A 144,179-nucleotide genomic window follows, 5' to 3' on the forward strand; every position below is an offset into this window, starting at 1 on the left:
CCCTTCTCCAGCAGATCTTCCTGACCCAGGAATCAAACCCCAGTCTCCCACACTGCAGGTGGATTCTTTACCAGCTGAGCCACAAGGGAAGCCCAAGAATAGTGGAGTGTGGTAGCCAATCCCTTCTCCAGCAGATCTTCCTGACCCAGGAATCAAACCAGGGTCTCCTGCATTGCAGGCAGATTCTTCACCAACTGAGCTATCAGGGAAGCCCTTTATGGTATATAAAATAGTCCTTAATAAAGTTGTCTAAAAAGAAATCTCAAGGAATTGCCTTCAAAACAAATTAGACAGAGATGAGAGTAAACTAGTGAACCAGAAAACAGATCAGAAGAAATCATTTGGAATGATTCACAGAGAGACAAAAAGATGGAAAATACAACTGAGAGGATGAGAGGCATGGAGAATAGGGTGAGATGATCTAGCTTATGTCTAATCAGGTAATGACCAAATAGAAGCAGAAGATATTAAGAAGAGGTGGCAAGAATACACAGAACTATACAAAAAAGATCTTAATGACCTGGGTAACCACAATGGTGTGATCACTCACCTACAGACTGACATCCTGGAGTATGAAGTCAAGTGGGCCTTAAGAAGCATTACTACAAACAAAGCTAGTGGTGATGGAATTCCAGCTGAGCTAATTCAAATCCTAAACAATGCTGTGAAAAAAGTGCTACACTCATGCCAGCAAATTTGGAAAACTCAGCAATGTCCACAGGACTGGAAAAGGTCAGTTTTCATTCCAATCCCAAAGAAGGGCAATGCCAAAGAATGCTCAAACTACTGCACAATGACACTCATTTCACATGCTAGCAAGGTATTTCTCAAAATCATTCAAACTAAGCTTCAACAGTACGTGAATTGAGAACTTCCAGATGTATAAGCTGGGTTTTGAAGAGGCAAAGGAACCAGAGATCAAAGTGCCAGCACACACTGGATCATGGAGAAAGCAAGGGAATTCCAGAAAAACATCTACTTCTGCTTGACTAAGCCTGACTGTGTGGAACACAGCAAACTGTGGAAAATATTTAAAGAAATGGGAATACCACACCACCTTACCTCTCTCCTGAGAAATCTGTATGCAGGTCAAGAAGCAACAGAACCAGACATGGAACAACGAACTGGTTCAAAATTGGGAAAGAAGTATGACAAGGCTGACAAGTATGACAAGTATACTGTCACCCTGCTTAACTTCTAAGTGCTTTTAAGGTCTCTTTTTCTGTGGTTGTGAAACAATGTAACTAAGAATGGAACTTCTTCTAATGCTTTGGATTTTGGAGGATCCCTAAATTCCCTAACTTGCCTTTAATCTGGTCTAGGACATTCTCTGAAAAGCTTTGATTTTTGACTCATTTCCTATAACTCTTTGCTTCATCAAACCTTCTTCAGACCTTCTTTGAGTTCCCTAATTCTCTCTTCAATTATGTCTACTTATCCATTCTAATTTCAATTACATCTTATTTTTAGTCCCGAACTCTGCCTTGACATTATGTTCTCTTATTCTTTTGTCATACATACATAATTGTCTTATTCCCACATTGCTTCTGATACTTCCAATTTCTGCAGTCTTTGAAGGTTTGATTCTGCCATTTGTTATTTCTTCTCTTGCATGTTTGTGATTTTGGATTTGAGCTTGTTTCTTGGAATATGACTGGGAATGCTTTGAGGTTTGTGGTAAAGCACATTCCTCCAGCAAGGATTTGGGGTTGCTTCCTGGGACTCCATCAACTCGGAATTACCATGAAAGAAACTCAGTTTGAGGCTTTTTACGACATACAGGTATGGCAAACTTCTACACAAAGCCTACAACGAGATTAGCTGTGGTAAGGAATTCCCATGGATTCTCATGGCAGATTTCTCTCTCATCCGCAACCCTCAGTTGAGGCCTACATCTTCTTCACAATAACTCCGACAATTTTATTTCCTAATTTACTCTTTTGCCAAGCATGTCATTTTCCATTTTGGTTGACTTCCCACCTTTCTCCAACCCATGGCTTAGTTCCCTATCTCCCATATGTGACCATTAGAACTGAATGATCTACTCAGCAAGATATTAACCAGTGCCCCCGTCTCCTAGTATAACTGTCAGCTTCAGTATTTGTCTTACTTTGTGTGTCTTAGAATTCTTTTAACAACTCACATTAAGCTATATAGAGTAAATGTGGGGTTTTTTTGCATTTTTATACAGCATTAAAATTTGTCCCAGGAAGTTCCTCAGGTCATCTAGTCTACCATATTGTCAGAAATTCTTGCTGTTAATCTTTTTCACATATATATAGGCCCCCAGCTTAAGTACAAGAATGGGTGGGAGGAAGAGGTTTAAGGAGAGAAGCAAAAGGTTCTGGCAAATATCACAACTACCTGAGTGCTGGGTGAGAACTAAGGAAGCACAAAACAGGTAATGGAAGAGAAAATGCATGTATTTATATAATAAAACTATGGACTTTTGTACAAATAAGGGACTTAGTAGCAATGTGTTTTGTTTTTCCTTGATACACATATATATATTTATATAATTAATCAACTTTTCTCCTTCCAATTATTCCACTTAAGACTATATAAGACTTTTATATCAAGGGGGATTGTTTTTAAGGATAAAGAACAAACATCACACAGAGATGGATAGAGAAATTCACGAAATGTTATCTCTTCTTCGGAAGAAGTTGAGAACATCTTTATTTCAACAGGGATAGTTGCTGCGTATCAGGCAGAATCATGATATTCTTTTTATTTTCTGGAAACTTAAATATGGATACAAGGGTAAGTAAAGATGCCGTGTATTCCAAAGTGTGGACTCTGATGGACAACATCTATTGAATATTCTATATATACTATACCCACCTTTCTAAATTCTCCCTCCTACTGGATACTTGTACACAGATATCCCATTCAATTTCTCCAGTGAGAATCATTTGAACACAATTTGGGAGGGAAAAGAAAAGGACAAATAATATTCTCCAGTGGCAACTGCAGACTAGTGAGCATCAAACAGCTAATGTGGGACTTGCCAATATCTTCCAAGCATCTTTCTGAGAACTCACCCCCAGTGCTATGGACAGCTGAGATAACCAGCAGAAGCCCCGTGCAATTCCTGCAGATTTGTTTCCTCCTTGATCTGCATTTCTCAGACCCAATGCCTGTGTAAACCCAATTCTCATATTAAATCCTTTCTTACTGGAAATGCCAGTACTGATTTATGATTTCTTGACCAAACTCTAACTCAGCAAGCAAAGGCACTGAAAGAAAAAATAAGAGGGAAAATGCTATTTAGAGTATAACTTAGATCAGCCAGTATTTTTCTAGCCAACTACTATGGCAGTCAGGGCTCAGGCACAGAGATATATCTTGTTTATGCTGAGCTCATCTATCCTTGGTGGTGGTTCAGTTGTTAAGTCATGTCCGACTGCTGCGACTCCACGGACTGTAGCCTACCAGGCTCCTCTGTCCATGGGATTTTCCAGGCAAAAATGCTGGAGTGGATTGCCATTTCCTTCTCCAGGGGATCTTCCCAACCCAGGAATCGAACCCGGGTCTCCTGCATTGCAGGCAGATTCTTTACCAACTGAGCTATAAGGGAAGCCCATTTATCCTTAAGTCGTTCTCATATGATCTGTGTATCTGGTGTACCCAGTACACTGGACAACATAAGGTAAGATGGACAAGAAAAGCAACAGTTGGCTGTTAAATTTTGGGAAGAGATTATCCATTTAAATGATGATCCAATTTTCAGGCATCCTATTTGAGCACAAGCTAAGCCATTATAGATCTTTAATTTTAAAAATATTAACATTAAAAATCAGCTCCATCTTCTGATAGGGTGACTATCAACATTCTCAGAGCAGCCCCTACTTTGTTTCAGCATATTAAGCCCAAACAAGTTGAGAACCATTAACTTCAGAACATCACACTGAAGAGACCAATGTTTAACTAATATAAACATATACAAAGGCAGACTGATAGATGAATGGGAAAGAAATAACTACAGTTCTATGCAGAGAGCACTTCTCCAATTGTTTACAATCTCCATTTTTTATTCCGTATTTCCATAAGGCAGCTAACTTTTCTCTATCTTGGGAAATCTCAGGAATTTGCAAATAAATTGATATAAACCTCTCTTTTCTGCCAAGATAACAACTCAAAGTATTTAAATTGTTAATGTTGTGCCAGTAAAGTCAATTCTGCTTTCAGAGACCAGTATATTTTCTACTTCACTTGAAGCACAAAAAGAGACAATCTATATGAATAAGTTTTAAAACTGTTTCTTTCAAAGAAAGAAATGCTTTGAACTTCAGTAACACATGATTCCAAGTTAATAACCAAGAACTTCAGACAGAAAACCTACAAAGATCTCCCACAGTTCCTTGCTTTTCCACAGCAGCAGTAAAAGTAAATTAAGAATAAAATCAATATTGGATTTACAATTTTATTCAAAGGATGAATACAAAACAGAAAGAGATAAAATTCAAAGCAAACACACTCAATATTTCAGAACAATTCTACACACAAAGCAAACAGGGGAAAAAAAAACCACCAAAAGCCCCCATAAATCACACTAGCTAGATACATTCAAGTCTAACACAGAAAGAAACTTGAATTTAATGCAATTTTGCTTACCTAGAAACTGAAAGTTTTTATTGTCTCAGACTATTTTCCATCCCAGTGTGGGGCATTCTTTGAAGACAAAGTTTTCTAATGAGTCCATCTCACATTGAACTTGCCACAGTAAAACATCCTTGACTGTTGCCACACTTTTCCTAATGCCAACAACAGTGTCACCTCACGGGGGCTGTTTGCAGAAACAAACTGTAGAGGATGCTGACAGATCTAGGCCTTTGAAGCTTGGCTACTGCATGACAATCTAAAATTAATGGAAACCAACCTTTGGGTCTCACAAATTAAGAATACATTAGCTAAGAACATGTGATCATTTGCCTTTTAGGTACAATGGATCTAGAACTCTCAATGAGTATTTACTTATATCACAAGCTTTGGGAATTTTGGCCGTTTTCCTTCTAAGACCACACAGTATTTATCTCCATTTCAAAACATACAAAGCTGAGTGACAGAGGCAAAAATTAACCCCTAGCGATCCCCCGGGTGTACAATTGCTGTGAGTTCCACAATATAACTTACTTGCATTGTTGGAAATAATGTAATACTCACTATACTACAGCAATTAAAAACATATGAAACCATGCCAATTGCTTTCCTAACAGTAAAAGTTTTTTACTTTTTACAAACATATATAAAGGCAGATTGATAAACGAATGGGAAGGAAACAGTTACAATTTTATCCAGAGAGCACTTCTCCAATTGCTTACAAGCTCCACTTTTTATTCCATATTTCAATTACATATCCATGCTCCATATTCAAATATTTTTGAAATATGGAAAAGGAAATCTGGCTGCATTAACAGCATTCTTTATGAAAAAATACATGTGTGAACTTTGGTGTTTGAGTCAATGAATCATGTTAATATGAAGATCACAAACATGTCTTTTCAACTGTGGGAATAATCTCCTGTATACATGCTAACCAAAAAGACAGTAATAAATTTTGTCTGGTTAAATAACCTATAACCTGGCAACTTTTCTTATATTATTACAAGATTAGTTTTGATCTCTGGGATGCTTGTTAAAGCTAGCTAATAAAGCTTCTACATCATTTTTTGAAAATGAGATAGAACAGTTTAACCATGGATAATGAGAGAAACTTAATAAAGACTTCTTTCACTCATCTAAAAAATTAAAGAATTTATTTTTCCTTAAATCCACTCCAATGAAAAGTGGCCTCTTAATTTCTAGGGAAATTATTTCTTGGCCTTTAAAAGTACTCAGTAAATACTTACTGATAGTGAATTGAAGAGGATTTAAAGAAAACTTTTCACTAGAAGTAAGGCTAAATTTTATGTGAAAAATGTGGCCTGTGGAAAAAATGATTCATGCTGGGGTGGCAGCCCTGACCTTTGCTGCAGAGCAACACAGAGCAAAAGAGAGATGAGAGATTGGGCTCAATTCTATGGAAAGGCAACATAGCACATCCATTCATTCAAACCACGCTGGGCATTACTCTGTCTCCTGCCAAACACAGTAAGCGCTGTAAGCATTAGGGATAGAGATTTTTAGCTTGCTGTTTATAAAAGGGTCCTGTAAAAGGACTCTTTGTTCTGCAATTAATAGACTGCCAGATAGGACAGAAACTTTAGATTTGGAGTATATGCTATTTTACTACTCACCCATCCTAAACACCCTTCTTTTGCAACTATCAACAACTTAAAGTTGCTGATCACTGTATACCCTGTAAATGTGCTAGAAACAACAAGTCTAAAAGACTTAAGTATAATATTTACAGAGCATAACATCAGAAAAAGTAGAGCCTTTGTTTTATCTAATGATCCTTTTTAAAGTAATTTGGAAGTTGGAGTGAAGACATGACTTTTGAATATAAATGTAATATTTCTTCTTTTTAAAAGCAAAAGTAATGAATAAATTTTTAGCATCAAAAATGTTTACTGACAACTAAACATCGGCTACAATCTTAGTACAATACAATCTTTAACACAATGACAAACATGTATATACTTCAAATATTGGCAAACTGCTTAAAAATGTAATTCGCAGCAAGATTTGGGTAACTTATTCACAGTTCGGAAATACAGTCATTAGACTGAGAAGACATGAGGAAGAAATGACTAAGTGGCTCAGTAAACTAAACATTCATCTTAAAGAACAGAAAACTGAAAAAAAGCCAGGATGATTCTAAAATTTCCAGCTCAAAAGAAATATAACTTAAACGAATATGAAAAGTTTTATTTAAGCAAAAAAAAAAAAAATTTTTACTGCAGAACAGTTTTAAAAGGCTAACAGAATCATTTCTATGTTCATTCTGAAAACTAGTATAGTAAGAAAGGTAATTTGAGATTTCTTAAAAAGTTCTCATGAGCCATTATTTATCGTATTTTCCATAGCATTGATATCAGGTTATTACAGACTCACAAGTTAATATGGCATAACTTGACAGTTTTTCTAGTTAACTATGATTTTTATTTTAACCGTGGATACTATCAGTTCAAAGCTAGTATTATCCATCCTATTGGTTATCATCACAGATCTAAAGAGAGTTAAATTCGTCAAGCTAGAGAAACACTGACATATTAACAATCTTTAAATACTGTGGGAAAAAATGATTTAATTGTTACAATTTTTAACTTGAGGCTCTAACACAAGAAAACAAAGTAATCTGAAATACATTTTCACAGGTAAAACACTACCTGGTATTCTGATATAAAAAATCTATTAAATATGTGGATATAACACTTTTTTTATCTATCTTTACCATTCCCTTCAAATTCTTTGGCCTTCATAAATGCAATGTGAGCTGTGAATTCTTTTTAAATAAACATTTTCAATGACATTGTTCTCTTTAGAAAAATCACTTAAGCTATAGCATATTAATAATTAACCTCATCCTTCCCTTTTACTGCTATAGTATACAGCCTAGTTAAAAAGAGAGAGACAGAAAAAGGGAACTGACCCCAAAGGACTTCTTAAAATATGTTTGCTAAAGTCAACATTTTAGATAGTTTTCCCTCTTTCAAGAGTTACTAGAAATATGTCAAAGGAATATAACCAAGAAGCTAACAGGGTTCCTTTCCTCTCATCCTCATAATTAACTCAGGTCAAGAGATCTATATTCAAAAGGTTAAGACAGTATCACCTCAGAAACATCTAAGAACCTTAAAGAAAATCTTTACTAGCTCTCTAACCAACAGTCTCACCTACATGTCACCTGTGTCAGTTCCCTTTGAGCTGTGATGCTTGTTTTCACCTTGTATCTAACAACTGCTGTTCCTTACAGTACTACAGACACATGGATTTATAGCCTGTGATAACAGTTAACTCTGCAAAATGCACTTCACCTCTTAGGAACATGATATACACCAAAACCTGAACCATCATTTAAATGAACAAATTTACTCCCAACATTTAAAAGCTCAACTCCATTTTTCCACTCTCTCACCCTGTACCTTCCAATGATCTAGTCTCCAGGAGCGGTAAGTACACTGGGAGACAAGTGGACTTTAAACAGGACATGTTTTTCAGTTTCTGGCACAGTGACTTTCACATAATATGCTGTTGACAGAGTTATAACAAGCCAAAAACAGTTAACATTAACTTTCCTCCAACTATTTATTCCCATGGCATAGGTGATTTAAAAAGACAGAAAAGTTGACTGACGCCAAAGTAACAATCGTTTACTGGGCCATGTGTTAGATGCTAACATGACCCTTGGCCTAAAAAGGATTCATGGCCTGGGTAAAGAGTACTAAGTTATAAACAAGTGAATTTAAATTTTAAATGTACTATAAGAAAGAATTTCTTATATGAAGGACTCCTTTTGTAGAATATCTTTCTCAAAAAATGATTTTCTTATACTTATTACATTGGTTTTATCTGAGCATCCACACTTAAAAGCAGTTTGCCTCATTACAGTATTTTGTGTTCATAATTCATAAAAGCATCTAAAAATCACTACATTAAACAGTGTAGGGAGCAAGAAAAAGGGGTAGGGAAGAAAAACGATGTTTGTTTGGAAAATACCACTTCTTTTTTCTTACTATTGGTTTTTGAGATTTGATTTAGAACTTATCCTTGCTTGAAGTGTATCTGTGTGTGTGTCTGAGAGTGAGAGTGAGAGACATACACACACACACACAGAGGGAGAGGAAACAGACTGAAAACTAATGACTGACTTCACCTATCAGTTTCACTTAGAAAGCTAATCTGAACTTCAGAAATGCTACAAATCCATACAAATCATGTGCATAAAAATGCTAAAATAACATAGTTAAGGGTGACACTACGTACATACAACTAGCAGCCCTACACAAATCACATTACAAACAACTGAAACAGATAAACGTATACCTGCAGCAGCAATATAATGACATGAAGAATAATCCTATTTTAAAAACAGGTTTGTAGTCTCAGTCTAACAGTCTTTCTGAATTACCTCAAAATATGCCAATTCTTTCTCTAATGCTAACACAAGGCAGAATTCTATGCTTCTCGTACAACAGCTACCAGAAGTTCAAACACAGAAAATGGAAAAGGCTCAGCTAACTTTATTAGGCTAAATATCTTACCTTCGCAATTTAAAAATGAAAACTTTTGAAGGAAAAGGACTTAACCAAAATATAAACACGCTGCCCTGTAATGCCCAAGATGTTGCTAGAAAGCTTCATGAAGAAATTATTATTCACAACTTTTTGGGTGTCAAACTAGTATTCTACTCTAAATTTTTTAATCTAAGTTGTTAAGTTTCCATTTCTGACAGTAGCCAGCTGAAGGCACCTCAATATCACTTTTATACTTATATTTTCTTCATTCCTAAGTATATTTCAGGGGTAAAGCACAGAATATTCAGAGAGAAAAATACCTAAAAAGTAATAATAAAAATTTTATATAATCCTTCACTAATATCAGTGTAAAGCAGATACCTTTTTTTAATTTTAGCCCATCATATACGTTTAGCCAAATTTTAGTCAAAAGACTTGCAAATCTTCCAAACAACTACAAGGAGTTTCCAAATTGGCATGAAGGTACTAGAGTTTGATTCAACAAAGCAGTAAAGGGAAGTTAAAATTAACTGTAAGGAATTCTCTGGGACAAAACTGAAGAGAATTCTGAACATCAGTATTGATTTGACATATTTGATAGCAACTCTCTGTGGTGATTTCAAAGAACAAGACAAAGTCCTTCAGCAGTAATTTTTTAAAAGAAACTGCAGATAGAAGGAAACCAAAACCACTTTTAGGAGATTAAAAAAAAAAAAACAAGAAGTAGGATATCCAACTTATCTGTATCCCATCTTCAAATTTAAAATCGTATTGTCAGCTGTTCAAAGCAGCTCAGATTTAAAGTCGGTGCTATGAAACTGCACAAGCATTCTCTGTTAAGGGCTGGATAAAACCAATGCACTACTGTACTTCGTAGCTTCCTAAGAAACCTTGATCTACAGATAACAGGCAATAAATCTGAGAGACTAAGAAAATAGAAATCCCATGAAGAAGTTTTCAGTTTTTAAGTTTCATAGACTGATTTAAAAATGAAACAATAAATTTCAAAATAATCACGGCATTTTCTGTTTATAACTTAGCAAAACCTTAATGAAATATCCAAGTACACTGTCACTGGCTTTAAATATTCCAATTAAACACACTTTCCAATTAAACACACTTTCATTGGCCTGAATGAAATATGAATGTATGCTGAAACAAATGCCAATTATTTTAATAACACACAATCCTTTCAGTTTGAAGTGGAGGGTCCCAAAATCCAACATTCAGCATCCTTTAAAGAAAATGAGAGCTAAATCTCTCTGATACCGATACCAACATAGATTCCACTATTCAAACTCCCCCACAAATCAATGGAAAAATATGAGGTAATTTCACAAAAATCACAAATTGAATGGAATAATTAAAACTGATATATAAATAAGGATTTACTAAAAAAGGCTTAAAGGGGTGATATCTTAAATCAAGTTTTAAATACAAAAGGTGTCTTGTGTTGCTTAATCGCCCAGTTTCAGATGCTCCTTATTCTACGGTTACAGATTTGGCAAGATTCCGAGGGAAATCAACCTGCAAAATAAAGGAGTAAGATTTGAGAGATGATTACAAACTGGGGTGGCGGTTGCTATCAGCAAATTATTTCTGCTTATACAAACATAAAAACAGGAACTGTCCTGGTGGTCCAGGGGCTAAGACTCTGCACTCCCAATGTAGGGGGCCTGGGTTCAAGCCCTGCTCGGGGAACTAGATCCTGCAAGCCAACTGAGAGTTCACATGCTGCAAGTAAAGATCCTGCATGCCACAACTAAGAGCTGGTGCAACCAAATAAAGAATCAAAGAAACCCCCTAAAAACAGAAAATGACTTGCTCATTGACCATCTTAACTGGGGACTACAAGGAACTCAATTAGAAACACAGTAATATAATGCATCTTAAAACGACCCAAAATCAATTCAGAACAAGAATTCCAAAGGAGCCAGTTCAGCACATGGAAAACTCCTGTGGTCCTCTATAAGCTGGCATCCCTCCCCCGGGACACTAGAGATGTGTAAGAGTGGGATGTTCTTGTTTGTTTTTCAGCATTCACTGTCTGTGTATTTATTTTTTTATACAAACTACAATAGAAGGATACATTTTAGTAAATTTTTAGCTGTATGTGACTTTGGAATAGATTCTTTAGATTAACCAAAAGTTGAGCAGAAGGAGCCTTTTTGACTTGAATCTATATTAAAATTTTTTAAACACAGATTAATCCATTTTTCTGCCCTCAGAAACTGTGGAACGGTAAGTACAATTGAACCCTCAAGATTAAAGCTCAGAGGCAGTGATGCAGTCCTCCTAATAGAAAAATAATAGTGACTGCCACAGAGACTGTTAAGAGTAGAATGTTTTGATTGTCACTGTAGTTGCCACAATGAATGAGGGACCAGGAATGCTGAGAGTCCTTCAATGTGTGAGGAAGTCCCAAAGAATTTTCAATAGCTACCCCACTGAGAAATATAGAAAGAAAACAGGTGGAGAGTCCCCAAGGAGGTAATCTCCACTGATGGAGATAATGTCCAAGATTCTTTCAGGTTCGATGGGTGTGAAAATGTCAGGATGTAACCGACAAAACTGGGCCATGGAACTACAACAGGTGACAGATGTCTGTATGATGGAATTATCAAATTCTATTGCTAAAAACTTGGAAGGAAACTATCTAAATTTCCGCAGTGGTCTGTCACTTACATCATAACCTCTCAGTACAGCCAGGTGGAAGGCCAGCAGCTGTAAGGGGATCACGCTGAGAATGCCCTGCAGGCAGTCCACTGAGTGGGGCACCTTGATTGTTCTTTTTGTGTTCTTAATGGTCTCAGTGTCTTCCTTGTCACAGATCACCACGGGCCGTCCCTGGGAAAGAGATCACATGCACGATCACCGGTTAAGCAAATTGCACTGCACAATTCAACGTGGCCTCACTAACGTCAGTTCAGTCGCTCAGTCGTGTCTGACTCTTTGCGACCCCATGGACTGCAGCAGGCCAGGCCTCCCTGTCCATCACCAACTCCCAGAGTTTACTCAGACTCATGTCCATTGAGTCGGTGATACCATCCAATCATCTCATCCTCTGTCGTCCCCCTCTCCTCCCGCCTTCAATCTTTCCCAGCATCAGGGTCTTTTCAAATGAGTCAGTTCTTCACACCAGGTGGCCAAAGTATTGGAGTTTCAGCTTCAACATCAGTCCTTCCAATGAATATTCAGGACTGATTTCCTTTAGATGGACTGGTTGGATCTCCTTGCAGTCCAAGGGACTCTCAAGAGACTTCTCCAAAACCACAGTTCAAAAGCATCAACGTTTCAGCACTGAAGCTTTCTGTATAGTCTGACTCGCACATCCATACATGACTACTGCAAAAACCATAGCCTTGACTAGACGGACCTTTGTTGGCAAAGTAATGCCTCTGCTTTTTAATATGTTGTCTAGGTTGGTCATAACTTTTCTTCCAAGGAGCAAGCATCTTTTAATTTCATGGCTGCAGTCACCATCTGCAATGATTTTGGAACCCCCCCCCCAAAATAGTCTGTCACTGTTTTCCCATCTATCTGCCATGAAGTGATGGGACTGGATGCCATGATCTTAGTTTTCTGAATGTTGAGCTTTAGGCCAACTTTTTCACTCTCCTCTTTCACTTCCATCAAGAGGCTCTTTAGTTCTTCTTCACTTTCTGCCATAAGGGTAGTGTCATCTGCCTATCTGAAGTTATTGACATTTCTCCCAGCAATCTTGATTCCAGCTTGTGCTTCATCCAGCCCAGCGTTTCTCATGATGTACTCTGCATATAAGTTAAATAAGCAGGGCGACAATGTACAGCCTTGATGTATTCCTTTCCCGATTTGGAACCAGTCTGTTGTTCCATGTCCAGTTCTAACTGTTGCTTCCTGACCTGCATATAGATTTCTCAAGATGCAGGTCAGGTGGTCTGGTATTCCCATCTCTTTCAGAATTTTCCACAATGGTGTAGGCTTGTTTAAACTCACAATCCCATGGGCTAAGTCTCATGCATAAGTCAAGGAAATAGAAGCTCTGTGGCAATGGTTCCCAATCTTTCTGGCACCATGGACTAGTTTTGTGGAAGACAATTTTTCCACAGACCTGGGTGGGTCGGGGGAGGGATGGGATGGTTTCAGGATGATTCTCATAACTATGCAACCAAGATCCCTTGCACGTGCAGCCTGTGTCCTCACAGTAACCCCTGACTTACCTGCCTAGCAACCACTTGCTGCAGAGCATTCTGACACTTGGCGTAGGTGTGATCTCTCATGATGATCATGATGACAGGCATCAGCTTATCCACCAAAGCCAGAGGGCCATGTTTCAACTCGCCAGCAAGGATACCTTCAGAGTGCATGTAAGTGATTTCTTTGATTTTCTAAGAGGAAAGAACTAGATTAGTCTTCAGTCTGTTTGTCAAAAACCCATTCTTAAATAAATATTACATAAGATATCTGCTGTTAGAAATCCCTGTCTTATTTATCAGACAGTATTAAAGGATCTGTGATGTACAAATAGAACTAATATGTTTACTGATCATTATTTCTATAATGTCAACAAGTAACTGGGAGTTTTAGAACTCCAAAAGGACTTTTTGAAGATTTTAGATTATCACGAGTGTACTCACATTTCTTTGTAACTGTTTTCCTAATTGTTTCATATTTCACCTCAAATCTCACAACTAGAGAATATATTATTTTTTTTATTCACATGTGGACAAAACATTAACCCAAGTTACTTTCTAAACCCAAGTTTTCATGCTGAAGTGTACTTCCTTGATTTTCAATTTCTGAATTAAGTATTCTGTTATACTTTCTCAAGGTAAACAAATCAGAACGCGTAAATATAAAGGCACTTTTGTAAAAGTTCCACCTATTTCATTCAATCTGAAAATATGACTATCTGCCAGGTTCATGAGTCAACTGACTACAACTGGAAATGAGAAGACTTACCAGGGCCCCTTCAAGACAAGTAGCATAATGATAGCCACGGCCCATTATCAAGACTGACTTCTGGTGATAAAGTTCTGTTGCCAGTTTCTGAATTTCATCATCCATGCTCAAAACTTCCTTAATCAAATCTGTTAAGAAGTAATATTAGCAAAATCTATGAAAAAAGGACAATATACCAAACAATATAATAGTAACATATGGTCAGTTCAGTCGTTCAGTCGTGTCCGACTCTTTGCGACCCCATGAATTGCAGCATGCCAAGCCTCCCTGTCCATCACCAACTCCCGAAGTTCACCCAGACTCACGTCCATCAAGTTGGTGATGCCATCCGCCATCTCATCCTCTGTCATCCCCTTCTCCTCCTGCCCCCAATCCCTCCCAGCATCAGAGTCTTTTCCAATGAGTCAACTTTTTGCATGAGGTGGCCAAAGTACTGGAGTTTCAGCTTTAGCATCATTCCTTCCAAAGAAATCCCAGGACTGATCTCCTTTAGAATGGACTGGTTAGATCTCCTTGCAGTCCAGGGGACTCTCAAGAGCCTTCTCCAACACCACAGTTCAAAAGCATCAATTCTTTGGCACTCAGCTTTCTTCACAGTCCAACTTTCACATCCATACATGACCACTGGAAAAACCACAGCCTTGACTAGACGGACCTTTGTTGGCAAAGTAATGTCTCTGCTTTTCAATATGCTATCTAGGTTGGTCATAACTTTCCTTCCAAGGAGTAAGCGTCTTTTAATTTCATAGCTGCAACCACCATCTGCAGTGATTTTGGAGCCCAAAAAAATAAAGTCTGACACTGCTTCCATTGCTTCCCCATCTATTTCCTATGAAGTGATGGGACCAGATGCCATAATCTTAGTTTTCTGAATGTTGAGCTTTAAGCCAACATTTTCACTCTCCTCTTTCACTTTCATCAAGAGGCTTTTTAGTTCCTCTTCATGCACTGGAGAAGGAAATGGCAACCCACTCCAGTGTTCTTGCCTGGAGAATCCCAGGGACAGGGGAGCTTGGTGGGGTGCCGTCTATGGGGTTGCACAGAGTTGGACACGACTGAAGCGACTTAGCAGCAGCAGCAGCAGCATCTGCATATCTGAGGTTATTGATATTTCTCCCAGCAATCTTGATTCTAGCTTGTGCTTCTTCCAGCCCATATGGGTAACAACCAGTAAAACACCAATGTTTCTAATCTTCTGTGCTATCAGTGCAGGGTTTTTAAATGAACAGGTACAAAAAGTAAAGAGATGCTACTAACTAAATAGGTACAAGCCATAGCTTCACCCATCCCCCACTCCCTCAGACAATAACTACTGTGTGTGAAAGGGTCTTCATACCGGGCAGCCGCTTCAATCCAAGCATGATCTCTTTGCGTCTCTCCTGCATGGAGATCCTGTCATCACACATCATAAGAGCAAACATCACAAGAGACACAAACTGGCTGGTGTATGCCTGAAAGAGCACAAGAATGCACAGAATTAGCTGCACTGCATTTTAAGAACTTGGAACTTTTAACTTAAAAAAAAAGATGAAAACAAACAAAAAATTTCCACTGAGGTTACAGAATTGTGAATATCTTAAAGACCTGCAATTACACTGCCCAGACCATCTTCATTCCTGTTAGCTGTACGTGAATATGAGATATGCCTATTTTACCACATTCTTTGCAATGTGGAGAATTATCCTTTTAACAAACTTTTACCAGACAGCTGGACAACAGACTCTCACTACTACATCATCATACAGCCCTTGAATTCAAAAAATTAAGATTATTTTTCATGTTTTTCAGTCATTTTGTTTTATCTATTGAAAATTAATTTCATTATTCTTCACTTGCTTTTATTTTTTGACTTGGGTTTGTTTTCTTTTCACTTGGTCTTGAAAGATCTCTCTTGTTAAATTTCAAATACATTTTCCCAGTTTAGGTTAAACTTTTACAATAGTGTTTATTGACACAAAAGTTTTAATTTTTTACCTTTAGGTCATACTTTCTAGCATAAACAGTCCTTCCACCCTAACATCGGTTAAGTGTTATTAAATATTCTTAATTCTGTTGGTTCCATTGTCCCTTTCTGCTTTTTCCCTAGACACTTCCTGTAGCCTAAGTTCTCTGATATACTAGAGCTATGTCACAGAATACAGATCCTGCCTCACATTTTTAGTTTATTTACAAAACAATCATCCCATCCAGAAACATGGTTTCTATCAATTTGTTAGGAATTTAAAAGTCTAGAAAGTTATATGTTGTTGTTTAGTTGCTAAGTCATGTCTGACTTTTGCAACCCCAGGGGACTGTAGCCCACACCAAAGCTTCTCTGTCCATGGGATTACCCAGGCAAGAATACTGGAGTGGGTTGCCATTTCCTACTCCAGGGGATCTTCCCGACCCAAGGATCAAACTCGCATCTCCTGCACTGGCAGGTGGATTCTTCACCACTGAGCCACAGCGAAGCCCATTAAAAAAAAAAAAGTTATATAGTTTTCATCTGTTTGACAAATATTTATGAATATCTTACACATTTCTTGGTAAAGTTATTTTTAAGTATTTTTATAGCTTCCCTGATGGCTCAGATGGTAAAGAATCTGCATGCAACGCAGGAGACTCGGGTTTGATCCCTGGGTTGGAAAGAGCCCCTGGAGAAGGAAATGGCAACCCACTCTAGTACTCTTGCCTGGAGAATCCCATGGACAGAGGAGCCTGGCAGGCAACAGTCCCTGGGGTCACAAAGAGTCAGACATGACTGAGTGACTAACACATAGTTGTTAAAAAACAGAATCTCTTCTCCAGACACACACACCCATACATTTCTAAGCAGCCACTGTCACCTTACAGAAAAAGATTTCTGTATATTTTAAAACTTATTTTTATTGAAGTAAGACTTAATGTATCATCTTACATAAGCTATAGGAGTACAAAATAGTGATTCATAATTTTTCAAGATTATACTTGATTTATAGTTATTATACAATACTGGATATAGTTCCTATATTATGCTTTGTAGCATATTTTACACATAATAGCTTGTACCTTTTCATCCTCTACCCCTATACTGCTCCTTTCCTCTTCCCTGTTCCCACTAGTAACTACTGGATCTCTAAATCTGTGACTCTGCTTCATTCTTTTTATACTCACTAGTTTGCTGTATGTTTTAGATTCCACATATAGGTGACACAATATAGTATTTATCTTTTATTTATTTCATTTAGCATAATATCCTCCAAGTCCACTCATGTTACTGCAAATGGCAAAATTTCATTCATTTTTAATGGTTGAGAAGTATCCCACTGTGTGTGCAGGTGTATGTGTGTATGTGTGTGTGTACAGGTGAATGGATAAAAAAGAAGTGATTTATATACATATCTGTTTTATCCATCTGTTGACGGACACTTAGGTTGCTTTCATAAGCTGGCAACTATAAATAATGCTGTTATGAACACTGGGGTGCATGTATTTTTTCGAATTAGTATTTTTTTTTCTTTGGATATACGCTCAGAAGAGAAATTGCTGGATCATCTGATAATTGTTTTCAATTTTTTGAAGATTCTCCATACTGTTTTCCACAGTGGCTGTATCAATTTACATTCCTACCAACAATGTTTGAGGATTCTTTTTTCTCTATATCCTCATCAACATTGGTTATTTGTGCCCTTTTTGATGATAGCCATTCTGATAAGTGTGAGCTGATTATCACACTGTAGTTTTCATTTGCATTTTCCTGTATGGATGTGTGGGTTGGACTGTGAAGAAAGCTGAGCGCCGAAGAACTGATGCTTTTGAACTGTGGTGTTGGAGAAGACTCTTGAGAGTCCCTTGGACTGCAAGGAGATCCAACCAGTACATTCTGAACATCAGCCCTGGGATTTCTTTGGAAGGATTGATGCTGAAGCTGAAACTCCAGTACTCTGGCCACCTCATGAGAAGAGTTGACTCACTGGAAAAGACTGATGCTGGGAGGGATTGGGGGCAGGAGGAAAAGGGGACGACAGAGGATTAGATGGCTGGATGGCATCACCGACTTGATGGACGTGAGTCTGGGTGAACTCCGGGAGTTGGTGATGGACAGGGAGGCCTGGCGTGCTGTGATTCATGGGGTCGCAAAGAGTCGGACATGACTGAGCAACTGAACTGAACTGAACTGAACGATTAGGGGTGTTGAACATCTTTTCATCATTTGTTGACCACTACATGTACTCTTTGAAAAGGTCTATTCAGGTGTTTGGCCAATTTTTTCATCAGGTATTTTTTTTATGCTGAGTTGTATGAGCTGTTTATATATATAATTTTTGATATTAGTCCTTCATTGGTCATATCATTTGCAAATATTTTTCCCATTAAGCAGGTTGTCTTTTTGTTTTGCTGATGGTTTCCTTTGCTGCGCAAAAGCTTTTAAGTATAATTAGGTCCCATTTATTTACTTTTGCTTTTGTTTCCATTATTTTAGAAGAAGGATACAAAAAAAAAGTTACTGCAATATAAGTCAAAGTGTTCTAACTAGGTTTGCATCTAAAAATTTTATGATTTCTGGTCTCACATTTAAGTCTTTCTTTAATCCACTTTTAGTTTAGTTTTGTATATGGTGTTAGAGAACATTCTAACTCCATTCTTTTGCATGTAACTGTCTTGTTTCCTCAGTACCACTTATTAAAGAGATTGACTTTATTATATATTCTTGCTTCCTTTGTCATAGATTAATTGAACTTAAGTGCATGGGTTTATTTCTGGGCTTGCTATTCCATTCCAATGATCTAAGCATCTGTTTTTGTACCAGTACCATCTTGTTTTGTTTACTATAGCTTTGTAGCATAGTTTGATGTCACGGAGCATGATTCCCCCAGCTCTGTTCTTTCTCAAGACTGTTTCTTTTTTTTTTTTTTTTTAAGACTGTTTCATCTATTCAAGGTCTTTCATGTTTTTACACAAATTTTTAAATTACTTGCTCTAGTTCTGTGAAAAATAGCGTTGGTATTTTGAAAGGCACTGCATTCAATCTGTAGATTGCCTTGGGCAGTTGTTCATTTTAGCAATATTAATTCTTCTAATCCAAGAACACAATGTATTTCCATCCATTTGTGTAATCTTCAATTTTTTTCATCACTGTGTTATAGTTTTCAGAGTACAGGTCTTTTCCCCTCCTTAGGTGCATTTATTTCTAGGCATCTTATTCTTTCTGAAGCAATGGTAAATGGGATTATTTCCTTAATTTCTTTTCCTGATAGCTCATAGTTAGTGTTTGGAAATGCAACAGATTTCTGTGTATTAGTTTTGTACTCTGCAACTTTGCTAAATTCACTGATGAGCTCTAGCGGTTTTCTAGTGATATCCTTAGGATATTCTATGTATAGTATTATGTCATCTGCAAACAGTGACAGTCTTACTTCTTTCCAATTTATAGTCCTTTTATTTCCTTTTTCTGGTTTGATTGCTATGACTAGGGCTTCAATACTGTGATGAATAAAAATGGTAATAGTGGGCATCTTTGTCTCTTCCTGATCTTAGAGGAAATGCCTTCAGTTTTGCACCATTGAGTATGCTGTTATCTATGGGTTTCTCGCATATGATATTTATTATGTTGAGGTGGAGAAGGAAATGGCAACCCACTCCAATGTTCTTGCCTGGAGAATCCCAGGGACAGCAGAGCCTGGTGGGCTGCCGTCTATGGGGTTGCACAGAGTCGGACATGACTGAAGCAACTTAGCAGCAGTAGCAGAGCCTGTCTATGCCCACTTTCCAGAGAGCATTTTCATAAATGGATACTGAATTTCATCAAAAGCTTTTTTTTTGCATCCACTGAGATGATCGTATGGTTTTTATTCTTCAATTTGTTAACGTGGTGTAGCACAGTGATTGACTTGTAGATACTGAAAAATCCTTGCCTCCTTGGGGTAAATCCAAACTGATCCTGGTGTATGATTCTTTTAAAGTATTATTGAATTTGCTTAGCTAGTATCTTGTTGAAGATTTTTCTGTCTATGTTCTTCAGTGATAATTGATTGGCCTGCAGCTTTTAGTGAATCTAAGAAAAATTAAACTAAGACTAAACTGTCATAATACTATATTTTCAGGGAGTCATTTTTTTTTTAAGAAATTGAAGTATATACTATAAAGAAATGCTTATTTTCCTATACAAGGTTCAACTACTGGGGGAAACTGGGTGAAGAGTATCTGGACTTCTCTATAATCTTTGCAACTTCCTATAAATCTATAGTTATTTCAAAACAAAAAGATTTTAAAAAATGACTTGCCAAAAAAAAAAAAAAAACTACTGACATTAAAAAAAAACATGAATAAATCTTAAAGCCTCACATTAAATGCAAGAAGCCAGATACAAAAGACATGTATTATTACAATCTCATTTTTAAGAAATTTCTAGAAAATTAAATATGAAATAATATAGCAAGAGAAAGTAATACTTGCCTGAAGCTGAGGCTGAGGGGTAGAAGTGGAAATTGACTAGGCACAAAGGAACTTTTTCAAGTAATTAAGTCTTTTAAAATTAGGCTATGGTGATAAACAGCCAAATTTACTAAAAGTATAACTTAAAATTTGTGAATACTATGATATGAAAATTATACCTCAGTAAAGCTGTAGAAAAAAAGCTGACAGCAGAATCTAAGTGATGGGTATAGAGGTGTTAAATGTAAAATTCTTTAAATTCTGCTAATAAGTTTGAAAATTACAATAAAATACTGAGGAAAATTATCTTTTCATGAATGACAGAATTAGAAATCCAAAAAAAATCTATATCTCCTGGCAGTTCATAGTTAACAAAGATTCAATAAAAAGATAAATCAACAGCCCCTGTTCACTGCTATGATCCCACGTCCCAAACATGCCATGCTGAAGCCCTTGCTTCAAATGTGTTTGAATGAAGGGTCTGGGATTCTAACCCCTGATCAAAAGCTGTCTGTCTGGACACTTTCCAAGAATCCACAAACTGCTGCTGAGGGAGGCTGTTTATTCATTCAGGCACAGAATGGAAACCCAAGAACAAATATCTTACATGTTTTAATTACCGTATGGAGAAAATTCAGGCTTCAGTTTTCTGTAAACTATAGTGTTAGTAACATCGAAGTAACCAAGAAACAAAAACCTCACTTGGAGTTTTTACTTGAAAATTTTAACTTTTCCACAAAAAAACTCTCCATGGGGTTCTTTAAATGAAAAAAAGAATCCAAATGTTATTTGTATATGTTAACATCTTTAACATACTACACACATCTTTAACATAAATCCACCAATACCTAAGCATCTTATTCAACAATCAGCAATAAATATTAGATTTAAGCAGAACAGACTGAACTGAATTTCAGCAGAACTGAAATTTTGAAATCACAAATAATAATACATGTATGGAGAACATTTCCTGCATTTATACAACTTCCTAAGATTCCTATTTTTATTACTAGTACTAAATTTATGCATATCCTAATTTCAAAGAACAAAGTAGTCTCCCTAGGCCTCAACAAAAATAAAGGTGCTTTTAAATCTCCACAAATGTATGGTATATTTAAAGAAAAAACAGATAGTGTTATATAATACTCTTTTTTTAGTATCACCAAGTTTTATACTAAAAGTGTATTTCTCTTTACAAACCTTCAAAGGTAGTGTGCATATTTTGGCACATTTATTAGGACAGTATAAATACATAAATAAAGATGTCAAAAATTATTAGAATTAAACTGGATGTTTCTGTTATTTTTCTAATTCCCTACTATACTCAAAAAAGAAGCTGTTATACTTACCACACATCCTACCCCACCAAGGCAGGAGTAATATAAATGCTGAATGGAGAGAGCCAGCAGAGACTCAGGCAAAATGAACTTACATTATATACCTTTGTCCCTTTTAAGGTCTTAAGATGAGCATGAGGAAGGGAGATGACAAGTGTTTTTACCTATTTTTGACCCTTAAGTCTTAGGATAATTACAATGACTAGTTAACTATATGAACTGTACAAGTGCTAAGAAATGAAATAGAGGATACAGATTAGTCTATTTCACCAACACTATGACTAAATTATCACATGAAATTAAGTCAAGAACTTACTTTTGTGCTGGCCACACCAATCTCAGGCCCAGCATTGATATGAACTCCACAGTCTGTCTCTCTTGATATGGAACTGCCGACTGTGTTTGTGATCCCCACAGTTAAAGCTCCTCTCTCCTTACAGTACCGAAGTCCCATCAAGGTATCTGCTGTCTCTCCTGGATAAAAAAGGAAGACAATAGTACAGACAGAGCAGTGAACATTTGCTCTTCCACAGATGCAAAAACAGAAAACTGACGACTCTTTCAACAATATCACTTGCTTTATTATTTTTTAATTGAAGTATAGTTGATTTACAATGTTTCAGGCATACACCAAAGTGATTCAGTTCTATATGTTTTACAGATTTTTGTTCATTATGGGTTATTATAAGATATTGATATTGAATATAGCTCCCTGTGCTTGGTTATCTATTTTATATATAGTAGTACATATCTGTTAATCCCCAATTCCCTCCCTCGCCTTCCCCATCTGTTTTAAATAAAACACGTACTTAAAAGGATAAAATTATAAAGCTTTTAATAACAGGATCCTACTTCTTAGGATCTCCTTTTTTTCTTTGTCTTTAAAACTTCAGCTCTTTTGAGTGTAAAATGTGTTGCCTTTATTAACTCATTAAGAATTCTATAATATAAAAATAAATCTATATTTGTCAAGTTACCAGCAAATAACTGGAATGCAAAGAATAGCAAGAAGAGATAAGAAAGCCTTCCTCAGCGATCAATGCAAAGAAATAGAGGAAAACAACAGAATGGGAAAGACTAGAGATCTCGTCAAGAAAATTAGAGATACCAAGGGAACATTTCATGCAAAGATGGGCTCGATAAAGGATAGAAATGGTATGGACCTAACAGAAGCAGAAGATATTAAGAAGAGGTGGCAAGAATACACAGAAGAACTGTAAAAAAAAGATCTTCACAACCAAGATAATCACGATGGTGTGATCGCTCACCTAGAGCCAGATATCCTGGAATGTGAAGTCAAGTGGGCCTTAGAAAGCATCACTACGAACAAAGCTAGTGGAGGTGATGGAATTCCAGTTGAGCTATTTCGAATCCTGAAAGATGATGCTGTGAAAGTGTTGCACTCAATATGCCAGCAAATTGGGAAAACTCAGCAGTGGCCACAGGACTGGAAAAGGTCAGTTTTCATTCCAATTCCAAAGAAAGGCAATGCCAAAGAATGCTCAAACTACCGCACAATTGCACTCATCTCACACGCTAGTAAAGTTATGCTCAAAATTCTCCAAGCCAGGCTTCAGCAATACGTGAACTGTAAATTTCCAGATGTTCAAGCTGGTTTTAGAAAAGGCAGAGGAACCAGAGATCAAATTGCCAACATCCGCTGGATCATCGAAAAAGCAAGAGAGTTCCAGAAAAACATCTATTTCTGCTTTATTGACTATGCCAAAGCCTTTGACTGTGTGGATCACAATAAACTGTAGAAAATTCTGAAAGAGATGGGAATACTGGACCACCTGACCTGCCTCTTGAGAAACCTATATGCAGGTCAGGAAGCAACAGTTAGAACTGGACATGGAACAACAGACTGGTTCCAAATAGGAAAAGGAGTCTGTCAAGGCTGTATATTGTCACCCTGCTTATTTAACTTCTATGCAGAGTACATCATGAGAAACGCTGGGCTGGAAGAAGCACAAGCTGGAATCAAGACTGCCGGGAGAAATATCAATCACCTCAGATATGCAGATGACACCACCCTTATGGCAGAAAGTGAAGAGGAACTCAAAAGCCTCTTGATGAAAGTGGAGAGTGAAAATGTTGGCTTAAAGCTCAACATTCAGAAGACTAAGATCATGGCATCTTATTGAGAAGATAAAGATGCCATCATTTCACGGGAAATGGATGGGGAAACAATGGAAACAGTGTCAGACTTTATTTTGGGGGGCTCCAAAATCACTGCAGATGGTAACTGCAGCCATGAAATTAAAAGACGCTTACTCTTTGGAAGAAAAGTTATGACCAAGCTAGACAGCATATTAAAAAGCAGAGACATTACTTTGCCAACAAAGGTCCGTCTAGTCAAGGCTATGGTTTTTCCAGTAGTCATGTATGGATGTGAGAGTTGGACTGTGAAGAAGGCTGAGTGCAGAAGAATTGATGCTTTTGAACTGTGGTGTTGGAGAAGGCTCTTGAGAGTCCCTTGGACTACAAGGAGATCCAACCAGCCCATTCTAAAGGAGATCAGCCCTGGGATTTCTTTGGAAGGAATGATGCTAAAGCTGTAAAACTCTAGTACTTAGGCCACCTCATGCAAAGAGTTGACTCACTGGAAAAGACTCTGATGCTGGGAGGGATTGGGGGCAGGAGGAGAAGGGGATGACAGAGGATGAGATGGCTGGATGGCAACACTGACTCAATGGACGTGAGTCTGGGTGAACTCCGGGAGTTGGTGATGGACAGGGAGGCCTGGCATGCTGCGATTCATGGAGTTACAAAGAGTCGGACACGACTGGGCGACTGAACTGAACTGACTGACTCACCAGCAAATACTAGTTTATCTTTAAATATCAGTTTTGCAGATATATGCTGTAGTTGTTAGAAAGAACGACTTTCCTTTTAAGTCTTTAAAATTAGCATACCTGACTGACTAATGAAAAAGCAAACATCATCTCGAAAAACTGGGGTGTTTCTATCCAGGAAGTCACTGGCAAGTTCCACCATAACAGGCAACTCAGTCAGCTCTTCCAGAACTTGACGTGTCTGCAGAGAAAACAGATGCCTTGGTCAGACAACTGTACTTCAAATACTCTTTTTCCCTGGAATACCTTAGACTCAGTGTATAGTTTTCACTTTTTCTGATTATAAAAATGATATGTAAGCAATGTTAGAAAATACAAACAACACAGATTAAAGCATTAAAAAAAAATGAAATCCCACCACCCAGGAGATAAGCACTGTTAACATTTCAGCACAAGTCTCTTTAGACAATATAAATGCATGTGTTCTTATAAGCAAATACACCCACACATATAAAATGTTTTGAGTAGTAGAAAAAGCACTGTTCTGGGTTAGCTTGCATATTAACTCTACCTTCCCAATTTCTAAGTTTTAAATGACAATTCATGTAATACCAGATCAGTAAGAGATTTCAAATGAGACAACAGATGCAGAAATACTAAATGAAAAATTAAACACTTCAAAATACTATGTATTCATTAAGAATGTGTTTTCTCAAAAAGAGTCAATACACTTCAGAAATCTTATTTAAAAACGGTCACTATTTTCAAACTCTGCAGTATGGAGGGTAGAGTAGCGGGGATAACTAGATAGGATTAATCCAATGACACTTTTGTATCCTAAACCACACTGGAATTACTTTTTTTTTTTTTTCGGGGGGGAGGGGGCTGCAGTGGTGCAGCATGTGGGATCTTCGTCCTCTGACCAGGGATCAAACTTGTGCCCCCTGCAGTGGAAGCCTAGAGTAATAACCAATGAACTACCAAGGAAGTCCCACCACACGAGATTTTTAATATTTGTTAATATTGTAGTCACCAAAAAAACCAAACAAATCAAAAGAAGACCCTACATCTTTTCAAATCAGAGAATTCTAACACAGCATATATATAATTTATGCCCCACAATACAGGCTTAGCATTAGATGAAACATTTAATTGATTTTTAATTTCTGAATAGAGGGTTTACTGAATAACAGATCTAAGCCACCACAAAATTAACCAGTCCCTTAATTTACACTAATGTCTTTAGTTCATTCTTTTTATTTCTAATGCTCAAAACAATTACTTTCTTACAACTCTTCCCTTCACAGCTGCACAGATTTTCCTTTTTAGGACCACGTAATTTAGGGGAAGTGGGGAAGGAGGGAGATAGAAGAGGGTGCTTTAGAGAAGAACAAAGCCTACTGAGAGGCAAGGGTTGGGTTTTACTCACTCATCAAATGAATGTTTCCCACCATTGTAGATAAGTAATATTTATGCCCCAGCAAATTAAAAAATTACTGTCCTGAACTTTGGAAATCAATCCTAAAACAGAACTGAGTGTGTAAAGGTTTTCTATACTTACAGAAATTGATATCAACAGCACATAACCTGTCTCTTTACAATGTAACTACATGTGGATATGATTTATTGGACTGAAAGATTGTTAAAAGTCCTATACTTCCATACTGACAGCCAACACACATCTTTGATACAGAATTTCAGCTTCCAAAATCAAGTCAAGTCTGTCAAAAAAGAAGATGTCCTTTCTCTGCAGAAATGTGCTTACTAGGCAAAATCCTATTAAGATTGACTTGCCCCTTCCCCCTGTCTGAAGTAAGTGAACAATGACACACAAAACCCAGGACCTGCTCTAAAAGAAGCAGGCATGCGGTGTGAACCACAAGGCCAGGAGGGCACAAGAACTTGCCACTCTTTGCCTTTTGTTAAGTTAGTTGCAGGCGGTCCACCTGTATATCTAAGCAGAGGATCCATTGATAAGTAATTTCAAGTAGCCATTAAAATTCCTTTCCTCAACCTTCTTGATTTTTGTCATCAAAACATGATGTTTTAACAATAAAAACAAAAAAATAGTTTTACATGCTATGTTACTGGAGGTACTATTTGTCTGCAGGTATTTTCTAATAACCAAAATAACACCACTAAAATTTTAAGAAGCCACTTACTGCTACACCAGCATGGTAACTTGTTCCACAAGCAATAAGAATCAAACGCCGACACCTCTGGATCTCCTTAATGTGATCCTTCAAACCGCCCAAATTCACTGAAAAGAAAGTTTGTGCATATAATTATTTAGGAAAGAACCATATGAAACAGGTAATCACTTTTCAGGAGTGTCCACTGCCTCTCTGGGAAAACAACACTGCTGTTTTAAAGCATTCATATTTCTCTTAGGAAACACAGTTCTCTCTAGTTTTGAAAGTAAATTAAATAAGTCAGAACCTAACTGATCACCCCAAACTTGTAATGAACCTTCCTCACTCCACAAACATGCCTACACAACTACAGTTATTTACCACAACCTACCCTGATCGGTCATTTTTACATTCCTCTCTTCAGACTAGAAGTTCTCTTAAAGGCAAAACAGTAAGAACAGAGACAATAGATCAGTAGATGCTGGTGCCTGGAGATGTGGAAAGGGCTGACTAAAAGGGCCATGGGGAAATTTTTAAGAAGGAGCTGTGCTAACTCTTGACTGTTGTACAGGTTGTTTAGGATTATGACCATGTTGTAAGAGGTTGTGAAAACTCACTGAATTATACATTAAGAACAGTCAAGTATTATATCTAATTATCTCTAAGTCTACCTGGAAAAAAAATTATCTTATGTTCATTTCTACTAGGTGCCCAGAACAGTGCTCTGAACACAATATACACCACGTTCCTCTCAGTCTTTCGCATCTCAGTAAATGCCAACCACTCACCTAACGTCAGGGTCATCCTTGGTTGCTCCACAACCACTGCACAAGCAAGTCTTGAGAGCCCTGTCTTCAAACTGCCCCTCTAATGTCATCACCCGAGTTCAACATCTCTACCCTGGACCACATTCTCCAACCTCTTCTCCGCCTCCTAAAGCCTTTCTCCACACACAGCCAGAATGATCTTTTAGAGGGATTCTTTAGAAACAAATCTGATATCAAAACCCTGCCATGAGTCTGTTTCTATAGCCACGTATGTGTCCTTCTAAGGGTGCCTTGTCTATGGATTCTTCTACACATGGTTACACGGCTAGTTTTCTACTTGTGAGAAAGTTTCACCAACATTTATTCAATCACTCAACTATTATTCTGAGCACCTACCAAGTGAACACACTGTCCAGGGCACTGTGTGACTGCCAGACAGTTCGGCATGTGACTGTGAGAGTGATGAGCAGGCCCGTGAGCAGACTCCTTCTCCGTCTGGCCCACCACCAGTCTGTCCACTCTGCCCCTGCCCGTTGTCCCCTCCACTCTTTTTTCTACCTTAACTAGTTATAAATTGGAAGCAAGATATAGGTTTTTGACTATTTTTGAATAACTTTATCTTCTTCCTTCTAAATTTAAATACTGAGAGGGTATACTGTATTTCTCTATTTTAAGAAAAGAGTAAAGCAGAATATAAAACAATAATGAAAAGCCTCAATGGCTTCCCAAATAACTTTGGAATAAAGACCAAATTCCTTATTATGGCTTTCAGGAGACAGACACCCTGTTTCTTGCTTCACTTTGACCTAATCTCCTGGCATCTGCCCTCTCACCAAGGCCACTCTGGCCAGACTGGCCTTGCTATTCCTTTACGTATAGCTCTGTCTCTGGCATTTTTCCAAAGACCTCAGCATGTACCGAAAAGATGTAAGCAGGGGGAGAGTAAACAACTTTAAGAGTCTAGGTATGGGGTCGTGCAAAAGCAAATGAGTCTGGAGATGACTAAATGTAAAGCAGACAGACTATCGGAGAGACCTGTATTTCAGATGATGACCAAGAAGGACAGCAAGGCTGGACCATGAGGTTAGCTGGTCATTAAATGTTTCCTTAAAAGGCAGAGGAACTAGAGATCAAATTGCCAACATCCGCTGGATCATCAAAAAAACAACAGCGTTCCAGAAAAACATCTATTTCTGCTTTATTGACTATGCCAAAGCCTTTGACTGTGTGGATCACAATAAACTGTGGAAAATTCTGAAGGAGATGGGAATACCAGACCACCTGACCTGCCTCTTAAGAAATTTGTATGCAGGTCAGGAAGCAACAGTTAGAACTGGACATGGAACAACAGACTGGTTCCAAATAGGAAAAGGAGTCTGTCAAGGCTGTATACAGTCACCCTGCTTATTTAACTTATATGCAGAATACATCATGAGAAACGCTGGGCTGGAAGAAGCACAAGCTGGAATAAAGACTGCCAGGAGAAATATCAATTACCTCAGATATGCAGATGACACCAACCTTATGGCAGAAAGTGAAGAGGAACTAAAAAGCCTCTTGATGAAAGTGAAAGAGGAGAGTGAAAAGTTGACTTAAAGCTCAACATTCAGAAAACGAAGATCACGGCATCCGGTCCCATCACTTCATGGGAAATTGATGGGGAAACAGTGGAAACAGTGTCAGACTTTACTTTTTTGGGCTCCAAAATCACTGCAGATGGTGACTGCAGCCACGAAATTAAAAGACGCTTACTCCTTGGAAGAAAAGTTATGACCAACCTAGACAGCACATTGAAGAGCAGAGACATTACTTTGCCAACAAAGGTCCGTCTAGTCAAGGCTATGGTTTTTCCAATGGTCATGTATGGATGTGAGAGTTGGACTGTGAAGAAGGCTGAGTGCAGAAGAACTGATGCTTTTGAACTGTGGTGTTGGAGAAGACTCTTGAGAGTCCCTTGGACTGCAAGGAGATCCAACCAGTCCATTCTAAAGGAGATCAGCCCTGGGATTTCTTTGGAGGGAATGATGTAAAGCTGAAACTCCAGTACTTTGGCCACCTCATGCGAAGAGTTGACTCACTGGAAAAGACTCTGATGCTGGGAGGGATTGGGGGCAAGAGGAAAAGGGGACAAGAGAGGATGAGATGGCTGGATGGCATCACTGACTCGATGGACGTGAGTCTGAGTGAACTCTGGGAGTTGGTGATGGACAGGGAGGCCTGGCGTGCTGCGATTCATGGAGTCGGATACGACTGAGCAACTGAACTGAACTGAACTGAAATGTTTCCTTAAAATTGTCCGTGTGTTAGTCGCTCAGTCATGTCCAACTCCATGCAAACCCAGGGACTATAGCACACCAGGCTCCTCTGTCCATGAGGTTTTCCAGGCAAGAACACTGGAGTGGGTTGCCATTCCCTGCTGGCTGAGGGGTGTCTGGGAGAGTTCTGGAAGGAGTCGCCCATGGTCTAAATGGATGTTTTGGAGAGACTCCTACTCCTGGTAAGGGAGACCATGACTGCGGCAAGAGCGCCTGGAGATGGGCTGGAGGAGTGGGAACCACTGAACGCTGGAGGCCCGACTGACTCCATAAGTGACCAGCCGTGTGACCTCTGGCAAGACTTCAAACTGACAGAGCCTCAACTTCCTTATCTTAACAAAGAAAGATAATAGTCATCCTGTTTATATTACAGAACTTTTATGAGGAACACATACCATAGATAAAAGTGCTTTTTAAAATCATGACTTCTCAAAGTTTATCTTGTTCTCTTCCTTTATAAAACAACGCTTTTTCCTAATCTTACTTCCCTTCCATGCTGTAACAGTATTTACTTACTGCTACTCTCCCAGTTCTTTCAGTTCAACCACCTTCCACAACTCCCTTGCCCCACACAAGCAGATGCGGGTTCTGGTTTGCAATGCTCCTGTCTCTCTCCTAGCCTCCACTTGCCTCCCCTTCCCCATCGCTTTACCCCAGATGGGACAACATTGCAACTGGGGACTGCATCTCAGCCTCTCGTTCCTCCAGTGCACACTGGAGACTGGTAGTCTGATCACATCAGTGAAGCTAGGATCACTCCCAAGCCTCTCCTCAGTCTCCTAAAAGCTCTGTAATTTCTACAAACGAGGCACCCTTCATACACAATAGAAGGCATTCAAGGCCCTCCTTGACAGATCCTCTCACCTTCCTGCCCAGACTTACTGCTCCCTACCCCTCTTCATGTACAAGACATGGCAGGCAAACCGGACTACACATTATCTCACAAATAAACATCTAATGGTTTTCCACTATCTCCCCTTAGCTAACGCATTCTACCCAGCTGCAAAGCTCCCAATTCCCTGTCACATATTCCAACCTTCCAAATCCTTTACAACTATATCTGCCTACATCATGGAACCTGGCCTGGCCCCCTGTCCAAACAGATTCATTCTCTCTCAATTCAACATTAAACATTTCAACACTAAACTGTGGGTCTAATGTCATTTATCATATTTTACCTTTCTTTAAATAGTTAATTATGTAAAATTATGCAAATCCCCCCCTTCTAAAAACCTAGAGGAGACCACAGCAGAGAGAACTTTCCCACAGCTCCTGATGCATTCGGCATGGTGCCCCTCCCGCAGATGTCACTTATAACTCAGTATTTTTTTTTTTTGACATTGACAAATCTCTCTAGCTGAGAAAGAGTATGATGCTTCTCAGACAAAAGTATACAAAAACCACACTTATTCAGAGAAATAATTCTCTTATCAATTAGCAGGACATCACAAAAAGGCGGCACTTATTATTTAACACACAAATTCAGGAAAAGATTTCTGTGTACTAGATATAATCTCTCAAAAACTGATTCCTAACACTGAGAAGTTTAGCCCAAAGCTTGTTTATGAAACTGGTCACAAGGAATGTTCTGAAAATCTGATTTTCTATGACCACAGAAAGTCAAACTCATTTTACCAAGTGCAAAAAATCCTGTGACACAAGGTCTAGAGAATTTTCAGAAATAAGACCAGAGCTGCACTATCATCCCACCTTACACACACAGGAAGGCAAAATACCACAAAAGGCATTAGGCAAACACTTGAAAACCTGTGGGAAGTTCACATCTCACTCATTTATAAACTGAGAGAAAAAACTTAGGCTGAACAGATACAAGTAAGCTTCCCAATAAGAGGACCACATCTCATTCTTCTGAGAATTCAGTGTTCAGAACAGCCCCTGGTAATAGCAAGTGCTCAATAAAAGATCTCTGAACTGAAAACGGGTTAAATGTTTCTAACGGTACACTGAAGGACTTTTCCCTGCCCCAGGAAGGTCACCCTAATATTCCCATGAAAGTGAAAGTGTTAGTCACTCAATCGTGTCCGACTCTTTGCAACCCTCCATGGGCTGTAGCCGTGGAATTCTCCAGACAAGAAAACTAAAGTGGGTAGCCATTCCTTTCTCCAGGGGATCTTCCTGACCCAGGGATCAAACCTAGGTTTCCTGTATTGCAGGCAGATTCTTTACTGTCTGAGTCACCAGGGAAGCCCAAATACTCCCATAACTGACAGCAATTTTAAAATGTGACTCTCTAGCCAGCTTATACATTTTTCATAACCATTTTAGATATGCTACCATTTACCATAAAATTCACCTTTTCAGAGTGTATGATTAGTGGTATTTAGTATTTCAGAGTTGTACAGCCATCACCTCTATCTAATTTTATATTTCCATCACCTCCAAAAAACCTATATCCGTTAATAGTCATTCACCATTCCCCAACCCGATCCCTTCAGCTCCTGGCAACCATTACTTCTTATTCCCTTATTTTTACTGTGGTAAAATACATAACATAAAATTTACTATTTTAATGATCTGTAAGTGTATAATTTAGTGGCATTAAGCACATTCACATGGTTGTACAATCATCACAATCATCCATCTCAGAACTTTTTCATCATCCCAAACTGAAGTTCTGCATCCATTAAACACTAAATCCCATTCTCTCTGCTCCTCAGCCCCTGCTAACCACTAGTCCACCTTCTGTCTCTACAAATCTAACTTAGATATATATCCACTAAACACTAAATCCCCATTCCCTCCTCTCCTCAGCCCCTAATGATAACTTAGATATAACCTCGTATCAGTGGAATCACACACTGAAGGTCTTTTAAAAGAGGACTGGGCTCCACTGACAGCTGGCAGCCATAGTTATTCTATAAGGCTATAAAGGACAGTGAACTCTAATAAGGCTGTCAATGTCAACCCCCACGAGACTTTGAAATAATAACAGTTCATATGTAATTACCAGTATAGTCATCAAAGTTGACTCTTCCTCTCATTGTGTTCACAACTGACTCTGGCTGTTCAAAAATTTCCTTCTGCATAAAGGAACTGAAGTTGCCTAAAGTAATATAAATTGTATCATTAAAACAAAAATTAACAAGCCAAAGGATAGGAAATTTATGTTCAACTAAAAGTCTGTCTCATTTAATATAACCTTAGTAAATGAAATTAAACAAAAGGTCATGCAGTAGAGAACAATATTCATTTATGACACTTTACCCTATGGGAAGAAAAATAAGCAAGTATGGAGAAAAAAATGCTTTTATTAACTTTATACCTAAAATATGAAATTACAGCAGAACAGGGGAGTGGGACAAGCTTCAGGTTTAGAGTCAGATCTAGAGTCAAATAATGGTTCTATTGTTATTATCTGCAATTCATGGGGTCGCAAAGAGTCGGTCGCAAAGAGTCGGACGCAACTGAACTGAACTGAAGAGGCTCTGGGAAACTCCTTAACCAGTTAAATCTATTCTAGCAGCTACTTCATAGTGTGGTAGTGTGGGTTAATATAGTAAAGACTTGACATATATAGTCATTATGCAATAAACTTTAGCTTATTTTTAACTACAACCCCATCAGAAAGGACTATAAAAACCACTATCACCATAATCACAATAGTTAATAGTAACAAACATTATGTAGAGCTTACTAAGCATGTCAGGCACTGTTGTCAGGGCTAATCCCCAAAACAACCTCAGTGAGGTAAGTCCTATGATCTCCACTTCATATATGAGAAAACTGAAGCACAAAGAGAAGAGAGGAATAAAGAAGAGAACACAAACTATACTTATAAAGAATCTTAGAAATATCAGTTCAGTTCACTCACTCAGTCGTGTCTGATCTTTGTGACCCCATGGACTGTAGCACGCCAGGCTTCCCTGTACTATTTAAATGATTGAATTCTTTTTTAATGTGAGAAACAACAAACCATGAGTTAGTTGGTAGCAAATATGGTCAAATGAGCAGATACTTTCTCCAAAGAATCATCCCCCTTTCTGGTGTGAGCCCTTCACTATCCTGTGTTATCAGATTCCTACACCAGGACAGGAAGGAGGATGTATCCTTTCCATCGAGGACACTGAGCTATAACAGGACAAAAACGTTCACCCTTCATGATCTGCTGCAGTTCCATCTGGAGGGTCTGCACAGCTCGTCCAGGGTGATCTCCCGCAGTCCGTTTAATTCGATGGATAGAAAGACGGCCATCTACCACTGCGGCGACATCGTCATCCTCAAGAAAGATGACGCGATTGGTGTGTTCGATGACAGCACTACAAAATGTTCCAGGAGACAGAACAATCAATAATCTAGGATGATTAGTATAAATATAACTATCATTAGGACAAAAGGACCAAGTTTAAATACAAAGTTGCATCTGGCAGTATCGCTGATACATTTCTGGTTATCAATGCTATTCCTTACAGAGAAATGAAGGAGGGGGTGGTCAATGCAGACAATGAAAAAAAACCTCAGTCTAACAACCAAAGCCAAATTTGATAAGATCAGATCAGAAGGCATGGTTATTTCCTTCTCATCCTACCCATCACCAAGTTCTCCAATTTTAACTCCTAAATATTTCGCAGAGTTTCTCTGTGTCCACCACCACAAACCAGTTCAAGCTACCACCAGCCCCCACAGAACTACTGCAGCAACCTCCTAGCTTCCCCCCCTGCTCCCTCTAACCTCCCTCCATCCACTCTCCGTTTCTGCCAAAACGTGTATCAAAGATCAGTTCTAATCAAGATTTCTCCCTCACCCAATAAACCAGCTGACACCTTCCCTTTAGTTCTCAGGAAAATATCAAAATGCCTTTACCAAGACCCCTACCTCTTTCTCTGGCCTCATCTCCCACCAAACTTCCTCTCTCTACTCCAGACACACTGACACCCGTTCTAGCTCCCACAGGCTGATCCATCTGCAGAGAATGAATGTTCTTCCCCTCCACCTCTTCACTGAGTTAACTCCTAGTATCTCCTTAAGTCTCAGTTCAAACATCACTCTCTTAAAGAAATGTACCAGTAGGAAAGTTAAATCACTCTATCAAAAGCATTCTGTAGCTCTTGTCACAACTGGAATTCTATACTTGGTGACTATTGACTAAAATCTGTCTCCCCCCATTAAGGAAGAGATCCTTAAGGACAAGTAATATTTTTATTTTTACTCACCGTGTCTCCTGAGCCCAGTACATTACTTTGCTGGAGTGTTCAATATGAATGTATGAGTGAAAGAAAAATTGTTGAAATGCTCTCATAACTTCCAGCTTACTTAAGCCAAAACTGTCAACTCTGTAACAAGCCTACTTAATGACAGCAATGACACATCTCAGCAGTGACTACATACCCTACACACCTGTAAAATTCAGAAAATAGTGAAGCTTGCTTTCCCACTGAGATAATACACCCTTTGCAGTCCTAACCTTCATGAATATTCATTTTTAGATCCCTTTACTTTCAGGCACAATGAATGACTCAAACACCTGCTGGCAATTTCGGTGATTCCATTTTATATTCATTACTATTTAAATTTCATTTATAAATGCTTCCAAGCATCCTACTGCATTTTCTCTCAAAATGTCTCAGTCTAGTACTATTTCCTATATAAGTGATTTTGCTGCCAGTTATTTTTCAATCAAAAAGATGTGTCCACACTGGATTAAAACTACAATTAGGTAAGCAATTATACTATCATTGGTATGATGCTAAGCCATTCTACTCTCCAACCTAAAAATCTTTCTCCCAGGGAAGTTGGGGAGAGGATTGATACATATGTGACTGAGTTCCTTCACTATTCACCTGAAACTATCACAAAATTGCTAATCGGCTATACCACAATACAAAATAAAAAGTAAAAAAAAAAAAAAGGTAAAAATAAATAAATAAAATCTCTCCTCCCTATAAAACCTGGGTTATGGCTCTAAAAGAAGAGACCAAAAAATACACAAGCTCAAAGTAAATATATCAGAACAAGTCTCAGTGACCATTATCTCTTCTTTGTAGATGGACCTACATACTCTGAATTGACAGAAAAGACATTCTAGGACCCCAGAATGGTCACCTTCACAATCTTAATTAACAAAGTTCTCCTATACAGCATGACTAGATTTATACAAAATGACTTTTTGGTTTCCTGCAGCCTAAGAAGCTTTATTAAAATTCTCTCTGTATCAACCAGTGACGCTCACCTTGCATCAGAAGCAAAGTAATATTCCACTGCTTTTTCTTCAACAGGGAAAAGGCAAGTTGTGCTGTCCACACGGGAGAGATTGCAGCTTCCTTTCTTATCTTTGCCTAGAGCATGGAGTTAAAGCAATCAGCAAACACACAGAAAACCATGGCTGATTTATAAATATACAAAACTTTCTACAAAATTAACAAAAAACCATAGCAATGCAAAATAATTCCAGCAACTTTTCAATGCCAGGTAGATCACCCTATTTCCATGCAATAAGCCAACAAGAACAAAGGGCATAGAGTGAAAGAGCAACCATCAGACAGCGTGGCATATACAGTGCTATGTTATGCATTTTTTAATGTAATATTTCTTTTCCAAGTAAAAGGCAAATGATGTCACTAACTTTTTAAATGTACGTATAGCCTTATTTTAACTGTAAACAAAACTTAATGGAATTAATACATAAAAATTTGTGCACTTAAACATTAAAATTACATTAAAAATATGAAAATTATGCAATGAAAAATAAAATGAAGGCTAGTGGCATATTTTTATTACCTCCAAATAAAACTTCTCTAGATTTTAAAGGTAAGTAACAAATCAAAGTTCAGGCTATACTAATTCTGATTTAAAAACAAAACAATGATACTAACTATGGTATACCATACAAGGCAGCTACTGCTAAGGACCGGAACTATAAACCAAGAACCTCTTCTTTCTTAAAACTGGATTTTCTTACATTTCTTTTAAGTCAGGATAAAGTATACCCCTTTTGTAATGGTAACATCTTTTAATTCTAGCACTTTAGAATTCTGGCATCTCTACTTAACTTGTTAAGCTACTGATGAAGAATTTCTTTTTCCTCTTTGACTAAAGTCAAAACTGGAAAGTATAATGAAGTTTGACCAATTAGTCAAATACAGAAAATACTATTAACGTAAGACTATATATATAAATTCTCAGAGACAAAAAAGCACCTTTCTCAAAGATCTGGACACAGTAGACCTTATAACCAATGGACACAATGGCCCAAGAATACTATAAAAACACTTGGAAGAACTCATACTGTGTCCATCCTCTAAAATCAATGTGTACAAAAACTTGGTAGTAACTATTCTTAGTAACATATATCCAAAGTTCTCCACAGTCCACGATTATTTGATGTGATTTAGGCATGAAAACAAAACAGCTCTTCCCATCCATACCCAACAGTAGAAATGACACCATGCTTTTAAAAAATAAGTATAAGAAGACATCCCAGAGAAGACAACACTACAGAAAGATAAAGCAGGTCAGTGTTTGCCAGAGGCTGGATACAGGGACAAGGGTTGACTACAGAGAGTCAGCTGAAGGAACTTTATAGGGGATGAACTGCTCTTTATCTCGACTGTGGAGGTGGTTATATAACTGACTGTGTTTGACAGAACTCATGAAATTGGACATCAGAAAGAATGAACTTTATTGTATGTGAAAAAGTAAATTTAAAAATAGGCAAAAGGATAGGCTAGCACCTACATTTTTTACATAAAAAAAACTAGCTTTGCTTATAAAATGTCCTGCTGGGGTTGAGTTTCACCATATTCTTTCTTCCAATACTGGTTATTTCATTCTTCAAGTAACAAGGCATACTTAATTACAATATATAGAAGAAATAAAGGTATCACTGCCTATTTAAATAAACATTGCTTACATACATCTATATGACTCTTACAATCTGTAAAACGTCTTCCACCTATTGATTATTTCATCTGATTTAAGTGGGAAACAATTACCATCCTCCTACTTCATTTGGTCAGTGGTTAGACCTGGAGAAAAAGCAATGCCCGAAAGCCACTCCCATGCTTTCCCCTGTACACAGCCTCTTCAACACGAGGCTGTACTTCAAAAACTTTTTACCTACCAAGAGCTAGAAAAATCATGATTACTATAACACAACCCCTCATCTCAAAAATATCTGTCTCATTATAAAGTTTTCTTCCAGCCTCTTAAGATCTTAGCCAATATTTTTCTATTGCTTCTAAAAGCAGCCTAAGACAATGTACAATGTTAACAAGTAAGTCATAAATATATGCAAGCAGAATCATTAAAAGAAACCTGGAACTCTGGATCCAAAATTTATACTGGTAGACTAGCTTTACTTCCAAAAAGAGTTGGAGGGGAAGAGGAAAATAAATTCTAACACCTCAGGATTTGAAGGTTATTTAAGGAAATAACTGTCTGCTCTAGATAAAATAGTGAAAGCAGCCACTATCTAAGGATGGATAGGTTTAGAGTACTTTGTTAAATCTTTTTTAAGAAGCCAAGAATTATGCATCAATAATATGGGTTTCAATCTCCTGAGTTTACCACTCCCTGTGTCTTTTACCTGGAAAGTGTTTAGTAAAAAGGTAAACTAAAAGAACACATCATTTTTTGCTAATTATATCAATAAAATGATCCAGTTTGTATGGCTGAAAAGATAAATTTCAAACATAAATTTTTAAAAAATTCCAAATTCAAACAAACCCAATCAAGATATCGAATGTAAATCGAAAAGTAAAATGTCATGCATAAAACAAAATCCATTTAAACATATTTCAGCTAAATTATTCAAATAACTACCATGGAGTTCAATCTATAACAGCCTAACACACAATGCTCTTTTCCTAATCTTAGCATCTTATTTATAATAATATATCCTATATTATTTTAATTTAAAACAAAGAGAAAAAAAGTTACAATTTCAACCATTTTCTCAAATCTCAGAGATCTTAAAGAAACAAATTATTAAAAGCAGTTTTCTAAATGGCAAAAGCAGACAGACAAAATATACTCTGCAAATTAGAAAAATAAGGTCAAAATATGTTTCCCCATAAAATAAGCACATTTTTAGAGGCCCAGCACATTCATTCACTCCAAGAACAAAGAATTAGTAAAGAATGAACAAAAGAGGATAAAGGTTCCTCCCCATCCATGCAGAGTGCATTTCCCACCTCTTTCTCCCTGTGATCCCCACCGTGTGAATTTTGATCCAATCTGAGTCCTAGCTAAGGATATACAACAGAAAAAAATTCTACTCGTCAGAGAAATCACAAAAACAAATCCTTTTCATGTCTAGACAGAACTATATATATGAGTGGATCTGATCAAATGGGCATTTAATCAATTTATGGAAAACAAGTCTTTATATCTACTGCACTCAATTTATACATTTTCTTCATGCCATAATATAGGAATAGTTTTTACCTGTTCTGTAGAGAATTGGAATGTGGTCAGTAGACAGTTTATGCTCACTTCGTACACCAATCAACAGAGGGCTTCCTCGTCTGTTAGTACAAAATTAAACAGAATTAAACCATTTTTTAAATAATGCAGTAATGATACAAAATGTAAATATGATGAAGGAATGCTATTCAAATAATGCTTAAATTCTCCCTCTGAGGTCGACTTCAGATATAACAAAAGAATGAGTTTTTTAAAAATATTCAAAGGTCAGCAAACTATGACCCACAGCCAGGTTTGTCTACTTTTACTGGAACACGGCCACGCCCATTCTTCTACTTGTTTCTACGGCTGCTTTCACACTACAACAGCAAACGGAGTGGCTGCCACAAAAGCGACATGACATGGCCAAGAAAGGCTAAAATATTTACTCTCTGGCCTGTTACAGAAAGGGCTACCCAGGTGGTTCAGCGGGTAAAGAATCTGCCTGCAATGCAGGAGATGCAGGAGAAGCAGGTTCCATCCCTGGGTCGGTAAGATTCCCTGGATGAGGGAACAGCAACCTACTCCAGTATTCCTGCCTGGAGAATTCCATGGACAGAGAAGCCTGGGAGGCTACTGTCCACAGGGTCACAAAGAGTTGGACACAACTGAAGCAACTGAGCACGCTTGCATTATTACGGAAAAGGTTTGCAGACCCCTGTTCTATGACGATGCGTTAAAAAGTTTCTCATTTTTAACATTAAATGGAAACTTTCTTTTGATAGATGAACAATATATGAACATTCAGCACTTTATCCTTAGTTCCTCTGACTTTTTAAAGACTCCTCTCCTTATCAAGTCTTAGGCCTCCACACTGTTCTCAAAAGGACTTATGCTTAGGCTTGAATATCCCAGCAAAAGCAATAATCGTACAGTCATCTAGGACTCTGTCTAGAATATTTTGTTCCAAAAACTATGGATATTGTATAGAATACTCAACCTCCAAATTCACAAAGTACAATGGTGCCCCACTGCAGACAAAAGGCCAATTACAAATGCCAGAATGGTTCTGCTTTGTTAAGGGATTCTGTCACACAGAAGAATAGTAAAACAACAGATAAGACGACACGTGAAAAAAAAAATACAGTCGACCTCCATATGCATGGGCTCCACGTCTGCAGATTCAACCAACTATGAATTGAAAATATTCAGGGAAAAAAAAATTCGAGAAAGCTCCAAGAAAGCAAAACTTGAATTTGCCACACACTGACAACATTTTTACACACTGGTAGTATAGACATTGGATTTACAATTATGTACATAAGATTTGCATCATATTAGGTATGTAAGTTATCTAGAGATGCTTTTAAGTGTACAGGATATGTGTACAGATTATACACAAATGCCACACCATTTTATATAGGGGACTTGAGCATCCATGGGTTTTGGTATTCACAAGGGTTTTTAGAACCAGTCCCTCATGGATACCAAGAGATGATTCTCACAAATATCTCTAGAAAAGGCAGAGCCATTGTAGTGAAGGATCATTTCATAGTGTAAAGAGAATACGCTTATAATTCAAAAGTTTCAAAATACATATAAATATTGGTCATGATTAAATTTATATATACCTTGTGCCAACTGCTTGGCCAGGAAAATGGACACTTTTAAATACAAGTGCAAAAGCACCTTCCTATAGAGGGAAAAAAAAAGTGCATCAGCGATATGTATTATAATCAACTGTTCAATGAGAAATGCCTAAAATATACTGGCTTCAGCACAGATATTTTCAGTTCACACTGCTCTTTTGCATTACTTTATAAATTAGCCTAAATTTCAGGCAGACACTTATTCCAGCTTTGATGTATCCAATATTCACTTTTTAAACAAGCCCACTCTTAAAACAGGATTAACAGATAATAGTTCCAAAACAGAGCATTATAAAAGTCACCTTTGTACGTGCTACCAACACTTCTCATGTGTCCCATACTATGCATTAGTAAAGGAAGGGCAGAGTCAGAAAAGATACTAAGCTCCGTATTCAAAACCCATTCTCTAGCCCAGAAATTTTACATCACTGTTAACTTTCCTTCTTTTTGAACTTGATGTGCTGTGTGTGCTGTGCTAAGTCGCTTCAGTCATGTCTGACTCTCTGCGACCCTTGATATTGAGACATATACACACACAATCATAATTATTAACATGCACACCATACCACCCCCTCAACCCAAACTCCCCAGAGACAGGGTCTAAGGAAATCAAGAATGAGTAAAGGACAAACACAAGGTAGGAGAGGGAAGGAACAAAACAATCTGGGTTATACAATGAGTAGAAACAAAAAAAGGCTGGGAAAGCACAACACTCTGCCTTGAGTAAAGGGAAGGAACAGTCTTCTACCTTCTCTATCTTCCTCATTCCTTTTGCTGCAGACACCATAAGATTTGGGTGGAGATGGGAGGAAGGGTTGGACCTTTACAGAGAAGTAAAGAGCTTTCAAATGGGAAAGCTAGAGTTGTGGGGGTAGAAGGGTGGAATGGAAGTCCCTATGTATTTGGACCTTTGTGTATCTTTGATATCTTTAAAGTAGGACAACTGGGATGAAAAAAAAAAAAAAACCACTTTTCTCTTGGGCTGGGAAATATTTTTCTGAAAAGGTACAGTGCCAAGTAAAAGTCCCCAAAAGGAAAAATTAATTGACTGTACTGGCTCAAAGACATGCAGATATTATCTCAGAATAATAACTGTATTTCACCAAAGCTCCCTTTTGCTAAGTTATTGACTGGGAAGAACACTTTAATGAGCAGGAAGTGAGAAAGTGATGAATCCCCAACTTACGTACTGTATACATGCTTGTGTGTGGTGTGTATGGGTTTGTGTATGAGTATGCACAGTTTTTCGACAAACTCTTTACATTTAGACTATTTTTCATTCCCATGACACTAAATTATAGTGAAAGAAGTAAAATCATTAAAGCAGTAGTCTCAAAATTATTCAAATTGAATAGTTTTGCATATATGGAGGAATGAAAGCAAAAAATACTTGAAAAATTAGCTAGTTCCTACTTATCATATTTTAAGTGTTTGTTTATTGTGATTAACATTAGCAATAACTATCTTTAAAACTGTGGTTTAATACCAATTGTTGGATGACTCTCTCCACCAAGGTAGTAAAACTTGTATCTTGACTTTCCCGATTGTCATACATGTACTTAACAAGCTTGGCAATTGTCTCTGTGTCTGTTTCAGACTCAAAGTCATAGCCTTTACTTTCCTATAATTAGAAAGGAAAAAAAGTTGATACATTTAAGGAAATATTCATAGTATCTAAATCTTTTCTACATAATTTTTTTCCTTGACAATCTCATTAGCCAACTTCTAGTCTTTTTTTGACCACCATACACCCAATTATACCTACTGTTCAAAATTAAGGTCACCATCTAATTATGTGGAACCCAAAACAGTAAGGTATTACCTGTGAACAAATATAATACTTTATAATAATTATACAAATCTATATATGCCATATATGAATTAAATAAATTTTAAAATTAAAATATAATGAAATATGTAACATTCACAAAACATTAATTTCATTATGAACATAATGATTCTTTCTTTAATGATATTTCACTATCCAATCCAATGGCCATTAGCTATATGTGGCTGTTTAAATTTACAATGAAATAAAATGTCAAATTTAGTTCCTCATTCATCCCAGCTCCACAGCCATACATGGACAGTGGCTACCATTCTGGGACAGTACATGTACAGAAAGTTTCCATCATTGCAGAAAAGTTGAACTGGACAGCTCTGCTCAATCACTAATAAAGGTTATCATCACTATCATGACTATGTAGTATATAGCTATTTAGGGCATAGAGCCTTCATTCAATCTGTCTTAAGTCTTCTGATACTCTAGAAACTTTTAAAAATGACAAACAAGGTCTCTCACAATGCAAAAGAGACCCTTCTAAATTCCAATTTTATTGACGCTTTTGGGTCATTTATAATAAAGCCAAATAATTATTTCCTTTTCATATAAGAAACAAAAAAGTTCCACTGTCAACAAAGAAAAGTCCAATAAACCACCATACCCTGTAACTGTCGCAGGAATTATTTAATCATACCTAGATAGGATTTACTGCACATCCCAAACAACCTAAATGCTCTCATTAGAAACGTTCTCAAGGACTGGTGGTCTTTTTAGGTCACTTTACTTACCAGAAACTTTTTCAAGTCCTTGTAGTTGGTGATGATTCCATTGTGAATAACAATAAATTCTAAAAAGAGATAAAATCACTGATGACCAAAAAACTTATATGTCTAATAAACACAATAAATTGCCATTACTATTAATAGATTTTTTTCTCATGTCAAAAAATTTGTAACATACTCTACTTCTAGGTGTAATCAAGTATTAACCAGTTTTCATCATCAGACTACCTTCAGGTAGATCAGCAGCATAGTCCACGTGTGAAAGCACATAGTAATTAGAAGTGGGTATAGCAGATTAACAGGATAAACTGGAGTTTAGAGGCATCAACTTCAGCTGTGGCTAAACTACCAGTGCAATGTCATCACGCAAAAGCAGCATGTTCCCTGGGCCAGTTTCTTCCGTTTGCAAAATGAATGAGTTGAACTAACTGTATTCTCACTTCTTTGTTCATTCATTCTTATGCATAAAACAACCCAAAGTTTAAAGAGAAAGGCTTTATCCAGTTTACACTGCTGCTGCTGTTGCTAAGTCGCTTCAGTCATGTCTGACTCTGTGCGACCCCATAGACGGCAGCCCGACAGGCTCCCCCATCCCTGGGATTCTCCAGGCAAGAACACTGGAGTGGGTTGCCATTTCCTTCTCCAATGCATGAAAGTGAAAAGTGAAAGTGAAGTCGCTCAGTCCTGTCTTGACTCTTAGCAACCCCATGGACTGCAGCCCACCAGGCTCCTCTATCCATGGGATTTTCCAGGCAAGAGTACTGGAGTGGGGTGCCATTGCCTTCTCCGCAGTTTACACTAAATGAGTTCAAAACTAAAGTTATAGAACTTAGCAAGAAAAAAAGTTATTCAGTTCTATAGTTTATTTACCTGAAGTCCAGAAAATTCCAAGATCAAATACAGATGATAGTGGGATAATTTTTATTCATATTTTTGATTAAATAACTTTCAAAAATGTTAAAAATGTGATATCAAGAGTTGATAACATTTTTAGCCACTTAGAGTATATGTAAAGACTACCACTGTGGATTTATTATTCAAAGTTCATGTAAATCAGGAGAGAAATTACTACTAAATTCACTTTTATATCCAATTATCAAATTTTTATTTTGATAACTATCAAAATATATTTAAAGATCTAATATTCTGGTCTTACATTAAGTGAGCTTGAACTGAATGCACTATAAACCAAATGATAAACATGTTACTAAAAAAATAAAAGTCACTAGATTAAGATACCACAAAACACTATAAAAACTTTTTAAAAATTTTAATGCTAGAACACAGAGAATCATAAATAGCCAATATAAATCCTGAAATTAAAGCCAAATTCTCAAAATATAATTATCGATATACATTTTCAGGAATCTTTTATAAAGATTTTCAGTGTTAAAAATTTCAGTAGTTAGCTTTCTAAACCAATCCAGTAATTTTGTGAAGTATGAAAAACCTAAAAATGGTGGCTTCTGAATTAAATTACAAAATCTTACCTCAAAGGGATATATACACACACATACATATGCATATTTATACATATGTATGTATTCACTTATTTTTAAAAACCATGGAAGAAGAGAAACTAAAAATTTTGTTAAATGCTTATATACAGGAAGAGATGAAATAAGGAAGAGGAAATAAGATAGAAGCTAGACTTATTTTAGTATGTCTTTTTTATAGGTGTGACCTCAGAGAACTATGGAAATATTTTAAATAAAAACTGTTTAAGAAAATCAATCCCTAAAATTCAAAATAAAATGCATTAACAGAATGCTGTACCCAGCTAGCAGCACAACCACGTACAGAAGGATTAGTCCAAGTAATTCCAAAATACAGTAATTTGATTGTACATCCCTAGAGAGATATCCTTTAAGTACAAATGAAATTAACAAAAAACAATAAATATACTGTTGTGGCAATGCTGACATTATGATTCTGTTGTACAAATATCATTTGACAGATCATATAAGTATGTTGCTGGTGTTAAGAACTAAGTTTTTAAGTGTTATTGACAGGAAACATATAAATCAATGAGGTAAAATAAAAACTGTATGGCCCTGGATTTGAACTGGAAGCATTAGTGTAAAATTATCTGTATTTTCTCTTTAAATTTATGCATGAACACATGGACACACACACACAGCTGTGTGTGTGTGTGTGTGTGTGTGTCTATCTCTTCTGCCCACTGAAAAGGCCTAGGTGCAATAAGCACTTCCCTGGTTTATAGACTTTTTTTTTTTTTTTGAGCACAAATATATAAGAACACAGTGTTAGTAGCTTGAACTAACAGAAGTTTTAGAAGGTGCCCATTTACTATCAAGAAGCCTCATAACAGAAATGTATCTCAGGCTTCCAAGACTGCATAAAATAAGCAGGATGGGATGGAGATTATTTCTTGTGTTTAACAGAAAATTTGGGTACAAAAAAGATTTTCACGACCAAGACAATCATGATGGTGTGATCACTCACGTAGAGCCAGACATTCTAGAATGTGAAGTCAAGTGGGTCTTAGAAAGCATCACTACGAACAAAGCTAGTGGAGGTGATGGAATTCCAGTTGAGGTGTTTCAAACCCTGAAAGATGATGCTGTGAAAGTGCTGCACTCAATATACCAGCAAATTTGGAAAACTCAGCAGTGGCCACAGGACTGGAAAAGGTCAGTTTTCATTCCAATTCCAAAGAAAAGCAATGCCAAAGAATGCTCAAACTACCGCACAATTGCACTCATCTCACATGCTAGTAAAGTAGTGCTCAAAATTCTCCAAGCCAGGCTTCAGCAATACATGAACCATGAACTTCCTGATGTTCAAGCTGGTTTTAGAAAAGGCAGAGGAACCAGAGATCAAATTGCCAACATCCGCTGGATCATTGAAAAAGCAAGAGAGTTCCAGAAAAACATCTATTTCTGCTTTACTGACTATGCCAAAGCCTTTCACTGTGTGGATCACAATAAACTGTGGAAAATTCTGAAGGAGATGGGAATACCAGACCACCTGACCTGTCTCTTGAGAAACCTGTATGCAGGTCAGGAAGCAACAGTTAGAACTGAACATGGAACAACAGACTGGTTCCAAATAGGAAAAGGATTATGTCAAGGCTGTACATTGTCAGCCTGCTTATTTAACTTCTATGCAGAGTACATCATGAGGAACACTGGGCTGGAGGAAGCACAAGCTGGAATCAAGATTGCCAGGAGAAATATCAATAACCTCAGATATGCACATGACACCATCCTTATGGAAGAAAGTGAAGAAGAACTAAAAAAAGCCTCTTGATGAAAGTGAGAGAGGAGAGTGAAAAAGTTGGCTTAAAGCCCAACATTCAGTAGACTAAGATCATGGCATCTGGTCCTATCACTTCATGGGAAATAGATGGGGAAACAGTGAAAACAGTGTCAGACTTTATTTTGAGGGGCTCCAAAATCACTGCAGATGGTGATTGCAGCCATGAAATTAAAAGATGCTTACTCCTTGGAAGAAAAGTTACGACCAACCTAGCTAGCATATTCAAAAGCAGAGACATTACTTTGCCGACTAAGGTCCATCTAGTCAAGGCTATGGTGTTTCCAATAGTCATGTATGGATGTGAGAGTTGGACTGTGAAGAAAGCTAAGTGCCAAAGAGCTGATGCTTTTGAACTGTGGTGTTGGAGAAGACTCTTGAGAGTCCCTTGGACTGCAAGGAGATCCAACCAGTCCATTCTAAAGGAGATCAGTCCTGGGTGTTCTTTGGAAGGAATGATGCTAAAGCTGAAACTCCAATACTTTGGCCACCTCATTAGAAAAGTTGACTCATTGGAAAAGACTTTGATGCTGAGAGGGGTTGGGGGCAGGAGGAGAAGGGGATGACAGAGGATGAGATGGCTGGATGGCATCACCGACTAGATGGACGTGAGTTTGAGTGAACTCCGGGAGTTGGTGATGGACAGGGAGGCCTGGTGTGCTGTGATTCATGGGGTCGCAAAGAGTCAGACATGACTGAGGGACTGAACTGAACTGAACTGATTGGAAAATTCAAAAGAATAAATTTTAAAATTTAAAGAAATAATCGCTAGCCTAGCACTTTATACAACTGCACTTATTTGGGGAAAAAACTGTTGTTTCGGTGATGGTTTTATCTTTCATTTCTTTCAGCTGGGTAGGAGATTTTTAAAAAATGTGTTTTCTTGAGTTTTCCATGTTCTTGTTAATACACGTTTCAGTAGGCTGCTGTCCCTTAAGCCTGCAGGGGTCCTCCTGGGTATTTCTGAATTGTGTTGTGTACACGTGTGTCTGAGAGATCAGACAGCTTGTCTTCTTACAGTACTTAGTTGTTTGCTTTTTTGTTAGATAAAACATTAGCAATGTATTCTTTCCATACTCCCTGCCATCAAACCCATTAAGATTTAAAATCTTTGTCAAACAGATGATTTTAGAACTTGGGAGGTGGTAGTTAAAAAAAAAAAAAATTCTTACACAAACCACTACTCCATAAGCAGAGGCCTGTGAACCTTTCCCTCACAACTCTACATTTCTACTTCAAGTAACCGACCTTTCAACCCTACCCATTTAGAGGAACAGACCAACCGTGAAAAAGGGGTACATAGTTTACCCTCATCTTCTACCTTTAGTTCTGTCACATGAAAAAATCTCATTCTGCCCCCATATCCTTCTCGAATCTTCACAAGGAGGAAAGTTCTCTTCTAGAACTATCCATGCTCCTCAGATCTGCTGTGTATGTGGTGCAGACTCACAGTGGAGAGGAGGGAGAGTGACAGGAGGACTCAGGTAGACTCTATGGCACTTTCCTCCACATACAAGGGCAGGCTGTCCCCTCAGCCCTCTCCTGAGCAGGTGACTCGACCCATCCTGGCTCCTCATTCAGACAATTTGTCACTGAGGAAGACGACTCACAGATGCCTGAATTTATGTTAACCTGGGTGGCTCTCTAATATGACTAAATGACACGGGAACAATCCATCTCTAAATAAACACTTTCTTCTAGAGATGACTCTGCTCATCTGTTTCTATGCTGCATCCATTTTTCCAGGTTCAGTGGTAGAATGTGGCCCTCTATTTCCTGCTGGGGCTTACTTGAAGCAGAAAGTGAATCCTTTTCCAATAATTTCACAGTACTTGTGATTTCAGACATCAGTTCAGATAGCTTACACTTTGTCAGCCTTCACCAATACCTTACTTCATTTTTAGATTTTGTTGTTGTTTTTAATTTTCTGGCTGAGCTGGGTTTTCACTGTTGCTCAGGCTTTTCTGTAGTTGCAGCGAGAGGGGGGCTACTCTCTGGTTGCGTTGCAGAGGGTTCTCCTTGCAGCATCTTCTCTTACTGTGGAGCATGGGCCCTAGAGCACACGTGCTCAGCAGTTGTGGCGCACAGGCCTAGCTGCCCTGCAACATGTGGGATCTTCCCAGACTAGGGATCAAACCTGAAACCCCTGCACTGCAAGGTGAATTCTTAACCACCGGACTACCAGGGAGGCCCATGCCTTAATTCCTGACACTACAAGGTGGAACTATCAATGAGATCACATAAGCTACTGTTGAACAAATTTATAAGACAAAAATTCATTACATATTTCTCGACGGTCAGAACTGAGCAGTGTGATGTAGGTAGGCTCTGGAGGAAAAATGGTAATTCTGGAGGAATAATGGTAATAAGTTATCTGGGTATCCAAGTGTCTGAAAGACCTCTCTGGAAATACAAATATATAATAAAGAGAGAAGACAGTTATCAGGGAGGGTGCTTATTACATAGTTTAATTTGGATTGATTATTCTCCTACTGCAGAGGAAAGAGTACTTTCAACATAACACTGCATACTAAGAGGTAGTATAGCAATTAATCTCAGTGCAAAACTAAATCAAGCTTTCTATATTCTGGGTAAAAACTTAGTTTTTTTTTTTTTTGAAACTAGATACTCTTTTCTATCTAGTTTGCTGTGCTGTGCTTAAGTCACTTCAGTCATGTCTGACTCTTTGCGACCCCAAGGACTGTGGCCCACCAGGCTCCTCTGTCCATGGAATTCTTCAGGCAAGAATACCAGAGTGGGTTGCCACACCCTCCTCCAGGGGATCTTCCCCATCCAGGGATCGAACCCATCTGTCTTACATCTATTTGCATTGGCAGGTGGGTTCTTTACCACTAGCGCCACCTAGGAAGCACTCCCTTTTCTAGTGTACTGAATTTTAAAAATTGAAGCTCTCACACTTTTTAAAGGCCTTTTTTACATAAAGTAGAATTTCTAACCTACAGGTCTATATAGAAACCAATCTGAACTGGACAAACTATGGATTCAACATGCAGATGAGATTTCCTCCTATGGTTACCCTGATACCCACACTCAAAAGCATCCTATAAAAAACCACTTCAAAATCTTTCTGAAATCATAATAGTACAGCAAAACCACAAGTAAACAACTGCCTGCTGCTGCTGCTGCTGCTGCTAAGTCGCTTCAGTCGTGTCCAACTCTGTGCAACCCCACAGACAGCAGCAGGGACTGGGGATTCTCCAGGCAAGAACACTGGAGTGGGGTGCCATTTCCTTCTCCAATGAGTGAAAGTGAAAGTGACGTCGCTCAGTCGTGTCCGACTCTTAGCGACCCTATTAACCTGTTATTTCAAATACTGATTGAAAACCCAAGAACCATTTTTTTGCACAACTTTTTAAAACATTATAAGGTGAAATATCAAACATGCACAGAACTGTTCCTTCACGGAAGGCAAGAAACTGCCGGCACATCACATGGGAAGCCATTCTCAGTGCTGTTGGCTATGAAAGTGGGCCTCCTCCAGGGTCTGGCTTATGTGGAAGGGTGGGCCTTGGCACAGCACGACTGCTCGGCACAGACTGGGGTTGCTGTGGGCTGGACTGGCAATGAGGTGGTCTAAGCTGCTTTCTGGCCCACTGGCCCTGTCTGGGTTGCTGATGCTGTTGCTATCGCTGCTCCCAGCACTGACACTGCTGGAAGACTGTGTGTCCCAGGAGTAATGAAAGACTGGGTTTCTAGCACTCCTTTGGCGGTCTTTTTCAATGCTTTCCTTCTCCTTTTCGGGCAGCAAAGGTACTCACCCACCGCAGCTGGCAGAGGGGAGTAACAAGGCCCCAGGAGAAGAGGGAACAGACAGTGCTGTGTTCAGTGGCTGCCACACCCGCTCCCTCAGGCCGCAGCTCTCACTGTATGCCAGCACCCCTCTCACTGTAAGTGGTACCCTTACTCGAGCATCTGCTCCACATCCACCACCACAGCCACTGTGATACCCAGGCTTAGAGTCTCTATTGTTTTCACTGAAAGGAACTAGGGTTCCTTAGAGAACTGGCTGATTTCAAGTTTGGGGCAGGATTATAAAAACCTGCAATATCTTCAACTACCAAAATAACAAAAAGACTACTGGACCTACTTGGATCACATCAAAAGTACTCAGGAGTCAACCTGAAGAAGCTCCCAGTGACTAAAGATGTGAAATTTTGTGCATCAATATAGATAACTACTTCAGTGTTTTGAAACAAAATATTCTAAATCCATGAATTTATAATAACAATGAAAAAATCTGTTCATCTTGGACCATTAGAACCACTTCATTTGAAAAATGGTAAATAAAGGGGGAAAAATTAAACATTTATCCTGCTTTTCCTAGACAATCTGTACATCTGGGCAATCAATCTGTTAACATGGAGAAGCTTCTCTTTATCGAAGTATTTAGACATAGAGAATCATGTGAAAGACACCACAGGATACATGCCGTTAGCAAGATTTAAGACTGTAGGAAACTCAACAGTACAAACAACAGAGTAAGCTGCAAGGAAGAAAGGAGAGGAAAGGAGAAGTCTCTTAGGAGACAAATCAATCTGCTAGGTCCTTACTTTTTAGAAGCACACACTTACATAATTACAGATTAATTGCTGTGATACCCAGTTACCTGTGATATATGTATCAATGTGCTACCTACTGGCTTCCAAAATACAAAGTGTGTACAATCCGTCCATACCATTATTTTTATCAGACCGCTGGGGATGGCTATTGACAGGATTTGGTTCACCATGCGTTGCCCAACGGGTATGAGCTATTCCAAGGTGTACATCAAATTCTATATCCAAATCCATATCTTGTTGTTCTGAAGAAGATAAAATAAAAAATTCCAATATTAAATCAAACTGTAGGGATAATGCTATAAGCTGTATTTAAATTATTATAGTCTTACACCTGGAATATACAATTATTAAAACTGAAGATCAGGCTTATTCAAACAGTAATTAAAAGACTTAGAGGAGTTAATGCAGCTGAAATATTTAGGGTAAATGGTTCCAATAATGACCCCAAAAGTGTGTACAAAGAGATAGAGCAAATATGACAAAATGTTGACAACTGGTAATAATAGATGAAGTATATGGATGACTAATGTACTATTCTTTCAATTTTTCTACAAATTTGAAAATTTTCAAACTTATGGTCAAAAAGAGTTAATGTGATCTTTAAAAATCTTATTTAATCCTTTCTTTGAAAAAAAATTAGTATCATTTTTAAAAAATTCACTTTCTCAGTGCCACACAACCTTATGACCACAATGTCTTTGGTCCCCAGTGAATGGCCTGTATCTCACACCATAAACTGTAATTATAAAGTTTCCAAAATCAAAGAACAGTCCTTGAGAACAAAGCAATACTAAGAAAGCATGAGGTTACAGGCTGGTGTTCCTCTGTTTTAAAAAGCAGGTACTCTAATTCCTTCTCCCTATGAATTCTTTTTGCTTCTTCCAGGGGAAAGAAAGAAAAAAAAAAAAAAAAAGAGTTCTAGTATATACTAAGAATGTCCCCTTTTAATTGCCTACATACAAAATTCATTTGGCTAAGGAAGTAGATAACAAAGCTTATCAAATTAGGTGGAAATTAAGAGCAAACTGCTGAGAAGTCTGAACAGGAAAGTCCATGCAGTTTAATATACAGTCTTTGTGGGGTTTATCCTGGCTAATCAAAGGTCATTCTAAAATACAAATCTGATCAAGAAACAATGCTTAAAATCCTTGAATAGACTTCCAGTTACTTAAAATGTGGTTTGTATCCCTAGTTACCTGTATGAATCATCCTAAACCTGGTCAGGGATTTATACATAGATTCTCAAATTCTAACACACAACTCAAAAACTATTTTCTCACAAGCTAAAGCCCCAACACCTTTTCACGATATACAAGGCCCTTCACCATTTGGCCCCCATCTAACTTTCCATCCCCTTTCCATCCTCATCTCCCAACCCTCTCCAGTCACTCCTCAAAGCTCTCAATGCACCTGTTACAAATAACAGCAGCTAACATTTATGGAGAACTTACCCTGTGTGAGGTACTACAGACACCTCCTCACTCTATTCCTATCACTCCGACCATCATCTCTACACTGGACTACTAAACAGAATCCTAACTGGTGGCCCTGTGTCCAGTCTTCCTTCTGTACAATCTAGCCAAAGTGATCCATTCAAAGCAGAAATTAGATCACGTTACTTCCCATGCAAAATGTTCCAATGGCTTCCCAACAAACAGCAAAATCCATTGTTCTGAAGACCCTCTGTGCCCTCTCTAGCCTCCTCTCCTGCACTCTACTCCTCACTTACTGAGCTCTAGCCCCACTGACTTCCAGCTGCAAGCAGGCCAAGCCCACACACAATCTATGCACTTGGTGTTCCCTCTGCCTAGAATTCCCTCATACAATCACATATCTCTGCTCAAATGTCACCTCTACCATACTTGTCCTTTATAGCACTGCTCTCTACCTGATATGTATTTATTTGTTGTCTGGCTCTCTCACTAGAGAGTAAGCTCCACTTGGGCAGGGACTTTGCTTATCTTGTTCTCTGTCTTCCAGGCCTAGAACAATGGCTGGTATACAACAGGTACTCAATAGATATTCATTCTGTTACTGAATCCTCACAATACAATTACGTACTATTAGGTATAACTGTCCCCATTTTATAGATGAAGAAACAGGCTCAGAAGGTCACAAAACCTGCCCTAGGTCATGGCTATAGGAAGCAGAGATAGAATTTGAAGCCAAGACTGGCTGCTTCCAGAGCCTAAGATTAAAACCACAGTGTACACTCTGCTGTACTATTACAACATTTGACATGTTGTCAACCTGGCTTCTACCAGAATTTAAGTTCTACAAAAAGGAGAAGCTTGTCTTATTATCTTTGAATCCTAAGCACTAAGCTATATAGAGCAGATACTTGAATTTTTGTTGGTTAGCTCAATCAATGAATGGAGAAAAATCATCAATGTCTTTCCTGATTTTACAGTGTTCTAAAAATTAAGGCAACCTGATAAATGACCTCCAGAAGAGTAAAGATCACCGTTTATTACTACCTAACAGGCCAATACAAGCAATGAAAACATGTAACTAGCTTTTTTGGATTAAGGTTAACTGTAATTGAAAGCAGTATGTCCCCCACATACTGGCAAGAGAAAGTACATCAGAGAAAGTAACAGGAGTCTATAAAATAAACCCATTTCAAATTCAAAGTAATTACCATATCTAGTACACTGTTGCCAAAGGAACTTTATTTAAGGTCTAATAAGAAAAAATCATTGCTACAACAATACACAAATTCCCCACAAGTAGTATTTCAGGTTTTATAGATTAATCATGGCTCCAATCCTGACTGTTTCTATTCACTATTACTCCACTCTAAAGCCATGTACCCATGTTCCTTATTAATTAAGCTGAGAGCCCATTCAATTCCCCAACAGTTCATGACATCTTTTATACTCTCCTTAAGACTCAATTCTATGTAGTCCCTCAATCTCTACCTTACTCAGCTTTCTTTCACCTCATAACTGTTTAAATCGGCGTTTCTTTTGCCCTTAACCCCTACGAAGGCTAACTCCCTACCTGTGCCCATCTTTCTGAGCTGGAATGCCTCAAGCACTTCCTTTCTTGCATCTTCTCTCTTCCCCCTACATTCACTCCCAAGGCTCTTTGTCCTCTGTGTACCTTTTCTCAGATGTCATCTTTCTTTTTTTCAGTAGTCCAAACATATTTAATTTGCTGGTAATAATGAAATACCTAAACACCTACACCCAGAGAACAAATGTTAACATATTAATATAATCATTTGTGTTTTACAGCTTTAAGATATAAAATACTAAAAAAATCTTTAGTTGTCACGATCTAGGATAGCAATCCTCTTCTGCCTTTCCTCTGCTCCCAAACCTCACTGGCTTTACTGTTGACACCATCTAAAGTCAGTACCTGCTCCTCTGAGCTTCAGTTTCCTCATCTGCAAATGAGGAAGATAATTTTACCTACTCCACAGTTACAATGAGGACTAGACAGAAGGCATTCAGTCAAGCGCCTGGGGCACAGAAAGCAACAAATGTCAGCAAGTATTATCAAAGTTAGAAGCTACCAATAACCAGTCTAATGACCTTTTTTGAGATGTCTTCCTTCCCTTTTGTCTTAAGAGGTTAAACACTAACACTTGCTGGCAATAACAAAATAACCACCACAAATATCCAAACAACACACTCCAAATTAACAAATGTTAATTTCTAGCCATTTATGCTTTAAATCTATTTAAGTCCTGAAATGTAATTTAAAAAAATGCAATTGTTGCCTCCTTTATACCCTACTTCATTCCTTTCCTCCTGAAAGGAGTCACAAGAACTTTCTCACCTGTGCCTTCAAACTTCTATTGTGCTAATACAGCTATAAATTATAGTGTTTTTTTTAAAACAGCACAATACTGTACCTATCCTTCCACAGGTTTTGTGTTTTGTTTTTTTTTCACTCCAATATTAGGTTCTCAGAAAGCAGAGCCAAATCTGGTACACGCCTTCCAAAAGCTAAATATGGTAATTCACTGTCACATACAACTTATTCTCCTATTCCCTTGCTGGTGGACATTGAAGGTGCTTCTAAACTTTGCTGCAATGCCATCTTATTGTCATGTCTCCTTGTCACAGTGTTTCTTTCGAGTACACACCCACGAGTGGAAGTGCCTGGCCATAAGGGATAAGCATCTCCCATTTAGACAGTGCCAGACTGTTCTCCGAAGGGACTCATCAGGTACAAATTTACCAGTTCTGTCTGCAAGTGACCATTCCAGAAAAGGGATCACTTTCCTGCAGGAGGGAACATGTTTCAATATGATGACCTTCAGAGATGGTGATTCTGGTCACTATCTTCCTTTCCAGCCTCCCATACTCACTGACCAACAATGCCGCTTTAAAAGTATCTACCATTCCATCAAACTTGCCTTCCCTATTCTTACTTTGACTCAAGCTAATCTACTCAGAAGGTCCTTCCTTCTCACCTTCACTGCCCAAATATAATTAGCAGCCAATCCTTACATATACTTAGCCTCCCCAACTTGTAGGAACTAGCTCTCCTCTAAAACTTAAATTAATCTGCTTGTTCTCTCCTATCAAACCCACTATATTCAACCTGGTAAACACAATGCAGTGCACACAGTAGACCAAATAGTTATAACCAAGGTTTTCAAGTGCAGCTGTTGGGGTGTCTGCTTTATTCCAAGCTAATCTTATCCACAACAGATTCAAAATAAATACTGTCATAATTTGTTGAACAAGTACAGTTGACCCTTGAACAACACAGGGGGTTAGGGGTGCTGCCTCACTGAGCAGTCAAAAACCTACATGTAACTTATAGCCAGCTTCTGGATCCAAGGTTCCACCTCCACAGATTTAATCAACCATGGATGGTGTAGCACTGTAGTATTTACCACTGGGAAAAAAAAAAAAAATCTCCATATAAATGAACCTGCACAGTTCACACCCATGTTGTTCAAGCATCAGTTGCACCATGAAGCTCAAAGTGTGGCTTATGCAAAAATTAAAGATGACTAAATCCACTGTTCTTCTCTTTCACCTGTACCCCTTTACAGTGATAACGATGGCCATCCATTTGAGCAGGTATATAATAAACAATCTACTGTTTCCTGTGTTTTGTGGAGGATTTTTTTATATGTTTTTTCAATCAATTTACTTCAAACTATTTGCTTTGTTTTCAAGTTTTCTGTGAAAAATAAAATGTATAAGCATCAAATAATGAATAAATACTGTAAAGTATACCCTGTATGATGGAACATGTATCTCTGGCAACTACTTTACCTCGGGGAATCACGAGGTAAAAATATGATAGATACCTGATTGTATCAGACCTACTAAAAGGTGCAACATCCAGACTGATGATGTATCCAAACTCAGCATTTTAGTCCAAAGTGAAGACAAGCACCAAGTGAAGCCACATGAATAAAGGCATTACTGAAAATACTTTTTGTCTTATGAAAGGCCCTCCTCAGGAATGATGGCTATTTCCCTCCCCAGTTAATACCATTTCTGAAACAAAGGTACATTAAAACCAGTACAAACAGTATCAAAACTACTTTTCTTCCCTCCCTTCAACTTTAAGAATCACTATTCTTAAAATGGGCCCCAAAATATGGGAGGAAAAATAATTTCGTAAGGAAGGGAGGAGGAAGAAAAGAGGAGGAGGGACAAAAAACAAACTAAGTACATTACTGTGAACTTCTTCATCCAGTGCCTTAACTTTTCCTTTCTTCTTAATGAGCTGGATTTTGCAGGCATTGGCTTCCCAATCTTTATCATTGCCTCCGTCAATTCCCACACCTGAATCATCCAGAGGTAGAAAAGCAAGATTTAGAAATTGGCTACAACTTAGAAACTATGCCCATAAGGCAGAACTTATAAGTGAAAAATACATTTTTTTCAGCTAACTAATTCATTCACTTATCAATTCAAAATTTACTGAAAACGTACTATATGTCAAGAACCATGATAGCCACTAGAGACAAAAATGAAGAAAATTCAGTTCCTGTTCTCAAATTTCTCAATGGTCTATTGAGAAGACAGACAAGGAAAAAATAATTACCATACAGTGTGGTTTTAATATAATAAAAGTTCTGAGGCTATAAAAAAAGTACTACAGGTTGCAACTGCCACACAATGGAGATACACAGAAGACCGGCGCCACCTCAGAAGCAGGGTAAGGAAGGGATGTCAGGACACACAGCTCTCAAGATTCTACTACAGTTCCTACAGAATTTGAAAAAGTTACTCTAGAGGTACTGGAAAACCATTGAGTTGTTTCAAGCAGAGAAATGACACAGCAAACAAGTTTAGAAAACTCTTCGAAAACAGTGCAAAAACTGAAGGAGAGAAACAGGGAAGAAGAAACCTGCTGTCAGAAGTCACAGCTACAGCAAAGCAAAAATGAGGAAGGCCTGAGCTACACAATGGTCATGAAGTGATGGGTGTAGTGAAAAGCAGGACTGACTGAAGGTAACAAGAGAAACCACCTCCCAGGCTCAAAGGACTTGCTGAGTGACTGGCTGTTGGTAAAAGGAAGAGAGAAAGGATAGAGTGAGACATGGATGAGAACTGGAATGTATTCAGTTCAATTCTGAACATGCAAAGTTTACAATATCGTGGTTTGTCCAGGGAAAAATTTCTAGGAAGTAGCCAGAAAAACAGGTGTGCAACATGGGAAGTACATACGGATTGTAAGTCACCAACATACAGGAGGCTGATGAAGTCAGAGCTCATGCACAAAGATACAAAATAAGACAAGAGGACTCAGGAAAACACTGAGTAAGCCAAAAAGTTCATTCGGGTTTTTCCACAGGATGTTATGGAAAAACCCATATGAACTTTTTGGCCAACGCAATATCTTGAGGAACATTAAAATAAGTAATAGGTGAAAGAAAAGCAGCCTCCAAAGCAGACAAAAAACAAATAATCAGCGAATTAGGAAGAGAATGAGAAGATATATTGTCAGAGGTGAAGGAAAGAGAGAATTTGAAGAACAAAGGAGTTGAGGAGTTGACTTTCCATTAGTTGAGGAAGAGTCAGGAAGATAAATGCCCATTACATAGGGCAATGTTGAGCGTACAGTAAAGAGTTAATATCGCAGGCCCAAGACTGCTATCTTAGAAAGGCCTGCTTGCAAAGCTGGCCCTTGGCTGGCATCTGTGAACCTGAATTTCAAGAAGGTTCCCACCACGTTAACTGATTAAGAATGGCTTACTGCACCTATACCGTTGGAGCAAACAATGTGGCTTATGCTGAACATCCACTTCCCTTCTAAGAGCCTGAAACATCGGTACATGTTAGGCACCAGGTGTCTACATGATCACAAGATTGACAGTGACAATCTTGAGCACAGAGTTAGTAATGAGCTTCCCTGGTACACATTTTACACATGTTGTCCAACTCGCTGGGGGAATCAAGCACGTGTGGGGACTCCACAGGGAGAGAATTCTGAAGCTTATGCCTGGCTTCCTCCAGACTTCACCCCATGCACCTTTTCTCTTTGTTAATTCTGCTTTTTATTCTTTTGCTATAATAAACCATAGCCATGAGTACAACTATATGCTGAATGCTCCGAGGGAATCACTGAAACTGGAGGTGGTCTTGGGGACCCCGATATGATTAAGTGAAGGAGTTAGAGTAGAACATAAAGTTGACAAAGTTATTTTTCTTTGCTTTGTCATTTATGTGAGATAGAATCTTGGGCAAGATCACACACCAGAAGCAAGGCCTTCAAAAACTTTGTTCTAGAATGAAAATGCCCCCAGTAACTTGTTTTTACAGTAACATTCTTAGCACAAGAAGAGACCCATAAGAAGCAATACTCTACATAAATGGCAATGTTGTTGAAATTGAATGAACAAACCCTTTAAGTATGATAAAAAACAAAAATTCTTCAGATTTTAGATTTACCAGAAACCACAAAAGGGGTATTATAAAAAGTCTAGGAACCAAAAACAAAAAAACTCTTTTTATTGAGAGTCAAGAATCATGCAACACCCATAATATTTTTTAAAGGAAATACCAGCAGAATCGTATCCTCTGTACTCTAGTCGCTGAAGGCCTTTGATTAGCGTCTCCAAAATTTCTCGTCTTGTGCGAGGAACATGGTAGTTTAAGTAAGCAAATATACCTGCAAATAAACAAATTTAATTAATAGAAAATTCTGACTAGAGAATCAAAATTGGCATAGTTATGACCAAAACCCTAATTTGCATAATAATGAATAAGATGTGCAAAAAAGGTGAAGCTTGAGTCCATCTTTGAAAACAAAAGAAATCTTCACTTCACACTGTTCAAAGGCAGTGAAATTTTTTCAAAGGGAAAATTCTTATACATATAAAAAAGACTGAAGCAAATATGTCAAAACAAATGTTTACTTTTTCAAAGAAGTTTATAAGACTGGTGACTTACCTTCATTATTGACATTTTAACAACTAAAATTTATTTTTCAAAATTAAGCAACAAATTTGGGATTTATGTTCTATACACTGAGCATTATTTTTAAAGGAAAACATTTTCTGAACTAAATATTTTAAGTAACATATGTACCCTACAAAACTTACATAGACAGAATAATTTTTCTTACTTTCAATGACCATGCTATCAACACATTTAGGAATAAATAACTTATAAATAGCAATGATGTGAAGAATACTCACAATCTAAATCATTTAATCGTAGAGAAAAATGGGCTAAAAAAATATCATCACAGGAGCAGTGGTTTCTCACTTGTTCACCAGATTCTAGTAAAGGACAAATAACTATAATATATATTAATAACTTGAGAATTCTCACTCTTGAGAACCAATCAAGACAGCATATTAAAAAGCAGAGACATTACTTTGCCAACAAAGGTCCATCTAGTCAAAGCTATGGTTTTTCCAGTAGTCATGTATGGATGTGAGAGGTGGCCTATAAAGAAAGCTGAGCACCAAAGAATGGATGCTTTTGAACTGTGGTGTTGGAGAAGACTCTTGAGGGTCCCTTGGACCGCAGGGAGATCCAACCAGGTCATCCTAAAGGAAATCAGTCCTGAATATTCGATGGACATGATTTTGAGTAGGCTTCAGGAGATGGTGATGGACAGGGAAGTCTAGCGTGCTGCAGTCCACGGGGTCACAAAGAGTCGGACACGACTGAGTGACTGAACCTGAACTGAGAATTCGTAGAAAAGGAGCAATCATTTGGAAAAGCAAAACTATAAATAAAGGGACTTGTACAACATAAACTGATCCAGTAAAGTGGCAACAGAACACAGGTGGAAGAAATCCACATTTTAGGAATAGCCGCATGGAAATATTCTGAGGTCTCCCATGACTGTGCTTTGGCCAGCAAGAATATAGCTCAAATGTATAAAAACTGAAAATCAAACTATAAGGAAATATAAATTCAAGTAGCTTACTTATGAACGAACTTTCCTTTTTCTTAACTATCTTACACTATAATGCCACTGATTCTTAAGGGGATTAATTCTGTGGGGCAGAACTCTGGAATGACCAGCTTTTATTTCATTTGAAAACCTATGTTTCTTTAAGAGTTTGGTCTTATCAAAGCATTTCAGAATACAAAAATGTTACACTGTTAATATCTGACAAAAAAAAAACCATCATAACATGTATACCAAACACCATGATGAGTACAGTGCAAATTTCTCTAACAAACTACCTACCATGCCCCTCAAAAAAAACAGGAAAATCACATTTTAAAACTAAACTCAAAAACAACATGAAACAACTATCCGAGCTTTTCTAAAAAACGTAGCAGGAGGCCACAGTCTTAAAGAAATTCTATATTCATTCATATTTTGAAAAATTATAATTGTGAAGATCTATTATTAGGCACTGTACAAGCATCTCACATGCACAGCACCACAACACCACATTAGGTCTGGGGGTTTTGTTGTTACTGCTGTTTCTTTATAAAGTATCTGGAATATGAACAAACTAAAATAATAACCCAACCGTAAGTCAAACTTTTATAGGTTCTACCCTTATACCCCCATGGGTCACTGGCCTTTGATAAAGATTAAACACACACAGAAAACTATCATTTGCAAATAAGTATCTGTGTTATCTCATTAATGGACAATACACAAAATATAAATATTTTCCCAAAATAAAACTTTAATATAAATGTGGTAACAGCACACATTCTCAACTAGCCTACTCTCCACCACTGTGATTCAGTTCTGTTCAGTTCAGTTGCTCAGTCATGTCCGACTCTTTGCGACCCCATGAATTGCAGCACGCCAGGCCTCCCTGTCCATCACCAACTCCCGGACTGTGATTAGCATCAGCTAAATAAACTGTTAAAGGAGGATACAATCTAATCCAATTAAAAATCATTAACTAATATGACATACTACACTGTCAAAACTTCTTTGCAGGCTGAGGGCTCTGGAAAGCCTTAAAGAAGTCCAAATCCCAATAATGCAGCACATTCAGAAAAATTCACCACTAAATCAGCTCTCCCTTAAGAAACGTAATTCCTTCCCTGGCGTTCCAGTGATTAAGACTCTGCACTTCTAATGCAGGATGTGCGGGTTCGATCCATGGCTGGGGAACTAAGATCCTATGTGGGGTGAAACATGGCCAAAATTTTTTTACAAATAAAAATAAAAGAAATGTAATTCCTTTCTTCCTGAGATTTATTTTTTTACTGAGGTAATATTGAGGCATTTCTTTCTACCTCAATATAATTTATGAGGTATTTATTTATTTTTTAATTGAGGTAATAAGTTGCATGTATATAACATTATTGGAGAAGGAAATGGCAACCACTCCAGTACTCTTGCCTGGAAAATTCCATGGATGGAGGAGCCTGGTAGGCTACAGTCCATGGGGTCACAGAGAGTCGGACATGACTGAGTGACATCACTTTCTTTCTTTCTATAGTTCCTTTTGGAGAAGGAAATGGCAACCCACCCATTGTTCTTGCCTGGAGAATCCCATGGTTGGAGGGGCCTGGTAGGCTGCAGTCTATGGCGTTGCAAAGAGTTGGACACGACTAAGCAACTAATACACACACACACATACAACATTATGTTTCTACTTCTGTATACCTTATATACTCTGTTCTGTTTCTACATTCTTGTTTTTGGTTTGTTCACTTAAAGAAATGTAATTCTGATGGTAAAAAAATAATACATTCATAGAATTAAAGATGAAATATAATAACCAAATACCAATTTTTAAAACAATTTAAATGTTAATGACAAAAACATTGTTTTTAAGACAAGTTATAGAGAGACTCAATACATATTTTAAAAGAAAATTCACAGTGATGTCATATTAAAGTCACTAATTTCAACACATGTAATTCAACAACATTCAACTGATATTTTTCCTAACTTCAATCTCCCTGGTTTACATTGGTTCATTGTGTGGATCCTGAGATCCTGAGTACAATTTTATAGGAAGAGAAATATTCTCTAAACCAATATCCCTCTCCAAACAAACTTAAGGTTTTTATTTATTTGGCTGCGCCAGGTCTTAGTTGCAGCACACAGGATCTCCAACCTTCACTGCAGATTACAGGATCTTAGTTACCCAAGTTGGGATAAAACCTGCGTACCTGGCAATGGAAGCATAGAGTGTTAACCACTGGACCACCAGGGAAGTTTCACGTAAGTATGTATGTTTTTTATATTTGTCTGTTGATTCCCTATTAGCAATACTAAGATTCATCGCAGCTTTATGGTAAAGACAACTATATCGCTTAGCCTGTGATACTCTGAAAGTATTCTCATAACAATTTCTAGGCCTTTAGATACTGACAACACTGATTTCAAGACATTCATATTTTCTTTCTTTGTGGTCCATTTAAAAATGGTACATTTCCCACTAAGTGGCATCTTATATTCAATGAACTACCATATATCAATTCCAATTCAAAACCTGCCTTTCTCTCAAGAGAGGAAGCACTATTACTACCAATAACCATTACTGTCATTGTTTTGGTTCACTATTGGAACAAAGAAAAAGAGAAGAGGTAGAATAGAGGAAGCAGTGGGAGCAATATTTCTCCTTGCATAACTAGGCAGAAACTAAGAGGATTAAAAGGATGACACACAGAGAGAAATTCTCTAAGATCAAAGTATCAGAGCTGGGAGAACAAAGTTAGTTATCCAGCATTAGGAAAATGAAAGATAGAGAGGATAAATCTGTTGATTTACACAACAGCCCCTTGAGAGCACAGCTGGTCCACTTGTTTGGGTTAGGGGGTTATCTGTAATCTTGGGGAAAACAGAACCGCAAACAATTGCCAATTGGGCATGCAGAGCATATTTACAGCCGTTTACAGGGTAGGTATTCATAACTCAAAATGACAGAGTAGCAATCCCTACTTCAGGTCTTTTGATATTTGTCTTGTCAAACCTCACAATAAACACTTCTGCTTAAGGTAACTACAAAAGCCTAAAAACCAACTCTTCACAGCTCTTCAGTAATTGTTCCAATGCCACAAACAGTAGTAGCTGAACAGAGCACAGGAGATTCTCTACTGCCAAGTCGGCTTATGTTTCCAAAGTGAAAATTTCTTATTAATGTAATATACCTGGGTTAAGTATATCCCTAACGGAAGCAAGAAGCTGCACCTACAAGCATCATTCTCAGAAAATGGCAACTTAAATTCAGTGACATAAAAGCACTTATAAGCACCTTGCTTAACAAGATATTCAGACATGACCTAGATCATAGATTTGACACACCTGGTTAAAAGCAATCTAGTTATAGGCAAAGACTGTTCAATTGTACTGAAATGAAAACAATGCAATTTAGCTGACCAATCAAATGATTAAAGCTTCTACGTCTGGTTTAATTTAGGTTCTTCTGAATAAAAAATTTTACTTTATATGAGGTATAACTGACTTGCAATATTATATTAGTTTCAGGAAGAAATTCTGCTCTTCCGTATTTTCTGATGAGAACCTAGACATTGGAGTTTATCAGTATTAAGAGTTCAAATTCCTTCTCCAAATTTTATATTTTCTGAAACAATCCATCCACAGTGTTGTTTCTTTTTAAAATTCTTCCTATAACAACTTACAAATTATCACTAAAGATTCAAATTACACAAATCCTACAGAATGAATTGTGAAAAATCTCTTTTCTACCTCCATACAGGAGATAACTACCATTAATCCCATACACATTGTGCCAAACCTTCAGGTATGAATTTTTCTACGTATATAAACTCAGATGTATATGGTCTTAGAGGTTTTTTTAAAAGCATATGAATGTGATAATACACATATTGTTCTGTATTTTTCTCTTAAGATGTTGGAGATCTTTTTATGACAATACAACACATCCACCCCAGTCTATTTAATGGCTGCATAATAATAATAGTTCATAATAGATTTCTCATTTTTTACCCAGCCATTTACCTATTATTGAGGCTTTCCTAACTCTTTGTAATTATAAACAATTCTGCAATTAAAGTTATACACACCAACTAGACATTTGCCATAAAACACAGTCAATACTATAATTATGGAGGCACATTCTATAGGTAAGATTCCTCTAAAAGATGAAATATTTGAGAGAACATTTTATACAACCCCAAAAACACAAAGAAAAATTATACGGAGTGACACAAGAGAAATTTCAATTTTTTGTTTGTTAACTGTTCAAAATCTTTTTCCTAGTTACAAAATGCTGGTTGAACTGTCCCCCACTTTGTTGTAAATACTTGTGGCCACTGGACGGAGCTCCAAAACACCTCTTGGAACTCAAAGCCGTGTTTAAACCCTGACATCGCTAATTATACACTCCCTCACAGTCTACCTTTGTCATCATCTTTCCTGAGAAAAAGCATGCATTCCTTGCTTACACACCTTCCAACATTCCGTCTCTCCTGCTTCTCTCTCTGATCAATCACATCAGACCACAGTTTTTCATCATCTTGCCAAGTCAGCCCCTCTGGGCCCATTATGCTCTCACCTGTGTCCCTGAGCACTCCTACAGTGAAATCCATCCATTCATTCCAGGTCATCCATCCATCTGAGGTCTACTTTCCTAGAGACCTTCCCAACTGCTGACCAGTTCTGCTAATTCACTGTCTAACTTTCAAATCACCCCCAGATATTATGCTAAAGTCTAGAATCTAGACTTACTCTTAAATCCTCATTTCTCTCTTCTCAGCTTCTTTCTCATTTCTGGTAGATTCTTCGTAGAACTGAAGCCTTCCTCTTCATCTTAAGGGTATAATACTCTATAAACTCTTATCCTTCCTTATAAACTCAAAATAGCGAAAGATATTCTACACACTATTCCGTGAACCAACCTCTCCTACTTAACAAACCTCTCTTACTTGAACAAATCTCTCCTACTTGTAAGTCTTGATAAGTGAGTCTTTGATTTTGTAAATATAGAACTTTTTGTTAACATCAAAATATTATGAGGATCCTACACAACAGTTCAGTTCAGTAGCTCAGTTGTGTCTGATTCTTTGCAACCCCATGAACTGCAGCACACCAGGCATCCCTGTGCTACTCAACAGTGGGTTGAATTTTCATTATCTAATGATCTAGCTCAACTTTCAGTCAATTTAGAGACAATGCTTAGGGTATGAATCAACCAGTTAACACCTGGTTTTAACTTCACAGCTTACATGTTGGAAATAAAGTTTTCAACTCTACCAGGGACATCAGTTTCACAATATTGTCTCTTTTGTTGGTATACATGCTCTCTTCCTGAACACAAACTTAAATTCTTCTACCTTCATATGTGTAACTTCTCTAATGATTTATTTATAGCCAAATGCAATTAATCTCTCTCTGCAGTATTAAACATGAATGACCTTTTTCTACTCTTACAGACTTTCTACTAAGGCAATATACCACTTTGGAATGTTTGTGTCTCTGACTACTATTCTTCGGCCTCTTTTCCTGGTACTTCAATTTCTTCTTTCAAACCCACTGGTGGTGGTTCCTAATTTACTGTTTCTGACTGCAGACACTGTTCGGTAAAATGTGTCACCAGTGGCGTCTCTCACAATGCACTAGTTCTTTACCAGCTGGCAGCAGTCCTCACCAAGAGTCCGATCCTGTCATCTGCAACATTCCTGGCCTAACCAGTCTCTGAATTTCTATTCATTTCACTAGCAATCTAAAACATGGCAATGAACAAGGCCTGTGTTTTTAGCACCCACACCTGTTGCACGTGTACTTACTGTTCCTTTCAATCAGACAGCAATTCCTTGAAGGCAATTCCCTTGTTCTGGTCCTCTCTGCTAAGGACTGAGTGCCAAGTACAAAGAGATCACTTCAAATATCTTTTCTTTTACCAATATTTTGTTCTTAAGTATAGTTGCTTTATAATGGTGTTAATTTCTGATGTACATCAAAGTGACTCAGTTATACATACATATCAAATACCTTCTAGTACTTTCTAGGCACCTAAAATATACAGTCAAAAATTCTCAAACCACAGAAAGAGAACACTATATTGCAGGATGTTAAGTAGGCATACAGTAAAAGAAAGTCTCCATAATCAAAGGTTTAAGAAATACTGAGTTAAAGTTAACAGGTTTATTTGTAGAACTTCCTAAAAACTCTAAACTTGCTCATTGAGAGTCTCCAAAAGCAGAATTACCCAAACTTACGTGTTACAAAACTCTTTCCCACCTTATACTGCTCATTACCAGAACCAGTTAACTTTTCCTTTTCCAGAGAACACAACTGAGAAAATGCTCATTAAGCAATAATTCTTTCCTTTCACATCTACTTCATACTCAGTATGTTTAAGAATATGGCAATATCACTAATTTTATGATTTATCATAGAAGCCAGTCTCAGTATCACTTATATAGCCCCAAAGCCATTACACAGTATAACTACAAAACAGTTTTTAAGGATTCATTTCAGAATATTTTTTAATTGCAGCTCTCTAACTGCTTTTAAATACGATCTCATTTACGAAAATGTCACTTATATGTACCACTGGAGCAAAAAGGTATAATCCCATATTTATTAAAAAAAAACCAGCAAAATCTGTTAAGAGCTGTGTGAAGCTTAAGTGAATTGACTCTCTCACTGAAGCCAAAAGTAAAACCGATTATAAAGGACAAAGTGCATTCCAAAGAATCAAGAATAAGAGGAAGACAAAATAAATTTCGAACACAGATACACTATTTTTCTCTGGAAGGTTCTTAAGGCTTATTAGCGAATGAAATGTTCCAATAAATCCGGCAATTAAAAAACTAAAAAAAAAAAAAAGGCCAGTTCAGCATTGTTTAAATTTGCTTCTCAAGTTCATTTGACCATAAAATCTTTTTCCCCCCTCAGTAACACTTACTAACATCCCAATACAATCTAATAAATAACAGTTTTACCAGTATTTCTGATTGGAAAAAGCTATCAAAAGAGAATTGTTACCCTCATTCTTCTGTTTCAACATTCTGCAATGTTGAAATCAAATAATCTTTTAGAAAACCTTTAACAAGCAGCAGGTATTCACAAAGTAAACCTCTAAATTTTCCCATCTAATCTCATCCCCACTCAGTTCCTCTACCTAGAAATTTTATTTCAATATGTGGGAAGAAAACAAAGACAAATCTTGTCTTAACAGTTAACTTTCAGAACCATACACCAAAGAGGAGATAAATTCTGGATATTCCTGGAATCATGTAAAACTCTGATCCAGGTTAAAAGCAGGACCTTCGAAATGCCTCAAATACTAGTTCTTTATTTCTTGCTCCCTCACCTGTTTCCTCAGTAGTAAAACACTGTGGAATGGGGATGCTGGCTGTGTGAAAATGTCTAACATTTAATCTCCACCCTAAAATCTGAACCTCCACTCTTATCTGAACCTTTTCTAAACCAGATCTTATGTTTTCTTTTATAGTGCTCTATTTTTTACTTCCTTTTTCCTGGAACAAGATAAGAAATGATCTGCAACCAAAAGCCAGGTACTTGACTAGGTGAATGCTTCATCACTCAGTAACACTTAATTACCAAACCAAGCACACTGGGGGCCTGCAAATTCATTACCCCACAGCTCCAAACTAAATTATGTCTTTCGGAAAACCATTCTGCTACCCTGAGACATAGCAAAAGTATAACTGACTCTAAAGTCTGCTCTCCCAAATAATTTCAGCAAGCTATTTATAGTTGTTTGTTTTTTGTGCAGTTTTAGTCTACTCTAAATTTAAACCTGCTCTTCATTTTAGAAGCTGAAATTAGCATTAAGTTAAATACAAGAAAAAGAGACACTAATCAGCACAAGCTACCTCCTTCTCAGTTCTTCTTGAAAAGGGCTACAAAGAGTAACTTTCCCAGGTAGCTTCAATTATATTGCAATCATAATTCCCTTAAAAGGTGTTTATCTTCCAGGGGTAAGGTCGTTGTAAATTTCAATAAGGAAGAATTCTTTTTACTTACAATAGCCAAGTTAGTACCAATTTTAGAGCATATCAGTCATTTCAGATGTAATTCTGACAATTCCTTTTTAACTCACTGTGCGTGCGTGCTAAGTCACTTCAGTCGTCTCAGTCGTCTCCGACTCTTTGCGACCCTATAAACTGTAGCCCGCCAGGCTCCTCTGTCCTTTGGATTCTCCAGGCAAGAATACTAGAATAGGTTGCCATACCCTCCTCCTGGGGAATCTTCCCGACCCAGGGTACGAACCTGCGTCTTCTTACATCTCATCTCCCGCATTGGCCGGTTGTTTCTTTACCTCTAGCGCCACCTGGGAAGCCCCTTTTAACTCACACCACTTTCAGGTTACTATTAAAATGACAGTCTCAAATCATGTAATAGAAGGGCCTAACTTTAGGTTTTAGCTGTTCTAGGTAAAACATTCATTAAATGTAGGCCAATATTTCTCATAAGGAAGTGTTTCAAATGGAAGCACACTCAAGTGTAAATGAAGTACGATCTCTCTCCACGGTCACTTCCGGGCGCATTCGCCAAGGTATTGATCAGCATTGGGTTCTGTTGAGAAGGGGGCGGAGCGGGGGGGGGGGGCGGCGGGGGCGGGGGGCGGGAGGCAGGAAGTAAGATCATGCGTAATGTTATTATCATAGTTCTAGTTATTTTCTGCTGGGCGTGCCCGAAAGCAAGCAACTAAAATTAAGTATTTTTAAAAGGATAAATCCTAGAAACATCCGAGATAAATTCAAGAGACCTCACCTGATGTTCCACAGGTTGCCTCACTCACCTGGACTCTTTTGAATTCACTCCCCCCCAGTCCCTTTTCCAGTACAGACATTGCTTTTCCCTCCTGGTTCTCTTCTTGGCGCAAAGCCCCCATTCGGCCCCCCAGACCCCCTCTAGGGCCCGCCCTCCTCTCAGGTGCCCTCCTAGGTCCACCCCCCCACACTCCAGCTCCCCTACCCCCAGCAGCCTCAGCCACCGCTGGACGCCCCCGGCCCAACACCCAGATTTCGCACCCTCCACACTCCCGCTCCCGCCGGCGCCACCGGCCTCAGCGGCGCCCGCACGGCACCCCAGCACCGCCCCGCAACACGCCCCCCGCCCGCGGCCCCCTTACCACACATGCTGCAGGAGGCACGGTTGGCAAGGCGAATGGCGAGCGGCTGGCGAGTCCGGGAGCTTACACGAGCCTCTAGGGCAACCCGCGAGCTTGGGGACCAAGGGAGCGCCTACACGACTCCCTCAGGGGATGCGACGGCGGAGGCAACGACAGCGGTCTCGGCCTCCCGGGCTGGCCAGCAACTGCCGCCGGGCCCCGCCCCCCGGCGCACACCGCGCCGCCGCCGCCGCCGCCCGCAGGTCCCATTGGGCCGCGCCCGCGCCGCTCAGGCGCAGGTCCCGCCTCCTCGCGCCGCCCCGCCCCGCCCCGCCCCCGAGCCCACGCAGGCCCTGGCCTGCTGGCGGCGGAGACGTGGCATCGGTTCGTGGCCGTATCCGCTTGAGGTTCCTGGAGACGCCCGCCCCGGGGGCGAGCAGCGCGAGGCACTACCCTGCGGGGAATAGGGAACACGGCGGCTGGCAGGGAACGACGAAAGGATCAGTAAAGAGGATGGACTTGTTAGCAAAGCAAATAGCGTGCGTCATCCGCCTCGTGTAGCCCAAGGCCCCAAGCCCCAGCACCCCATCGAGCGGAGGAGGAGGAACAGAACAGGAGGCCTTATCCTGGGGGACCAACAAGTCAGGGAGGGAAAAGGACAGAAGATTGATGAGAAATTGCAAAGGATTGAGTGAGAGGAGGGGAGGAAGGCAGTCTTTAGGTTCGGCCAGTCTTTCTGGTGACAGGAGATTCGGGTCCCAGCTTAAGCTCTAAGTCATATGCGTGGCCTCTAAAACCTCTGCTCCCCATCCCCACCGCATAACCCCCGTTTTTTGCAGAGGCGGAGGGGCTGACTGTGAGGTTCCACTATCCAATACTGTGTGCTCGGGCTTAAGAAGCTCTGCTGGCCCAGACTTCGGATGGCCAACAGCAGAGGAGGAGTGTAGGAACTGCCTAGATTTGACAGCCTTAGCTTGGGCTCATGAATGATTAATTTTATGAATTAATGCACCATTCCTGCCAAGAGAGACTTAATCAGAGAGAGATGATGTTTCTGAAAATTTACTACTTGAGCATTTGCTTTAAGATTTAAATGCTATCTTTAATAAAATGTAGAGCGCTATCATAATTAATGGCCCAAGACTAGAATCAAGTGAAATTTGTGTTATATACAGAATACCGCATGATCTTCTGACCCCATGTCTCTCACACGACTGATGTCTTACTACTCTACCTTTCAGTCCTTTACACTCGGAACAGGTAGTTTCTCAACTGGGCAGTTTCTCAACATCCTCAATCTTTTGCATGTATTAGTTAACCTTCAGGGAATCCCCAGCCCATCTCTGCCTAAGTACTGCTTCTTGGGGAAAACCCTTTTTGTCTTCCCCAGAGAGAAGACTTAAGCCTATTTATTAACCTCTCATTCTTTGAGCTGCTGCCTTTAAAGCAATATGCGTCTATATTTGATGATTTTTTGTATATTTCCCTGCAAAGCTAAGTTTCTTGAGAGTAGAACAAGTCTTTGCATGCCCAGCACCTAGTGTACCCTAGCACAAAGTAAGAGATCAAAAATCTTTCTGAATGAGTGGGAAAAGTCCTATGTTCTTAGCAGAATTGACTTTCTATGGTTGGTTATCTAATCAAGTGCAAAGGGCTTTCCAGTTTTTCTTAGAGGAAAAAAGATGTCCTTTTAGCATGTATCTGTAAAAGATGAAAACACTAATTCAAAAAGATACGGTGCACTCCAATGTTCAGCACTATTTACAGTAGTCAAAGTATGGAAGCAATCTAAATGTCTATCGACAGATGCATGGATAAAGAAGGTGCATTATATTCCATTACATATTATATATATGATGGAATTTTATTCAGCCATAAAAAGAATGAAATAATGCCATTTGCAGCAACATGGATGGTCCTAGAGATTATCAAACTAAGTGAAGTAAATCAGACAAACATATCACAGGATATCAGTTATATGTGGAATCTAAAAAATTATACAAATGAACTTATTTAGAAAACTGAAATAGACTCACAGACATAGAAAACAAACTTATGGTTACCAAAAAGGAAAGGGGGAGGGATAAATTAGAATTTGGGGGTTAACATATACACACTACTATATATAAAATAGATAACCAACAAGGACATATTGTATGGCACAGGAAACTATTAATACATTCAACATGTTGTAATAACCTATAATAGAAAAGAATGTGAAAAAGAATATGTAACTGAATATATATATATATAACTGAATAACTTTGCTGTACACCTGAAACTAACCCAACACTGTAAATCAACTATACTTCAATAAAAAGTTGTTTGTTTTCAAAAAAGGAAAAAGATGCCCTTTTATCACTGTTCTCAAAGAAGACAGGAAAATGTCATTTAACTAATTAAAGTACTTCTCACCTGAAAGCTGTTTAATATTTCAAGCCCTGAAATAGTTTCCTTAAATACCCATAGCAAAGTTAAAACATAGTGAGCTGTTTGCTGTTTGTTAATAGACTACACGTTTTTAACTCAAGAGGCAAAAGAGTCTCTATGAATGTACATATTAGCCTCAGAACCATCATCTAAGAGGTTCTGGCAGAATCTTGGTGATATTGCCAAGGAGTGATGATTGAAGGTATGATTCGAAAGGTTGAACATTACTTTTGTGCATCACCAGAAAACTCGTTGATGCCACAAAGAAAATGTTACCCAGTGTCACCAAAGTTCTCATGCTCAAACTAATTATCTATCAGACCCTGGCTTTCCTTGTTTGCTTGCTCATCTATCATGACTATCAATTTGTCTTGTCCATTCTTCAGCTATTTTGGAAGATGCTTATGCCAGGAAGAAACTTTGAAGGTCAATATTTTCCCAGCCCAACCTTGAACAAGCTCACCCACCCACTGCAACAAAGAGCCTTTGTAACCATCAGTCAAAAGACACCGATACAGAAGAACTTTGTCTGACCCCCATCTCTACAGAGCTTTGCCATAGCTGGACCTTTGGGGATAAGGGCTGGAGAAGAAAATAAATGATCTATGAAAGAAACAGGACATCTGGGTTTAATTCAAACATCTGAGGAAATGGAAAAGATTTTCTTTACTGAACAAAAGTTCTGAACTAACTGAACTCAAAAAAAAAAAAAAAGTAATGATGGTAACAAGGTGTAATTCTTGCATTTTCTTTTTATGCAAATCCATTTTCCTGATCCTGTTGAATATGATGGTTCTCCGCCTTCTCCTTGCCATGCTAACTGATGGGCTGAAGGCCATTAGAGATTTCATTGTCTTTGCTAATGAAACAAAGAACCATAATTGAAATGGCTTTATAAGATTTTTAAATGCCCCCATGTTTGTGATTTTTATGATCCCTCATCTGGATTATAACAATAAGTAGCAATAAATTACTAAAATTAAAAAGACCTGGGTACAAAATTCTAGTTATAAGATAAATAAGTCCTGGGGATGCAGTGTACAGGATGGTGACTATAATTAATGAGACCATATTGTATATTTGAAAGTTGCTAAGATATAAAAGTTCTCATCCCCAGGAACAAAAATTATAACTGTATGGTGATGGATGTTACCTAGACTTATTGTGCTGATCATTTGTAATAAGTACAAATTAATAATTTTATACACCTGAAACTAATATATGTCAATTATATCCCAATATTTTTAATTAATTAACTTTTATTGTTGGCTGCACTGGATCTTTGTTGCTGCACACAAGCTTTCTGCAGCAAGCAGGGGCTACTCTTCACTGTGGTGTATGGACTTCTCATTGCGGTGGCTTCTACTGTTGCAGAGCACAGGCTCAGTAACTGTGGCCCATTGGCTTATTGCTCCTTGGCATGTGGGATCTTCCTGGAACAGGGATGGAACACGTGTCCCCTGCATTGGCATGCAGATTGTTAACCACTGGACCACCAGAGAAGCCCCTATCTCAACATTTTAAAAGGTCTGTGCATTAAAAGAATACAGGAAGCAAGGACATGTATAGCCCACTTTTTCTGGAGTTATGTGGAGAAGTGTACTTCAGTGAACAGAGACGATGGTAGCAAGTATCAAAGGAAAAAGAAGTAGGCTGAGCCACAAAGGCCTCTGAGAAGAAAGCAACAAACAAAAGAACAGAAGGCACCAGTCATGGCCTCAGAAAGACCCTCTAGTGAACCCCTTTGGTTCCACCACTACCCCAGTTCATCTTATACACCTTCACACCAGAGTGATCTTTCAAAACTATAGATCAGATCCTGTTTCTCTCTGCTTCCAATTCAGTGGGTATCCTTCACCTGCAGGGTTAAGTCCAGACTCTTATGCACACACCATTTGTTATTCAGATCTTGCTCTTATCAGTTTTATTAGCATCATCTCCCACCATTCTATTCAAGCATCTTATGGTCTAGCTATATTTAATCTATTCGCAGTTCCCTAAAGAAAAATCCTAAACTTTTTCATCTTTGCATTTTCCATTTTTGAAAAAGAATAATTAAGAAGGTAACCAAATATTAAGTAGTTAGGACTTAACACCTCTTGAGAAACCTATATGCAGGTCAGGAAGCAACAGTTAGAACTGGACATGGAACAACAGACTGGTTCCAAATAGGAAAAGGAGTACATCAAGGCTGTATATTGTCACCCTGATTATTTAACTTCTATGCAGAGTACATCATGAGAAATGCTGGGCTGGAAGCACAAGCTGGAATCAAGATTGCCGAGAAAAATATCAATAACCTCAGACACAGCAGAACGTGAAGAGGAACTAAAAAGCCTCTTGATGAAAGTGAAAGAGGAGAGTGAAAAAGTTGACTTAAAGCTCAACATTCAGAAAACGAAGATCATGGCATCTGGTCCCATCACTTCATGGGAAATAGATGGGGAAACAATGGAAACAGTGTCAGACTTTATTTTGGGGGGCTCCAAAATCACTGCAGATGGTGACTGCAGCCATGAAATTAAAAGACGCTTACTCCTTGGAAGGAAAGTTATGACCAACCTAGATAGCATATTGAAAAGCAGAGACATTACATTGCCAACAAAAGTCCGTCTAGTCAAGGCTCTGGTTTTTCCAGTGGTCATGTATGGATGTGAGAGTTGGACTGTGAAGAAGGCTGAGAACCGAAGAATTGATGCTTTTGAACTGTGGTGTTGGAGAAGACTCTTGAGAGTCCCTTGGACTGCAAGGAGATCCAACCAGTCCATTCTGAAGGAGATCAACCCTGGGTGTTCTTTGGAGGGAATGATGTAAAGCTGAAACTCCAGTACTCTGGCCACCTCATGCGAAGAGTTGACTCATTGGAAAAGAGGGAGGGATTGTGGGCAGGAAGAGAAGGGGACGACAGAGCATGAGATGGCTGGATGGCATCACCAACTCGATGGACATGGGTTTGGGTGAACTCCGGGAGATGGTGATGGACAGGGAGGCCTGGTGTGCTGCGATTCATGGGGTCGCAAAGAGTCGGACATGACTGAGCGACTGAACTGACTGAACTGATAGAGAACTAGACAATTACTCACAAATAAGATTATAAGGGAATAAGTAAGTTCCCTGCGCAAAATTACCTTCACTTCACTACTCCCTCCCCAAGGAGATCTACATTAAGTCATTATCATCCATTACACTTTAGAGTGAAAATATGGGATTATTTTCATTTGGATACCAAGTGTGAAAAAAGCCCCTGAGGAAATAAAATTTATGATGGGGATAAAGTGAAGATAATTCTAAAATTAGAAGGAAGGCTGCTGCCGCTCCTAAGTCGCTTCAGTCATGTCCAACTCTGTGCGACCCCATAGACAGCAGCCCACCAGGCTCCCCCGTCCCTGGGATTCTCCAGGCAAGAACACCCAGACAAATTACCACACTGGGTGAGAAAGGGACAACATAAGGGCATGTGGAATTAGGTATGGTAATACCAGAGAGAGGAGGCTAAGATATGGAAGAGGAATCAGAAAGAAGTTGGAGATGAAGGCAAACTTTATCCACCGTGATGGTTGATTTTATGTGTCAATTTGGTTGCACTAGAGTGCCCTGATATTTGGTAAAATATTATATTCTGGGTGTTTATATTCAGTGGACTTTGAGTAAAGCACATTGCGTTCCATTACGTAGATGGGCCTCATCCAGTTAGCTAAAAGTTTGAACGGAACAAACACTGACCCTCCCGCCTCCAAGAGCTAGAAAGAATTCCCCAGTGGAACTGGAGGTGGACTGCAACATCAGCTCTTCCCTGTCTCCAGCCTGGAACACATCCTGCATGCTTTGGACTCGCTAGCCTCCATGACTGCTTGAGCCAATCCCTTAAAATGAATTTCACTCTCTCTCCCTTCTTCCATCTTTCTCTCCTCCTATCGCTCCTATTAGTTCTGTTTCTTTCTTTTCCCCTCCGTCTCTCCTTCTCTCTCACTCTCTCTCTCCCTGTCTGTCCTGATAGTGCTGTTTTTCTAGAGAACCCTAATACATCCAAGGTTGATCTTACTGATTTCCTCAGTGTGAATGTATGTATTTATTTTAAATTTCTAGAGGAAACTCAAAGTAGCTGAAGAAGGGGATTTATTGGCTAACGTAATTGGAAGGACAGAGATACAGAGTTTCAAGTACATCTCTATCCAGGGACACAAACTATGTCAGAACTCTGTCTCTCTCTGTGACGTCATGGACAAGGAAAAGACCCCCCACAGCTCTGAAATCACATATTTCCAGCTTGCAGTCCAAGAGGACAGAGGTTACTTCTCCATCCTCATTTTTTATATTCTAGGCAAGGATTCTGATGGGTCTAGTGTGAGTCACACGCCTCACTTCCACTGCAAAGAAGGCAGGACATGGTGATTGGACAGAGCCACATGGAGTCAGGAAGATGTAGAAGATCTTCAAAGGAAAGGATGGAAAGAATGAGGGGACACCAAAGACACACAATCAAAAGATGTCCACTCCTCAGGTTTCAGGACAAACTTGAGGTACTGACTCCAACTAGAATGAACAATGAACACATTTCCCAATACTCCCCTCTAGCATGGCTCCAAATTTCCCCAGTAGGCAGAACCTAGGGCAAGTTTTCTACCTCTGCTAGAAAGAAACTCATTCTACTGCCAAGAAATTGTCAACAAATTGGACACCATGAGATTAACCAGTCCTGTCTACTATTTCTGTCCCTTAGGATGTGACCAGAGCCAAAATAAAAGTGGACCAGTCTAGGGAGCTGCCTAGAGCTGAAAGACAGCTAGAAATGTACAGTGACGAAAAATACTGTTTTCTGCAGTTTCTTCCAAAAGTGGATTCTGCAGACTGTAAGCACTGTTAAGTGGAATTGTCATTGAGAATTCTGATGTGGAGAAGCAGAGCATAAGGCTGGGAGTGTAAATTTACCCTCACAAAGGGATGTAAATTCCCACTGGATTGGAGAGCAGCTAGCTTCATATTCCTGCATTAAAACCTGTCCACCATATGCACTGCTTTGGCCCATAATGGTCTGGAGCAAATAACAGATGGAAAAGACGTTTGTCCACTAGAAAGCAGCAGCTGTGGAGACAAGAGATGCTTTTTCCCTTCCCTGAGATAGGAATATTCAGGAAAGGTACATGGGTTCAGTTCCCTAAAGGCAAAATAGTACAGTATTATGCAAAGGCTCTGCAACCAGAATGCCCAGGGATCCTGTTCCTGGCTTTTCCCCTTAAGTTCTATGGCAATGGAATATGTACTTCTCTTCTCTGTGCCTCATGGAAACAATAATAGCTACCGATCTCATATGATTAAATGACTTCATAAATACAAGGTGCTTATAACCGTGTCACATAGTGAATGTGCAATGGAAGTTTGCCACTTTTATGCTCATCATTCTGTTTAGGGCTTGTTGGTGCTCAAGGCAGGCTCAAAATATGCCTCAAAGACATATTATTTTGCATTCAAGTTACTTAAGAAATAGCCATTACAAGAGGGACTCTTTGACCCTCTGGTCTCCCTGAAAGCAGGAAATAAATCTTTCATGTGACAAGTACCCTTCCTATACTGGGAGGTAGGAAGACATTCTTATCTGTAGAGATAGGGAATTCAGACCAGGAGGTTATCTAAACAAACCTTGTCACTTCCTTTCTACCTTACTACCCAAGTCCAAACTTCTTCCTTACTAATTGAGCCTGTGTGCTCAGTCATGTCTGGTTCAGTGCAATGCAATGGACTGCAGCCTGCCAGGCTCCTTTGTCCATGGGACTTTACAGGCAAGGATACTGGGGTGAGTTGCCATTTCCTCCTCCAGGGAATCTTCCCAACTCAAGGACTGAATCCAATTTCCTGCATACCCTGCATTGGCAGGCAAATTCTTTACACTGAGCCACCTGGGAAGACCTACTAATTAAGCACCCAAACTTAAATTTCTTTGTTCTGTATTTTGTCTGAAAATATAAAAGCTAACTGCTCTGGCCACTTCTTAGGTCGCATTGCTATGAGACTTCTATAAGAATTAAATTTTTCTTTTTCTCCAGCTAATATATCTTGTATCAGTTTAATTATGTGTCCACTCATAAGAACTCAAGAAAGGTGGAGGGGAAATTACTCCTTCCATGATAGGCTTCACCCTAATTTTGTTTAGTAAAAAACCCTCCAGGTGCTCTCTTTACTTTCGGCCAATAATCTCTGTCTCAAATACATACTGAAATGTCCCATAAAGTGCTTTCAAGAATATTTCATGTAACAAAAATTTATACATTTTGAGGGGTTTTAATTTTTGTTTTAGTGAAAAACAACTAACTAATGATTACTTTCTTTGGGGCTGTCAGGGAGGAGGAAATTAAATATAACTTAAACAATCAAAATGAAAAACTATCACCTGATTAATCTCACCTAAATTAATATTTGATTGAAAAATATTTGAAAAAGTGGCTCAGTTAAAAATGTAAATTTGTTGTCATTTTAGGATCGACATTAGGGACTGTCTGCCACAAATAATTAAGTAGTAAAATTACTTACAAAGTTCTCCATGATTTACCAGGTTCTTTGTTAGAAGGCAACCAGCTTCAAATGAGAGAGTAACTGATAACAGCAGCTTTAACAAGAAAACCTTTTATCTCACATGATACTCTGAAAATGGGTGGTTCCTGGACTAGCTCAAAGGTCAATAGAGTCCTCAAATATCCAGGTCTCCTTTTTTTTTTCCGCTTCTTCTTTGCCATTCTTAGCAAACCGGCTTTTCATGATTACAAGCTGACTGTCAGAGCCTTGGACATCAAGTCTTCATTTTACAGTGTACCTAGCAGGGAGGAATGGAATGGAGAGGCAAAGAGCCTTCTTTATATAAACCTCCTTCTTTCTCAATCAAGGAAGACAATCTTTCCAGAACTTTCTAATAGACTTTCTCTTTCAGTTCACAGGCAGAGTTGGGTCATGTATCCATACTTAAGAGGCTTCTCTCGTGGCTCAGCTGGTAAAGAATCCACCTGCAATGAGAGAGACCTGAGTTCAATCCCTGGGTTGGGAAGACCCCCTGGAGAAGGGACTGGCTACCCACTCCAGTATTCTGGCCAGGAGAATTCCATGAACTGCATAGTCCATGGGGTCACAAAGAGTCACACGTGACTGTGTCCATACTTAGACTAATGACCGGCAAAGAAAAAAGGAGTTAAGATGTACTGAGTTGGACTAGTCATAATTTATCCCCTGGGACTGAGCTGAGACCTATCTTCCCTGGGCACAGGGCAAACAAATGGTAACTGAGAAGACCTCTCAGTGAGAAGAAAGCCTCAGCATAAACTCTTTGGGTGAAAGAAGGGTGGGCAGCCAAGAACTTCTACTGCGTTGTCCACACAAAGCACTGCCTACCTCTGCCCCATTCCAGCTAAGGCCTTCCACTTCACACTCAAGTCCTAGTTAGCTTCTTGCAGTTCCCAAATACATTTCACAGCTTCCAGATTCTGATTACAACAACTTTGTGTGCTGAGAATGTTCTCCACCTTTCCTCCTTGTTCTTCATGGCTGCTCTGCTTTGTAGAGAATCTTTCCAGTAACTTGGCCTCTCAGTTCTGTGAGTTCCTATATTCCAGTCACTGAATCTCCCATCCCCACTCAGCCACTTATTTTGTGGCCAGACCCAAGACTGATTAACTGCATCTCCTCCACAATCTCAAGTTCCTGTAGCTTCAGCTAAAGGGCAGGTTTCTGTGCCTAGCTTACAAAGTAATTTCCAAAGTAAGTCTAACCTAAATTCATCTATAAGGGCTCAGGAAACAAATTCTCCAACAGCAATGCCCAGTTCTATGAACCAAAAAAACAAAAATAAAAACTTGCCTTTCCAGCACTCACAACTGCTGGAGTTCTATTCGTTTCCATCCCTATGTTAATCTCCATACTTTTGGGGGAGAAAGTTCCAAAGATCCAATGTATTTATGTTTCCTTTCCTGATACTGTCTATGAACTGCTCTCTCTGAATTCCTATAGAAAAATAAGAAGGTGAAAGTGAAAGTCACTCAGTCCTGTCTGTCTCTGCAACCCCATGGACTATAGTCTGCCAGGCTCCTCTGTCCATGGAATTCTCCAGGCAAGAATACTGGAGTGGATAGCTGTTCCCTTCTCAAGGGCATCTTCCCAACTCAGGAATAAACCCAGGTCTCCCTCATTGCAGGCAGATTCTTTACCATCTGAGCCACCAGGGAAATACTATCAAAAACAAGAGAGACGTGTCATTTGCTATTTGGGTCATCTGAAAAAAGTTACCCCTATGGTAGAAAGTTGTTGTTCAGTTGCTAAGTTGTGTCTGACTCATTGTAACCCCATGGACTGCAGCACGCCAGGCTTCCTTGTCCTTCACTATCTCCCGGAGTTTGCTCAAATTCATGTCCATTGAGTAGGTGATGCTGTCTAACCATCTCATCCTCTGCTGCCCCCTTCTCCTTTCGCCTTCAATCTTTCCCAGCATCAGGGTCTTTTCCAATGAGTTGGCTCTTTGCATTATGTTAATAGAAAGATAACTGTCGAAATTTCTGGCATGGCACACTAAGGCAGTTTTTCTCAATTCAGCCTGCTCTCTTGTAATCAATAGAAATTTTGTCTACATTCTAGGACTTAGTTCTTTATCAGTTTTCAGCATTATGATTTTTTTTTTTTGTCTTTCAGGGGGACGTTACATGACACTACGTTGGGGGCTACTAGACAGATACCATTTTTAAAAAATATTTTATTTATTTGGCTGTATCGGGTCTTGGTCACAGGACTTGGGAACTTTCACTGTGGCATGCAGGCTCAAGTGCTCTGTGGCAAGTGGGGTCTTAGTTCCCTGATCAGGTATCCAACTGCATCCCCTACGTTGCAAGGTGGATTCTTAATCACTGGACCACCAGGGGAGTTACTAGATATCATTTAAAAACTAAAGCTGTTTACTGTTTAACAAGGTAAAAGTTCAGTAAAAATAGTTTAAAACATCTCATAAAAAGTGAAGCCATTTTAGAATATCTTAAGATTCTCCCTATTTACTTCTGTATGTAAAGAGTAAATAAATTAGATTGGGGGTAGGGAATGTATTTTAAACTGCTTCACACATTATGCAAAGAAGGAACCATGAGAAATGAAGAACAAAAATAAAAATATCCCTGGATAAAATCCACGTGTACAGAAGATGATTCAGGATGTTATAAATAACTCATATGAGGTAAAGCAAACATGCAATATTTATATATCATTCTCTGAAGAAAGGACATATTTTATTAATCCTCAAGCTGCTTAGCAGATTAATAATAAAAGCTTAGTACATATTATCAACAAGTCCAACTGCAGGGCCCACAGAAAACTCAAATGAGTTTAAGGTGAGTTTGCTTCTTTTTCATCTGATTCATCATCCATAACCTAAAACAAACAAACAAAAAAAGAGAATACAGAATTAAGGAGTAGAAATTGCTATTTTCATGATTTTAATATTACTTGCTTACCTAAAATGCTCTGCAACAATGCATACCAATACAGTAAGAATACATCTATCAACAGCCCCAAAGCACAAGGTTTACATCAAAATCTGATATTCTAGCAACATAAAAGCAAACTGAATATTCGGTTCAGTTCAGTCGCTCAGTCGTGTCCAACTCTTTCCAACCCCATGAACCGCAATACGCCAGGTCTCCTTGTCCATCACCAACTGCCAGAATCTACCCAAACCCATGTCCATTGAGTCGGTGATGCCATCCAACCATCTCATCCTCTGTTGTCCCCTTCTCCTGCCCTCAATCTTTCCCACCATCAGGATCTTTTTAAATGAGTCAGCTCTTCGCATCAGGTGGCCAAAGTATTGGAGTTTCAGCTTCAACATCAGTCCTTCCAATGAACACCTAGGACTGGTCTCCTTTACGATGGACTGGTTAGATCTCCTTGCAGTCCAAGGGACTCTCAAGAGTCTTCTCCAACACCACAGTTCAAAAGCATTAATTCTTTGGCACTCAGCTTTCTTCACAGTCCAACTCTCACATCCATACATGACCACTGGAAAACCAATGCCTTGACTAGACAGACCTTTGTTGACAAAGTACTGCCTCTGCTTTTGAATATGCTATCTAGGTGGGTCATAACTTTTCTTCGAAGGAGTAAGCATCTTTTAATTTCATGGCTGCAATCACCAGCTGCAGGGATTTGGAGCCCCCCAAAAAAAGTCAGGCACTGTTTCCACGGTTTCCCCATCTACTTGTCATGAAGTGACGGGAATGGATGCCATGATCTTAGTTTTCTGAATGTTGAGCTTTAAGATGACTTTTCACTCTCTTCTTTCACTTTCATCAAGAGGCTCTTTAGTTCCTCTTCACTTTTCGCCATAAGGGTGGTGTCATGTGCATATCTGAGGTTATTGATATTTCTCCCGGCAATCTTGATTCCAGCTTGTGCTTCCTCCAGCCCAGTGTTCCTCATGATGTACTCTGCATAGAAGTTAAATAAGCAGGGTGACAATATACAGCCTTGACATAATCCTTTTCCTATTTGGAACCAGTCTGTTGTTCCATGTCCAGTTCTAACTGTTGCTTCCTGACCTGCATACAGGTTTCTCAAGAGGCAGGTCAGGTGGTCTGGTATTCCCATCTCTTTCAGAATTTTCCACAGTTTATTGTGATCCACATAGTCAAAGGTTTTGGCATAGTCAATAAAGCAGAAATAGATGTTTTTCTGGAACTCTTTTGCTTTTTCCATGATCCAGCAGATGTTGGCAATTTGATCTCTGATTCCTCTGCCTTTTCTAAAACCAGCTTGAACATCTGGAAGTTCATGGTTCACGTATTGTTGAAGCCTGGCTTGGAGAATTTTGAGCATTACTTTACTAGCGTGTGAGATGAGTGCAATCGTGCAGTGGTTTGAGCATTCTTTGGCATTGCCTTTCTTTGGGATTGGAATGAAAACTGACCTTTTCCAGTCCTGTGGCCACTGCTGAGTTTTCCAAATTTGCTGGTATATTGAGTATAGCACTTTCACGGCACCATCTTTCAGGATTTGAAATAGCTCAACTGGAATTCCATCACCTCCACTAGCTTTGTTCGTAGTGATGCTTTCTAAGGCCCACTTGACTTCACATTCCAAGATGTCTGGCTCTAGGTGAGTGTGAGTGATCACACCATCATGATTATCTGGGTCATGAAGATCTTTTTTGTACAGTTCTTCTGTGTATTCTTGCCACCTCTTCTTAATATCTTCTGCTTCTGTTAGGTCCGTACCATTTCTGTCCTTTTTGAGCTCATCTTTGCATGAAATTTTCCCTTGGTATCTCTAATTTTCTTGAAGAGATCGCTAGTCTTTCCCATTCTATTGTTTTCCTCTATTTCTTTGCATTGGTCACTGAGGAAGGCTTTCTTACCTCTCCTTGCTATTCTTTGGAACTCTGCACTCAAATGGGTATATCTTTTCTCCTTTGCTTTTCACTTCTCTTCTCACAGCTATTTGTAAGGCCTCCTGAGACAGCCATTTTGCTTTTTTGCATTTCTTTTTCTTGGGGATGGTCTTGATTCTTGTCTCCTGTACAATGTCAGGAACCTCTGTCCATAGTTATCAGGCACTCTGTCTATCAGATCTAGTCCCTTAAATCTATTTCTCACTTCCACTGTATAATCATAAGGGATTTGATTGAGGTCATACCTGAATGGTCTAGTGGTTTTCCCCACTTTCTTCAATTTAAGTCTGAATTTGGAGTTCATGATCTGAGCCACAGTCAGCTCCCAGTCTTGTTTTTGCTGACTGTTAGAGATTCTCCATCTTTGGCTGCAAAGAATATAATCTATCTGATTTTGGTGTTGACCATCTGGTGATGTCCATGTAAAGAGTCTTCTCTTGTGTTGTTGGAAAAGGGCGTTTGCTATGACCTGTGCATTCTCTTGACAAAACTCTATTAGCCTTTGCCCTGCTTCATTCTGTACTCCAAGGCCAAATTTGCCTGCTACTCCAGGTATTTCTTGACTTCCTACTTTTGCATTCCAGTCTCCTAGAATGAAAAGGACATCGTTTTTGGGTGTTAGTTCTAAAAGGTCTTGTAGGTCTTCATAAAACCATTCAACTTCAGCTTCTTCAGTGTTACTGGTCAGGGCATAGACTTGGATTACCATGATATTGAATGGTTTGCCTTGTAAACGAACAGAAATCATTCTGTCATTTTTGACATTACATCCAAGTACTGTATTTCAGACTCTTTTGTTGACTATGATGGCTACTCCATTTCTTCTAAGGGATTCCTGCCCATAGTAGTAGATATGGTCATCTGAGTTAAATTCACCCATTCCAGTCCATCTTAGTTCGCTGATTCCTAGAATGTCGATATTCACTCTTGCCATCTCCTGTTTGACCAATTCCAATTTGCCTGGATTCATGGACCTAACATTCCAGGTTCCTATGCAATATTGTTTTTTATAGCATCGGACCTTGCTTCTATCACCAGTCCCATCCACAACTGGGTCTTGTTTTTGCTTTAACTCCATCCCTTCATTCTTTTTGGAGTTATTTCTCCACTGATCTCCAGTAGCATATTGGGCAGCAAGTTAATTAAAACATTAGTCTCTGTTCCTTGTTCCAAAGGAAGTTTCCAAAAGCAGAGTCTCAGGTAGACATAGAGGACTATCATGATGAACTGGTATTTCCTAGCTCTATTACTAATATATAGAATTGACTTTTTTTGTTTTTATTTCAAAAGCATCTTATTTCCTTAAGCATAGTCCTAGGGAAATATACCAAATTGTTATTGCAAAAATATGTATTAGAAAAATGAATCCCTAAAAAGGTAAAGAAACTATACCTTTATAGTTGCTAGAAAATATACTAGCAATTAATTACGTTGGTCTTACTCAGATAAAAGTTCATTTTAAACCTTAGAAAAATATGAAGATTTTCATTTCAAGTAAGTTACTAATGAATACTCAAAGGAAAAAATGAAAGGATTAGTATCTTTTCATGAGTTAATATATTACTCAGATAATAAAAACCAACTCCTCTGGAAAAGAAAAGGGTTATATAAACCTATGACTATTTTTTCTCTTAACCACACCTACTATAATTAAAACCAACTCAGGTTTATAATCCTACTGCCAATTCATCACCCAACCCTGGACAAGTGAATAAAAACCTTCCTTTGTCAATCTAGCAAAGTGTTAACTATTTTTTTAAAAGGCATACAGAGGATAATGGGGCCAAAATTAATTTTTTTTAAATCTAGATGAATCTGGTTGTGATCTGAGACAATCAATTCCCTCATAGTTTCTTTTGGGCTGAATAAAAAATGGATATTTACTTTCAAGGAACTGATATTTTTATACCCAATCTCAGCAACATCCAATCAAAAAAATTTTGTCAATCAACTTCTATTTTAGGGAAAATATTCCTAAATTTGGAATAATGTTTCTAAATATTTAATGAAAACTATATAAACAACATGTACAACACACAAGGCTAAGTGTTACAGAAGAACACAGAGACCTAGGCACGATTTTAAATCTCTCAAGGTACTTATCCCTTACCAGAAAGCTGAAACAGACACACAGAAGCTTTGCACCAAAGAAGAGCTTAACCCCAACTAAAGAACTAACATGAACTTCAAAGAGGAGATGGCATGTGTTGTACCACGGGACAGGTTTAAGTACTGCCCAGAAAAGAGTGAGTCTCACAGGAGCTGAGATGATGCCCTCTCCTTAAAGGCACAGAATTACCTGAAGCGTTTTTTCAAATTTTTTATTTCCATATACTCTTTCCTTCCTTGATAGTCGCTCTCCAGAAGGCCTTGCCTCTTGGTTGAGAATTACTGGAGTGAAGGTCACTATTACTGCTGAGAAAAATACTGGTACTATATTCCTTAGATATCTTTGGGCAGGAAGAAAATGTCGACATTAGGCTATAATAAAGCTCTAAAACTCTATAACTGTACTTTGTACAACAAAGTATGATTCTTTGCAGGGCTTCTTGCCTGCATGTTTAAGAACAAGAAGTATTTAAATGTGAAGTAGTGGAGGGGCTCCCCTCATGGTACAGTGGATGAGAATCCACCTGCCAATGCAGGGGACACAGGTTCAATCCCTGGTCCACGAGGATCCCACATGCCATGAAGCAACTAAATCTGTGCGCCACAACTACTGAGCCTGTGCTCTGGAGCCTACAAGCTGCAACTACTGCAGCTTGCATGCCCAAGAGCCCACGCTTTGCAACAAGAGAAGCCACCGCAATGAGAAGCCTGTGCACCAAAATGAAGAGTAGCCCTGGCTCATTTCAACTAGAGAAAGCCCGCACACAGCAACAAAGACTTAGTGCAACCAAAAATTAATCAATTAATTTAAAAAAAATATGAAGTAGTAGAGCTCTTCCACTAAAGACCTGTAAATGTCATCTATAAAATTCCATGATGTTTCCCTTTCATAATTTTTCTACAGCCAGAACAGCAATATGCCCTCTAGTTCCCAAGTACAAAATCAAAGTGACTTATTTAATATTAACAAACTGTGTTGTTAGAAAAAAAATAAAGTAATATTTAGAAAACTGCTGAGCACATAGCAGGGAATTATTAACACTAAAGATAATTCTCAAAGAAGGAGCCTGATAATAATGGTAACACAATGATATAGCAGTTGAAGAAAATCAGGTCATGAATTTCTTTTCTTTCCAAAAAATTCATTTTAATATTAAATCTAAACTGTCATACAATACTGGCATACCTGTTCTACGCCTTCTACTTCTGGAATATAAAACTGCAGCATGTTCTGAATTCCATTTTTCAGAGTAATGATTGAACTGGGGCAGCTGGTACAAGAACCTTGGAGTTTCAGCTGTACGATGCCATCTTCAAAGCCTTTGTAGATTACATCTCCTCCATCTTCCTGCACAGTTGGCCTGTAGACAAAGAATATTTGCTATATATTTAAAATAAAATAAGTTTTTATTGAAAAAACTTAATACAACATAGAGCTTAGATTTTATATTAATAAATTCACAAAGTTAGAGCCACTTTTATAAACAAGAATAAAAACAGTTAGTAGGGGGTGGGAGGGGGGTTCATGTTTGGGAACGCATGTACACCCGTGGTGGATTCATGTCAATGTATGGCAAAACCAATACAGAATTGTAAAGTAAAATAAAAAATAAATTAAAAAAAATAAGAATAAATAAATAAATAAATAAAAATAAAACCAAAAAAACAGTTAGTAGCTAGTCTCACTTGTAACTTTCAGATAAAATGCCAGTTCATTCATACAAGAACTTTATCTGCTTATTGCATTTTAATCTTATCATTTAAGATTTCAAATTTCCTAATAATTATACTGATTACCTAAGATATACTCATTCACTTCTTTTAAGTAAATGGAGGGAGACTGACATGTGCTGGCTTTTTTTTTTCCAGTTAAAACTTTTCATTGAAATATAAATAATTCAAAAAAATGCATAAATCACATACGATCAATTCAGTATATTTTAACAAACTGAACATATATATGTTCTAGACCAAGAAACAGAACACTGGAACCCCAGAAGTCCACCCTATTCTTCCTTTTTACCACTCCTCCCAACCAAAGGGAGCCATTATCCCAACTGCTATCACCACTGACAAATTCTGCCTGCTTTTTACTTTATAAACATAAATTCCATTTAAAAAGCACAAAGTATTAACTTTTTAAATCTGGCTTCTTTTTCTCTTTGCAAGATTCATCCACATTGTGGCATATAGTAATAGTTCATTCAATCTCACTGCTGCAGAGTATTCCGTTAAGTGAATATGCCAGAATTTATCCATTCTTTTTTTAATATCTGTTTTTTACTTATTTATCTCTTTGGCTGTTCTGGATCTTAGCTGTAGCATGTAGGATCTAGTTCCCTGACCAGGTATTGAACCTGGGCCCCCTGCATTGGGAGTATGGAGCTTAGCCACTGGACTACCAGAGAAGGACTCATTCTATTGCTGATGGACATCTGGGTTAATACCAGCTTTTGGCTTTTACAAATGTCACAGCTATGGAGATTCTTGCAAATGTCCTATGGCATACTGCTGCTGCTGCTAAGTTGTTTCAGTTGTGTCCGACTCTGTGCGACCCCAGAGACGGCAGCCCACCAGGCTCCCCCATCCCTGGGATTCTCTAGGCAAGAACGCTGGAGTGGATTGCCATTTCCTTCTCCAGTGCATGAAAGTGAAAAGTGAAAGTGAAGTCGCTCAGTCGTGTCCAACTCCTAGCGACCCCATGGACTGCAGCCTACCAGGCTTCTCCGTCCATGGGATTTGCCAGGCAAGAGTACTAGAGAGGGTTGCCATTGCCTTCTCCATACGCCATACTAATGAACTACAACTGAGAATGTACCCAAGAGTGAAACTGCTCATCAAGAATATGTTTATGTCCAGATTTAGTAGCTACTGCCAAACAGTTTCCCAAAGTTATTTAAACTTATATTCCCACCAGCAGTACACGAGAGTTCCTGTTGCCCCACAAACTTGCCAACAATTGGTGTTGTCAGTTTTAATAATTTTAATCATTCCAGTGGATCTGCAGTGATATTTCATTACAGTTTTAATCTGAATATTTATAATGAGGTTGAGTACTTTTTCATGTTTATTGTCATTTATTTGGTTATTGTCTTTCTCATGAATTGCTACTTCAGTGCTTTTGTGAAGAGGCTGCTCCAGTCTCTATTTGATTGTCTTTTTCTTAACATTATGTAAGAGATTTTAAATATATTCTGACATACATATTATAAATGTCTTCTAATCTGTGCTTTGCTTCTTCATGGTAAGTGATATCTTTTGATGAAGAAGTCTTATTTTTATTATAGGCTACTTTATATGTCTTTCTCTTAAAGTTTTCTTATGTCTTGTAAAAAAAATTTTGCCTATCCAAAGGTCAGGCAAATATTCTTTTAAATTTCCTTTGTGATTTCTTTGTCGACCATTAGTGTTTTTGAAGAGCACTGTTTAGTTTCCAAATATATATAGATTGCGTGGATACCTTTTGGTAATTGACATCTAGCTTAATCTAACTATAGAAAATAATATTTTCAATGATTTCAATCCAGAAAATTTGTTCAAGGTTGCTTTATGATTTAGAATATAGTCCCGTTTAGTAAATCTTCCATGTACACTTGAAAAAAAATAAGCACTTTGTTCCTGTTGGGTGTAATGTTTCGTGTGTGTCAATTTAGTCAGGTTTGTTAAGCACGTGTATAAAACTCTCGTATTTTTACTCATCATTGTATGTGTTTGCTTTACTTGTTACTGAGAGAGATGTGTTGGGTCTTCCACCGTAATTGTGGATTATCTATTTCTCATTTTAGTTCTTTCAAATATTCTTCATCTATCCTGAAGCTTTTATTAGATGTATATGTTTAAAATTAGTGTATATTCCTCACAGAAATTACCCTTTCATTATTATGAAAGATTTCTCTTTATTGCTAGTAATGTCTTTAGCTATAAAGTATATTTTGTCTGACATCTGTACAACTCATACCAGTTTTCTCTTGTCCATTCTTTGCATGCTATGTATTTCTCCATCCTTCTACTTTCAACCTTTCTTTGTCCTTATAGTTAAGGTATGTATCTCTTATAGGCAGTATATATAGCTTTTATTCAACAGGCAATCTGACAATTTTATTTCTTGTTAATTAACCTATATACATTAAAATATAATTACTAATATATTTGGGTTTATACAACCATCTTATTTTTTATCATTTTGCATTATTTTCAATTAAACAAGTATTACTTTATTATTATTCTCCTTTATCCCTCTGTTGAATTTTGGTTATGTGGTCTTTATTATTGATTGTTTATAAGATACCTATTTCTTGATTTCTTAGACTCTAATATAGATTAGTGCAGACTTCCCAGGTGGCTCAGTGGTAAAAAATTCGCCTGCCAACACAGAAGATGCGAGTTTGATCCTGGGTTGAGATGATCCACTGGAGAAGGAAATGGCAACTCAATTCAGTATTCTTTGCCAGGGAAATCCCATGGATAGAGGAGCCTGGTGGACTACAGTCCACAGGGTCTCAAAGAGTCGGACACGACTGGGCACACACAGCACAGCAAAATAAATTATACTTTTATTAATTCCCAGATAATGCCAAGAATGAAGAACACTTACTCTTATACTTAGCACCTTAAACATTTTTGTCACATATTTAAATTCTACATATATTAGAAAGTCTACAGGATACTGTGAGACTTTTTTTGTCACATATTCTGTGTCTATCATTTTTTTTTTTTGGCTGTATTTTCCATTCTCTTTTCTGTGCTTTAGCTGGGTATTTTCTACTGCTCTATTAAAACATTCCAGTACATTAATCTTCTCTCCAACAGTATCCAATGTGACATTCAACTAACCTAATGAGTTCTTAAGTTTAGCTATTGTATATTTTAGTTTCAGAATTACTTTTTCTTATAGATTCCAGTCTTCTGATGAAATTCATCTGACTTTCTGTTTTCTCCAACGTTTTATTCACAATCATTTTAAAGATCATGTCTGATAACTCTCACATCTAGGTTATCAACGGATTTGTTTTATTTTCTGTTGGTTCGGTTTCCAAATTCTATGCCTAGTAATTTGGGGGGCAATAAATGATGGACAACATATATGAAGAACTAAAGTGACTTGAGATTATATTATACTAGAAAGGGTTCACACTATCTTGTGGCAGCAGCTTAACCCTCTGTGGAACTAAGTTCATTCAATACTGGCCTATAGTTTCATAAGGCTTGGTCTACCTCTGGCTTCTCTCTTTCAAGGGTATAGTCCTCTAGAGAACCCAGTTAAGAGCCTGGATGTTCTTTGAGGCCCCACCCTCCTTGACAGATCCTAAACTCCAACTTTTATCACTCCCAGCACCATAAAACTGCCAAAATTCTGCTCAGGTTTTCAACTGTCTTTTGTTTTACTTCTTAGTCTCTTCCCTTCCACAGCTAAAAACAAGTAAGTGCCTTGTGGGGAGAAGCTCTGAGTGCTAAGGCTTACATTTTTCTTTCCTCCAGGGTCTTGCTCCTTAAAGTCAAAGCTTCATTCTTCAAATTCTAAACAAATTTGCTGAAAGTTAACACAGTTTCTCTGTTTCTCAATGGCTGCTCTTCGCCCACCTTCTCATATTCTAACTTCACACCAAGAATGAGTAAATACCCCAAGAGAAGCTCCAGTGTGCTTTCTCTCTCTACAGAATCTTATTTGCTTTGGCAGCTATATCATACTGTCCAACAACAAACTTTTTGTGTATTTTACCTAGATTTTTTTGGAACTCTCAGCAGGACCATTGGTTTACTATAAGCAAAAGTGGGGAGGCAGCCTGAAAAGAGGTACTCCTTCTCTCCTCACAGTTCTCCCAAACACTGTTAAGTCATTTTCTTCTTTCTAAGAAATTTGGCGTTCTAATAATATCAAATCCAAACAGTGACTATGAAAGATAAATTACATAAATTACTGACTATATTTAGACAGTGTTATAAATTTTGGAGGGACCTTTCCTGGTGGCTCAGATGGTAAAGAAACTGCAGACTTTAAAATTCAATTTCTATGGTTATCTATTTTGTTTACATTAACTTATACTTGTTTTGGAACTCTACTACAACCTCAGAGACAACCAAAAATTTATTGCTACACTGCAGTATATCTGATCTCAGGTAGAAAGACAAACACATACCGTATTCTAGTATCTAACAATTCCTTAATCATTGCCACAACTTCATCATCATCTTCAGATCCTAGAAACAATTACAAATAAAACATATCAACAAAAGAAATTTTATACCCATGTAAGTACAAATATTAAAATAAAGTGATTTTAACTTAATGTCTCATTAAAAAAATAAAAGCATAGAACATGTAACTTGGTATAGTGAAATAAGTGATATGGAGGAAAGGGAAGGATCATTCATTTGATTCTCTGAAGAAAAACTAAGGTGCACTGATCAACACTTGGTGATAACTGTGAATATACTGAAATAACGTGATCTACTAATGATGTTAGGATTTTAATTTTTTGGCCAATATACTTGTAAACTTTTATCCTTCTCAAGGATTGAAAAGGAGCAAAGAAAAGACAGTGCTTGGATCCTGATGAAAACTTTGAGACAAAAAGGCACTTTTAAAGTTTTTTTTAACTGCTTTTAAGTTAAATTTTTAACCCCTCAATTTAGTGGTTTTCATGATGACAATCATACTAAGTACAGATATAAGCCTTATGGAAATTCTAAAATGTTCTACAAATCTGAACAAAAACCTGGTTTTTTCATTTTGTTTCATTTTTTTTCTTTTTCAAAAAATGTATTTATTTAATTTTTTAGTTTTAGCTACACTGGGTCTTCATTGCTGCACGTGGGCTTTCTCTGGTTGCAGGGAGCAGACGCTACTATCCAGTGGTGCTGCACGAGTTTCTCATTGCCGTGGCTTCTCTCGTTTTGGAGCGCGGCCCTTAGCGTGCATGGGCTCAGTAGCTGTGGTGCAAGGGCTTAGCTGCTCTAAGACATGTGTAATCTTCCCAGTCCAGTGATCAAACCCACATCTCCTGCATTGGCAGGCTGATTCTTAACCACTGGACCACCAGGAAAGTCCATTTTTGTTTTCCTTTTTACTTTGTAAAATTATATACAGATCTTCACATATGTCTATTTTTTATGGGTTTTACACTTATGTGGAAAAAAATCTCTTTATCATTGGGAAAACTAAAAATGCAGCTAATTTAAACTACATTATGACAAACACTAGGATTCTGGCAACAATATAAATACCAACATATTAATATTAAATTATATCAACTTTGATTTTTTAAATAAAATAAACAGAATATAATTAAGTTAAGATTCTCTTACATCAGCAAACCTAAGTTCCTTTTGCCGCCATCACTTCTACAGGCAACTACTATCATTAGTTTAGTATATATCCTCCTTCTAGTACATGTTTACATTTACATGTCTGTATTCACATTCACTGTTACATATCTTGCTTTTTTCTATTTAATATAGACCTAAAAGGTTTTTCCATATCAGCATATAAAGATGTGGCTCAATTTTCAAAATAAGTGCCTAGTAATTTTTGTATGAATTTGTCTTCTTTTGGCTAGTTTTTAAATCATTTGTTTCCAGTTTGCTGCTATTTCTAACAATCCTGCTACTTCTGTGTGTAAAGTATTCATCAGTGTACCTTTGAAAATATATCTATGAGGTAAATTTCCAGTGCTGGGTCAACAGCCTTGTGTATTTTTACATTTTGGCAGAGGTAGTCAAAGGCTCTCAAAATGAGTTTTACATATATATCTTATCAAGAACACATGTAACTATTCCATGTATTATTTAAAATTTGCATAAATGGTATATTTGTAAGAATCTGTAAATGAACTCTTCAGTCTCCTTTTACCACTTAATATTTTTTATATCTTTTCACATCAGTATCTCCTAATCAAGCTCACTCCTTTTAACTGCTAATATATTTTTTAAATATTTCAACGAACACGTTGAAATATGTTTGAAATATGTTGAAATATGCTTCCACGTGTTGTCTTATGTACATTTATCAGACTCATTTAGAGTATATATCTAGAAGTTAAACTGTATCATTTAAAGGTGATTACACAAATGTTTGTGTCTGTGTGTAGACATATGTGCACATGTGCATGCTTAAGTCACTCAGTCGTGTCTGACTCTGCAGCCCCATGGACTGCAACTCCCCAGGCTCCTCTGTCCATGGGATTCTCCAGGCAAGAAAACTGGGATAGTTATTATCTTTAATAGTGTGTTTAGAAATAATTCTAAATTGAGGCTGAAAATTAACTTCTGTTAAATCTGAGAGAAGGGCAAACTGGTGAGCATTATATTATTTTGAAAACAACATAAATATTATAACATACTATACTATAGTATTATAAATATTATAACAAATAATAGTAGTTTGAAATTTTTATAGTTGAAATTTTTAGTTTTTTATAATATATTCCATGTAAATAATGTTTTATAAAATGATAGGTAAAACTAGTATACATGAAGTTTTATCCCCTCTGGAACTGGTTCCAGAGTTCAATAAAGTATAATGACAAAAATCTGTTTCCCATGCTTTCAGAAATCAAGACTAATGTGAAGAAACCAGAACAATTTTTTTAAAAAGCTAAATATTAATTCCCAACACATTACCTGCTTCTCCTGAAGGTGTTTCCTCAGTAACTAAAGGTAAGCCAGATGCAAAGAAATCCATAATTGTAGCATAGATATCTGGTTTAAGTAAATTCCAGTCTAATTCTTCATTCTCCTGTAAATATTTGAAGGAAAACATTACATTTTCATCCAAGAGCAAAGACAAATACAAAACAATAATTTGACTCTTTTAGGACTCTTTCCCTATTTATATTCTATACCACGCAACAGCACTCATTTCTAGAAAATATGTCAGTTACTATTAAGGAACTGGCTTATGATGACTTTTAGAAGATACAATCTTAGAACATATCCCCTTCAATCATTCATCAAACCTGTATTAAGTGTGGTGTGTGTATATGCTCTGTAGAGGGGATATCAAAATGACTAAATGATACTCTTTCATAGGGTAAAAAGAGCTGGACCCTATGTTTAGAGTGGATAATAAACAGACTTCCCATTCTTTTAATAAAATAGGATATAACTGCTTGATGAACTATACAGGATATCCTATGACTATTTAAAAATAATTGAGTTGAGTAGAATCAAGAGAATGAACAGAAGGCAATGAAGGACCATGTGGTTGGTTGAAACTGCCAAATGCAGAAGAGAAGCAAGTTTTCTAGTTGTTTTGAGATGAAAGAGTGATCTGCTACAAACTAGGCCATGATAGCTAGAAGTGGAAGTCTTTTATTTTTTGACTATTGTGAAATACTTCCTCCTAGGAGTGTGTGATTTGTACTTAGAAAGAACTCCATTATGATTGTAAAATAATGCTTTTTTAATAAAAATTTGAGAAACCTCAAAAAAATAAAAAATAAAAAATAAAAATAAACAGACTTCCCATTCTTTTAATAAAATAGGATATAACTGCTTGATGAACTATACAGGATAGCTTATGACTATTTAAAAAATTCAACCTATGTATATTACTTAAGAGCATCGAAGACATAACTGTTGATCCCAAACTATAACATGTCTCATCTATGGCTATTGTGCTAGAGGACTTGTGAACTGTCAACAAGACTGGTATCCTTAAGAAATAATCCACAGCCTTCCCTGGTGCGCAGTGGATGAAATCTGCCTGCCAGTGCAGGGGACATTGGTTCGACCCTGGTCCAGGAAGATTCCATATGCCTTGCAGCAACTAAACCCATGAGCCACAAACTACTGAGCCTGTGCTCTAGAGTCCACGAGCTGTAACTACTGAACTCATGTACTGCAACTACTGAAGCCCACACACCACAAGGAAGAGTGGCCGCCGCTCGCTGCAACTAGAGAAAGCCCACACAAACCAACGAAGACCCAGTACAGTAAAATATAAAAATAAGTAAATCAATAAAAGTAATCCTTCCAAACTGCTTAAGAGGAGTTCATTGAATACTTTTGATTTTGATGCAAAACTGGACAAGAGACTAAGTTCAGTGCATATATATCAATTATAGATTTAAAAGAATACGCAGTTTAAATTTAAGTAATTCATTTCTCATTAATCTAGTACACTTAAAAATGAAAGGCTTTTGTAGCAAATATGATCTCAGATATTGGATGGATATAGCATATTTAGCTTGATTTTTTGGCATTAAGAGATTATCCAAGTGTTGCAGAAGTACACAACCCACTGCTCTCATCCGTGAAGCTCTAAAGCGTCATTGTGGGATGGCAGGCTGACACAAAAATGTGTCAGATGCCACTTTATAAGTGCTCACTGTGAAAGGAGACAAATATTCAATCATTCTGTTGGTCACATATATATATATTTGATATATACATTAATACATATATATTTGTCATTTATTTGCTTCTCTTTGTACTCTATCAACATAAGCTAAGAATTAGTAAAAACAATACTTGGAAGCCTAAATTTTAGTCCTGCCAAGGTGGTGGCTCAGACGGTAAAGCGTCTGCCTGCAACGCGGGAGACCTGGGTTCAATTCCTGGGTCGGGAAGATCCCCTGGAGAAGGAAATGGCAATCCACTCTAGCACTCTTGCCTGGAAAATCCCATGGACGGAGGAGCCTGATAGGCACAGTCCATGGGGTCGCAAAGAGCTGGACAGGACTGAGCGACTTCACTTTTACTTTCTTTCAAGGTTGAGTCTTGGACACTGCATTTAACTCTCTGAAGCTTGTTTTTCTTTCTTGAAAAACAAGGAACCTGGAAGTTAATTTCAACTTGAGAATTCTATTAAATAATTATCTTGAGAAATATGAGAAGTAAACTTGAGATTTTTAATAACAGTATATATAAAACACATTAAGCATGGATATTCTGGATAGCAGCACTGGACTCAGAAAAAACCCAAAGCATATCACATCTTGTTTTATATAATTCTATGCTTACCTTTGTGACAGTGATGAAATCTGGTCCAAAAAAGACACTTTTTACTCCCTCAATCCTAAATAACTGCCTGTGAAAAAATAAAAATTGAGAGATAATAACTTAGTCATGTCTGATACTTTTGCAACCCCATGGACTGCAGCCCGCCAGGTTCCTCTGTCCATGGGATTTCCCAGGCAAGAATACTGGAGTGGCTTGTCGTTTCCTTCTCCAAGGGCTCTTCTCAACCCAAAAATGTAACCCACTCTCCTGCATTGCATGTGGATTCTTTACCACTGAGCCACTGGGGAAGCCCTGGGGAATGCAGAACAGATTGGGAATAACCATACAGTGTATCAGACCTTCCCCAGAGTCTCAGTAGCAAAGAATTCACTTGCAATGCAGGAGACGCAGGAGACGTGGGGAAATCCCCTGGAGGAGAAAATGGCACTCTAATGGCACTCCAATATTCTTGCCTGGGAAATCCCATGGACAATCTGGCCCAGGGTTATAGTCCAAAGGGCAGCAAAGAGTGGACAGGACTGAGTAAGCGAGCACACACATACTTTGTATCAACAGTATTACTTGGCAGTAAGGAGAAGTGAACTACAGATCCCTACAAGAACAAGGATGACTCTCAAAATCATCATACTAAATGAAAGAAGCCAAACACAAAAGACTACATGGTTCCATTTATATGCAACTCTAGAAAAGGCAAAACGGTAGTAGATGGTTAGGTAGCATCACCGATTTAATGGACACGAACATGGGCAATCTCCAGGAGATAAGTGAGGGACAGGGAGGCCTGGTGTGCTGCAGTCCATGAGGTTGCAAAGAGTTGGACAGAAGTTAGCAACTGAACAACAACAGGGTAAGAAGATCAACAGTTACCAGGGTGAGAGATGTATTAACTATCATTTCTGTGGTAATCATTTCACAATGTGTATCTGTATCAAATCATCACACTGTATACCTTAAACTTATACAATGTTTTATGACAATTACATCTCACAGAAGCTAGAAAAAACATTGTTATTGGATTAACTGATCATTTTTTATTTGGTTTTATCTTTTTTTAATGGGATAATTGTTTTACAAAGTTGTGGTTTCTGCTATACAACAATATGAATCAGCTGTAAGTATACATATATATCTTCCCTCCTAGAAAAAACATTTTTTAATACAATTTTAAAAATTAAGTCATTGTCATAAAAAAAAAAGTTACCAGGGAGGTGAAGCAAGAGGGGACTGAAAACAAAAGGGAAATGAGGGATCTTTTGCTGTGATAAAAATGTTTTATATTTGTATTTTTTTGGTGGATACACAATTGTATAGTTATCAAAACTCAGAGGAACCAGAGATCAAATTGCCAACATCCGCTGCTTCACTGAAAAAGCAAGAGAGTTCCAGAAAAACATCTATTTCTGCTTTATTGACTATGCCAAAGCCTTTGACTGTGTGGATCACAATAAACTGTGGAAAATTCTGAAAGAGACGGGAATACCAGACCACCTGACCTGCCTCTTGAGAAACCTGTATGCAGGTTAGGAGGCAACAGTTAGAACTGGACATGGAACAACAGACTGGTTCCAAATAGGAAAAGGAATACGTCAAGGCTGTATATTGTCACCCTGCTTATTTCACTTCTATGCAGAGTACATCATGAGAAACGCTGGACTGGAAGAAACACAAGCTGGAATCAAGATTGCCAGGAGAAATATCAAAATAACCTCAGATATGCAGATGACACCACCCTTGTGGCAGAAAGTGAAGAGGAACTAAAAATCCTCTTGAGGAAAGTGAAAGTGGAGAATGAAAAAGTTGGCCTAAAGCTTAACATTCAGAAAATGAAGATCATGGCATCTGGTCCCATCACTTCATGGGAAATAGATGGGGAAACAGTGGAAACAGTGTCAGACTTTATTTTTTTGGTCTCCAAAATCACTGCAGATGGTGATTGCAGCCATGAAATTAAAAGACGCTTACTCCTTGGAAGAAAAGTTATGACCAACCTAGATAGCATGTTGAAAAGCAGAGACATTACTTTGCCAACAAGGTCCGTCTAGTCAAGGCTATGGTTTTTCCAGTGGTCATGTTGGATGTGAGAGTTGGACTGTGAAGAAGGCTGAGCGCCGAAGAATTGATGCGTTTGAACTGTGGTGTTGGAGAAGACTCTTGAGAGTCCCTTGGACTGCAAGGAGATCCAACCAGTCCATTCTGAAAGAGATCAGCCCTGGGATTTCTTTGGAGGGAACGATGCTGAAGCTGAAACTCCAGTACTTTGGCCACCTCATGCAAAGAGTTGACTCATTGGAAGACTCTGATGCTGGGAGGGATTGGGGACAGGAGGAGAAGGGGATGACAGAGGATGAGATGGCCGGATGGCATCACTGACTTGATGGACGTGAGTCTGAGTGAATTCCGGGAGTTGGTGATGGACAGGGAGGCCTGGCATGCTGCGATTCATGGGGTCACAAAGAGTCAGACACGACTGAGCAACTGAATGAATGAATATCAAAACTCAATAAATTGTACATTTGAAATTGGTGAATTTTATTGTACGTAAATTATACTTCAATAAAGCTAATTTTTGAGAGAAAGAGGGGCAGATTATAATTTGAAAAACCCTTCAAAGGATTTTGAAATACGGCCTCCCTCCCAAATCACTGATACATGTACCATACTTAGCAGACACTAGAGCAGTATCCTTTTCCCCCAACTTTCGGAATAAAAGCTGAGATACTCCAAGGGAGATCACAGCTCTCCTTTTCTTTGTCTACCATTGCAAGAATGTTATCAAAGTTAATGCTTTGAAATTATTTAGGAATTTTTCTGAAACAATGTCAGCTGGGTCCTTTACACAACCACTTAATGTTAAATCTGCAAGTCATCACAAAGTTTTTGGTTGCAGCTTATGATCCAATAAATCAAAACACAGACCTCTAAGTAGGACCCTAGATTAGTACTATTAGCAAAGCTTTTTCCCCCCCCAAATGAAAGCACGTTGCAAAAGAAGACACCTGATCTATGTCAGGGGATGCAATGGTAAAGAATCAGTTTGCCAATACAGGAGACACAAGAGGTGGGGGTTCAGTCCCTGGGTTGGCAAGAGTTTCTCTGGTTTCCTAGAGTAGGAAATGGCAACTTGCTCCAGTATTCTTCCCTAGAGAATCCCAAGGACAGGCGAGCCTGGCAGGCTATCCAGTCCATGGGGCTGCAAAGAGTCAGGCATGACTGAGCAACTGAGCACACACATGGGTCATATCATGGAGACTGTTTCGAGGAAAGAGTTCAAAAGTTCTGTCCCTAAAAGAAAGAAAAAGCTGAAACAGGAGTTTCAAGCATTATTATACATGCTTTGTCATTTAGGTTTTTTTCCTTGGGACAATTTCAATGCATCAATGTCCAAAACAAAATATGATACCTAGAACTAAACATACTCTCCCAAAGGTAGTCTAACTTGTTCTGAATACAGAAACTATTACTTCTCTTATGCTGGACACTAGGACTCTGACTGACTTTTTAAAGCATATTTCTAATGTAATTGAGAGGTCAGATTCTTCTATCCCATAACTGTGCTAGGCATTTAAAAAATTTAAGCACACAGCTTAATATTTATTCTTGCTAGATTTTATCTTATTTGCTTTAACCTATCACTCCAACCTAATAAAACTTTTTAAAATGTCTCTGAATTTTGTCATCCAACAGATAAGCAAATCCTATCATCTGAAAAACTGATAATTATATCTTATTAATGCTGCTGGTTTAAAAAATGTCCTGAATAAACAGGCCACTATAGAGATTCAGAGCCCTTTCACATGTCCTTAGAGGTAGGTCTACCCTCTGCTTGTATTTCTTCATCTTCTCTACAAGGATAGGAAAAAACAAGTCAAATGCCTCCCTAAAGTCAGACATATTACTGTTTACTCATTCATTCAACTAATATTTGAATACAGAGTAACAGACACCGTTCTAAGCGTTAGGGACACAATGACCAGTAGGACAGACTGGTTTCCGTCCTCACGTTTACAGTAAAAATATTCTCTGTTAAACAAAAATAAGATTGAAGATAACAAATTCTGTAAACCCAAGAAATGGGTGACTTCTAAAAGATTAATTTGAAAAGGGTTTTGGCCAACTGAACATCTGACAGAAATCATCTCCAACCAATTTATAACTGAATCAATTTGGGCTTTTTTATTTTTACATTTTTAAAAATACTAAATATGTGAGCTCATATTTGAGGTACACATTTCAAACTCTTGGGCTTTCCTAATAGCTCAGCTGGTAAAGAATCACCTGCAATGCAGGAGACCCTGGTTCTATTCCTGGGGCGGGAAGATTCCCTGCAGAGGGAATGGCTACACACTCCAGTATTCTGGCCTGGAGAATTCTCTGTTATCAGTTTGATATACATTCTTCCAGACCTTTTTTGTCAGTGCATTTTTGTGTTTTGTTTTCATAGACATAATAACACATAATGTATTCACTGTTTTGCAACTTGCTTTCTTCACTAACAGTATGTCTTAGATGTCACTCTATAACAGTAAATATGGTTCCTCCTCATCCTTTTCAATATCTGTGGGCTATGGATGGACAAAGTTTATCTAACTATCCATACTGATGAATATTTAGATTGTTTCCAACTTACTACCATTATCAACAAGGCTACAGTGAACACCACTGCACACACCGTATGTAGATACGTGGTAATTCTTTCAGGCAGTGTCTTTCAAACCCACCAGTAAGTTGTAAAATCAATTATGTAGTAACCAGGATTTTATTCAATAAAATAAAACAGAACAAAAATATAAAAAGCACAAGAAAGGAAATATAACCAAGTTTCATACCTTATAAAGGCAAAAACTGCCCCATCAAACACATTTCATATATATATATATACATACACACACACACGTATGTGATTCATATATATACACATACATATACACAGATATAGGTATATCTTTGTATGTATATGTGTGTCTGTGTATAGTGCATCATAATATAAAATATTTCTTACTGTGGCTTGTATTAAAAAGCACAAAAAACAAATGCTCTAAGATATCTTCCAAGAAGTGGCACGTTTAGGTCAAAGGAAATTTGCATGTTGATTAACTAGAAACTTTAAAAACCATTCTTGAGATAAGCATATTTCTGGCTCCCCTAAATGAGACACATAAAATGGCTGTGTGTATACAGAAACAGTTATCTAAGTTTTATTTTCTCAATATCCTTGGCAATCAGTATCAGACTTAGGTTACCAAAAATTTCAATTGATCTGACTGATTTTAACATGTTTTAAATGATTTCTCTAGCTATCAGTTTAAAAGGGGTTTTATAATTTTATCCTTTGTGGCTTATCATCTGACATACATTTAATATGTCTTTATCTAGTGAATTTAAAAACTGTCACTGCTGAATGTAAATTGGTACAGCCAGTACGGAAAACAGCAAGGCAGTTCCTTAAAGAACTGAAAATAGAGCTGCCATATGATTCAACAATCCCACTGCTGGATGTATATCCAGAAAAAAATGAAAACTCTAATTCCAAAAGATACATGCACGCCAGGATTTATAGCAGCACTATTTACAACAGTCAAGACATAGAAACAACCCAAGTGGCCATCAACAGATAACTGGCTTAAGAAGATGTGGTACAATGAACTATTACTCGATGATAAAAAAGAACGAAATAATGCCATTTACAGCAATACGGATGGACCTAGAGAATATGATACTTAGTGAAGTAAGTCAGAGGAAGACAAATACTGTATGATATCACTTAAATGTGGAACCTCAAAAATAATACAAATCTATACACAAAACAGAAGCAGATTCAAAGACAGAAAACAAACTTAGGGTTATCAACGGGGAAAGGAAGGGAGCAACAGATTAGAAGGATGGGATTAATGATAAAGACTACTACACATAAAATAGATAAGCAACACGTATATACTACGTAGCACAGGGAATTACATTCAGTATCTTTTAATAATCTATAATAGAATATAATGCAAAAAGAAAAATAAAATCACTTTGCTATCCACCTGAAACTAACACAATATTGTACATCAACCATACTTCAATAAAAATGAATAAAAATTGTCACCACTCAATAGTTTATTGAAAATTCATGCCACATCTAATAATTATCATCATTTACAATTCTGAGAGGAATATTTTAGAAACTACTCCATTTTGAAGCATCTAGAAATTCAGCTATCCTTGAAATAAAATGAGCACATTTTTATGTTTTTTTAAAAAAACAGCGTTTTAAAGATTTAGAACGGATATCTGCCACATTACCATTTTGATAGATTTTTTAAAAAGTAAAAATATAAATTCTATTTAGTCATGCTACAGATCTCTTAAGTACATCACTTTGCAAGAGAAGTTTCTTAATATCAAATCTTGTTTTTCTTTATTGTTTACCTGAAAAGAAAACAACCTTTATACTGAAGAGATGCAACGCACATGAAAGTGCAATAGCTAAGGCTGCCTTAACTCCTGAAGTCAGTTACTTAGGTTTCTCGGTAAAAGCAAATAAAAAATAATACTATACCTAGCCAGAGGGGAGCGAAATGCTGTAGCTGGGGTGGGAAAATCCATGGTCCTTGTCTCAAGAACTGGTTTTCCTGGAATAAACTTTAAACTGTTGGGATTTGGGGTATCTTGTGTTTGAATAAACATGTATCTCACTAAAAGAAAAAAAAGAAAAAGGAATGTTATTCTAGGAAAAAATATTAGTTAACAAGCTTATGGACTATGAAGTATTCATTTTCAGAGAACCATAAGATATAAGAAAAATTAGAAAACAACAAAAAAATAAAGCTTTCTTGCCTAAGTTTACAAAAGAATTGTTAAAGATAAGAAACAAATTTATCAAAATATTTAGGATAATTACATTGAATTTTATATTAATATTGATTATTTGTATAGTTTTGTTACTCAACAGACTCTAGCAAAATCGTATACCTAAGTAGGAAGGCATACCATAATTCAGCAGTCTTTGATGTATTCTCTTTGGTAACTCAATATCAAATTGGCTATAATTACAAATCATCATCACTTCCCAAAGTGCTAACATTTTTAAAAAACAAACAAATTTATCATAGTATTTATTTTATGCTTACTCATTACATGTCAGAGACAGGGTTGAGTGCTTTAAATATATTTAAGCCTTTAACAATCCTATAAAGAAGGTATTATTGTTCCTACTTTACAAAAGAAGAAACTGAGACTTAGAAATTACTTGTTAAGTTCAGTCACTCAGTCATGTCTGACTCTTTGCGACCCCATGAATCACAGCACACCAGGCCTCCCTGTCCATCACCAACTCCCGGAGTTCACTCAGACTCACATCCATCGAGTCAGTGATGCCATCCAGCCATCTCATGCTCTGTCGTCCCCTTTTCCTCCTGCCCACAATCCCTCCCAGCATCAGAGTCTTTTCCAATGAGTCAACTCTTCGCATAAGGTGGCCAAAGTACTGGAGTTTCAGCTTTACATCATTCCCTCCAAAGAAAACCCAGGGCTGATCTCCTTTAGAATGGACTGGATGGATCTCCTTGCAGTCCAAGGGACTCTCAAGAGTTTTCTCCAACACCACAGTTCAAAAGCATCAATTCTTCGGCGTTCAGCCTTCTTCACAGTCCAACTCTCACATCCATACATGACCACAGGAAAAACTATAGCCTTGACTAGACGGACCTTTATAATGACATTATAAATCATCATATAAGTGAGACTCCATGTGAATTACTTTTCAGGACATTTTAAAATTATCTTCAGAAATTCTTCTGTTTCTTCTCAGGCCATGATTAGATTGAGAATAACAGAATCCTAAATTTCCTACCTTGCTATTATGAATACAGCTTGCAGGACAAAAAGATAATACTGAGGTCTTAATAGTTTACAACTATTAAACAGGTTCTGGTTACTTATGATGAAAATAAACTTTCTTACTTTAAAAAAAAAACACCCAATTCTCCCCTTAGAGCAGTACATGGAAATAGGTTAATTTATTGAGTAATTATCATGTGTTGCATATGGTGCTAAGCACTTTATGTGAATTATATCATTTAATCCCTACATCCTGCCAAGGAAGCACTGTTTTTATCCTAATTTATAAATGACTAAACTAAACCTCAAAGTCACTCACCTAGTTAAGTGACAGAGCCTCAATTCAAGCCTGGCCAACTCTGTAGCACTTGTTTAACCACTGTGCATAGTGCCACTTCATACTTATTAGGGCCAAGCACAAAAGAAAAATATATTTAAGATCAGTCTTTCTATCCTGTCATAATCCTCACATCATCTATCTTAAGAAAGAGTAAAATATCACAAAGTAACAGTTTTATTTCCAATTAGAAAATAATAAAATTTGGCAAAACATATGGTTGGTATAAAAATACTTCTTTTAACTATTACAAAAGAATATTCTAATTTGACAGCTGAGATTCTTTCTGCACCTCTCCAGACAATTCCAGCTAACTGATGATGAGTCATTTCCTTGGTAAAGTAGAACAAAACTCCCATACATTTTGCTTAAGTCACTGTCTTGTAAAGATATTGGTTGGTGACTTGGTGACCAGGCAAATCCTATAAAGGAGAAAAATTTTAAATGATAACCTCAACACTGAAGTACTGGATTGGCCTGAAAGTTCCTTTAGTTTTAAAATAAAAAAATTTAAAGCTGTTAACAGTTTTTGCCTGGTCATCAAAGAAACACGTGGTCTTGTGTTATCCTGATGGAAGATTATGCATTTTCTGTTGACTAATTCCAGACACTTTTCCTTGACTGCTGCTTTCAGTTGATCTAATTAGAAGTACTTGTTGGAATTGTTTGGCTTTCCAGAAGGAGCTCATAACAGACAACTCCCTTCCATCCCACCTTTGGATAGTGACCGCCCTTGGGTGTGTTGGTGGTGGTTTATTTAGCTTACCCACAATCTCTTCTGTTCCACATTATTGAACGGTACCCACTTTTCATCGCCTGTCTAATTTGTTTTAAAAATGGAACATCTGCATTATGTTTAAGTGGAGAATTGCATGCCAAAATACAGTCAAGAAGGCTTTTGCTTAACTTATGTGAACCCAAATATCAAAGTGAGTAACATAACCAACCTGGTGCAAATCATTTTCAATTCTTGATTTGGATATATTGAGTGTGTCGGCTATCTCCAACATGGTATAAAACTGACTGTTCTCAATTAACGTCTCTATTTTATTGCTACCAACTTCAACTGCTCCATCTGATCATGGAGCATCATCCAGTGAGAAATCTCCAGCGTGAAACTTTGCAAACCACTTGGACATATTTGGTCAATCATACTACCTTCTCCACACACAACGTAAATCTTTTTTTGCATTTCAGCTGAATTTTAACCTTTCTTGAAATAATAAAGTATAATGTGCTGAAAATGTTCCTTTTTTTCCCTCCATCTTTGATATTACAGTAACTATTAAAAGTTCTTCAAATTCGATAAGCGTTTAAAAAAAATGCATGCTGATATGGCAGCTGTAGAATACAATCTAACAAAATTGTTTTGAATGAAGTTAAAAACAACTAAGCACTGTTAAAGCCATCTTATGGAAAGAAAACAAACATACATTTTGGCCAACCTAATACTTGATTTAAAATATTTATACTTCCAAGCAATAAATTTCTCTGACAAGGGAACAATTTTTCAGACGGAACATTATAGAAAAAGCTGCTGCCACTTTCTGTAAATACACAGAAAATAAGGTTCTTTTAACCCTGTTTCTGACCAATCATCCCTGGGGTCTTTCTTAATAATTTATTGGTAGCCAAAATCTCTGCACATATTAGGCACTCTGCCAATATTCAAAGAATTAAATCTGGCTTTATTCTGCTTACTCCATTTGTGTGTAAACCTATACATGCAGAAAGAAAAACTTTAGACACACCTGAAGAACTATAAATGTAAAAAATATTTTAAAAGAATATAATGTAAATATGTCTGAAGTAGACAACATGACCTTATATGATATTACTACATAAATTTTAACAATGAACAAAGGTACTTCAAAAAGAGGAATCTGACTAGGCATTAACAAAATCACTACAGTTACAGTCTAAATTAGACTTAATTAGGTATTTCAAAAATGACCCTCAGCTCCATCATCCAGAAAGATCCCCTGAAAGTGTCATAAGGGTTACAAGAGAGAAAGACTGCTGTAAAATCTTTCCTGTTGTGCTTGGTATAATAGGTAACAGATAAAAAGGTAGACATAATCTCCCCCCAAAATACAGATTAATGGTTCCTGACGTCAATATCAAAGACTAAAATAAGCAGGTTTCCAATTTGAAAGCCTAGATGACTACATAATTCAGTTCCACAAAATTTAAGTCTAATTAAAGTAGCTTAAGGTGAATTACTATTTATGCCCAAATTGCTCTGTGATTCAAGGAAAGAGTCAAGGAAGGCAATCCTATTTTTGCCCAGGATACAGGGGAGGTAAGGTCTCTACTCTGATCCAACTCATGCCATAAGACAGTTGGCCACCCTCCAGAGAATGGCCATAAGCAGTTCAAGACAGCAATGGAAATGGAGATGGGCCAAGAGCTGAATCCAAACTCTTACAGCTCCAAAAGCACATCTAGGTAGGCATTCACTCACAGACAGACAGACACGCATACCCTTGCCCCAAGGTTCCCTAACCGCATGACAGTGGTCACATTGCAAAAAACGTTCAAGTCCTAAGTTCATACCCATTTGTAACTTCTTTTTATATCTCCATTTCAGAAATTACTTATTGAGCAACTCTTATGTTCCAGAACATGTGTTACACAACATGCTAAGATTTCACAGATTTACTGGACACCACACTCAGGATTCTTGAAATTTAATGCCAAATGATATGTGTAAGCAAATATTAAAATGTGATTTATGATAGAAAAAATGTTATATTCTTTTCATAACCATCTGAATAGAAAATTTACAAATTCTTATTGTTTAAGAACTACAAAATTTCATTCCAGCAGTTTGCTCTAAAAGAGATGAAATTTTACCTGTGTTATACAACGTTGCAGGGAGTGGGAAAAGCGGTCTTTGGATAAACTGATGCAGAAGCTGTTTCTTAATTGTACATGGATTCGTAACATGACAGAATCTATATTTAAAAACAAAAATGACATTTTAGGAGATAAGCTCAAGTTTCTACTTCTCATATATAAAAAAACCATAATGAAAATAATAATCAAGATGAATTTTCATTTTCCATCAACATTATTTCCACTCCCTTAGACAAGCAATATATGCAAACAATTTAAAAACAAGAGATCAAGGGGAAATGTACAGCCTTGAAAACTGAGTGTCCATAGAATACTGTAATATTTGGTGTAAAGAAACAGAAACACATCTACATTAGTGATTTAAAATCTGGAGTTCCTGACTATTAGCTATGCATGAAGGAGGCGAAGCTACAAACTTTTTCCTTTTTCAGATACAAAAACAACTAGGTAATAGAGTCACGTGGTTCAAAATTCAAAGGGAATAAAAGTAAATACAGTGAAAAGTCTCCCTCCTTTTCAGTCTCTACCACCATGTTTCCCTGGAAAGAGATAACCTCTGCTATTTGTTTTGAAAGGCATTTCAAACGCCTCCAAAAGTCTAACAGAAAGTATACTATTCTCCACCAAACTGCTAAAGAAGTCCACACCCTATGTGCTTTTTGAATGGAAACATATTGACCCTGTTTTGTATTTCACCCTGAATATAATCAGAATGGCGTAACCAGAGTTACAAAATTTCCCAAGTGTTGACTGGTTATTCTTTTCATGAATATGACCACTTAAAAACAAAAGGAGAAGGGAAAAACAAATAGTACTGGAAAAGGAAATAAAAAGAGATATTAGTTGTGAAAATTTTAGAAATCTGATGTAATTACTTTAAAATCCAGTTTACTTTAAATATTAATACATCCATCCATTCCAATTTTTATTTCACTGAGGAATTTTAAGCATATTTATGATCATTTTTTGTTTTTTACATTCCTGATTCTTTTCACCTGCAAAAAGGAGGAGCTGTCTTCATTTCTGTTCCTAGCCACTAGCCTGATGACTTACCGAGGTTCCTCATTTCTAAGATGAAGTTAATATTCACAGCTACCTCATAAAGATTAGGCAAAGATGGATCCAGATAATCGATGTAAAGTGATTAAAACAGTGCTAGGCCATGTAGTACAATTGTTTATTAAATGGAATTCAGGTTTGGGGTGAAGACATTTTTATCTATAGCACACTCCCTAAATCTTGGATACCTTGGACTATGGAAGGGCATCGAGGACAGAAAAGGCAGAAAGGACAAATAATCTGACAAAAAATGAGTTTAGAGTAATAAAATAGTGAAAGTGAGTTACGCTATTCCAGGAATAAGAGGGGAAGACAAGAGGTGACTAACAAAAAAATCCTTCTACAAGGCTAATTTTTTAGGAAATGCATTTCAACTTTAAGAGCATCATTAGCACTAAAATCCCCCCAACACTGAGGAGGTCAACCTTTGTTAGGCCCTTTGCTCCTTTTGTTCCATTCGAGAAATCAGGGTACAACAGCTACTTAAGCCCTCGGTGCCTTTCGCCTAATCAACTTTGACAGATGTTAAAGTGCAAACAGAACGAGGATCGCCTAATCAACTTTGACAGATGTCAAAGTGCAAACAGAACGAGGAAAGACAAGGAAACCAAGAGGGTTTAGTCGGTAGGAGTGGGCGGGGGAGATCTAGGGCTCTGGATGCACATGAGTTCCATCACTTAGATGCTGTGTGACCTCAGATAGGTCACGTTCCCTTTCCGGGCTTCACTGAGAAAATGATGACATTTTGTCTGACATTCTGATTTTGTGTTTAAAAGGCAGAGGAAATACACGTGGTAGAGGAGCTGGAGGAGCTCCTCGGTGGGGTCTCTACAGTCGGCCTCTGCGAGCCTCCCCACCGCAGGGATTCAGGCCCCGGGTCTCGGAGCCTGGGACCAGGAATGGCACGGTCCGCCAGAACCTGGGTCACAGAGCTGCCTCACCGAGCGCTGCCCACCTCTAGATTCAAGTCTAACTCGGCGATGGGAGTGAACCTAAAAGCAAGGTCAGGGGCATTTCTCCCCACTCGGTTTAAGAGGGGGCGGACGGGACGACCACCGCTCAGATAGCTAAGCCCAGCAGCACCCCTGTGCAGTTCCGGGATCACCACCTACCGCCTCCGCAGCCCCCCTGCAGCGGCAGCAACTCCCCAGCCCAGGCGGGCCGCCGCCGCCATCTTAGTCCGAGGGCGCAGGCGTAGGACAGGACGTTCGCCCACCGCCCCGCCTCCCCCTGTCAACAAAGAGGTGCCGAAGCCCCGCGCAGGCGTGAGCGCAGGCGCAGGTCAGTTGAGATCCGGCAAGGCACCGGGAATAGCGCACCCTACTGGCCGCTCGCGGCGCTGCTGTGGACTGGCCCGGCGGGCTTGAGTCTGGCTATTTGAAACCAGTTCAGTTCAGCCGCTCAATCGTGTCTGGTTGCGACCCCATGGACTGCAGCATGCCAGGCTTCCCTGTCCATCACCAACTCCGGGAGTTTGCTCAAACTCATGTCCATGGAGTCAGTGATGCCATCCGACCATCGTCATCCTCTGTCTAGGTTATCATGAGAAACGCTGGGCTGGATGAAGCACAAGCTGAAATCAAGATTGCCGGGAGAAATATCAATAACCTCAGATATGCAGATAACACCATCCTTATGGCAGAAAGTGAAGAAGAACTAAAGAGCCTCTTGATGAAAGTGAAAGAAGAGAGTGGAAAAGTTGGCTTAAAATTCAATATTCAGAAAACTAAGATCATGGAATCTGGTCCCATCATTTCATGGGAAATAGATGGGGAAACAATGGAAACAGTGACAGACTTTATTTTTCTGGGCTCCAAAGTCACAGCAGATGGTGACACAGCCATGAAATTAAAAGACGCTTGCTCCTTGGAAGAAAAGTTATGACCAATCTAGACAGCATATTAAAAAGCAGAGACATTACTTTGCCTACAAAGGTCGGTCTAGTCAAAGCTATGGTTTTCCCAGTAGTCATGTATGAATGTGAGAGCTGGGCTGTAAAGAAAGCTGAGCACCAAAGAACTGAAGCTTTTTAACTGTGGTGTTGGAGAAGACTCTTGAGAGTCCCTTGGACTGCAAGGAGATCCCACCAGCCCATCCTAAAGGAAATCAGTCTTGAATATTCATTGGAAGAACTGATGCTGAAGCTGAAACTCCAAAACTTTGGCCACCTGATGCAAAGAACTGACTCATTGGAAAAGACCCTGAAGCTGGGAAAGACTGACGGCAGGATGACAGAGGATGAGATGGTTGGATGGTATCACCGACTCAATGGACATGAGTTTGAGTGAACTCCGGGAGTTGGTGATGGACAGGGAGGCCTGGCGTGCTGCAGTCCATGGGGTCACAAAGAGTCGGACACGACTGAGCGACTGAACTGAACTGAGGTTGGTCATAGCTTTGCTTCCAAGGAGGCAGCATCGTTTGGTTTCACGACTGCACTCACCATCTGCAGTGATTTTGGAGCCCCCAAAAATAAAGTCTGTCACTGTTTCCATTGTTTCCCCATCTATTTGCCATGAAGTGACGGGACCGGATGTCATGGTCTTTGTTTTTTTGAATGAATTTGAAACCATTACTTTCATAAGGTTGGGCAACGATGCGGGGGGTGTGGGGGGTGGGCTGGAGAGGGGGTAGAAATTCTTGCAATGCCTGCACAGGTGTCAGGTAAACACGAGGGACTCCGCATGCATGCACGGAACCGTACATTGCTTTTCCCACTTGATGGGTGCTGCCTTTGCACTACCTGATTCTGCAGAGCGGAATGCTGTTCCCCATCCCTAACCCTGCCCATTGCCTGCAGTAGAATCCTTCTCGCCATCCAGCCCCAGCTCAAATGTCACCCTGTAGCATCCCCTGAGAAGATTCTCGCCTTCCTTCTGCCAGCTAGCTGCCTGCCTTCCTTCTGTGAGGTCCATATGGCTCTGGATAAGGCTGGGCTTGTGGATTCAGCACACACAGAGACTCACCTTAGTGCAGAGCTGCCTTCTGCTATATAAACATGAGTACTGACTAGTTTTCCAGAGCACAGTACAAAGTTCATTATCTATTTTCCAGAATCTTATTAGGGTATACAGTTTCTTCTAGGACAGCAGTTCTTGAAGTGTGGACTAGAGGCAGAAACCTCATGGGAATGAGTGGGAAATGCGAATTATCAGACTGCACATTAGAACTACTGAACCGCAGTCTTGGGAGGTAGATCCAGTAATCGGTTTTAACAAACCCTCCAGATGATTCTGATGCAAGCTACCATTGAGAGGCACTGCTCTAGAATATATACAGAGTATGGCAAAGAGTAGGAGACTGACTGAGTGGCTAATACTTTCACTTTTCCCCTTGGTTTTTGGAATGGACACAAGAGGTTGAGACCGCATCCAAGGGAAGGCATTGAAGGGAGTGGGCGGGGCTTCAGACTACAGCTGGTCTAGGGCTGAACAAACTGAGTGCAGTTTACATACTCAAGGCTGTATATTGGCTTCATTTTTTTCTGATCCGTTTTAGACTTCAGTGTCATCCACAGCTTGACCCTTTACTGTCTTCTAGACCTTGAATCAAGTGTGCAGTGTGGCTCCTCCGCCTAAGAACATACTCCAGCTGCTGCTGCCAAGTCGCTTCAGTCATGTCTGACTCTGTGCAACCCCATAGATGGCCTCCTACCAGGCTCCCCCATCCCTGGGATTCTCCAGGCGAGAACACTGGAGTGGGTTGCCATTTCCTTCTCTAATGCGTGAAAGTGAAAAGTGAAAGTGAAGTCGCTCAGTCACGTCTGACTCTTAGCGACCCCATGGACTGTAGCCCACCAGGCTCCTCTGTCCATGGGATTTTCCAGGCAAGAGTACTGGAGTGGGGTGCCATTGCCTTCTCCATATAACCCAGTTAGGAACCATCTTTTCTCTCATCTTCAACTTCTCTGTCTCTTATCTACTCCTTCCTACAAGAAAAATGCTGCCTTGCCCCAAACCGCCTTCAAACGACTTTCCTCTTGCAAAGTCGAGTGACGTAAGAGCTGCCTACAGCTGTAGTCTCTAGTTTCTCACCTCCCACTCCTCAAACTGGCCAAAGGAAACCCCGAAGAAATGCCCCGTACAAGTGATTCAAACTACCAGGAGGGTGTGACTCTCTCTCTCTCTCTCTGAGCCCACCCATGTGTCTACGCACACGTACTCTTTTTTTCCTCCTAATAAACACTTTACTTACTACTTTCCATCTCCATGTGGAATTTCACTGCCACACAGCGACAGGCCAGGCACTTGTCCCTGGCCACTGTTCCTGGTGGTCTAGTGTCTGGGATTCAGCGCTGTCACTGACACGGCCTGACTTCAACCTCTTGCTGGAAACTGAAATCCTGCTTCAAGCTGCTGGAGGCCAAGGCACCCTGAGATCAAAACCACCCAAAGCAGCCTTCTGTGTCCCACTGGTGCAGGGAGGGGACCTGCTTTAGTCAAGACCACCCCCATCATCCATGTTGCTGAGTTTGAAGGATTTTTCTTCATATTTGCCTTTCTTGACCTCCAGAACATCAAATGCTGAGGGTCTCTCCTTCCTTTAATAATCTCATTCCTTAGTTTCCCTGGCACTACTACTGCCAGTTATGCCTACTACTTTTATGATTACTCCTCCTTCTCCTTTGCAGGGTTTCATCTGCCTGCCTCTTAAGCACTTTGGGGGACCTCATTCCAGGTACTCTTTCCCTTTTTTGTGTGTGATTAATTGACAAATTTCAATTCAGGTGTGTGTGTTAGTTGCTCAGTCATGTCCAACTCTTTGCAACCCGATGGACTGTAGCCCGCCAGGCTCCTCTGTCCATGGGATTCTCCAGGTAAGAATCCCTGATGGCTCAGGCAGTAAAGAATCCAGCTGCAGTGCAGAAGACATGGGTTCAATCCCTGGCTTGGAAAGATACCCTGGAGAAGGGAATGGCAACCCACTTCAGTATTCTTGCCTGGGAGATCCCATGGACAGAGGAGCCTGGCGAACTACAGTTCATGGGGTTGCAAAAAGTCAGACAAAGTTGAGTTCAAACACAGTTATCTTAGTGAACTCATTCTATTCAAAATACTAGTTATATATATATATATATATATTTTTTTTTTTTTAAACCATTCTCTTTACTAGCAACTCTAAAGATATCCATTTCCTCCTCATTCTTGGCAGGTTTTACTTTGCAGAGAACAGGCAGTGGTGGAAATGGACTTTCTAAACTATTAGAGCCTTGCCCAATCTCACATACTTATCTCTTTCTGTTGAAGGCATCCAGAATATACTACTTCAGGAACTTTTGACTCATTGGAAAAGACTCTGATGCTGGGAGGGATTGGGGGCAGGGGACGACAGAGGATGAGATGGCTGGATGGCATCACTGAGTCGACGGACGTGAGTCTGAGTGAACTCCGGAAGTTGATGATGGACAGGGAGGCCTGGCGTGCTGCGATTCATGGGGTCACACGACTGAGCGACTGAACTGAACTGAACTGAACTATCTACCTAAAAATAGAGCCTCACGGAAGAATTCAGCTGTTATAAATCCTCTCCCCAGTAGTCTAGCAACCAGGGAAGATGGACTCCTATCACTGAAGAGGGGAATTTGGTTTAGGAATAAGAACACACCAAAGCAGACATTCTCACAAAACTATCTTATCTCTATTCTCTGAAAAACCTATTTGTCTTTTCCTAAAAAATCATTTGTATTCCCATAGGTCTCCTCCTCCCCTTCTCCTTCCCCTTGCCCTTCCCTTTGATGGAAGAAATGTTCACATACTGAAGTATGGGGAAGTTATTCTGGCTTATACATAATTTGGCTTGAACTTTATGCTAACTAAAACAGTCTGTCTTATCACTTGTCAACCATACATTGTACACATACTTTAACCATTCAAAGAATGTTGCCCACCCATCTATTATATAAAGGACTAAGTCACAACCCGCTGTGACTCATAGTGGGAGCCCTGAAGGGAATTGAGGGGGGTGGGGACTAAAACAGGGTGAGGTCTTCTGTGTTTTGAATAAGCTGGCCCCTAGAGAGTTGAGATGCATACCTCAGGAAGAATGTAAATGACCCTAGATTCTTGCATCTTCCCATATATAGAAAGTCACTAAAATCGTTAATTTGAGGTATCTGTCCTTTGTGATTGGCGTAATGTTTTATCAACATCTATGCTTGATCAGTGAAGATGTATATATTTTCTAGTCAAAAGTTATATATATACTGGCTCCTCCCCTACTCTTTGGAAAAGTATTCTCTGAGCTACTCAGAGGTGGTTTCTCCAGCTATAATCTTTAGTTTGGCTTGAATAAAACTCTCTTCTATTCTTATTTAGATTGTTTATTGATTATTTTGCAACAACACCTTATTAAGACAGTGTATAAGTTCCAAATTCTAACCACCTCCTTGAGTTGTATTTTTCTGTTAATGCCCATGTAAGTATGTGAATAAAAATCTTTTCCCTCTAGTAACCTAAGTGGGAAATGAATTTAACAAAGAATATATACATGTGTATGTATAACTGAATCACTTTGCCATATACCTGAAACACATAATATTGTTAATCAACTATGCTTTGTGTACAAATTCTGAAATAAATGCCAATATTAAAAATTGTTAGGTAAAACACAATCTCAAAGCTGGTAGGCTGAAGGAATTGTGATATTACCACATGGTGGTGCCATTACAGCTGGTGAATCAAATAGAAATCTCTAATCTGACACTGATTGAGCACTTCCAGTGGGCCACCTTTCTAAGCACACCTCGTAATGATCTAGATCATGGACATTTAATGTCACCATTTTACAGATGAAGAGACTGAGCCCCTTAGAAGCTCAGTAATGTTTCAAGATCATACAACTAGAAAGTGATGGACAGAGTTGTTGTTCAGTTGCAAAGTCATGTCCAATTTTTTGCAATCCCATGGACTGCAGCACTCCAGGCTCCTCTGTCCTCCACTGTCTCCTTTTGGGAGATATGTTTTCTGAGAATGTTTGCTTTGGTGTTTTCTTTCCTGGAGTTTGCTCAAATTCATGTCGATGGACTTGGTGATGGTCTCTAACCATCTCTTCCTCTGCCACCCCCCTTCCTTTTGCCTTCAATCTTTCCCAGCATCAATCAGTATCTTTTCCAATGAGTCAGCTCTGCATCAAGTGGCCAAAGTATTGAAGCTTCAGCTTCAGTCCTTCCATGAATATTCAAGGTTGATTTCCTTTGGAATTGGTTTGATTTCCTTGCAATCCAAGGGGACTCTCAAGAGTCTTCTCTGCAACACAATTCAAAACCATCTATTCTTTGGCATTCAGCCTTCTATATGGTCCAACTCTCATGACTACTGGAAAACCCATAGCTTTGACAATATGGACCTTTGTTGGCAAAGTGATGTCTCTGCTTTTTAATATGGTGCCTATGTTTGTCATAATTTTCCTTCCAAGGAGCAAGTGTCTTTTAATTTCATGGCTGCACTCACTGTCCACAGTGATTTTGGAGCCCCCCAAATAAAACCTGTCACTTCTTCCACTTTTTTCCCTTCTACTTGCCATGAAGTGATAGAACCAGATGCAAGCCTAACCAGTCTTTTTTTTTTTTGGCCAGACCTCACAGCATGTGGGATCTTAGTTCCACACCCTGAACAGGGATGGAACCTGTGCTCCTTGCATTGGAAGGTGGGGTCTTAGCCCCTGGACTGTCAGGGAAGTCCCAGCCTAAGCAGTCTTAACCCATGTTCTTCACCACCATCCCTCAGCACCAGGTGTCCATTGTCTTTTGTCACTATTATAGGAACTATTGTTAACTTCTCTTAGAATTTTGGAGAATAATTTTAGTGTCTGGATTGGTTTCCCATTTCTGCTGTTACAAATTATTACACACTTTAGTGGCTTAAGACAGCAAACTTTTCTCTTACAGTCTGGGGAGTCAGATGTTTACAGTTGTTTTCATTGGGCCAAAGTCAATACTTGGGCCACCTGATGCAAAGACCCAACTCATTAGAAAAGGCCCTGATGCTGGAAAAGATTGAAGGCAGGAGGAGAAAGACGACAGAAGAAGAGAGGGTTGGATGGCATCACCAACTTAATGGATATAAGTTTGAGCAATCTCTGGGAGATGGTGAAGGACAGGGAAGCCTGGCTGCAGTACATGGGGTCACAAAGAGTTGGACACGACTGAGCAACTGAACAACAATAAAAAGTCAAGTTGTCAGGAGGGCTGGTTCCTTCTAGAAGCTCTGAGAGGAGAATCTATTTCCATCTTTTTCTTTTTCTTTTTTTACCATCTAGAGGCTACCTCTATTCTTTGGCTTCCTCTATTTTCAAAAAGTATCACTTCAATCCTTGTTTCTGTCATCACATCACCTTCTTCTCTAACTTCTCCTTCATCTCTATTAAAGAATCCTCTGATTATGTTGGGCCCACCTGCAGAATCCAGGATAATCTCCCCATTTCGAGATCCTTAACTTCATTCCATATGCTTAATCCCTTTTGCCATGTAAGTTTATCATTTACAATTTCTGGGGATTAGAACATGGACATTTTGGGGGAGTGGGAAGGTATTATTTAGCGTACCACAGTGACTTTTTTTTTTTTTTTTAATTCACTGGTACTATAGTGTATTTCTCCTTTTCTACCCTAAAAATGTCATCTAGTATTTGTTTGATGATATTACTAATATGAGAACTGGAGGGAAAAAAACACATCCATATCAATGATATTGGAATGTAAGTTAGATATAACAAGATATGGAGAAAGCTATTAAGAGAGAGAAGTCTTTTAAGAAAAAATTATAACATAAAAAAAGACTGGGGATCAGGTATGTTTTATGGGGGAAGGATTAATACAGCTGTACTGTGTCCTTCAATTGTGGATCATTGAAGGTCCTTGTATAAAATGAAACCCCCCATTCTTTAAAATGTATATTTTGTTCTTTACACTGTGCTTACTCCTTAACCCACTGCAATTAGTCCCCACCACTTTACAAGAATTGCTCTTGCTAGGATCAATAACCTACCGGACAAATCCAACAAGCATTTTTGTCATTACGTCTCTCTGGCATTTAACACCTCTGCTTATCCTTGAAATTTTTTCTTCCTATAACCTTGGTGTCACCTTCTGTTTTTCTGCCTATATTTGTGGCCTGGTTTCTCTCATGGAACTTTTTTTTTTTTTTTCCATTTATGCTTTAAATGTAGATATTCCCAAAGGATGTTGGAAGTGCTCTTCTCCTTACTCTACATTCTCCTTCATTGATCTCATCTATATCCAGGCATTCAAATCCCACTACCATTCACTGATTTCCCTCTGTCAGGAGTCTACACTTCTCCCCCAATCCACACAGCTAATGACAATCTGGACAACTTCACTTTGATAGCCCCTATGTAGGCCCAGGACATTTTGAACCTCTGTAGTGGTTTCATCTAATGCTTTTTGCTTTTAAAAGATTTACTTATGTATGGTCACACTAGGTCTTTGCTGCTGCACGGGCTTTCTCTTGTTGCCTCTAGCAGGGGCTACTCTGTAGCTGCGGTGCACATGCTTCTCATTTCAGTGACTTCTCTTGTTGCAGAGCATGGTCTCCAGGCACATGGGCTCAGAAGTTGCGGCTCACCAGCTCTAGAGCATAGGCTCAATAGTTGTGGCCCACGGGTTTAGTTGCTCCGTGGCATGTGGAATTCTCCTGGACCAGGGATCAAAACTGTCCCCTGCATTGGCAGGTGGATTCTTAACCACTGAAACACCAAAGAAGACCCTTATCCAATGTTTTTGAATAAAGATATTTTAATTGGGCTAATATTGATGAATTTTCTTCAAGAAATTCTATAAAGCAACTCCATTAAATCAGCTCAATTCTTGGATCAATTTCCTCTGCACTGGATTTCCATTTTATTGTAATTCTGTTCACTGGGATCTGGTCTTTTCTATAAGCTTTTTACAATGGAAATTTATTAGTCAATTTTTGGTTCATTTCAAATTTTGCCAGTAGTTTCTGCTACTGAGTTCTCCTGCAGCCACTCTATCTAGTAAATTCCATCTTCCCAAATCAAAATTTTGATTTAAATTGCTGTGATTTCATGCTTTCATCTATTTATGTGTAGTTTTAGCTGCTTTGAATTTTACTCAAACTGAATGATATTCACTATAAAATGAAAAAAGGCTGACAGTTTATATTTAATTTTTGGTTAAGAGAAAATTGTGATCAGTTCCTCCCAGATAATGTAAGGTTTCATTAGAGTGAAAAATAAAATATGTCCTTGGGGTCAGTAAGTACTGCTCAAAAACAGGATGTGGTATGGGAGATCTGGTCCTTGTATAAAACTACTAATTTCACAATATCTGACTTTAAGAATTCCACACGCAGCAATGGTATTGGCCCCAAATCTCAGCCCTAGAAAACTGGGCTGCCTTCTGAAGGGAATACTTGGAGTCCTTTTGGGCCTCTGGGCTAAGCTACATAAAAGCAAGTTGAAGAAGTACTTGGTTTCCTTCCATGAAAGGTGACATAATTCAGTATAAGGAAAGAAGCATAAGGGGAAAGATCTTTGCCTTCAAGTCCAGACAAACAGGTCTAAACCATCTGCTCATGGCTTTCCCCTGGATCTTACTCTGGCTCCTCCCCCTTGGATCTTGATTAGGGCACAATATAATGGCACTTCCTTCCGGGCTGGTCTCTTACCAACCCGTCTCAGGCCTGGCAAAAGTGAGTCATTAAAGGGTGAATGAATGCAATAAGAGATCACCCTGTGGGAACTGGAGCTTCTAACTCTGGTTCTGGCTACAATTAAGGCACAGATGACTCACCACAGGTAAACTCCATCCACTTCTGTAGAAGGCTCTGACTCCTGCATCTCAGTGGGAGTGATGCATCTGAAAGGGTTTCCCCCAGAGCAGTCTGAGTCACAGGTAAGGAAGACTGTGCTTTTGGCTAACTTGAAATAGGAAAAAACCGGAAGAACTTCACATTGTGGAATCCGGTATATTTAAAGATAAATAAATCAGATCTTAAAATAAATCTTCAGAAAAAGTAGGCAAACTCTGGTTTTACTCATGCATCTTATACCAGAGTTCTTTGGATCCCTGAATTTTCTTTGAACACCATACCTGTGAACTCAGCCTACTACCAATTCTCATAGGTGTCAGGCTCATCAAAGCTCTTTTCTCAGATTTGGAAAGGAAATAGGAGGCAGGTTTTCCTCACAGCATGAATTTTAAATTTCTTAGGTATAATTCATTTCCACCCAAGATTTCTCCCTTTAGTTTCTTATGGTCTCTCTTTAGAGATTTTTTTTTTTTTTTTGAAGGCTGCATGTTGATGCAGGTCACATTCAGGTAACACATTTTAGAAGTTCACAGGAAAGTTTACATATTAGGGAGCTCTGTGATTTTCCCAGCTCAGTCCTTAGGCTCCATTATCTTATTTATGTCTCCACAAACATCCAGATGAAGAGTGGGTCTCAGGAAATAACTGCCAGCATTGGAAACCAATTCACCAACCAACCAACCAAAAGCTGTTCTTTGAAACTTAAAAATCTAGAATAAAGCTTGGTACTAGGGGAAAGGCACATATGGAGCCCTTCAGTCCTAGGAAGATTTGACTTAAGGAATAATGCAAAGTGTAAATCATTTATTTTAATTAGGTCCATTTTAATAAAGTGTACAGAAGTTTACAACTCAAACAATTATCCATAAAAACTAGCAGATACATAAGATAGACCACACGAAGTGTGCAATAACATAAATCCAAGAGTCTGCAAAAAAGAGGTATTGCAAAAACTGATAAGATTGACTCTATAAATGTCTCTTTCCCCTTCCCATGTTCATAGTCCTTGAGATTGCATATGCACATACTGTTTTCTGAGGTCTGATGACCTCAATATTCTCACAGTTGGATTGATCTCCTCATTCAGTCAACTCAAAATATAGTCAGTAAAGGGAGTTCACCTCTTCTTCCCGGAATGAGCATGGTCCTTGGCCTGTATTCCGTTTCTATCTCCTAACAAATGATGTTAAATGTTCCCTCTGAATTTCAAAGTAACATCCTACAGGCCTTGTAGTGTTCTAGTCACTACTGCCCTCCCAATACCACATGAAAGTGTTTAGGTCAAACCCTATTGAGTTTCATCCTTGTGGATGAGAAAAGCATGCTTACTGTGGAAATGAGTCTAAAGCAGTGGCTGCTTTCTCTCCCCTTCATCTAGAACAACTCCAGTTCTAGCTCAGAAAGTTGTAGGTAAACAGCACTGAATTTACTCATTTCAAATTCCTACTGTCACCTCTTGGTATTCTTTGGATGCCTTCATCAGGAGGTCTTTAACACCATGGCAGAAAGCCTGAGGATACACACATGCACACACTCCACGCACACTCCTCAAATAGGAGTCTTTGGTAGACTCAGAGTATAACTGATTTGCCATTTCAGAAAGGAAAGGTGATATTGTCTTCTCTCACCCCCAAAGTCTCACTTTAACTGATACTGAGAAAAAAAACATTTCTGCAATTTCTTACCAAAAGGAATCACACAGATCCCTCTAACATGTATATATGGTTCTCTTATAATGCCATGTAGATAACACTGACTTGATTTCAAGAACAAAACATTGCTATTATAAACTCAAAGTACTGTCACTCATATTGAGATTCTGAGAAGTAGCTCAGACTAAATTTCTTATGGAATTACAAATTACCTTTTATAAGTTGTTCTAGAGTCTCTTCATGCATAACTTGCCCGTGTCCTAGGAGAGCATGGGGCTTTTGAGTTGTGTCTCTGAAGAGTAAGGCTGGGCTTCTGCCAACCTTCCTTCTAGTCCATAAGATATGGGGAAGGTGAACCATTTCATTTTTATTTAGAATTATTCCAGTGTGATATTAGCACAGGCTAGGCTGAAATTTAAGAAGAAACTGTTTAGAGTAAAAAGGAAGGTAAATAAAAATCAACATGACCCTTCAGTCTTCTCTTTCATTCCCCACTTATTGGTAATAGAGGAATGTCAAATGAGGAAATGAGCAAGCAAGGTAAGCCGCATAGACTTGCAGCAGTAGAGAAAAAACAGAAAAGATCTGGGTCTGTCAGTTTAAGGATGGGATCTTAGGCATCACACATAGGAGGCCTGATTCCTAATAAAGGTCAAGGTGCAAATGAGGCTAGCAGAAGTCAGACAGCAGGAGGCATCCTGGCAATTGAGACACTGTCAGTGTGAATTCCCAGATCAAGGGTGAGCAGCTAAGTTGTTTTCAACAACCTAGTAAATTTATCTTACAGTGAAAGAACACAAAAACAATCCCCAACTAGATACTACTTTTTATTTTCAAGCATTTTGAAATTTTCCGTTAAGTGAACTTCACAAGTTTGCAAGTGTTCTGCTGGTTAAAACCAATCAATCAACAAACAGATAGTTGACAGTCATTTGGAAATGCTAAGAATTTAAATTACATGATTCTATTTAAAATCTTCATGATTACTCCAGAAGGCAGGATTGGTTCAGAACTCAGGAATGGCTGTGGGCATCTAGAAGGTGCTCCTGTCTCCTTAGAAGGTCTTTTCAGTGACTCTCCTATGTACCTTTCATCAGAATAATCTGGGTTCATATAAAACTGCATCTGTGTGACCTGCAGTCATTCCAAAGCTGACTGGCCTGTGTTCTCCAATTTCAAATTCAAAGACATGGCAGAGAATAACATTTTTCCTTATTAAAGGGACCCAAGGGGCTCCAACTTAAGTAGTATCCTTCCTGCTAGAGTGAGTTAGATCTCACTCTTCTCTGGTTTCCTATAATAAAATTGTCTACTTGATACAATGCATACATATTATATAACCTATGTTTTGCCGACTTTTCATTATGGAAACAAATATAGCATGAGTGAATTTCTATTGCCAGATCACTCTGGTGATTACACCTATCTTAAAGAAACTGAAATCTGCTACTTTATGAGTCAGTGAAATGTCCACCAAATAGTTGAAAACATTGATGTACATGTATTCTAAAACTTACTAAATAATGGGTCAATAAGATATTGGTATTTTTCTTAAAAGTTCAGAAAGAAATCTTGGTTGCCTGGCTACACGCAGACCTAATATGGGGGTGTAAATATGTACACACCAGTCCACACATATGAAATTTTCAACTCAACAATGAGTAAGCCCAAAATGAAAAAGAATTTGTGGCCAAGATATCACTGAATCCTGTCCAGCACCTGCTTTAGCATCAAATTTTGTTCATTTTCCATTTTCCAATATAATAAGGATTTGAAGCTAAAGGGCTCTCGGTGTAAGCCTGGTGGCTCAGCGAGTAAAGAATTCGCCTGTAATGCAGGAGATGGAAGAGACGTGGGTTCAATCTCTGGGTCGGGAAGATCCCCTGGAAAAAGAAATGGCAACCCACTCTAGTATTCTTGCCTGGAGAATCTCATGGACAGAGGAGCCTGGTGGGCTCCAGTCAGGAGTCGGACATGACTGAGTGACTAAGCACACACGCAAGTGTGGGCCTAAGAAGCAGATATGCTGAACATTTTTCACCACACGTAAGATAACTTCGTTAATTCAATAGTGTGTGTCAGTCGATTGATGTGGGTCCTTTAAGAGTTCATCAGTGCATGCTGTAGGTCAAGGTTCATGCCTAAATACATTGTGGCTGACTGCACTCCACTGAAACGAAAGGTCACAGGTTCCTGGATTCTGTATCCTAAGTGTAATGCATATAAAACAGAAAACAAACTAAAACAAGGAGTGCAGTATTTTGTTGACTATATGTTTTCTCTTTAATGTTAGCTTGCTGTAGTTGTTGGAAACATACATTTGCTACTTATCAAAGCACCCTGAGCACTCCTGATTTCTTAAAGCTAAATTTCCCAGATTTCCAGATTCAGGATGGCCTCTACAAAAGTCTTTTTTTTAATTTTATTATTTTTTTTTGCCCGCACTGTGTGGCATGCAGGAGCTTAGCTCTCCATCCAGGAATGGAACCTGTACCCCCTTGCACTGGGAGCAGAGTCTCAACCACAAGACCACCAGGGAAGTCCCAAGAACACTTTATCTCTAAATGATGCGTTTAACCTATATGATCCAAAGATGATCAGCACAGAATCCACTAGTTATTTGCTAATAATTAATGTAATCCAATAATCCAAAAATTTTCATGCATCATTAAGGACACAAAAGTCATTTGTATGTGTCTATATTCATTTCTTGTTCAAAAAAGGTATTTAGAGTCTCCACCCAGCATAGGTCTCTAGCAAGAATAAAAGAATAAAAAAGGAATACAAGCTCAGCTTGACAAAGGATTCAATTATGTAATAAGATCACCATAATTTTATTGATTTCATCTTGAGAACAAAAATGATCAGGAGGGATTGATCAAAAAACCAAAGGAAAGTCATTTCACAGGGCTGTTACAGAGGTAATCCTGAGTAGTTTCAAAGGGTGAATTAGAATGACCTTCTACTTTAAGAGTTTCTAGGATGAAGCCTCCTTGAATATTCCCATCTTTTCCACTTCTGAATAGTATGAAAAGGCAAAAAGATAGGATGCTGAAAGATGAAGTCCCCAGGTCGGTAGGTGCCCAATATGCTACCGGAGATGAGTGGAGGAATAACTCCAGAAAGAATGAAAAGGTGGAGCCAAAGCAAAAACAACACTCAGTTGTGGACATGACTGGTGATGAAAGTAAAGTCTGATGCTGTAAAGAGCAATATTGCATAGGAACCCGGAATGTTAGGTCCATGAATCCAGGCAAATTGGAAGTGGTCAAACAGGAGATGGCAAGAGTGAATGTCGACATTCTAGGAATCAGCGAAATAAAATGCACTGGAATGGGTGAATTTAACTCAGATGACCATTATATCTACTACTGTGGGCAAGAATCCCTTAGAAGAAATGGAGTAGCCATCATAGTCAACAGAAGAGTCCAAAATGCAGTACTTCGATGCGATCTCAAAAATGACAGAATGATCTCTGTTCGTTTCCAAGGCAAACCATTCAATATCAGGGTTATCCAAGTCTATGCCCTGACCAGTAATGCCGAAGAAGCTGAATTTGAACGGTTCTATGAAGAACTACAAGACCTTCTAGAAATAACATACAAAAAAGATGTCCTTTTTATGATAGGGGACTGGAATGCAAAAGTAGGAAGTCAAGAAACACCTGGAATAACAGGCAAATTTGGCCTTGGAGTACAGAATGAAGCAGGGCAAAGGCTAACAGAGTTTTGCCAAGAGAATGCACTGGTCATAGCAAAGACCCTCTTCCAACAACACAAGAGAAGACTCTACACATGGACATCACCAGTCAATACTGAAATCAGATAGATTATATTCTTTGCAGCCAAAGATGGAGAAGCTCTATACAATCAGCAAAAACAAGACCCAGAGCTGACTGTGGCTCAGATGAACTCCTTATTGCCAAATTTGGACTTAAAATGAACAAAGTAGGAAAAACCACTAGACCATTCAGATATGACCTAAATCAAATCCCTTACGATTATACAGTGGAAATGAGAAATAGATTCAAGGGATTAGATCTGATAGAGTGCCTGAAGAACTATGGATGGAGGTTCATGACATTGTATAGGAGACGGTGATCAAGACCATCCCCAAGAAAAAGAAATGCAAAAAGACAAAGGCCTCCTTTGTCTGAGGAGGCCTTACAAAGAGCTGAGAAAAGAAGAGAAGCAAAAGGCAAAGAAGAAAAGGAAAGATATACCCATTTGGATGCAGAGTTCCAAAGAATAGCAAGGAGAGGTAAGAAAGCCTTCCTCAGTGATCAATGCAAAGAAACAGAGGAAAACAATAGAAGGGGAAAGACTAGCGATCTCTTCAAGAAAATTAGAGATACCAAGGGAACATTGCATGCAAAGATGGGCTCGATAAAGGATAGAAATGGTATGGACCTAACAGAAGCAGAAGATATTAAGAAGAGGTGGCAAGAATACACAGAAGAACTACACAAAAAAGATCTTCATGACCCAGATAATCACAATGGTGTGATCACTCACCTAGAGTCAGACATCCTGCAATGTGAAGTCAAGTGGGCCTTAGGAAACATCACTCCGAACAAATCTAGTGGAGGTGATGGAATTTCAGTTAAGCTATTTCAAATCCTAAAAGATGGTGCTGTGAAAGTGCTATACTCAGTATGCCAGCAAATTTGGAAAGCTCAGCAGTGGCCACAGGACTGGAAAAGGTCAGTTTTCATTCCAATCCCAAAGAATGCTCAAACTACCCCACAATGGCACTCATCTCACACGCTAGCAAAGTAATGCTCCAAATTCTCCAAGCCAGGCTGCAAAAGTATGTGAACGGTGAACTTCCAGATGTTCAAGCTGGTTTTAGAAAAGGCAGAGGTACCAGAGATCAAATTGCCAACATCCGCTGGATCACTGAAAAAGTGAGAGAGTTCCGGAAAAACATCTACTTCTGCTTTATTGACTATGCCAAAGCCTTTGACTGTGTGGATCACAATAAACTGTGGGAAATTCTGAAAGAGATAAGAATGCCAGACCACCTGTCCTGCCTCCTGAGAAATCTGTATGCAGGCCAAGAAGCAACAGTTAGAGCTGGACATGCAACAACAGACTGGTTCCAAATAGGAAAAGGAGTACGTCAAGGCTGTATATTGTCACCCTGCTTATTTAACTTATATGCAGAGTACATCATGAGAAATGCTGGACTGGATGAAGCACAAGCTGGAATCAAGATTGCTGGAAGAAATATCAATAACCTCAGATATGCAGATGATACCACACTTATGGCAGAAAGCAAAGAAGAATTAAAGAGACTCTTGATGAAAGAGAAGAGTAAAAAAGCTGGCTTAAAATTCCACACTCAGAAAACTAAATTCATGTCATTTGGCTCCATCACTTCATGGCAAATAGATGAAAAAACAATGGAAACAGTGAGAGATTTTATTTTGGGGGGCTCCAAAATCACTGCAGATGGTGACTGCAGCAATGAAATTAAAAGATGCTTGCTCCTTGGAAGAAAAGTTATGACCAACCTAGACAGCATATTAAAAAGCAGAGACATTACTTTGCCGACTAAGGTCTGTCTAGTCAAAGCTATGGTTTTTCCAGTAGTCATGTACAGATGTGAGAGTTGGACTATAAAGAAAGCTGAGTGCCGAAGAATTGATACTTTTGAATGTGGTGTTGGAGAAGACTCTTGAGAATCCCTTTGACAGCTAACCAGTCCATCTGAAAGGAAATCAGACCTGAATACTCATTGGAAGGACTAATGTAGAAGCTGAAACTCCAAAACTTTGGCCACCTGATGCAAAGAACTGACTCATTTGAAAAGACTGTGATGGTGGGAGATTGAAGGCGGGATGAGAAGGGGATGAGAGAGGATGAGATGGTTGGATATCATCACTGACTCAACGGACATGAGTTTGAGTGAACTCTGGGAGTTGGTGATGGCCAGGGAGGCCTGGTGTGCTGCAGTCCATGGGATCACAGAGTTGGACACGACTGAGCAACTGAACTCAACTTTCACTCCTGCTCATGCAGACTTTAACTGATAATGACCAAGGTAAGAATTTGAGGTGGAAATGTTCATACTCGTTAGCCAAAATCAGTCATTTGGAAAGATAATTCAACATCCACTGTTACACAGAAAATTCAGAAATGATCACTGGGAGAAAAGCCCAGTGAACATTTAGCATCCTCAAAAGTGAAGGGCCGGCACTGCTGAAGCCTCAGTTGGAAAAACTACTGCTAGGAGCCCTGATCCACTGCCAATTATTTACCTTTTAACCTGGATAGCTGAAATAGGTGGAGATTAAATTAGAAAAAATCTTGAGAAGTATTTGTTTATATTTTACTGTCAAGATCCCACCAGAATTTCAAATTTTAAAATACAACATTTAGTCAATGGCAATCGAGTCTGGCATTCAGGCTTGATTCTCAGATGAATTTCTCATAATTCTTAAGTCATTAATCTTGGTTGGTGAGCAACTCTTCTAACTTCTCCAGCTAATGAAGAAATCATGAACATTTACTTCCAGTCACAGGAAACTTTCAAGTTGAAACATGAACTTCTTCAGCAGAAATCTTCCCACTGAGATATAAGTTTCAACTTAAGGCACTAATAATAAAGGGCATGAGAACAGTCAAGAATAACTCAGAGCTTTCCAGAAATAGAAGACATTTAAAAAACACAAGTCAAGCACCTATCTGACCTGCTTCACCATCCGAGGGGACAAAGAATGGAAAGGTTCTCATGGCTGACTGGTTCAGCTCTTTCCCGTTCTCCCAAAGTTATGTACATGTCTCAGGTTTCTACTTCCTCAAGGGGCAGATGAAGGTGACAAGCATGTAGGAAAACAAAAAGCAAATCTAGTTGGTAGCCTAGTCTCACGATCAATTAATTTCATAATGACATGATTAATTTCGTAATGACAGCATGGAGTGCTCAGACCCAAGATTTTTAAAATTACTTGAGTACTGTTCTTTTCTATTGTTCTCAGGGGAAACTGTATAAGGACAGTTAATTTTTCAAGACTTTGTAAATGAAATTTGTTAACAGCAAATTCTAAAGGAAAAAACAATCTACTTAGAAAATTCCATTCCAGGAGGATTTTCCTACTCATTCCAATAAATTAAATTTTGCCATGAGAAAAGAATGCAATAAAAACAGGGTTCAAGTAAGTGAGGTTAGGAAAACAAATACCAGCAAATGAGTGATTGTGGAGGTACGCAAGGTAGGACAGGATTTACCTAAAGGAAGAACGTTTCCTGTGCAAACAGAAGTGTGCACACACAGCTGTGCACTCACATGAATTTTTAAAGTGTGCACGTGGGAGAAGGCGCCACACTAGCAGACACCAGCACAGAAATCTCATCTGTTTGTATTTCTACAAAGGAAAGGATCTAACACACGTTACACACCCACTGACACTCATGCATGAGGACGAGGGTGGCCTACACAGACTCAGATCCAGAGACGCTTTCTAGAGTTGCTGGTTTTAGCGGAATGATTAGTATCTTCGGGATCACATTTCTGTTTGATGAGCAGAATTTTTATCTTGTGTTTCTTTCCTGAAATGTACCCTTTTCAAGAATATGAAACCAAGTCTGGGAGGAACTCATCTTAATTCCTCATGAGACATGACTCAGAACAGGAGCTACAGGAATCAAAGTAGCAATACCATGGCCCCTTTGGGAAGTTATTTCTGGATTTACTGACAAGCAGTTTGAGATTAAAACAGTTTCTAGGCACACAACAGAAAGCAGAACTCTGGGTGGAGGTGAAGATGGACACACTCACCCAAAGTCCAGAAATCAACAGAAACAAAAGCAATGAGCATAACTTAAGGGAGTTTCAACTAAGTATCACCTCGACTGAGTTTGTTGACTCAAGAAGTTCTGCTCTGACTCATGGAACTGAAAGAGAATAATTGATATAAATCTTCTCAGGAAGGCTCAGCTGGGAGTGATGTGGTGGGTATTGAGGGTAGGGTAGAGACAGGGGCCTGAGACTCCGGCATGACTCCTAAGGTTTCTGTTTGCCTGATTTCGAAGGAAAGGGTGCTAAAGCAAAAGGATCAGCAGCTGGCAGCTCCGTAGTCCTGGAGGCAAGGGATGTGATGGAAACGGAGCCAGCTATCGACTGCTTATTGGTTTGCGAAACAATTTTGTAGGCAGCGATAGGCTGGGCTTCTGGATTCGGCTCATCTTCCGGGCTATAGTGACGGGAATATTTGGATAAAGACTGGGGGCGGAATGGTTTGCCTGCCACGGGGCCTGAGACAGCTTCTTTCTGGGGCTGAGGTCCTTTGTTTCTGTCATTAGGATGGGCCCCAGATTCCAGGGAGGAACCCCTGGAAGAGATGCTGTCAAGATGGTCTGCTGCTTGTACAGGATGGGAGGGGAGGTTAGACGGCTGGGCAAAGCCAGCCATGGAATACTGAGCTCGGGCGGACGGGTACACGGCTCGATCGAGGCCCGGGAGCAGAGGGATGTCATCGGTCTGACTGAGGAGACCGGGCTGCTCCTGGGCAGGGCTCTGGGCAACTGTTGACTCCTCTATGCCTTTCTTCTTGGTAAAGGGAGCTCTCAAGAACACATCCGTCTCCTCTGGCTGGGAAGGGACCACGTTGCCCTTGGAGACAAAGGGGGCTTTGGCAAAAATGTCATCAGCGGGAATCCTTGAACTCCGGAAGGGAGCAGTGGCGAACACATCTGGCTCACCGAGTCCATCAGCGGTTGGCTGAGTGAGGGCTCCGAATTGGTTCTTCCTCCCACCTTGCGAGGCCTTGGCCTGCGTGGGAGTGACCTCCGGCTGAGTGAAGGGAGTGGCTCCTCCTAGCTTCCCCTGCGGAGGCTTGCAGCTCTCATCCTCTTCTTCTGACTCCAAGAGCAGAGGGCGAGAGCCACTGCAGTCCAGCATGTCCCCCTCGAGGTCGGTCCCCTCTTCTTCGCTGCTGTGGAACGAGCTGTTGCTGGAAGGGCCATCTCGGGCCAGGTAGTCAGATTCTAAACTGTTCTGAGTTTTCGTGCCAGGTACCCGGGAGGGGTCCGGGTACAGGGGAAGGCCTTTAACACCCGTCGATTCTTTAAAGTGCTCTACAGTTATTACAGGAGAGGGAATGGGCTCTCTCTGGAGACCTAGAAAAGCACAAAATGCAGAATTAGTGCACTGGTCCGTTCAATGCTCCTTGGAACACTCAATGGTCAACCCGCGGCAGGAACATTGTGGGACCAAATAATGGATGTTGAAAATGGAAAAAGGAAAAACAGAACAAGAAAAGTCAGGCAAGGAAACGGCACACAAATTGGAACACAACCAATCACAGTCTCACATTTCAGAACATGAGGAACAATGTGGCGGAAAGGAGATGAAGGCGTTAGGCACACAGACATTCAGCGTTAACTATGCGATGCTCCTGCACGCGTGGGGCCAGGCACCGACACCTGCTCTACCTGACTGGCTCTGGATGGAATGAAAAACCCAGTCCCTCATCTCCACATCTACTGTGACAGTTCCGGCTGATGCAGAGATACTGTCTGGGGACAAACTCAGTTCAGATCTGATGTGTGGTCCCCCCTGCCTGTGACTGCACCCCCTCCTCCAAAAAAAGCAGAACATGGCTGCTTGATAAATACACAAATTACTTGATGATTGACATCAAAGCACTACTCAAAGAGTGCAGGAGCCCCAGTATGAATGCTGAAGGCACTTTTCAAAGGGGAGATATAATCAACATCACATTAAACAAATCACCTTCAGCTGGAGTTGCCCTGGAATTTTGTTTTCAGTCTTCCAAGTTAGCAAAGATCTCCTCTGCTTAAATGAATCCATCATAAGCTTCTTTAAGCAAAAGGAGGAAAATGCACAGGTAATTACAGAAGTATTTGGATTTCTATCTAGGTAGAGGTGCCTCAGGGTGCTCTGGCTTTCAAGATCAAACAGACAATTATCAGAATGCAAGAGAGCTTACCTTCCAAAAATATTAGCAGGTTAGAAGTATGTCATTGGGCACATGTTAGCAAGAGGGCAGGAAAAAGGCATATGTAACTAAGCAAGAAGAATCCAGAGAAAAGGGTGATTGGGGGCAGAGATATCATGTCATCATGGGTTTCCCAACCCACCAGGGGAAGAAATTACAGGTACCATGATTCGGATTCTGTAGATGATTCAGAACCTCTGTACAGAGGTAATTCAATCATCCTCTCCCGTTACCCTCTCCCCTTCTATGCAAACCACTGGCTAGTAGAAACATCTGCTAAATTTTCCCCTGCTAAAGTTTCTGCTTGAATTAAGCACACAGAACACAGCAGAAGCAGCATCAAAATCAGTTTATTGGGAAACCAGTTACTTAAGAGACATTACATTGTAAAGAGATGTAGAGAGCGATCTGAACATTTTCAGAGATATTGTACAAAAATACTATGTTTCTCTGAATCCTGTAAATTTTTTTAGCAGTGCTTATTGTTTATTTTAGTGCTTCTTTTAAAACAATTCTGACCTTAAGTATTGTTTTTGGAAACAAAGGTGCCCCCCCTCTTCTCTTTCTAAAGCTGTGAATGTATTTGGTAAATTTTAATTTAGAGAGTCTTTAAGTTAAACTCTGTACTGGTGCCAAAAGACTTTCTGAAGTTTTTGAAGCGGATAAATGTTTCCTTGCACCATAATTTTAACATGTGAACAGGAAATAAATGGAATACCTTCTCTCCCTTGCAATATATGTGAAGGGACATAACTCTGACCTCTCAAGCAAGCATACTGATATTAGATCTATCACAGTGATCCCCAGATGATGGTATCTGGGAGGAAATTCAAAATGCAATAGGGCAGGGAAGTTTTCCAAATTAAGATTTGCTAAGCAAAGTGGTAGGAACCACCCCTTCCAAACTCCTTGAACCACTTTCTAACACAGTATCAGCTGTACAAAGTTTTTAGTTCTCAAAACTAAGGCATGGCTTCTCATCTCCGAAAACAACCCTAAGTGCTGATGCAGTTCTGTGGGAGAGCAACATATCTCTTAGGAAAGAACTGACACATTTAGTTAAACCAACTCTGGCCACCATATGGACCAACAATGAATATGAGCACTACTTTGACTGGAGCTAGTGTTTGGGGGAAATTTTAATGGAATGCAGTCAATCAAATTGTAAGCACAGACCTCCAAAAAGCCTATAGAACGTGGGCATCTTGGATGCCTGCAGAATTAGATGACATTTTGAGAGCTGGAAGGTACCAAGTAGGGGTGCCCATATCCAGAGTTGGAGAGGCTGGAAGGGCATTCCTAGCCTATATAAACTATTTATGTTAAAAAGCCAGTTCTTGGTCAAGTCGACTGTAAATCTGCCAACTCCGAGCATATTCTATGACTTTCATAGTGATTGATAGGAAAATCATACCTAAAGTTTGCAACAACTTTTAAAAAATGTACACAGTCACAAAAATACTATAACATTAAGTTTGACGGGAGAACTAGTCTCCAGTTCTTCAAAACAAGACCAGACCTATTTGATCTCTGAGCATGAATCTGCTCTATAGGATTAGAAAAGTACATTTAAAGGATTCTCCTGAAAAGGCCCAATCTGTTAACCTTTCCATTCTTTTTAGAGGAGGTGCAGTATGACTGAGGCTGAGAGCAACTGCCCTTTGCAACTCTCCAAGCCCGGCATTCTGGAGACCAGAGACAAGCAGTGGGTATAGGGTGCGCAGACATCCACATCTCCCCGCAGGGAATTTTGGTAGTGGCAGCACAAGAAACAAAGCAGTCAAGAGAAGGAGGAATTCTAAATAACTGTAAACAGAAGACAGACATTAAATCTTGTTGGCAGTTAGAGGGTTTCATTTTTTTTCCCCTTAATATGAATGTGTTATTGTAGGAAGGGAAAGCATATGTTTTCAGGGTGAACAGTCCTTATATGTGAAGATAGCCTTGTACTGTCAGAAAAACACGTTGGAAGCCATCTGCCTGTGAGCAATGAAAGATTTACACTAATTTAACCTCAGTGTCTTGGCCCATTTCCTTTGCAAACCAATGGCTATGCATAGCAGACGTCTTGTGACCATAAAACTCAAAAAGCTAGCCAGTTGTTCTTGGGGTGTGGCGTGATGGGGCGGGGTGGCTGGGCTAAACCCCAGGACCCGACCTCACAGAGTCAGGGTCTCCCTTATCAAGCATAAGGATCTTCCTTATCATGATGTTTAAGGTGGGGCATTTTGTTCTAATTCTCTCCAATTAAGTCATGTCTCTCTCTTTTTTGGTTTAGCACATTAAATTAAGCAAGAAGTCAAAATACACTTCTTTTTCTTGCTTTGATGTAGGGACTATGTGAGAGGCTAAGGTCAAGCACACTGTTTCAACGCTTCCACTAGGGATAACTCCATTTTAGTCTATTTTGAGGCTCCAAACTCCAGTGTTCTTGCCTGGAGAATCCCAGGGACGGGGGAGCCTCGCTGGCTGCCGTCTATGGGGTCGCACAGAGTTGGACACGACTGAAGCGACTTAGCAGCAGCAGCAGACTACATCAATTTCAGTAAAGAGCTTATATGCTTTGAAGGAAAGATATACCCACAAGTATCTGATGATTTGGCAAAGACTCTCACCAATTCCCCCTTAATTTCCCAAGCAACTCAAAGTGCTGAATGATTTAGAATAGGTTACCCCTGGAAATTTTATCTGATGGATACAGTGAAGGCCAGTGTTCCCTTAAAAAAGAAAAATCGAAATCTGAAGTCTGTAATTTCAGGCTGGATCTTCCTGAGTGCCATATATCATAGGTGACCAGAATTTCACTTTCTCCCATACTATAAAGTGAAATAACAATTAGAAGAAGCACCAGGGACATACTTCTTGCCCCAAACTGGAAATGAAAACTTGGGAGTATTGGAAAACCTTCTCATTCAGTTAGTTAACAAATAGAAAGCAAAATACATCCCTTCCCAAGAACTTCAGAAACGCAGCACCAAATGAAATCCACACTCTTTCAAAGTTGAATCAGGGAATCAGGAGATGTACTTCAAATGTGTAATTTCCATGACCTTTTGCTCAGATAAGATCAAGCACTTGGTTCTACCATAAGCTGTGGAGTTGCACTAAAACCTATGCCTGGGAGCCAACACTGGCTAGTGACGCTGTCTCTCTCAAGCCAATGGGGCAATTAAATGAGAGAGATTTCTCCTTGGGCATAAAACTGCTGTTGCCAACAGAAAATGTTTAATTAAATTGCCCTGGGTGCATCAAAGATTAAATTCAAGGAGGGTAGCTGCAAATATGTGCTCCCTTTTACAACTCTATGTCTGGTCGTATCAAATGTAGGCTCACAGGGGTTTTCATCTCCATGACCGCAGGTGAAGCCAGGGTAGCCAGGACTCATTAAAACGTCCTCGGCACATCTCTCAGATGTGTTTGCACGGTACTCATGCACAGGTGCTTATTGTCACTCAACAATGTGTTTAAATCCTTTCAGAAAAAAAGTGGGTTTTCAGGTCAAGAAAAGAGCAGCTATTGTAGGTTATTTATAGCTCTGAACATCATGCTCCCCATTGAACAGATAAAAGTCTTTATTTTTCTGTATGTTTACATAAGAAATTTGTTTACAGACTGTTTTTTTTATACAATACTTGCGTAGCAATGTTCAAATTTCACATTTTTTACTCTATAAGATAGCTTCATGTACCTCTGTTTGCTTTGTCTTCTTGGGGAGGACAGGAAAAAGGTCTATGGTAAATACACATATACTTGACGAGGGGGGTGTGCAACAGGGCAGAGGCGACTCCCAGGGAAAGAGTGAACTGAGGCCACTACATCAGAGTGGGAACCAAGGAGACACCTTCCATTCTAGCAACATCACCACTTGGTAATTCTGCACAGATCAGCTCTGACCCAGAACCTCTCTCCCTGATCATCATGAAAGGAAACCCAAGACAAACAAAACAGTATCATGTTACAGTTACTTGAAATGGAGGCCATCTGGGATTCATTCTGACTCAAGAAATCCAAGCACATCCAGCTCCAGGAGCATCATTAGTGGGGAAAAGGAAAAGGCTAACTTTGTGTTGGTATAACTACAGTGTCTTGAGAGGAGTAAAAGATAGCTTTGTAATATCTGGAGTGTTTCAGTAAAGGTACCATGTTAAATATCCATCTAACAATTTCTTTATCTGGCAGCCTCTGATTAGCTGAATTCAATACTTTGGGGGCAATCCTGTCATTTTTATCTCCAAGCTTTAAGTGCATGGCTACAGAATTCTGAATCTTATAAACTGAGAAAGTTAAAAACTCCTGGAACTACAGATAAATATCAGCATGGGAGACTTTGTTTTGGCCCCAGGTATCTACAGGGTGTATCTTGTTAGCTGACTTCATAGGCTTCCATACCGCTGGGCTGAGGTCAACCCCAAAAGTCCCCTCCCTCCCCCAGCACTGCTGAAGGTAGAACTGTTCCTGACCTGGGGGGAAAGCTGTGTTGGTTTGAATTTGTCAGGGGAGCTCCCCCAAAAGATTAGAAACAACCCTAATAGTTCATCTTGAGAAAAACAAGTTCTTTCCTCGGTTTGTTTCCCTGTAATTATTAGCAATCCAAGTTCCATAATTCTCACTTGGGAAGAGGCAAGTCCAGTATCCAATGACATTAAACAAACTGACAATCTCTTTCAGAGGTATTATAAAACCCGTATTTTTCAATTTTCTAAGCCATATTAAAGACGGGTAAAATCACACAAGTTCCTTTATTCAGAATATTAAAGAAATTAAGACTGTTGTCACAGTCCATTATAAGGTCTTCTCTGGGAATTTTCAGTGGATTATTCTTCTGACTATCTTCCATTGTAACCACTCTTCATTGTAGGGGAGTGGTTTTGCTTTTTTGGAAACATCAAATGTTACTTAGAACCAAGAGTGGTAAAAAAAAAAAAAGGGTAAGAGCATAGGTTCAGATGCTGAAAGAGATACTAATTAGATAATAATACAACTGATTTTCTTATATTTTTAAAATAAATGGTGGCAGCATCATTAAAATAAGTATTATTTTCCCAAGTAAAACTAGATGCCTTTGAAGGGAACACTCAATTAGATGTCACAATTCTGATATGTCTGCTAAAGAAATCACTAACTATAATCATATTCACAAATGTCCGTTTAAACCTTATCTCCTCTGAGGCCTGTGTTTTCACTGGGACTTGAATTTGGTGATCTAGTTATCTGAATGCTGTAAAGGGGGGGAAAAATCCAATTTGTGATGTTTTCTGGTTTAGTTACTATTTTGCACAGTTGGAATAAAAGCAAATCAGAAACATATGCTTACAGTATTTGTCCATTTTAAAATAGCAGATCCTTGATTACACAGTTTACAATAATTGAAATCTGATGCTGTTAGAATAGGTAGATGCATGTGTGTAATATTAAAAAAAGGAAAATCTATGTCCAACATTCTGTGATGACTTAGGGGTCTCTTCAGATAACCAAGAGAGCAACCCAGGTTAGCGAAAGCCTACTGTAATTCTCTAAAATATAAATACTACCATAGTAATAGTAAGAGCTATGGAAGATAACTGAAGGACATCAGGATTATCTAAATCCTTCATAGTCCTCCTAAAGCATCATAATAAACTCTGAGAACCCTAGAATTCTATAATCTTAAAAACCATCTGGTCCAAAGTCATCACTGTAGTAAGGAGCAGCAGTTCTAAGAAGTGAAGCTCCTGCTGAAGGCTACTTGGCCAGGGACTGGCAAAGGTCACAGGAGGAGCTTCCAGGGGGCCTCTCCTGCCCGGATCTCTTCTCCCACCACCCACATCTATGAAATGAAGTGGATGAGCCAGAATAATCTCTAAGGTCCCTCTTGTAGCTCAGTCTACAGTTTCAATGTTCTATCAATTATTAGCACACTATGCTCATCTCAAACCCTTTTAGCTCAGGGATGGTGCTATAAATGAAAGGAGGCCTCAATAAAGAGTCACTCACATGTTTTCTTTAACAGAAAAATAGTTCTGTCCTTTGAAGCCTTACTCCTAAAGAACAAACTCAAGATAATGCCATGTCATTATCCCCCTCAGGCTTCCTTCCTCCACCCAGTCTCTCTGGTTTCTAGTCTGTTCATTTTCACTAACATTCTCTATTAAGCTTTATTGAGCCAAATGACTAGATAATATGTCTCAATGTAATTATGGGTAATACATGAAAAGGACAATTGAGAGACAGCTAATTTCTAAACTGTACTCTTCATGGCTTCAATTACATTAGGAAGCTAGATATTTCACTGTATTTCTAATATGTATGTATGGAAGAAAAATCAGATTGGAAAACATAGGCATAAAACATTATTCTTATTTAAAAATAAACAATCTCCTTCATTTACATATTCTTTCTATGTCTGGGAAAAAGAACATCATTTTGATTTTCAGTAATAATCCTGTCCATAAAAGGGTAAACCAAGTCCCATTTTCACTGTCCAATCAAGGAGAGCTTTTCAAGCATATCTTTTTAAACTCTCAGTAGGAAGGTTGTACCTCCCTCAATTCTGGGAATGATTCATTATCCTCACAGAGGCCTGTACGGCATGCATCTAGTTTCAGCTGGCACGGAAGTACTTAAAGTCAGAAGGAAAACTGAAAAGTTCTGACTTCTCCTCTGCTGCCTTTCAAAGGCTTCTGAAGCTTGACCTCTAAAGTACAGTGTGTTGCAGGCTGTTGTTGCTGTTCAGCTTTCTTTTTTCCCCTTAAAGTGCAAACATGAGAAAGCAGAAACAAAAGTACTAGACAGGGAAACAAGCAAATGGACCTGGAATTTTATTGGTACAAATCTGATCAGCTAAGAGGTTCCCTTTTGACCGTGGAAATGGCATTCTAGGAAGAGAACCAAATGGGGTTCTCTGTGCCCACCTCTTTTCAAAGGGAGATTTTATAAAACTGCTTTGCATGTAAGGAAAAAAATATACTTTAGTGAGGAAGGACATGTACAGAGGGTGACCATGAGGCATGTTGTCACGTCAGTGCAGGGGCCTTTATTTATTTTATGAACAATATTCTAAGGTTAGTGAGAAATTGCTTTTTGTTTTTTAATCTAAGAAGCCAAGGAAAACCAACTGAACGTATTTCACTGGCTGTGTCCTTCAGTTCAAACATCAGAGAGAAAGAAAGGTAAGTAGCCAGAGTCAAATTGTGCCTAGTGTGTCTGCATACTTATTTCTGATTATCTGAAAATAAACATGCTTATCCTACAAAGACAGAGGACCTGCTGAAAGCTTATAGCAACACACAAGTCTATTCAAAATGATTCCATATGTTACACTGTAGGGTTGCTGTGTAGTTAGTTATACAAGGGAAAGAGATCAAAACCCTGTACAGACACCTGATATCGGACTTGAAATGCCAAGTGGAAACAGAACTATTCAGTGTCTTCATTTATACACAATTTACAATATTTGATTCAAAATAAAAATCACAAGAAAAATACATCTGTTTCTGCTACAATTCCTTCCCTTCCCTCATCCACCCCCCAGTGAAAAGTCTTCTAATAAAAGGTATCATATTACCATATTGTCTTGTTTTGGTCTAATTCTGAGATCCCGGCTTGGGATAGTTAAACACTAAAGGGAAGGGCAATACTTGGAATTTATATAATGTACACATTTTATCCAAGGATCTCAAGTACTTGCGGTCACGTCTCCAGATCTGAGAAATCACGGTTCAGTGGAAGCCAGAATGCTGGAACGATGCTGGGCAGGTTGCATGGGGTGTTAAATCTCTTGGCTAAGTCTATGATCAAACAAGGTCAGAGCTGGTTGGCTAGAGCTGGGCTCAATTTCTCTTTCCGGACATAAACCATCAGTCAATTTTACCCTCTCTTAAACCACACACCCATCTCTAGGTTACTGCCTAGAGTCAAGACCAACTGAAGAAGCCATGTCCTCAGGATAATGCAGCAGGATAGAAAAGCAAAAACAGAGAAACACATTCATCAGCATCTGGCCAGAGGAGATGGGGTTGGGAGGATCGATTTGGGAGGCCATTCCTAGCAAGAATGAGACAAAGGTGTCAATTCACTAGTTTCAGTTACAGTTAAGCTTGTGGTGGAGTCGATTCCAGCAGAGGTGAAGCTCATGGCGTCTAGCGCTTGATGTAAGATAATGCTATTGAAGAAGGGTAATGAGAAAACACAGCAAACTAACAGGGAGGAACTGGCCAAAGAGTATCTGGAGGGCCAAAGTGATTTTCTTTCCTTATCATTTCTATGGGAGAAGGCAAGGGATAGAAGATCAGGGCTAGAGGGCCCCTTATTTGCAGATTAAAAAAAAATCATTTTCTTATAACTCCGTAATGAAAATGTGTATTACGGTATGAAGGTTACAGAACTGCATCTGCTACTGGGTCACGGCTACAGGTCTATGAGCTGATCCACCAGCAGCAAAGACCTGGCTAGGTTGGGAAGACTGGACTCAGAGCTCCCACTGCTGTTTCTAGAGTGCCCACCTGGAAGTGGAGAGATAGGAATTCAGTACAAAACACAGAGGGTTAAGGTTTAGATGTACAGAATAAGCAAAGGAGAAAAAAACCAAATCAAAACAAAAAATCCTGGAGAAGCAACAATTTACACTTTGAAAACTCTTACATGTTAATTTTTAAACATATTAATTAGTTATCTACCACCTCCCACCAAAAGTTCAGGCACTGTGTGCACACCACACTGTAGGCAGGAGATCTTGCAAAGAGCATGCTATTTTCAAATGAGTATCTATGTTGCCTGAGAACTGCTGGCTGTACATAATTTCCAGATAATATCAACTCACTTCCCTGATAAAGTAAAAATCAGTAATTTTTGATTTGGGGAGGAAGTAGTTATTAAGACTACTGCAATAAAAACATACTTTAAGAATACATGATGGTCTTATGGCAATTCAGTGCTTTATGGCATGTTTAAATAACAAAGAGGAAAAAAAGGATACTCCATAAATGTCTAAAAGATGCAAAATGGTGTCAAAGCACCATTATGAATCTCTTTGGGGAGAGTTTTTATCACAGATTGTTCTAATTATGATAAAAAATGTTCAGTTCATTTCTTGATATAGATCTTCAGGTTTCCATTTACTGAAGATCACTATTTTTAGCTTGATACTTTGTAAAAACCAGCTTTTAGTCAAACTATTAAATAGTTTCCTTCTCTCTAAATAAATACCATAGTCATGCTTTAAGATACCTATATTAGTATCTTTATGTGTACTTCCATCTATCTATACTGGACCGGCCCACAATGATTGTTATTACCCCCAATTTCTTTCATTAAATGTTAATGCTTTCCCCCCTTTCTACATTAGGTACATTACTATTTTGAAGAGAGCTGATATCAAGCTCTTTTCTTTTCCCCAACCTCTCTTTCTTACCTTGTGGGTTTTTGGTTATCAATACAGGAATAGGGTCAAACTCATCTTCTGCCACCTTGTCCGAGCCCTCAGGAACATCAAAACCTGAGATGAGATTACTATCTTCCGCAGCTTAATACAGAACGCAAGTACACAAGCAGAAACAACAGAGGTAGAGATCAGCAAATGAGAGAATACATTAGAGGCAACTGCACAATCACTGTTGCTTTTAAAGATGAAAATGCTTATTCTCCTGAGTTGAAATAAAAGTAGTAAAGCTGGAAAACTTGAGGAAATAGAAAAAAAAATGCTTTAGAGCTAGCCATGTTAAGACTTTTATAAATGAGAAGGGAGAAGGGTTACAGGAAGAGTTCTCCCTACCTTTATATGGTCATTAAATATACCTATTGTGAAAGATCTCTTCAACATCAGTATCATAAAGGCAAGGGAGTTAGTCATTTATCTTCTTTATTGAGCTAACAGAGGCTGGACTAACAACATTAGAAAAACTCAAAACCAGAGGTAGCAGGGAGATAATTAGTTGCCCTTTAAGAAGTAACCACTGTGTGTGCTAGTGCTAAGTCATTTCAGTTGTGTCCGACTCTTTGCGGTCCTATGGACTATAGCCTGCCATACACAGACAAAACAAAACAAAATATTTCTGAAAGAACACACTGCCCTGTGATTGGGAAAACAGACTTTCAAACGCTGATGTCCCAGGAATACTGGGGCACAAGATCGCATGCACTGAGATTTAACACAGAAGTTTGCTAGAAATTCTTCTCTATTCTACAAGCAAGTGCTAGCTGAGCACCAATCTTGCAAGTGATGCTTCTCTGTAACTATGCATCACAGCTGACACACTTCTGTCAGACATAATTGGCTAAATAGGAAACTTGTCACTACACGTTCTATAAAAACACAGTCATTTTAATGCTATCAAGGATAAAAACAAAAACTCAGCTATTACCACTGCAAACTAAAGGCTAACTATTTTTCAGTCATATCAGGGAGGCTTCCTTCCTACATGTCCTTCAGAAAGGACTTAACAGCTGTTCCTTTTATATGTATTTGCTCCTTCTAGAAAACCACTTTCACTGTCTGAGCCCAGAAAGAAGTTTACTGGATGCCCATGTTCCGTGTCTGCCGCTCTCACAAACCACTCAATGAACAGAGCTCAATTCAAGCTATTTTTCTGTCCAGCAGAAGTTCAAACCAGTCTTAACACAAGACAAAGACATAAAAATAGTAGACTAGAAAGAGAACTCTAGTAATTAATCATGACTCCAAGGTTAACTAAAATTCAAGCCTTTCCTGAGTTCAGTCTTTGAGGACTGACTTCTGAGGAACAGTGCTTTTTTCTTTATTATAGTAATCACTACCAAAAAACTTGAAATCCAATTTAATGAAACAGTTTTAAGTTCTAAGGCCACCTAGTATCTAATCAGAGTCAGTTCGTGGACAGTCAGTCATCTCCCTGAGCTGACTACAAAGGCATGGAGCTGTGTCTTTACGAGAAAGCACGGCATACCTGCATTAGAGGAGACTGTGAGAAAGCCACACCTCCACAATCTGCCATCCCAGCCTGATTAAATATTCTTAGTGAAAGGAACTTTAACACAGGGGCTAAGAGTACAAACTCGAGCTTTCCACTCAAGGAGGTGGTTAGAAAACTTCACTAGCAAAGACTTTTGTTAAGGGAAATTCTCTTCTCCTCTAAGGATACATGTGGGCTCGAGGAGAGGAAAGTGTTTACCTTTATGGGCCGGAGCAGAGATGGCTATGGGGGCAAACTCTTCCAGAAGGTCAGTAGTGGGGTTAGAAAGCAGAGAGCAATCAATCAGGGAATCTTCCCCGGTGAGAGAATCTGAGTCCAGATTAACAGCATCCCAGGTCAGTGACGGCATTAAATGGCACACACAACAATATCACCGGTTAGGTCTTAGCTTTTGAGTTATTGCGTTTATATTATACATATGAGCCAAGGTGGGAGGAAGAAAACCAAAAGAAACATGTTAAGCACTCTGGATTTTCATCTATAGAAACATGTATTTCTAAACTTCTCTTAAGAGTAATACATAAATATGGAAGAATTTTTTGCTTGGAGGTTACTGGTTAAGCAAGTAAATGGTTTGGATGCCAATAAAACTTTGCCAACTCAGTTCTCAACAAGCGCTGTTTGGGAAAAAGGACTCTGCAACTAAAGAGCTTCACTTAAATCTTTCCTAAAAGTTCATTGAAAACATTTATTATAGGATGAGGTATCCAAGCTGACAAGAAGTGGGTTGTCCCTGGCTTATTATTAGCAGAATATGACCTGATTAGACAGCACCTTCTAGAACTAAACCCGATGCCTGTTCAAAACAGAATTATCTTGTCTCTTATTAGTACTCTTTAAATTGAATTGCTCCTCTGAGCACATGACTTTGCTTTTAGTTAAGGAACAGAGGAAAGATAAAATTCAGAGTTCCAAGTATTTCAACATATGAATTGTTTTCTGCAAAAGTTTTCTAGGAGAAAACAGCCAAGCAAGCCCAAGAAAAAGAACTATATGGTCTCCTATCTTAATTCTTTTTTAACCTGGTTGAGTTTATTCTCATATTTCCCAGACTTCTAATTGTCTCTATTCCAAGTTGGTGAAGTGGACCCTTTTATCAAGGTACTTACGGACTTGACAAAATGAAGGTTATCAAATCTCTATTTAAGGAACTGTAGTTAAGGAATTCTACTAAGAGTGAACTTTGAAATTGGGTTAAAAGCAATGACAAAACTAGGGAAGATTTCGATTTTGCCTACAATTTAATAACAAATCATCTAGATATGATCAAAGCTCTGGGCTGGGACCAGAATGTTAACATACATAGCATGAGTTCCCATGGTCATGACAGATACTGTTGAGGGAAAGACTGCTCAGTACCCTGGAGGAGTTAAGGGTGTCCTTACAGCACAGTTCTTTCATTAAGAAAGTAGAGGGAACCTGAACCAGTGAAAAAATTCTTAAGACTGAAATGAAAGAAAGCTCAAGAATCACTCTATAGAGAACACAACCTCAAAAAGTGCTCCACTCTTTACCAAGGAAACACATCCCTCAACTTCTAGAAGCTGGAGCTATAGAGATGCCGAGCATCACAGTGGGAGGAACTAACCAGGCTGAGAAATAAATAAGCCCAGGACCACTGGCTGCAGGTGGAACGTCTGACTCAGCGCTGCTGGCACTGACCGGTCCCTGCAGCTGTAGAGACTCCTGACTGACCTGTGCGGTTCGAGGTCACAGATTCCGTCTGAGATGGGAGGCGCTGAGGCACCGGGGGCTCCAGTCCTGGTATCAGACTCTCAACAGCAACGTCAGCTTTTTCTTTTGTGACAGAGCATTAAGAGAGGAGAAGGAAAGGGTGAGGAAAAGGGAATCAGAAGGTTCTTGGGATGATTCTGCGAAGGCTTTCTTCTGCACTTCTCTAAAATGCCCATTTCAGGCAAGATGGAAAGCATGTTAAGATGCTTTCTTTTTGTTGATTTGAGTGTCTGGGCTTCCCTGACCAAGCAGGCACTACTGTGGTTAACCATTGTGGCTAGTTTTGGTGATTCTCAGTTTTTATAAATAAATGCAGAATGGGAGCCACCCCAGCAGATCTCTTACATGTCAGAAGACAGGCTGAAGGCACGTTAATGTCTTCCGGGAATGGTGCTTTTCTTAAGGGATAAACTTAGGGGCAAACACGTTCTGTGTCTTGCAAAGGCAACTGGTCCATCTTGAA

The 144,179-nt window shown here is 38.8% G+C and overlaps 3 protein-coding genes across 10 annotated transcripts in view; all 3 read right to left on the bottom strand.

Moving 5' to 3' along the window:
• Positions 1–4,406: 4,406 nt before the first annotated feature.
• Positions 4,407–69,892, bottom strand: GFPT1 (glutamine--fructose-6-phosphate transaminase 1). Of its 2 annotated transcripts, XM_040224069.1 has the most exons (20): positions 69,693–69,892; positions 59,222–59,329; positions 56,890–56,997; positions 51,352–51,477; positions 43,383–43,441; positions 42,298–42,432; positions 40,794–40,855; positions 39,205–39,284; positions 38,952–39,005; positions 35,990–36,095; positions 33,916–34,079; positions 32,771–32,866; positions 26,751–26,848; positions 24,709–24,829; positions 22,110–22,267; positions 15,400–15,514; positions 14,064–14,191; positions 13,322–13,489; positions 11,808–11,969; positions 4,407–10,649 (listed from the first exon to the last, which is right to left on the bottom strand). In XM_040224069.1, the coding sequence occupies exons 1-20, from the start codon at positions 69,697–69,699 to the stop codon at positions 10,605–10,607; spliced, it is 2,100 nt and encodes a 699-aa protein (XP_040080003.1). In that variant the 5' UTR covers positions 69,700–69,892; the 3' UTR covers positions 4,407–10,604. The 2 variants fall into 2 exon arrangements, with proteins under 2 accessions (XP_040080003.1, XP_040080004.1); XM_040224070.1 differs by lacking the exon at positions 38,952–39,005 and having other exon boundaries at positions 10,125–10,649.
• Positions 69,893–81,298: 11,406 nt separating this feature from the next.
• Positions 81,299–109,919, bottom strand: NFU1 (NFU1 iron-sulfur cluster scaffold). The gene is made up of 8 exons (XM_040224113.1): positions 109,765–109,919; positions 107,591–107,691; positions 103,118–103,253; positions 96,577–96,643; positions 94,234–94,348; positions 91,752–91,812; positions 86,801–86,975; positions 81,299–81,491 (listed from the first exon to the last, which is right to left on the bottom strand). Exons 1-8 carry the CDS (start codon positions 109,824–109,826, stop codon positions 81,447–81,449), a joined length of 762 nt encoding a protein of 253 aa, XP_040080047.1. The 5' UTR covers positions 109,827–109,919; the 3' UTR covers positions 81,299–81,446.
• Positions 109,920–128,768: 18,849 nt separating this feature from the next.
• Positions 128,769–144,179, bottom strand: part of AAK1 (AP2 associated kinase 1) — a 171,431-nt gene continuing 156,020 nt past the window's right edge. For 4 of the 7 annotated variants that reach the window (XM_040224062.1, XM_040224064.1, XM_040224061.1 and 1 more), the window contains one exon: positions 128,769–130,215. In XM_040224062.1, the coding sequence (XP_040079996.1) occupies positions 129,101–130,215 (1,115 nt within the window). In that variant the 3' untranslated portion in view covers positions 128,769–129,100. Of the gene's footprint in view, positions 130,216–131,389; positions 139,538–140,445; positions 140,557–142,180; positions 142,292–143,677; positions 143,780–144,179 lie in introns of those variants that run through there. The other 3 variants (XM_040224066.1, XM_040224065.1, XM_040224059.1) reach the window with 2 other exon arrangements.

This window comes from Oryx dammah, unplaced genomic scaffold (genome assembly GCF_014754425.2).
Source record: "Oryx dammah isolate SB20612 unplaced genomic scaffold, SCBI_Odam_1.1 HiC_scaffold_25, whole genome shotgun sequence".
NCBI classification, from domain to species: domain Eukaryota; kingdom Metazoa; phylum Chordata; class Mammalia; order Artiodactyla; family Bovidae; genus Oryx; species Oryx dammah.

Coding starts and splice junctions, on each gene's coding strand:
- GFPT1 (XM_040224069.1), bottom strand. Junction 36,096..38,951: donor GGGATCACAGGGAGAAAGAG/GTGGGAAATGCA, acceptor TCCATGCTCTAG/GCAAAGATAAGAAAGGAAGC. Junction 11,970..13,321: donor AGCAAGTGGTTGCTAGGCAG/GTAAGTCAGGGG, acceptor TCTCTTTCCCAG/GGACGGCCCGTGGTGATCTG.
- NFU1 (XM_040224113.1), bottom strand. CDS start 109,826: ATGGCGGCGGCGGCCCGCCTGGGCTGGGGAGTTGCTGCCGCTGCAGGG. Junction 94,349..96,576: donor ATTTCATCACTGTCACAAAG/GTAAGCATAGAA, acceptor AAATATTTACAG/GAGAATGAAGAATTAGACTG. Junction 86,976..91,751: donor TTGTTAGATACTAGAATACG/GTATGTGTTTGT, acceptor CTTTGTCTACAG/GCCAACTGTGCAGGAAGATG.